The 144,179-nt window shown below is 37.5% G+C and overlaps 5 protein-coding genes across 7 annotated transcripts; 3 read left to right on the forward strand and 2 right to left on the reverse strand.

The window, feature by feature from the left end:
* Positions 1-1,172: 1,172 nt before the first annotated feature.
* On the forward strand, positions 1,173-49,930 carry gria2b (glutamate receptor, ionotropic, AMPA 2b). Of its 2 annotated transcripts, none has more exons than XM_079839506.1 (16): positions 1,173-1,407; positions 1,496-1,636; positions 25,192-25,431; positions 33,419-33,615; positions 38,725-38,778; positions 38,869-39,027; positions 39,613-39,780; positions 39,986-40,090; positions 41,335-41,442; positions 41,552-41,758; positions 41,928-42,295; positions 42,848-43,046; positions 43,556-43,803; positions 45,556-45,670; positions 47,334-47,583; positions 48,075-49,930. In XM_079839506.1, the coding sequence occupies exons 1-15, from the start codon at positions 1,323-1,325 to the stop codon at positions 47,577-47,579; spliced, it is 2,640 nt and encodes an 879-aa protein (XP_079695632.1). In that variant the 5' UTR covers positions 1,173-1,322; the 3' UTR covers positions 47,580-47,583; positions 48,075-49,930. The 2 variants fall into 2 exon arrangements, with proteins under 2 accessions (XP_079695632.1, XP_079695631.1); XM_079839505.1 differs by lacking the exon at positions 45,556-45,670 and adding an exon at positions 45,026-45,140 and having other exon boundaries at positions 1,179-1,407; positions 48,075-49,927.
* Positions 49,931-93,675: 43,745 nt separating this feature from the next.
* Positions 93,676-98,961, reverse strand: gask1b (golgi associated kinase 1B). 2 transcript variants are annotated; one of them, XR_013818127.1, is made up of 4 exons: positions 97,711-98,745; positions 97,089-97,297; positions 94,835-96,969; positions 93,676-94,471 (listed from the first exon to the last, which is right to left on the reverse strand). XR_013818127.1 is itself a non-coding variant. In XM_079838414.1 (4 exons), exons 1-4 carry the CDS (start codon positions 98,516-98,518, stop codon positions 94,264-94,266), a joined length of 1,452 nt encoding a protein of 483 aa, XP_079694540.1. In that variant the 5' UTR covers positions 98,519-98,961; the 3' UTR covers positions 93,676-94,263. The 2 variants fall into 2 exon arrangements, 1 of the variants encoding a protein (XP_079694540.1); XM_079838414.1 differs by having other exon boundaries at positions 96,743-96,969; positions 97,711-98,961.
* A 1,239-nt stretch (positions 98,962-100,200) lies between these two features.
* Positions 100,201-106,475, reverse strand: tmem144b (transmembrane protein 144b; the record flags this gene model as incomplete). Its single annotated transcript, XM_079838502.1, has 12 exons — positions 100,201-100,518; positions 100,727-100,780; positions 100,873-100,970; positions 101,197-101,316; positions 101,440-101,558; positions 101,731-101,804; positions 101,914-101,995; positions 102,509-102,589; positions 105,681-105,780; positions 105,866-105,988; positions 106,064-106,189; positions 106,409-106,475. 12 exons carry the CDS (start codon positions 106,473-106,475, stop codon positions 100,435-100,437), a joined length of 1,128 nt encoding a protein of 375 aa, XP_079694628.1. The 3' UTR covers positions 100,201-100,434.
* A 411-nt stretch (positions 106,476-106,886) lies between these two features.
* adh5l (alcohol dehydrogenase 5-like) lies at positions 106,887-113,522 on the forward strand (the record flags this gene model as incomplete). The annotated part of the gene is made up of 11 exons (XM_079838503.1): positions 106,887-106,905; positions 107,177-107,247; positions 107,599-107,700; positions 107,940-108,087; positions 109,073-109,160; positions 109,453-109,672; positions 109,761-110,024; positions 110,905-111,037; positions 111,156-111,294; positions 112,909-112,992; positions 113,444-113,522. The coding sequence occupies 10 exons, from the start codon at positions 106,887-106,889 to the stop codon at positions 112,931-112,933; spliced, it is 1,209 nt and encodes a 402-aa protein (XP_079694629.1). The 3' UTR covers positions 112,934-112,992; positions 113,444-113,522.
* A 1,623-nt stretch (positions 113,523-115,145) lies between these two features.
* On the forward strand, positions 115,146-118,453 carry LOC307140350 (alcohol dehydrogenase class-3-like). The gene is made up of 9 exons (XM_079839810.1): positions 115,146-115,221; positions 115,343-115,444; positions 115,600-115,750; positions 116,065-116,152; positions 116,274-116,493; positions 116,582-116,842; positions 117,473-117,605; positions 117,825-117,963; positions 118,107-118,453. Exons 1-9 carry the CDS (start codon positions 115,204-115,206, stop codon positions 118,129-118,131), a joined length of 1,137 nt encoding a protein of 378 aa, XP_079695936.1. The 5' UTR covers positions 115,146-115,203; the 3' UTR covers positions 118,132-118,453.
* Positions 118,454-144,179: the final 25,726 nt, after the last annotated feature.

Below are 144,179 nucleotides of genomic sequence, written 5' to 3' on the forward strand. Positions count from 1 at the left end.
TAAAATTGCCAGAATGACTTTACTGGTAAATACACAAATATGCTGTTCACACAAGCAAAGATGTGCAGGCTTTTTACCGGTAAAAGACCATTCACATATCAGCTACAAAATAAAGGTAAATTCTGTGATGCCAGTCATCGGAAACTATCTTGAAATGCTTCTATCTTGAAATACAAACTTCCCTTACTTGGTAAATTGCCGGAACCAATTTAACTGTATTTTTGAAAAGGCCCTGTCCACACATGATCATTTACTGGTAATTTATCTGTCATTTACCAGTAAAGACTCTTACTGTAAATGTCAATGATGTCACGCTGATCGTTCCAAGATGGTGGGTGTGCCGACGTGTCTAAAGTGGGAATCTGGCATCTATACATATCCATGCGGTGTGACCAACATGGAACATGGGGGAAGCCATTTTGTTGTCATGTGACTACATAAGATGTAGGTCCTCCTACGTACTTCCGCTCAATTTTCATTTTCCTTCAGTACTCCGTCTGGGATCGCGGTATATTCTCTGGTTTTCTCCGGTCAAATTTTAACTGGTCCAATCACCGAACAGAGGGAGTGGCTGAGAACGATGACGTTGATGTTGTGCGCTAGTTTAGCGATTGGTTATGGCAGATCCAGAGTGGCTCCCGCCTCCAAGGACGTTAACGCTTGTCAATGGAGAGACTCTCTGTACAAATGAAATTTACAAGTGTCTGGTAGGCTAGCTGTTTGTGTGGCAAGGTCACATTTGTACCATCTTTTGAAAAAGCACAAACTTCATGACTCAATAATTACCTTGAAAAATATGCTTGAAAACTTTTTTGAAAATGTGTTCAAGTATTCAAACCTGTATTCAAAGTTCAAGGACAGTATTTTAGTATTTTATATAATGGTAACCACATTTTTAGCACTTGTGTCATTAATCCAAATTGTATTAATACAATTGTTAAGGTTTTTCAAAAATCTATGAAAGCAAAATTAACACAAACATTAAGCACATGGCACGTTTTTTGTAAACAGATCTACCGTGTATAGGCTATATTTGCAGTGTTCCTGTATCAAGTGAAGGTATCATCAACTCATAGGAATGCGCGCGAATAGAGGGAGGAGAGAGAGAGAGAGAGAGAGAGAGAGAGAGAGAGAGAGAGAGAGAGAGAGATCTGCATTATTCCTCCAGAAGCGGGACTGAGGCAGGAGTCCGCGATAGAGGAACCACCTGCAGACAGCAGCCGCTCTCATTCTCCAGCAACGCCTCAATATGTCACGGATTTGATTGAACACTGTATACGACAAATACTTCCTTCATACAGTGGGTGAACACACACGTGGAGATGCAACAGTTTAAGAATTTATCGATTTGTCTCATTTCCCTTTTATGTGGTTTGTCAACTGGAGGCTCTCCAAGTGTTCAAATTGGTACGTTACGTTTAAAATGGGCGTCATTTTTGTTAAAATTCATGTGAACTGTATGATTATGTTCAATATATTTCGGTGTGTCGCGCAGGGGGCTTGTTTCCGAGGGGAGCTGATCAGGAATACAGCGCGTTTCGGATCGGAATGGTTCAGTTCGGAACGGCTGAATTTAGGCTGACGCCTCACATCGACAATCTGGAAGTAGCTAACAGTTTCGCTGTAACTAACTGCTGTAAGTTATGTCTTCTTCTTTCTTATTTAGATAAATGTGATTGCATAGTTTTTATACATTTTGTCAATTCTAATGAATAGTTTGTTTGCGTGCTGAAGTTTCAGTGTGGCTATTGGTAGGAATTTGTGTATAGCAGGATGTGAAGTTGGTTTCCACAGTAACGGAGATGAGCACGAGCTCTCATCATCATCAGAAGAAGCTTAACCATTCTATTGTCTTGAAAACGCTATACATACTAATCATTTTTGTTAGTAGAACTACGCTTTTTTGACGTTATTAATAATTTCTTTTTATATATATAAATAATATTTATATAAAAATATCTATATAAAAAAAAGGATATTATTTATGTATGTTGTCTCATTTGACCCGGATTTGAACAATTTCACATTTTATTTATTTATTTATTTATTTATTTATTCAGGCTATTTCTCTATAACTTTTCTCTATAAGTCTGGGTACAATGGGATATGCTAAAACATCAATGGCATTTGTAGTGGTGGTTTTGCATAAGTAGGGAGGAATGGATTTGTTACGACAGATGTTCAAATTTGGTCCATATTGATTGCTCCAGTCACATATTTGTTTTTATGAAATGCAGAAGTTACATTTTGTACACATTTTGCCCAGTTATGTTCCAAAGCTCTTTAACATTTATTGTTGCTAAGATTTAGTTATTCGATATTGAATTATATATATATATTTATATATAGTGTCATAGGATAATATGAAGGTTAATGTTGCAGAAAGCATTGATAGGCTACAAAAATGTCCATTAATCTGAACAAACACTTAACACAGTATGTTCATAATGCAGACCAAATGTATATTATTAAATATCCAGAAACTATGGCACACTATTTTTTTTTTGTGGTCTATCAGTATCATGAGGCTAGAACATATCATACGGTTGATATACATTCACATATTTGCTGTTTTAACATGGGTAGCCTGTTGAGCTAGAAATGGTCAAAAGAGTAAAAAGAAGACATTTCCAATGCATGAGAAACCTCTCTCGCATTTACTGACCATCACTGAATTAGATTTAATCAGTACAGAACCTTATGAGATGTTCATGAATAAATGAACCCTTTATTAAGTGGATCACTTATATTCAAGGATTTCATTAAGTATCCAGTGGGCTGTTGCTAAGCAGCATTTCGAAAATGATTCTTGTTGAAGAAAGTCTCTTCAAGAGGTTCAGTTGAATTCCTCAGTCACTTCTCTCAAAAAGATATCAAAATCATTTTGCAGAACTTTCTCATAACAACCATATGAGAACATTCTATGCTATGATGGTCACAAATGATTTAGTTTCCCATTCGATACAGATACATTTTTAGAATTATTCCTAGATATTGTTAGTGATGATGATGTTCTTCATTTGAAGTGCATATCTATTGAAAAACGTATTTTAGCACTCAATTTCCCATTTTCTTTCCCAAGATGAGTGTTATGTGTTAACAATTGGTCTTTCAGGCGTCGTTCCTTTTATTTCTCAAACATAAAAACCCCTAGATGGCACTATGCATTTACAGGCACTGCTTTATCGTTTTCCATCTTTCCCATAGAGTTTAGTGTGTCTTTTTAAAAGCAGCTGGGGAGATTTTGTCCATCAGTCGTATTTAATCCGGACCACACTGTATGTCATTCAGACTTGCTTTACTTAAAATGAAGCATGTGAAGAACACAGCCGATGCTATGATCCATAAAGCAACACAGGTTTTTGGTCTCTGGTAAATGGAAGACTTCATGGGTCTTGTTGGTTCGGAAAACATTTACTCTCTAAACCTGACATTTGCTCTGTGTTGTTGGTTAGGCATGAGTCAGATGTTCTTGTTACTGAACAGATTCTGCGAATGGCTCAGTGTTAAATGGCTGCTCTAATGAGACAAACTACAGGATATGCCACCTTGGTATGATATGTAGCTAATGAGACTCTTCTTCTTTGAAGCTATATAGCTTTTGGCAAGATGCTGTGTATTATATTAGCACTTATCCTCAGATGTGAATCAACCCACTCACAATATAACCTGAAATGCATTGATGACACTCAAACGATCATGTAAATGTGGTTGTTTGTCACATCCCAACTTTAAATTGATTCAAATTGACCACTGATAAATATGTTTCAGAAGTGTTGAAGTAACATATTTTCTGTTGCTCTACAGTAAAAGGTGTTCAAATTAATGGTAGGTTAAGAGTCAGCTGAACATTTTGTTCACTTCACTGAACAAACAAACAAAAAAAAATCTAAATTGGAAAGGACTAGACAGCATGAGAAAAACCCTAGCTTTAAACATAAAAGCTTTATGTTTGCCTCACAATCTAATTGAGTGGATTTATGATTCACATATTTATATTCATATATCTGAGTCAAGTAAAAAGATGTGCTGGTCAGCTTTTCTTAGGCCTTCCATCTATCAGGAAGACAAGACGTTTGCTGACATTACACAAAATATGACACAGATTAGTTGCAGATAAATACATTTGAAGAGTCTGCTACTCCTTGACATTTTTTGAAGATTGATTTTCAAATTAATGGGATGAAAACTGAATCTGCATCTCACTATATTGTACACAGTGCTGGGTGGGTAGTAATTTATTTCATGTAACCAAGATTAAAAAAAGATTAAGTACTTAGTAATTAGATTATATCCTGTTTTAAAATACTCGTAATCAGACTACAGTTACTTTTTTATTGATTATTGATTCTCACAATGGCAGTATATTAATTATAATTAATTGATTCTCCTATCGCATAAGCTGAATTTTATTGTATATTTATCGTACATTGCAACAATACATATCTAATCAACTCCTGACAAACACATGAAGTATTATTTTAATTATGATTCAGTGAGTCATTTAACCATGTATTAGCTACTGTCTTTAGCAGGCTTTTGTCTTTCAAATACATTAACGTACAAATTCCTGCCATTTTATATTTACATGATAAGCAGGGATTCCCAACTTTTTCGTCAACTGAACCTCTTTGACCTAATATATTTATTACCCCTTGAATTTTTTTGTTTATAAGTACAATTACGTTCATGGTTCTCTGATGTCGGTTAATGGTCACTTTATATGCAGCTAAACAAATAAAATATATTTTTTACCTTTCTTTTTTAGTACATTTTTTATTTTGATTGTTTCATTTTAATTTTACATAATTAATATTTAATTACTTAATAAACTTACAAACCCCTTGCAGTTCCATGATGAACCCCAGTCTGGCAAACCCTGACGTAATGTAATATTTAATGCACTTCATGTCGTTATCAGAGAATGGACTATATTTTCTTTCTTGTTGTGTTTTTATATCAATATGATACAGGATTATCCTATTCAAATCGATGTGATAATTGAGTTAGGTCAAAAAGTGATCAAAAAGTTGTCAGATTATATTACCTTAACCCTTCTCCGGCCTTCGTTTGGGAATTACGGGTCTTTGGGGACCCATAGGCAACAAAATGTAATTTTGTAACAAAACAATTGTTTTTTTTTAGAACAAATGTAATTTTACTCTGTTTATTAATGTTTTTACTCAACATCTCTGCAGTTTTTGGAGTATTTATAATAATGTTTAAATTTATATAAATAAATAAAAAAATATTTATTTTAATGGATTTTCACACATAATCAGTTTTTTTAATGTAAAACTCACTTTGTAAAAAACCCAAATTTCTAACTTTCATTTGTGGGGATAACATGGATAATTTGACATGGTTTACTGTAAGATTTTTGCCCATCTTTTGGAAAATACAGTTTTAAAATAAAAATAAAAGACTTTTACCAGTAAATGGCTGCAGAGCTCCACTATTTGCTATGTGCTATTTGACTGACTGAAAGACATCTTTTCACAAGTATTTTTCAGTTGGATTCATATCTAAATGTTATGAAATCACATTTATAACAATTAAAATTAATTAATTTAGTCAAAGTTTAGCATTTTTTTGTACTGAAAAAAATATTTGTTTTCAATGATGTTACATTATGATTAGAATCAAACCTGAACAAGAGAAAAGTTGGAGTCTTTAGAGTTTATCATTTATTTCAAACATCTGATTTTCTTATAATTCTACAAATTTAATCTACATTTCAGTTACTAACTGTAACAGAATAAAAATGAACAGAAATGAACAGTTATATTACATATTGAGTAAAAAATACACAACATGAACATCAAAATGCAATGAAGTGAACAGCAATAACAAGCAATAACAAATGTATTCCTGTGTGTGTGTGTGTGAGCATGATCATTTTGCATTGTGGATGTTTTATGCTTTGTTGGAAGTGTGCCACTTCATTTCTGTATGCGTGTTCTGTGTTGTTTCTGTTTTTGAGGATGAATTTTTTCCATTTTCTAAGCGGGGTCTCCAGAGACCCTGAAGACCCTGAGTGTGACTTTTTTTGTCACAAAAACATAAAAACAGATATCAATCCAATTCATTGTTTTATTTGTAGATCTAGAGAGTGTTGCCCACCGTACAAAGTCTCATGCCATTTGGACAAAGGGAAAAAAAATTTTTATTTGAGCAAACGTCCTTTGGGGTCAGAAAAGACCCCGAAGACCGGAGAAGGGTTAAATGTGTAATGTAATGGATTACATTACCAACTACAGTTTTTGTCATGTAATTTGGAATTTGCAACAGACTACAATTTGTAAATAATCTAACCTGCACTGATTGTACAAATTATATGTGTATGTCAAATTTATCCTAATAAGAATAAATATTCCGATTGAGCAGCTTGAATATCAAAATACTTACTCAGACTAATCAATGTGAAATCAGTTGTGTACGTGCCATGACTGGCACTTTTTCTAAGTACTTTTTCAGGACATTCATTTGCATGTAAGCGTATAAAATTCCATTTGGGAGCACTCATAATGATATCCAGTGTGGTTTGGAAGCACTTCTCCTGGATTTTGCTTCAGTGCATTTGTGCTTCACTAAATGTTGTAACCATGAAACCCCCTGACATATCAGTAGTCATAAATACAGTGAGGACCCTATCTATGCTGTTATCCCCGTCCTACATCCTTCAATCTGGTTTGGGAGTGTGAAGTCTATTAACCGTGGGAAATAAATTACGTGATCATGATCAATAGTTGCGTGTGCTCCAATCCTTGTCTCTTGTCAGTACATACATAAGTCGTTCGACTATCCTCCGCTAACTGGGTGATTCGATCCCTTTTCAATTAAAAAGACCTGCTGTTTTTTCCTACCTGACACAGCAGGGTTCTCAGGACTGCTCGCTCTGATCCGGCTGTCACACAGCAGCCTGGGAAAGGCTTTAGTGCTGCACTGCTGAGAAAAAGCACGGAATAGAAAAAGAGCATTAGAAACTGTGAATGATTTGAAGTCAGGATCCAAAATAACTTCATGCCACACCTGCTGATGCCGAATGAAATGAGGAAATTTTCTAGTCATAAAGATTTTTTATTGACCATGAAACTATATTTTGCATATGTTGTCTTACTAAAATACATACTTTTTAGTCTCTGTCTCTTGGTAAAACTGCACATGTCACAGTATGACTCGTTGCCATTTTGTTCCTCATATTTCCATTTTGGTGGCTTAATGCACGGAATAATCCACATTTTGTCACAAAAAGTTCTGGAGAAAAAGTACACTTTAGGCTTAGCTAAACGTCATCTTGTCCACAAAGGTAAAAACGAATATCTTTAGTAGATAGTTGGACTTGAATTGCTCAGATCATTTACATCAACAAGGGTCAAATGATCAATGTTATACTTCATTTTAAACCATGTACTATATTAGAGTTCCTAATGAAGCAATTGACAAGTAACTTTTATTTAAATGGTAGTAAAAATATATGAAATTTGAAAGAAAAAGAAAGAAAGATGACAATTCCTTGTGGCAATTGTTTTGGGAAGGCGTCTTGTCTTCAGAGAAGTGCAATATACAGAAGCTCGCACTTTCATCCCCCACCCCACACAGGGATGACCCCATCTATTAAAAGCCCTTTTTTTCCCCTGGCTGCAGCTACATAACAGAAATGGGCTGCATAAATTATCTGACATTTCGATTTCCACTTTCTCCGGCCTTCTCATACACAGGGAAGCATAATTGTGAGGCATCCAATAAGAGCTTTTAAGACTGAGCAGTGTGAGACAGTGCAGCTTTGTCATATTTCTGTGTAAGTCTAGTACATCATCTCATCATGACAAATGAGTAAGAGTCAGTACTGGTTAACATCTCAATTTGGCCTATTTTTTAGTCTGCGCTCCATTCAGCTATGGCCAGAGATGGTTCACACCTGTGATACAAAGTATAAGCTGAAAACTATAAGATAGAAACTAGAGCTGCGCGATTCTGAATAAATTGAGAATCACTATTTTTTGCTTGCAAAAGAAATTGTGATTCTCGTGATTCTGGAGAAAATTGCTTACTTCAGTGATTTACAAAACCTGAACATTAGGCTAGTAAAAAAATAACGTACTTTACTAGAGGGCCTGAATAAAATGTTCCTTGCTTCAGTCTATTTTAGAATATTGATTGAATCAGTTGAATAAATTATCCAATGACTCACTATAGGCAGTCACTTGTTTGTTCCTGAATGAATCAGTGTTTTTACTAGACTGAATGCATTATTGAATGAGGCTTTGTGCCGCTCGTCACATGAACAAACAGGAAAACAGGTCTCATTGCATCCGCTTAGTCAGAGAAAGCATTAATGGAAGTATGACTGATGGCGATATCTATGGACTTCAGAAGAAGAATAAAAGTAAAACGCTTTTCGATATCAATCTGCATTTGCGATGAGCAACGCTTATGCGTAACTTTGCTTGCTCCTTTGAAGGTATCCTGAGTAAAATGTCTCTAAATTTAGAGTAGCACATTTAAAAGAGCTGAAGAAGCGATGCAACCTGTTTTACTACGGAAGTTTGTTGCGCAAAACACCTTGTCGCTACCTACTGGCGTAACCTGCAGAATAATAATAAAAACAATATAAAAAAATTCCCATTACTAACTGACTGAAATACATTTTTAAAACATACCAGTGGGATTGTATAGTACGAATTAACAGGTTAGTAGCTATTACTGGCTGTGCCGGTATTCATGCAGACTGCATTATAATAACTTCTGCCAAAGTGCTTTCACACGTTCAATCTGCACAGACAATTGCATGATTTATAAAAGCTCACAGTATAATTGATGGCAGTATAATTAATACAACTAAAAGCACTATTATAAAAAAAGAAAGCTGTTTTGATTCTTAATTCTGAGATTGGATGTGCTGTGTTGAAATTTTTATTCCATTAATTATTATTATTAAAAAATGTAACTGCTTATTGAACATGAGTGTCTTTTGTGCACAGGTCATTTATCTTAATACTTGAGTCATTGTGTTAATATGATTTTCCCACTGGTAAGTGTGTTCTAAAACAAAGTCCTACTCGCAATGTTTCAAAAGTTTGGGGTCACTATTTTTTATTAATCTTTTATTAATCAAAGATGCATTGCAATGATCAAAAGTGACAGTAAAGACATACAATGTAAAAAAAAAAAAAAAAAAAAAAAAATTCACAATTCCAATAAATATTGTTCTTTTGATCTATTTATCAAAATATTCTAAAACATTTTTTTTTTCAGTTTACAACGAATATTAAGCAGCAAAAACTGTTTTCAACATTGATAATAATAAGCAATGTTTCTTGAGCACCAAATCAAATGTGACACTGGAGTAATGGCTGCTGAAAATTCAGCTTGGCCTTCACATGAATAAATTATATTTTTAAATATATTACAATGGAAAACAGTTTTTGAAATTATAATATAATAACACCATTTTTATTGCATTTTTAATCAAATAAATACAGCCTTGGTGAGCATGTACTATAAGAGACTTAAAAAACCATAAAAATATATATCTTTCAGACCTCAAATTAGGAGCATACCTAAATCATTATCATTTAAGAGTGTGTGGGTGTTTGAATCAAGATCACAATCTTTTGAACGATTAATTGTGCAGTTCTACTTTGATCTGAGATGTATGTGCAATGCCATAAAAAAAGCATCAAAAAGCAATGGCACAATTGGGGGACTGTTCCAAGTTTTACCAAAAACAAGTGTCTATTTACACCAAGTGCAAAGAGCGTGCCTTGTTGGCAAGTGCTATTCGCACTAGCTCCGCCTAACAATGCCTGTTTGGGAAAAACAAGATTAAAAAAATAACAGGCATTTTTCAACATTTTCAGTGGTGTAGTCAGTAAAGCATAAGGCTTGAAGATCTAGGTTTGGACTTGATCAACTCAGGTTTGAATCCGCCTTTTGCAGAGCTCGCTCTTCTCTCTTTTCCTATAATATCACTTCGGAAATGCTTTTACTTTCAATAAAAAATAAGGAAATGTTCTAAAAATGGAAATAAAGTGCCTAATGAAATGTTTAATAATAATAAAAGCATTTATTGGGTAGTGTTTGGGGTCGGTGTATAGAGAGGCCTTTTATAGTCCCATTAAGGCGGCATCCATTTAATAATTTTAATAAATATAATTATTTACACTTTTCGTTATTATTGCATCCTGTTTAACAATACTGAGGTGCAAATAATAATAATAATATGTATGTATGTATCTATATTAGATAGTATGTATCTGTCAAAATAAAGTATAAATAGCATCTATAATTACTATTTACACATATTGCAAAGAACTACTTTGACATGGTGTAAATAGAATATATCACTATTTTCACTAAGTAAATAGCATCTACAGCTATTTGCACTTAGTGTAAATATCATCTATTGATTCTTTAAAAAATGTATTGAATGCACCTGAGCTTAGTGTAAATAGAATCTAGTTGATACTTACACTTGGTGTAAATAGCATATATCGCTGTGTGCACTTTGTGTAAATAGCATCTATTGATTCTTTAAAAAATGTGTTGAATGCACCTGAGCTTAGTGTAAATAGAATCTAGTTGATACTTACACTTGGTGTAAATAGCATATATCGCTGTGTGCACTTTGTGTAAAGAGCATCTATTGATTCTTTAAAAAATGTGTTGAATGCACCTGAGCTTAGTGTAAATAGAATCTAGTTGATACTTACACTTGGTGTAAATAGCATATATCGCTGTGTGCACTTTGTGTAAAGAGCATCTATTGATTCTTTAAAAAATGTGTTGAATGCACCTGAGCTTAGGTTTTATAAGGCACATTCAATAACCTAGTAAACAAACAAAACAAAGAAAAAAATGTGTAATAAAATAAAATAAATAAACATACTTTCCAGGCAAACACTATCATTTCCAAGATAATAAACCTAAAACTTGAAATGTGCATATTTTATGGACATTGTTGGATCCTTTTCACAGTAAACTAAGGGACTTCCAACAAGTATCCCTCACAGCCTGTGCTCGAGACTGTGCCATTGTTTCCATAGTGATGAGCTTCCCCGTTATAGGAAGACTTTTCTAACACCCTGTGGTTTATCTATCTGTTCCTAAGCTTGTACACTTGCCACCGAGAACTCCCTCAGAATGAATACATGTGTGTGTGTGTGTGTGTGTGTGTGTGTATTTGTATGTGTGGGTGGAATATGATTTGTCCTGCCAGATTGTGAAATCAACTTCAACACACACACACACACACAACACATACACACAGGAAAGATACACGCTCTATTCGACGGTCACCATGGAGATGCTGGGTTCCTTTAAAGGGTTGCATTTACATAATGGAAATTGCATCTATCGCTGTCGCCCTGCTGTAATCCATATAAAGTGTTCATGACTAAAATTAAGCATGACTAATCATGGTTTCTCTCCGTTAGTGGTTACAGTGTGCAATTTTGATCAGGAATTCTCAGAAGTGAATTCAGAACAGTGTCTGAAAGTCTGCAAGCTGTGGTATTCATGCAGACTGCATTATAATAACTTCCGCCAAAGTGCTTTCGCTTTTTCAATCTACACAGACAATTGCATGATTTATAAAAGCTCACAGTATAATTGATGGCAGTATGACATAATTAATACAACTGAAAGCCCTATTAAAAAAAAGAAAGCTGTTTTGATTATTAATTCTGAGATTGGATGTGCTGTGTTGAAATGTTTATTCCATTAATTATTATTATTAAAACATTTAACTGCTTATTGAACATGAGTGTCTTTTGTGCACAGGTCATTTATCTTTGTACTTGAGTCATTGTGTTAAAATGATTTTCCCACTGGTAGGTGTGTTCTAAAAAAAAAAACGACTACTCGATTCATGTTTCATCAAGCCTATCCCTTAATCATTCTTCAAATTTCTTTCACAGCCTTTGAAGCATTCAGCTTTCCCTCTCACACCATTTAACGTCTGGCGGTTGCTGTTTCTATGGTAACGGCACGTCAATAATGAGCAAACATCAAGTCTCATGTGTTTATTATACTGGACTCCGAGCTACTTACAGAACCTTATTAGATGCTGTAGCACACCAGTGCACTGCACTCTCTTCTTCCAGCCATTTGCAGAATTTCCACATTGTCTGTTTTCATCATACGCACCTGCTCTGCATTCAGGCTTATTTTGCCCTCAAATCAGTTAACAAAAAATCTATTTAGACAGTTGGCACCAGTGTTGTTACTGCTAACTTAAAACTCTTAAAAAAGCTGAAATAAAATAGAAATATTAGATTGAAGTACAAACATATAACATTGTTGAAGTACTAAAATAAAAATAAATGAAAGCTACAGTAAATATGAATTGATAAAAATTACAAACTTAATTCAAATGAAAACTGAAAGTATAAAAAAGCTAATTAAAATTATATAAAATATACTGTATAGTATATAAATAATACTAAAACAATGCTGGTTTACAAATGTAAAATAAATACAACCATTATCAAGCAGTACAACATTTAAATGTACTTTTTGCTATTATATTACTGGATTATTGATCCATAAAAGATACTCTATTTTAAAAATACAGAAAATTGTATTTCCGGCCATGTTAAATAAGATAATGATTTCCACCAAAACAAATTAAATTGTCCCAAGAAGTCTATTAAAGGTGATGAGTGTGATTTTTGTACCACTATTGTCACCAAATGAAAGTGGGGGGAAAAAGGAGACTTTTTAATCAGTTTTCCTGAAAACTCCCCCTGTCTACCACTGGCTGAATACAGAGTTAGCCCCGCCCCAAACTAACGCCTCATTGGTTTAGGTAGTGTCAGAATGGTATAATATTTCCCCCTTAATTTTTTATAGAGATAATAATTTATCATAAAAAAATGACATGCATCCCTTAACCATCATTTGTTAATTTCATAGAGAGCATTATATTTTGAACCAGAAAGACACTCCATGTCCAGATGCCATGATTATGTGTTGAAGTCTTGAAGGTTAGGCTTTTGTCTGGTTTACCTCCCCCTGTCTTTTTAGCATGCTTCTATCCGGTCTCTGTAAACAAGGGTTGCTGGGAACTGAGGCTCTCTGTGTTTCCATGGAGCAGCTGCAGGAAGAGACTGTGAGAACCACATCCATCCCACAATGCTCCTCTTAAACCAATGTGTCCGCTCAGACATGTCTGCTCAGATAAACTTGCTTTTATACACAGAGACACATACGGACTTAAACACACACAGGACCAGACCGTAACAGTCAGAGCCTATTAGACCTGACCAAAACCAGCCATTTCAGCATTCACATCCTTAGCACATCATACTATGAAAAGTGACAGAGTAATTTACTGCCAACTGTAAAAAGAGAACCGCATTTCTGTTTGTTAACAGCACAAACCCTAAACGGTTTGGCAAGCAGCGATAAGGTGCCATATGCAATACATTGCAATGTCAAACACATAAGAGGAGGAACAGTAGAAATTATCATGTTAACAAATCAACGTTTAATTAGACTTACTGTGCACGCTCTCAGTCAACATAAACAAACAAATAAGAAAATGAGTAAACAACAAATTAGAAATGATAATGAAGACTTAAGGGGGAGTTTAATGCTCTTGTGTGGCACCTATGCAATTTATCCATGTGTAGATAAGTTATTTGTGCTTATGTGTGAAATTTTTTGTGCCAATTTTCACCTAGTTAATATAATTATTTCATCAAAGGTGACTGACACATAACATGGAGGCTGGAAAATGGTGCGTCTCAATAGTGCACTCAATAAATTTTACTTAGTCAGCTTACAAGTCCATCAAGGTACAAGTTTTGCAGGGAACTTGATCGCAGGTCCAGGAAATGGAAGCCCTATAGAACAGAATGTGTCAGACACAAGAAAATAAGGCCAACTAATGAGGACAGCTAAATATACCACTACAGGCGTTCTGCTCTCTCTTGCTCTCATCTCTATCTCTCTCTCTGAAGGTTACCTTGCTTTCATTACACGAGGACACATTTAATATCATTATTATGATCAGGCCCAGCTAGTGTGCCCATATAGAGCTTTATCTGGGGTTTGGACCATCATCATTTTCAAAGAAGATATTCTAATTTCTGTGCCCAAGGCTAGAGAACAACAATTCGAAGATTCTGTCATTGTTGAACCTCTTGTTGTTCGGTCCCCATTTGCTGTTTTTTTTCTTTTTCTGTGGAGAATGAAAGTATTTTTTTTCTTTCTTTTTTCTTTTTTTTTGTTGAAGAAGAATCATTACACAACTCTCCAAAAAAGAAATGAAAAGAAGAGAAAAAAAAAATCAATAGTAGTTTTTATGGTGATTTATTTATTTTTGGAACTGTACAGACTCTTTTCACTATGAATTTTCTATGTACGCGTTTATAATGATATGGGGTGAACAAACCATTTCTTAAAGACATAAAGTTCACCAAATAAATAATTTCCATCCAAACTAGACAAGTGTTCTTTCACATTGTATTTTTTTTTTATTAGTTCCTTGTCCTTTAGTCTAGACTAGAGATTCGAAGATGAAACCGAAGTTGCAATAGTTTTTCCCCCTTATTGTGAAGCGAAGTGACGTGTGGCCAAGTATGGTGACCCATACTTGGAATTTGTGCTCTGCATTTAACCCATCCAAGTGCACACACACACACCGTGAACACACACACAGAGCAGGGCAACCATATTGCTGCGGCGCCCAGGAAGCAGTTGGGGGTTGGGGGTCCGGTGCCTTGCTCAAGGGTCTCACCTCAGTTATGGTATTGAGGGTCGAGGAGAGCGCTGGTTATTCACTCCCACCACGACAATTCCTGCCGGACCTGAGGCATGAACCCGCAACCTTTGGGTTACAAGTCCGACTCTCTAACCATCAGGCCCCGACTGCCCAAACTACTATTGAGATGTAAATCCAAGTGAAACGAAAGAACAAAAAAAATCAGGGCGGGACTCGTTGTGGTTTGCTATAGACTTGGTCGGCATTACTGGGAACACCCACAAAACGTCATATCCGCCACATGCCGTGGGGGAAAACAAGCCATTAGAATGAATGCACGTAGACCTTCGTTAGAAGCTTTATCTTTACTATTTGTAATGATTACGATTTATTTTTGCTTGGTGCAATCCCGAAAAGTTAAAACCTCTAGTACAGTGGTGTTCAAACGTTTTATACCAAGTACCACCTCAGAAAATATTTGGCTCTCCAAGTACCACCATAATGACCAATATTAAAATACAGTAGTGTAGTGTAGTAGGCCTAACTTCAGCTACAGCTCTGAGGCAGTTTATTCCTAATTCCTAAAGAATCTGTATTGTTGTCAGCCACTTTAACATTGTAAATACAGTTTGTACATTAACACTGCACTGTGCTTACATACAGGTAAATAAAAGAATTAAATAAAGATTATTAATTAAATTTATTTAGTGAGTCCTTACCACTAGAGGCAGCCTGAGTACCACTAGTGGTACTCGTACCACACTTTGAGAACCAATGCTCTAGTAAAGTTGAAGTTTTATACTGCCAAATAAACAGACCGAGCCGTTCGTCAATTCCGAAAGAAAAAACAAGGCTTTCGTCAAAGCCTGCAATAAGTCCATTACAATTAAACATTTGCACTACATGATGCCCGTATTATTGTAAAGATTAAAAAAAGAGATTTCATTACTTGCAATGGCAAAAGTGTGTTGAACAAAACGCCAATAAAGTCATACTTGTCACGGGACTCAATTTATCGTTAAAGCAGTTTTGCACGATGAGCGATCACATACCCACATAATACGTGAGGTTATTAATGCACAAAACATTCAAAATTCTTCTTTATTTAATGATGGGAAGGGCTGGGCTCATGCTTGTGCTTCAAGCTGATCACATTATATGTACGACACTTGTACATTTTCTCATCAAAATGCATGCTGCTCCCACAAATATTACATGACATAATAGCTAGGGAACTTCATAAATCATCCAGTCTTTTGATGAAGACGGTTGCTATAAAAAAAAGTAAATAAAAAAAGTCGCTATTGTCAGTAATTCTAATAATATTGTGACACTGACATGTCAACTCCAAATATCAATTTCATAGCACAAGACACGTTTTTTGATCATTTTAAAACGTTAAATGTATGTAATGCATACTTTTAATCCATTAAATTCAGGAACACTGAATTAACGTCTTCATCGAAAGACTGGGTGATTTATGAAGTAGGCATGTCATACCTATTTGGGGGTCGGCGGAGCAGCATGTATTTTGATGACACCTCTGGCCATTGATTCTGTTGGGCTATTTATCAATCTGTAAAGACAATCTGACCCAATACGGCTCAGTTTTTCTATACATCTTGCTCTGTCGAGCAGCAAAAGTGATTCTACACAGGCTAAACTGGGTTAACCCCATGCATTTACATTGTGGGGGAATGCACTGTTTTCCTAGCCTGGGAAAACCCAGACAACTTCCGGCAAATTTAGATTTGCTCTGCAAGTAGTCTGGCAAAGACCCCATTCAAACCCATTTCTAAACCCTAGAAATCGCGGCACCAATCAGAAACGTCGGGGCGGGCTTTAGACGATGACGACAGCGCAGCGACATTGAAGCAGATTTGCCGCTGTGGAGCATCACTCGCTCGAATCAGCTATCGCGTCTGTTTTAAACGATTTAAACTTTTCCTTTTCGTTAAAACCCGAGCAAAGAACAACACTCGAAGCCTTCATATCTAAAAAAGATGTTTTCGCTGTCTTACCGACTGGATTCGGCAAAAGTCTGATACCAGCTTGGCCCTTTGGTGGCTAAACGAATGGGTCTTAGCGAGAGCCCTCTGGTAGTGTTAATGTTTTACAAAATATAGTTTTAAGTCCTTTTCATGCGTGAATGTAGTTGTTTAAAGCTCAAATATGTGGTTTATTTTTAAAGAGAGCGCCTTTTTTTTAAATTTGATCTGCCGTTTTCGGAGTTGTGAGCTCCAGTGGTTCAGCGGCGCTCAATTGATCATTGAGCCCGCCGAGAGGCGCCTTTCCTCGGCCATTCCTTCTGCCGTCTGCCGCTGGCTCTGATGTCTATGTAGTGGTTAAACCGTCTCGTCTTGTGTAGATCTAACGGCTGATCTTTGCTCTCATTAATCTATAATTTGTTCCTAGACAGATCATTTTGTCTGAGGGCAAAGGGAAGTTTCATAACTTTATATTTTTAAGATATTAAACTTTACCGTTGTAGTCTCCTAGCGCTGACTTTGACTGAATTGCTTTATTTATTGTATAGCTTCTTATACCTTTTACTTATACTTTTATAATTGCTATTGATGATCACACATAAACTCACATTTAACAAAAAGAGACTGGGTTGTGTTTTGTGTCATATTTAATTTATTACAGTGATAATCATAGCCTATATTATGTGTGTGTTTTTTTAAATGTAAACGAAAAGAGGCTGAGTTTTTTATATTTCGTTTTGTTATTAACATGCATTGAAGATAATATGCATTGCCTGCACTACATATATACTGAGTGATACTGTCAAGAACGCTGCTTGTCCATTGGCAGTGTCCTCCCGTCCTCGGGAGTTCATTCTCCGGAGTCAAACTTGGTAAGTCACAGACGCAAGTCAAAAGTTCGCGTACGAAATATGTCATAAAACACCACTGCCTCATTTCATAAAAAAAAAAAATTAAACATAATAATAGCCACACGAATGTGGTTCAGGCAACGCGTAGCTAGGCCTACATTGATTATCTTATATATTTATAATAAAACGAAGTATAAAAACGGCCAGAGTTTCAGATGTTTCTCCGTCGCTCTGCATACGTCATCTCCCTCATCGCTCTGATTGGTTTTAGGTCTATCCAATTGCGCCGAGAGGCATTTGAGCGACGCCCGTTGGTGACGCCCCTTTGGAAATGATTTGTCTATGAAGCTTTGCCAGACCATAACTCAGTTACTACTGAGAATGGTCTGGTTTTAACCAGGCTACTGTTTTCCCCCACTTCGACTCTGCCCCTACGCCACGCCCCCAGCTATGACACAACGCCGACCAAGTCTATACTATCTATACTAGGGGGTGGATTGTGCATTTATATTAACAAAGCTTGGTGCACAAACTCTGCTATTGTTGGGAGTCATTGTTCAGCTAACCTGGAGTTTCTCATGGTTAAATGTAGACCGTTTTATCTACCGCGGGAGTTCACCTCCACTATTATCACTGCGGCCTATATTCCTCCGGATGCTGATGCCAAGCTTGCTATGAAAGAACTTCACGCAGCCATCAGTAAACAACAGACTGATCACCCGGAAGCTGCGTTTATTGTTGCAGGTGACTTTAATCATTCAAACCTAAAGACAGTGCTACCCAAGTTTCACCAGCATGTTTCCTGCCACACCAGAGGAAACAAAACCTTAGACCATGTTTACACAAACATGGCTGGCGCTTACGTTGCGACACCCCTCCCCCACCTGGGACAGTCAGACCACCTCTCTTTGTTCCTATCACCCAAATATTCACCCCTCATCAACCGTGTGAAGCCATCAGTAAAGACCATCAAGGTGTGGCCTGCGGGGGCAGATTCCACACTCCAGGAAAGGTTTCTAAACACAGACTGGAGTATGTTTGCTTCTCAAGCCACCAGTGGCGCTCACACGGACATTGACTCATTCACTTCCTCTGTATTGGATCATATCAATACCACCATCGACAGTGTTACAACCCAGAAACAGATCACCACATACCCTAATCAGAAGCCTTGGATGAACAGGGAAGTTCGACTCCTGCTGAAGTGACGCAATACTGCCTTCAGATCAGGTGATGCACAAGCCTACAGTACATCCAGAGCTAACCTGAAGAGGGGCATCAAAAAGGCCAAGCACTGCTACAAGCTAAAGATAGAGGGTCACTTTTCCAACTCTGACCCTCGACGCATGTGGCAGGGCATCCAGGCCATCAGTGACTACAAACCCACCCACTCCACCCCCGCAGCCACTGATGTCAACTTCCTGAACGAGCTAAATTACTTTTATGCTCGTTTTGAAAGAGACAACAGAGAAACTGCCACCAAGCTCAAACCCTCAGCTGACCACCCACCAATCACACTCTCCACCACAGATGTCTGCAAGGCACTGAGCCGGATCAGCGCGCACAAGGCTGCTGGACCAGACAACATCCCTGGACGTGTGCTCAGGGCATGTGCGGAGCAGCTCGCTGGGGTTTTTACAGACATTTTCAACCTGTCTCTTGCCCAAGCAGCTGTACCGACATGCTTTAAACGCACTTCCATTGTGCCAGTGCCAAAACACTCTAACCTGAGGTGCCCTAATGACTACCGCCCTGTAGCACTCACACCCATCGTTATGAAGTGCTTTGAGCGGCTGGTCCTGGAACACCTAAAAGACTCTCTACCATCCACATTGGACTCACACCAGTTTGCCTACCGCAGCAATAGGAGCACAGAGGATGCCGTTTCCATGGCACTGCACTCTGTGCTCACCCATCTGGACCATAAGAACACTTATGCACGCATGCTGTTTGTTGACTTCAGCTCAGCATTCAACACTGTCATCCCATCCAAGTTAATAGCCAAACTTGGAGACCTGGGCATCAACACTTCAATGTGTAACTGGATTTTGGACTTCCTAACTGACAGACCCCAGAATGTTCGTTCAGGATTCACCTGCTCCACATCCATCACACTCAACACTGGCGTACCACAGGGCTGTGTGCTAAGTCCGTTTCTCTACTCCCTCTTCACCGCCGACTGCAAGCCTGTGTATGGATCTAATTCCATCGTCAAGTTTGCGGACGACACTACGGTGATTGGTCTCATCAGCAACAACGATGAGACCGCCTACAGGGAGGAGATCCAGCACCTGGCCACATGGTGCGCTGATAATAACCTGCTCCTCAACACCACCAAAACGAAGGAGCTCATCGTGGACTTCAGGAAGGAGTCAAGAGGCACACACGACACCATCCACATCAATGGAATGGCTGTTGAACGTGTCTCCAGTTTCAAGTTCCTGGGGATCCACATCTCGGCGGACATGTCGTGGACGACCAACACCTCCAGCCTGGTCAAGAAGGCTCACCAGCGCCTCTTCTTCCTGAGGACACTGAGGAAGAATCAGCTCTCCTCGGCTATCCTGGTGAACTTCTACCGCTGCGCAATAGAAAGCATCCTGACCAACTGTGTGGCAGTATGGTATGGGAGCTGCTCTGTTGCGGAACGCAAGGCACTGCAGCGGGTGGTGAAAACTGCCCAGCGCATCACAGGGACTCCACTACCTGCCATCGAGCACATCCAGAGGAAACACTGTCTGCATCGAGCTCGCAGCATCCTCAAGGACTCCTCTCACCCAGCCCACAGACTGTTTTCTCTCCTGCCCTCCGGCAGGCGTTTCAGGATCCACCGGACCAGGACCAGCAGACTAAAGAACAGTTTTTTCCCCAGAGCTGTCTCTTTACTGAACTCAAACCCCCGTTGATCCACTTCCCTCATAAACTGATAACTCTCCTACCTCACATCTTCCTTCACTTTGTTATTTGCACTACCGACTGTTTATCACAGTAACAACTGTTTACATATGCATCTTACACTGCCATATCTTAACTGGATTATGCTCATTTGCACTGCCGACTGTATTTATAGTACCAATGTTTACATTTGCATTTTGCACTGTACTTCTAACTGTAATATGCAACCACTTTCCACTGCACTTTACACTTTTTTTTTTTTTTTCCGGATAGCTCTGTCCATAATTTATTGCACTACCCTAATCCACTGCTATTCCTCATATTAGCCTAACATATTACTGTATACCTCTATCTGTAAAATTCTGTTTATAGTAATAGCCATCTGTATATTGTATTCATAGTACATATTCACCTGTAAATTCTGTTTATAGTAATAGCCATCTGTATATTTATTCACTGTACATATTCACCTGTAAATTCAGTTCTGTTTATAGTAATAACGTCTCTCTATTTATACATATTTATACATATTCAGTACATATCCATGTCCTGCACTTACGCATCCATTGTATATCCTGCACTTGCTGCTATTGCACTTCTGGTTAGACCTAAACTGCATTTCGTTGCCTTGTACTTGTACTTGTGTAATGACAATAAAGTTGAATCTAATCTAATCTAATCTATAGCTATGATATCATGTGAGTGACAGGTTGTCCCGCCATAAGAGAAGAGATGTCGCTGTAAGAGGGCCTGACGTCGTCATACTCAGATTCTAGTCAGAATATGAGTCTGATACTGCGCCATTGGGCTGTGATTATGGGGACGAAAATACCTCTGCACTCAATTGGATAGAGCTACCACCAATCAGAGCGACGCATAGTTGTCAACAGAACTCAACTGCACGCACGCCGGAAGAAGTAGAAGATGAGTGTAAACGATCTTTGCTGGCGTTGTAAAAAGAATTTAAGGATACACGGAGTACTTACCAACACGATCATCATTTTTGAGAGAAATAGTAAAGGTGAATGCATATACGAACAAGTTCTCCGTTTAGTAAACAAATTAAACGCAAGCACTTTTTAGTGACGTGGATGAATACGCTACTGTTTATCATCTGTCTGTCATCGTATAAAGCCCGTCCTGACAATTTGATTGGTCCGAACAGCTCTGGTTTGAGCATAGTTGCTCCACAACGGATCAAGTCCAGATCGAACTTCCCGACCTCAAATGTTGTGATCGAGGCTAAGTTCGGCTGGCATCCAGGCTATTGGGGAAGTTATTTTGATTAAACATTTTTGAAAGTTTAAAGACAGAATGCATACAGATTTATATCCTTAAGACAGATCAGTCTTTATTGTGTTTCTTCGATTAAATGTAAAAATAATGATGATGATGAGAAATGAAATAAGTAAGCAGAGCTTTGAAGCATTAGCTATTAACAACATGAAGTAATTTATTCACACACTCCACTCATTGGGGTTGTTTCTGTATGCTAATGACTCTGTTCCATTGAAAAGCAGTCATATGTGACAGTGTCATTAATGGCTTCTTGGGTCTCTCATTCCCTCTCTGTATATGATGGCGGTCTTGCTCTTGATTAAAAGGCTTTAATAAGACGTACATCTACTGTTCTTCCACACTTGATCGACTGGACCATACGAACATTTAAATGAACTCAAGTCTCAAGTTTCTGTTCATTACATAGCACATGCCAAGATATGGGTTTTATTGAGGATTCTTCAATTAGAGCCACTTTGAACACTTGAAATTAAAGTTAATTATGAGTTGATTTCAATATTAATAATGATATTAATAATCATAATGTTAGGAAAAATGGTGAACACACTGTAAATAGCAAATGCATTTAAAAATGCGTAAGCTCTTAGGGAAAAGTGTAAGGTAGGACGTCTCTGATTTTAACGGGGGCTTTTCATGCATTTATTAAAGGGTTAGTTCACCCAAAAATGAAAATTCTGTCATTAATTACTTACCCTCATGTCGTTCGACACCCGTAAGACCTCCGTTCATCTTCGGAACACAAATTAAGATATTTTTGTTGAAATCCGATGGCTCAGAAAGGCCTCCATTGGCAGCAATGTGACTTGCACCCACAAGAACCATAAAAGGTACTAAAGACGTCGTTACAAAGTCCATCTCACTACAGTGGTTCTACAATCATTTTATGAAGCGAAGAGAAAAAAAAGAAATAACGACTTTTTTTCAACAAGTTTCTGTCTTCCGCCTGGGCCTTTGACGTGAACTCACGAAGCAACACGACGCATGCGTGAGAATATGACGTAGAGCCGGCGTTCTGACACATGACCCGGAAGCGAGGAGCTTTGTTTACAAGCAGAATAAGGCGTGGCGTATCTAAGCTGTTGAATTCTACATTGATCGTGCTTTAGGTCTTGACGTAGTGGTCAAAATGGGGCTAAAGTGTGCATTTCCTGGATGCCCGAACTGTGAGAAACGAACAAGTGCACGTAAAAGTGCCTTATCAAAGCCGCGAAATGAAAGTCATATTCTCACGCATGCGTCGTGGTGCTTTGTGAGTTCACGTCAAAGGCACAGGCGGAAGACAGAAACTTGTTGAATAAAGTCGTTATTTTGATTTATTTTTTGCGCACAAAAACTATTCTCGTCACTTCATAAAATTATTGTAGAACCACTGTAGTGAGATGGACTTTGTAACGACGTCTTTGGTACTGTTTATGGGTCTTGAGAGAGGAAATGTCATTGCTGCCGATGGAGGCCTTTCTCAGTCATCGGATTTCAACAAAAATATCTTAATTTGTGTTCCGAAGATGAACAAAGGTCTTACGGGTGTCGAACGACATGAGGGTTGGTAATTAATGACAGAAATTTCATTTTTGGGTGAACTAACCCTTTAAGGGAAAGTCTGAGTAGAGGGCCGATACTGAGAAATTATGGCAAATGAAACATTTCAACACTCTAATTAGGAAACATTAATTACAGCGGCATACCAAACAAGTTATTGCAAGGCTATTACAATCTGCCCTTTACAAGTAGAAAAATTGCATGTTTTCCTCTTTAAATTTATACTAGAGACCAGAACAGTTTTCCTAAAGGAAGAATCACTCAGCATATATTGAGGTTGACTGCTAGCAATAATAGGCAGGATTTTAAAGAAACAGTCCCATTCATTTTATTCAGTAATAGCCTGAGGATAGACAATTCAAAAGCACATCTTTATCTGCTCTTGACATAATTTCTCACCTATTTGTTGTAATACAGCTAGTAATTTGGGGGAAAAAATGCATTCATGGGGATGAGAATAATAAAAGCATGTACCGTGGATGACATTTGAATTGAATATTGATACAATTTTGCTTTGTGTGCTTGCATCAGCATCGGCACGCTGGCCAAGATAGCAACCTAATGCAAAATGCCACATTTTGTTGATTCATTAACCATATACCAGATGACCTGACCTCTTCTTGACCCTTTGCTTGCTAGATCAATGGAAATGTTGAAATTGGTTATAGATAAGAAAGTTTTAATGTTCATAAATGGTTTAACTAATAGTGCTGAGCAACATACTCATTAAGGACAGGTCTAAGAGCAGCTGCTCACACGCCATGCAGCTTTCATTGTATAAAATGTTTACATGGAGGTAACAGGCAGAAAGGTGTCTTGGGAAATAGCGACAGTCCAGGATGGGGGTGGAAACGAAAATAGAGCTGTTGTCGTGGGTGGAGTGGGGGAAGGGACCAAGCAGGAAAAAAAATCCAGAGGCTCTGAGCCAGATGGTCATTGATATAGAGGTGGCCCAGTTACAGTATGTTGTTCCATCTGGACACACTGTACTTTAGCAGCTACTTTTTTTATCTTGGTGTATTATATATTATACTCATGCATGGCATCAGTGACAGCAGGACTCATTGGGTGCAGCAACCATTCCTTATTAGTGATATTGTTGCTCAAATAACCCTGAGGCTGCAAGACAGTAGGACAGGGAATATGGCAGTGGTTTAACAAATGTTAGTACCACTGTCTATATATTTTTTTCATGGCTTTTTAATTTACTAATCTAACTATATGATCAATCATAAAGTCAACATTTGGTCAGCAAGTCTTCATAACTCAAAGGCCCTGAGTTAATTACACTGATTGCAATGCATATTTCATCAATAAATTTGATTATGCTTCAGTAATAACCTTAATTTCTTGCTTCTGCTGACTTCACGTCATATAGGAAAATTATTATAGATAAAAATTATTTTAATCAGCCCATTAAACAATTTTAGGGGGATCGTTCATGTTTTGTTTGCAATAAAATTGTAGATCAGGGTATTCATCTTTTTTAGGATTTTCATGCCATAATTTAAAAAAAACATTTGAATTATTGATGTATAGCATCATATACCTGAAGATTAGATTGCAATGTTTGCCACTTAATGACCACTTAATATTGCATTGTTGTTTATGGAATATAGATATAGTATATCATTTTGAGATCAAACAAAAATGGGTCACATTGTTGATTGCTGATGAAAGATTAATACAAACTCTTCTGCTATAATTTTTTTCCCCAAATCATATAATTTGCATAATTCTTAAAAATCACTTCATTTTATACACATAATGACACTTACCTCTTTGGATTTTTTTTTCTTTAGAAACCTTGAGGAAAGGGGGATGGATTTTTACAAATCAGATTCTAAAGTTTGTGTAAGGCTCTCATACTTTTCTGTCAGATTCTAATTGATTCTCTTTTTTTTCCCAGTCTGTTCTCAGTTCTCAAGGGGAGTTTATGCTATTTTTGGATTTTATGACAAGAAGTCAGTGAACACAATAACGTCGTTCTGTGGGACACTTCACGTCTCCTTCATCACGCCAAGCTTTCCCTTGGATGGAAATCAGCAGTTTATCATTCAGATGCGACCAGACATCAAAGGTCCTCTCCTGAGTCTCATTGAGTACTACAAATGGGACAAGTTTGCCTACCTGTACGACAGTGACCGAGGTAAAGCACTGCACTGCATTATTCAATACCATATGAACATGAGATGCGTGGCTTGAAGAGAAATGATAGATTTACTTTTCAATGGGACTCATCACTTTTGGATGAAGCCATTTCTCTAGTCAGTTGAAGTTTTATATCAATATGTTCAATATTCCTGATACTTTTCGGTTCGGTTTTAGATCAATACACAGTGCGGAAACTGCTTTGTTGAAGGTCAGCAATGACCTTTTGCAAATCCTAGATACTGGTTTGCAAACAGTGCTTGTCTTATTGGATTTAAGCGCTGCTTTTGATACAATCGACCATAGTATCTTGTTACATCGGTTGGAAAAGGTGGTGGGTATTCAGGGTGCCCTCTTATCTCAAAGACAGAACCTTCTAAGTGAACATGGGGAAGTCTTCTTCTTCATCAGTTCCCCTATTATGTGGTGTGGCCCAAGGATCCATTTTAGGCCCGCTTCTCTTTTCAATTTATATGCTGCCATTGGGTGGCCTGGCTCCACCCTCGTACGTAGCCCGCTCAATTTTCATTTTCCTTCAGTACTCCATCTGGGACTGTGGAATATTCTTAGGTTTTCTCCGAACAAATTTTTACCGGTCCAATCAGCGAACTGAAGGAGTGGCTAAGAGCGATGACGTTGTGCGCTAGTTTGAGTTTGAATTGGGCCATTATTTACTGCAGCATTTATTCTTATCATATTTTGATTTTAGGCCCATCCAGGTCTTCATCTCCCTTTAATTTAGGTTATATCCCTGCCACTGTTCAAACCTAATGTAAGGAATCTGGAGGTTACATTCGATTCGTCACTAAATTTTGAAAAACAAATCAGTTCAGTGGTAAAGTGCAGTTTCTTTCATTTGTTTTGTAGAATTTATTGAAATATATTTATATTTTGTAGAATTTAAGATTTATAGACCGTAATCCACGCCTTCATAACATCACGTCTGGACTACTGTAATTCTCTGTACTGTGGACTGCCTCAAACTACAATCTCTCGCCTGCAAATTGTCCAAAATGCTGCAGCGAGACTTCTTACCGGAGCAAAAAAGAAAGATCACATTTCTACCATTTTAGCGACTTTACATTGGCTTCCTTTTAAGTTCAGAATCGATTTTAAAGTTGCAGTATTTGTCGACAAGGCTCTATCTGGTGTTGCACCAAAATACATAAGTGACCTTCTGATTCCTTACACTCCCCAAAGAACTCTTAGGTCGTGTAATCAGCTTCTTTTAACTGTCCCACGTTTTCGCTGTAAAACTAAGGGTGGTCGGGCCTTCTCAGCACCTAAACTCTGGAACAGTCTGCCCTTCAATGTGAGGTCTGCTTCTTCATCAGCCAGTTTTAAATCAGCTCTTAAATCTCATCTGTTCTCTCTGACTTTTGATTAGATCGATATTGGTAGATTTTATATGATTTATTATTTTAGATTGAATCGGGTCAAAAGTGTTTATATTGTGTATCTATTGTGTTTATATTGCGTATCTGCCTTGTTTCTTTTTATGCTTTCGTTTATGTGCACTTTGTCTTATTGTACAGCACTTTGGCGTAACTCTGTTGCTTTTAAATGTGCTATATAAATAAAATGACTTGACTTGACTAGATTTTATAGTATAGTAAATCTGTAAATTAAATCAGTACAGTGTCTTGTTGGTTGTCAGTTCAAATGCATGGGGCTCTGGACAGTATCCATTGACAATAGTTTTACAGACAAGATTATCGCTGTTGTATTCTGAAGTCACACATATTTTAAGGATATTAAGGTCAAAAGGCATATCTTCGCAGGCTTGTTTTGCACTTTGAGCAAGAGTGGCAGGATCCAGTGGGCTACAGAATTATTAAAGGTTCATTTTGTGTTTGTTGGACCCACTGGCCTTTGTTTCTCAGTTTTTCATTTGCCTCAAGCATATCTGTCTCTCTCACTCTCCATTTTTCAGTCTCCCTTTTTGTCTCACTCATTTCCCTGTGTCACCCTCCCATATCTTTGATGGTTGCGGAGGTTGTGAGCTTTGTGGCACAAATGAGAATGGTTGATGTGCCTCTCTAAGGACCGTGGTGTCATAAATATCTGTAATGGGGATGTTTTATTAACTGTGAGGCTGCTACTTTTAACTTTCCTGTGATGAAGATCAGTATGCACACAATGTGTCATTTATAATTTATTAATATTAATTATGTATACATAACCCAATAACCCCCCGCCAAAAAAAAAAAAACTCTTTTTGTGTGCTTTTGCATGCATGTCTTTGTGGCTGTTTGCTTTTGTTGCGGGCTGGATATGCATTATTTATTTCAGACTCGTGTGGTTGTGTGTGTGGTATGTAAACGTGTGTCAAGGTGCATATTTCATCACCTGTCATACTAATTAGGTCAATCGGCGCTGCATTCCCATGGCAACCATTGTGCTGTGTGTGTTATTAATGTGTCAACGTTACAGTGTGAGAGCAGCAGCACAGCGCCTGTGGTCATGATGCATTCCACTGGTGAGATCTTTTTGACATAAATGCAAACTTAACGCCACATCCAGTATTTCACTCCTCCATTTGTGCAAACAATACAGAAGATTGAGGGTACGTAATAAAATATGCACTGCATCTTATAGGAATAGGATACATAATATATATTTTCAGATTTACATGCTATGGTATGTGAAACACAGGGTGAATAAAAGAACATAGAACATAATTTCCGGAGATTATTCGTTTAAATCAGTACTACATAAACAACACACTGACCCAGACATCACTTTTCGGTCGCATCTAAACTGAATGTACTTGAAATTACTAGATGGAAATTATGATTTATGATTGAGCTGGTTTATTGCGGTTCTTCTGTGTGTCTGCGACCATCATTACACTTGTGGTGTTCATAGAGGGTTTGAAAGAAGGTGAGTCTGAATAATAAAGGCTAAGAAAGGGCAATAATAACAAATAAAAGCTTTATGAAATATGTGTGTTTCGGTATCATTGTAGTATTTGTATTTTTAAAGAAAAAAGGTTTAAAATACAAAAACTTGAAAAGTTTAGAAAAACTTGGTTTTAAATAATAATCTGCTAATATACACTACCCTTCAAAAGTTTAAAGTGGGTGAGATTTGTTGGTAACACTTTATAATAAATATACAGTAATAAAGTACTGACAAATCATTTGCAAACTATTAGTTTATAGTTAATTCATAGTTAATATAGTATTCTTTGTTAATAATAGGCTATACACAAATAATGAGTTCTTCATTCATTGTCACTGTAATTTAATATTTTTATTAACTGTAAAAAGTTCTCACTTTAGATGAGGTCACAGAAAATGAAAATATAATTAATTAAGTGCTTTAAACGAACCTCTATTAGACACTAATTGCAGTAGTATTAAGTGTTCCTTTTTATATAATATACGCCGATGAACAACTCACATAAAGATGATAATTCAGCAAATAATTGCAATTGCAGGTTTCAAACAGAGATGGCAACATTTAGCTTTTCCAAAAATGTCCGTTAAAAAAAGTTTTTTTCAGGAACCCAACTGGAATATGAATTTATATTAGACAAAAGAAGTGACTTTGCCTCCTCATTTTATAAGTCCACCACACACAACTGCATTTTGGCATGGATAACCTTCAAAGAGAAAGGCATACACACTTGTTTTTGCATTAAATATGTTGTGAATGTTTTAGTAAAGAAATGGCTGATGGGTTAATAAAGAGATTATTCAAGCCCGATATTGAGCACTTTAGCAGGAAACAAATTTATAATTCATATCCCCAGAAAGGCTTTTATTTATAAACTACTGAGCGTGGAAGTGACTGGTGGTAGTTGTTGTGCTTATATAAATTGTGTAAAGGTTCCAGCTTAGTGTTTCGTTCAGTGGCGCGGATTCTTACAGCATGCTGCTTGCTTTCTGCAGGACAGTTGATCTCTTTAGATACCTTTTCATCACCCACCTGACAGAGATGCTTTAGCATCCCTTTTGTACTCAATTTGTAGTCATTTCATCACCCTGCCTGCTGCCCATGTGGATCTGCCATGGCGCTGTCCATGGTCCTGGAGTGCATGAGACAAGGGACCCAGAGTGACACTGACACACACACACACACACACACACACACACACACACACACACACACACACACACACACACACACACACACACACACACACACACACACACACACACACACACACACACACACACACACACACACACACACACACACACACACACACACACACACACACACACACACACACACACACACACACACACACACACACACACACACACACACACTCTAGTAACTTTTAGGTGGTGTGTTGTCATCAGGGACAGGTGCTTGACAAACAACAACAACAACAACAACAACAGAGAAATATGCTTACGACTGGAAACAAAATAGAGCACCAGAATCCCTGTTTCAGCAGGCCATTAAAGTAAAACTAAAGTTTGTCTGGATTGTGCATTTCTTTTTTGTTTGCGCTTGAAGGATATTACAGTCGTTGCTCCTGTTCTCCTTGGACTTTATCTTCTTTTCATGGTTTGCTTTATGTTAAAGTGTCTTATATAATCAATAAAGGATTGGCTGTGCACAAAGACTAATTCTCCCTAACTGTGAGACTCATCCATAACCTCTGCATAATTGGGTTGGCTAATTAAATCAGCCTAACACCTCTGACAATCTACAAAGATCCAGCTGCGTAGTGCTTAAAGAAAGACAATGAGATTATGTAATATAGTTGACATCACAATTCAATGAGGGAGACCCCATGCCGGGAAAGAAATTGACAAATATTGGACCATTGTTCACTAAAGTTTTACTCATGTTTATGCAACAAGATTATGGAGCATACATAAAATAATGAAAAATAGATTTGGGGTCAATAAGATTTTTTTTAATTAATACTTTTAATCAGCAAGGATGCATTAAACTGATGAAAAGTGACAGTAAAGACATTTATGCTGTTATAAAATATTTATATTTCAAATAAAGGCTGTTCTTTTGAACTTTCTATTCATTAAATAATCCTAAAAAAAGTGATCACCGTTAACACAAATATTAAGCAGCACGACTGTTTTAAACATTGATAATAATAGTAAATGTTTATGATTTACTATGATTTCTGAAGGATTATGTGACACTGAAGCCTGGAATCCTATCAAAAGAATAAATTACACTTTAAAATATATTAGAAAACATGCTTTTATGTAAGCATAAATATTATTAATTGTTAAAATTTATTTTTTTTACACATCTATGGTTAAGGAAATAGCTAGCAAATAAATAAATAATTAATATAAAATAAACCAAATAAAAAATATATTAAATGCATCACCTTAAAGGTGTCACAGACACGTCAGGTTCCACCCTCCACCAATCACAGCGCACTCCTTCCCCAGAGTACTGATCACCATCACCTGCACCTCATCACCACACTCATCACCAGCACTACAAGACTCACAACCACACAGCACTCCACGTCCGGTCTCGTTCGCATATACTTCAGGCTATGCTTACCTCAAGGACTCTACTACTGATACTTACCTGTCTCCAGCGTGTCTCCTTCCTTCCGTGTTCCTTGTCTGCTGTGTGGGTGTGTTCCTGTCCGTCCCTCAGTACTCCAGCGATCTACAGTCTCCAACGATCTCCAGTCTCCAGCGACCTCCAGGCTCCAGCGTCCTTCCATCTACAAAACAAAAGACAGTAACTCTCTCTCTCTCGTATCACCTTCTAATCTACCAACAACCGGTTTACTCACCTGCTCCACAACACCTGCTCTACTGTGGTCTAATAAACTACCCTTACCTGTTAACATCTGTGTCTGCCTCCTGTGTACTTGTAACAAAAGGGGTCATGAACTGGCTTTTTAATTGTTTTTATACTGTTGTCTGAGGTCAACTTATGACGTTTGCATGGTTTTTACATTCAAAATCATCATAATGAATAAGTAATAGGCTATTTTCTGCCTTGGTTTTGAGGCTCTCTGAAAAACGCTCGGTCTTGATGGGCGTGCCGCACTGAAGACTTGGAAGTAAACGCCCACGGCTAGGATTGGATAAGATTTGCATATTTAATGAGCTTCAGCTCCCCTCAGTACATGTTGAAATTGTTTTGAAAGCGTCTGGGGAATCGCTCACAGGGCTCGAAAAATATCTTTATCAAACAAACACAATGATTCATCTTTCATCCACATGTGATTGATTGGAATGTTATTTTTGTATTACTTCGCTCGCCTGATCAGTGGATATAACAGCGAACCGTACACACACACACACACACGTGCGCGCGCAAGAAAGGAATGTTATTTCACTATTTAAGATAGCCCGTCGGCAGGCTGGTGATAGCCCGTCTGAAAAACACATAGCCCCGGGATGTTGGGCTTTGCGAGCCCTGGCCCATAACGTTACAAGTCTGAGTCTGATCACGAATTAACCAATTACACCTTCTCCAGCCTGTGACAGTGTGCTAAGGTATGTAATCAATAGATATCAAACGATCTGTAACAATGCAATACTAACACATACAAAAAAAAAAAACATGTTTTACTCACATAAGTCTGTTGCACCGTTTCTGTCGGATCCAATATAGAAGGCACAGCATTGAGTTTTATTCTCAATATGTCTGCAAATCCAGTCTCGACCTGTATTTTGTTTACAATTGATTTTGCGGTGAAATGAAGAGAACAAACACGCAATGTCTTACGCACGTGAGCTGAAACCGGCGTGTTTATTGCTTGGTAGCGCGACCCGTTTAGCTCCACGAGTCGTGGGCGGGCTTGAGATGCAGCTTCTGCATTCTATGACGTCAGTGGTCGACATATTCTGAGATCTCTCGTTTTCTGGAACTGGTGTCAATAAAAGCTTTTCTTTGACTAACAAGGACGTTTTTAGCTCTGAAACTTACAGGATATTCTTATATCACGATGAACTTTTATATATCAAAGGCTCAAAGGAAAGTTGATTTCTCAATTCGTCACCCCTTTAATATTGTCTTGACGTTGAAATCACTGAAATATGAGTCTGTAATTTGCCTGCATTTAAATAGCTAAATATTCAGTTGTGTCACCATCAGGCATGCCTAGATTCAGAAGTGATTTTGGAGTGTGCTGGAACAATAATGAACAGAAGTGCTATCATCTCATTGCTCCTTAGTGTTTAAGTGCCCCACGTCAGGGTTTCCTAGACTAAGAAGAGATTTTGGAGTGTGCTGGAGTAACAATGCATTCCAGTGCCATCATCTCATTTGTTAGTGCTAATGGCCCTTACTAACGAGTTTTTAATCACTTATCTCCAAGAATAGCTGTAAGTCTTGATCCTCATGTCTCAAAGACACACATTTAACAAAGGTTAAACATTGGATCCCACTGTGCCTTGCACTCCCTGAGATTTTACCCATGATTAATTCACTTGGTCAAACCACTTCCCATACACAGTTTTATATTGTTAAAAAATCAAATACACATATCTAGCATACAAACACTCACTCACATTGACATGTACTTACTGTATTTATAAACTGTAGCTGTTATGCGCGCTTAATTGATTGCTTTAGTTGTTTACCTCCCCTGTGACTGACAGAAATCAAAATGCCAATTTTAGAGTCTTATTATCTGTATCAAATCCTCCATGGAGTATTATTAATAATGTAACAACTCTGGTTTCAAGCACTGTTAAGCATGGAAAGAAATGCAGGGGGAAAAAAAGACTAAACAAAAACAAAGACAATTATTATATCATGTATAACCCCTGAATTACTGAATGTTGCAAAAACAGTCCTGTCCCACTCAGGTGTATTTTCTGTCAGCCCTCGGAGAGATACAACCCAAACAGTCCAAAAGGGGAAGCAAATGCATTGTTGCATAGATCTTAAATGAGAAAGAAAATACTTTAACTATAACCACTTATTGTTAAGTCACTTATAAAACTATTTATTAGGGGCCTAATTCGACCTTTGGAAGTCATTATTATATAACCTAATTTGTTCCTCTTCCTCGTAATCAGGACTTACCACACTCCAAGTTGTGCTGGACACAGCAGCAGAGAAGAAATGGCAGGTGACCGCCATCAACGTGGGCAACATGAAGGATGAGAGAAAGGATGAAGCATATCGCTCACTCTTCCAGGACCTAGAAAATAAGAAGGAGCGGAGGGTCATCCTAGACTGTGAGCAGGACAAAGTTAAAGACATCATGGAGCAGGTATTGACATCGACACGTACAAAAACTAAATAGTCTTTATGTAATATATACATTTGGACAATTTCAGCTCAAAAACCTACATCATATTCAGTAACAGCAAGAGCATGATAGGTGCTGGTTTAGCCGCAATATGTCTTATTCCCTCTTAAAAGCATTAGCATTGATCAAAAGTGACAGCAAAGACAACGAAAGATTTTATTTAAAAAAAAATGCTGTTCTTTTGAATGCTTATATTTTATCAAAGAATCCTGAAAAAAATATCATGGTTTCAACAAAGAATAATATTAAGAAGCACAACATTAATAATCAAACCAGCATATTAGAATGATTTCACGAAGGGATCATGAGACACTGAATGAAGTAATGATGCTGAAAATTCAGCGTTGCCATCAAAGGAATAAAATACATTTTAAAATATAAAACAGTTTTGTAATAATATTTCACAATATTATTGTTTGTACTGTATGTATGGTCAAATAAATGCAGACTTGATGAGAAAAAGAGAACGAGAACCTCAAACTTTTAAATGGTAGACCATTTAAAGAAACATAGGTAAAGTGACAATCCAAAAAATATTTGTCTTTATATAAATCACAAGTCTACATAATAGTTATAAAAATTATAATTAAAACAACCAAGGACTTTTAAGAGTACCATAACTACGAACACTATGCTGGGAAGGTTACTTTGGAAATGTAATATATTACGGATTACAAGTTACCTTATTTAAAATGTAATAAGTAGTGTAATTATTTCAATTACTTTATTAAAGTAATGTAACTGATTACATTTGATTATGTTTTGATTACTTGTCAAAATTTTCAACTGTTAATCATTTTCAAACATTTAACGTCTAAAAAAACAGTCTCTTTAAGACGCTTTGAAACGCCTCTCGGGCATGCAAGTGCAGCTCCCATCTCTTTGAAAGGAGAAACATCAAATTCTCCAAAACTGTTCTCCAAGCTTACATTTAAATTTCTAATTTGGAATCACCAATGAAATCTGACAACTGTCTCATAAATTTTGTTTCTAAACGCTCGATTCATGACAAAAAACAGCATTTTTCAGCCTGGACAAAGCTAATGCGCCTTGTTTCTATAGCAACCAGAGCTTTTAACGGCAGCTGCAGTGATGCGATGACTTTACAAATCAACGATTGGCTCTTTCATTCAGAAGGCGGGGCTTATTCGCCATATTGGGCATTGCATTTCTCCCATTCATTAGTAAACGGAGCGCACCATCTTCCAATATATAAAGTCTTTGGTTATATTTAGTTATATTTAAAAGAAAACACAAGTCTAGATCATTATACTGTAGTAAAACAAAAACATATTCTTACAAATCTTCATACTTGTCACGGTGCTTGCAGGAATACAGGTGAAGGCAGAAGAATGAGGTCCCAAAAATCCAACATTTAATGACACTCCAAAAAGCCAGGCAGACAGGCAGTGCAAACACATTAGTATAATGGTGATCAGACAAAGAATGAAGGAAAGGCTACAACTTATGAAGCATAAAACGAGATAATGAAAGATACACCGCTGATTTAAAAGAACTTATAATGATGGTGACCATAGTAACGGAAATGCGGGAAATACAAACTACAAGTCCATGAACTAAACAGAATGCACTCTAAAAAAAAAAAGGTTCTATATTGCACCAAAAATGGTTCTTGGCTCGTAATCATAGGGGAACCTTTTTTAGTGCTATATAGCACCAATTTTGGTGCTTCAGTGGTTCTTCAGCGGTTCTTCAGAGGTTCTTCAGCGGTTCTTCAGAGGTTCTTTGACTAAGGTGCTATATAGCACCTCTGAAGAACCGCTGAAGAACCACTGAAGCACCAAAATTGGTGCTATATAGCACTAAAAAGGTTCCCCTATGATTACGAGCCTTTTTTTTTAGAGTGTGGTGACAATATTCGTTTTACCACTATGTGTGTGTGTGTGTGTGTGTGTGTGTGAAGGGAAAACATATACCATATACGGTCTAATTTTTATTTCTTACTAACAGAAACAATAATAGATTCTAGTTTCATACTCATTGCGTAGCTGTGATAACATGTATTGTTTTTTGTTTAGTTTTTTTAAATAAAGTTATATATTCCACCTAAAATATTGTTTAGACTCAATGACCAATTCTTGTGTAATTAAATAGCTCTATTTTGCAAGTCAAAACGGGACAAAGTAATAGAGATTTTTCCACTAGGTGGCGCTTAAGGTTGTCATTCATCATGGGAGATGCTTCCTCAGGTTCGACATTGAAAACTTAGATGTCGATAGCCTTTTAATAGTTGCATAGTTGTATAACATATTTGCCCCCTTTTCTGATTTCTGGATGAAATTATTTTTATATTTCCAGTAATGGAATGCATTTTCATCACCCGCCATGGTGGCAACTCTCAGACAGGTTTTAGCCTAAAGCTTTCAACTGGCTATGTGGATTGATGTAATTGGCAGACGTGGTGCGCTACAAATTCAAACAAGTGAACCAATCAAAAGCATCAGAATAGCATCGCTTTACTAAACGGCCTTTAAATGGCAGCAGACATTGTGCACATCAAAAAAAAAAAAAAAAAATGATTCAACCTATCCTAGCCTTTTACAGAAAATATTCAGATGTAACCCCCTTTGTAATCGTTAAAGGGGTGGTAAAACACATTCTTTTGAAGGCTTGATTGGGTTTGTGGGGTTCACTGTAATATGTGTTCATGCTTCGTTTTTAAAAAAATTGCACTATTTTTCATAAATTTGACCTTTATTCTACACTGCTCTGTCCCTCCTTGTAAAACGGTCTGATGCTTTCCGGGTTCTATGAAGCCAGTCCCTCAAAAATACGCAATGGGCTCAGATTGGTTAGCTGACCCAGTGTGTTGTGATTCGCTAACCGCAGTGCACATTAATCGGAAACGGCACGCCCCTTACCTTTACTGGTAGACTGTGCTTTGGTCTGTATTAGAATCAATGGCGTCAATAAAACCACACCAATCTGAGCCCGAATCAGACCCAGAACATTTTAGTGAAGATGATCGAGCAAAACCTGTTCAGTTCTCAAGAGTAAAGACTGCGGATCTATAGTGATCGCTACTGAATGGCACTTTTGTATTTTTAGAACGATTATAGCCAAATATCTGTGGCAAGAACTATTAACCCAAAACGAACACTAAACACTGGCTTTACTAATAGCCAAATCACACACAGAACCATGTTTAGCATGCAGATAAATAATACATAAAAGCTCTAATCAAAGAATCATTTACACTAATGCCAAGTTCGCTGTTGAGATTTTAACGTTAGGTGTTCGTCGGATAATGTTAAGTATGAATGAGCATTTAACAGACTGGTTTGCAGAACAGCGTTGTCATCTGTTTACTTCCTTGCTACAACGTACAATTAACCTATTACAGGAAAACACATCGATGAAAAATAAATCAGACTTACAGGTTGTGGCCAGTAAACAGCTTCTGTTTGTAAATCCAGCTTTCAGGACAAGCCGAGGTGCAAATCCGGCATTGAACTCGCGAAGATTGTGGATGTTTTCCTCCGTGAAATGTGCAGCGCGCGTGTCGTGCATCCACGCACTGGCAGTGTTTGTCTCGCGCACCTGACGTTTTGCAAATCAGACATTGAACTCGCGAAGATTGTGGATGTTTTCCTCCGTGAAATGTGCAGCGGGAGGCGCGCCCGTCGTGCATTCACACTGAACCGCTCATGAATTGCAACGGACGAATATTGTCCATTATGTCACATAATGGACAATCCAGTCTTCCAGTCTTCTCCTCCGACCCTGTCTGTCTCGTGCTTTATGATGGGCAGCATATATCTGCGACCTGTTCCCCTCTGTCTCAAACACATGCATATAACATGCTGTATGTTAAACACCCATCCCCAGACCTGCAATCCGGATGAAAATAACAGTATTTCGTCTGCATTGCAGCAACACCACTCCTGCCTATACCACTATACCACAACAACAGCGATACAAAATGGCCTCACCCACCCTTATTTAATATTCTCGGAGGAGGGGTTTATGTAAATATTGAGGCTGGTGATGTCACCAACCCTGGAGGAATGTCTGTAGTCCCTACCGGCCGTTTGCTGTAGTCCTTAGAAATGGATTTCTTTAAAAGCAAATATCTCCCTTTGCTTTAAACTTTGAACGTTGTAACTTTGCAGATGTTGTTTATGCTCAAGCAGCAACACTACACACTAGCTAAAGTTAGAATAGTGAAATCGTGGTTTACCACCCCTTTAACATTTTCATAAATAACTGTAATTTATTTACTAATTCTTCTCAGCAACTGTAATGGATTACAATGACATTTATTTTGTAATTGTAACTAGTTACTCCCCAACATTGACTATGACTCATTAATTAGGATGCACAAACAAATGTCATTAGCGGGCAGAAAAGTCCTCATGAGATGGGTTTTTCATTCAGACATGCTGCACCCTCAGGGAAGAGCTATTGATTTGTATTTAAGGCCTGCAGAAGTGTGTTTAACCAACAGCCAGAATCAATGTAACTGATCTTGGCTGTATAATATAGCTTTATCTACACACACACTTGCACATACACATCACAAATTCCTTGCCCTTAGCACACAAACTGCTGACACTGCTTTTATTCCAGTCTGTCTGTTTGATCGGCAGTGTGGAGCAGTACACTTTTATTTTTGTCATGCCTTAAAGGGTTAGATCACCCAAAGATGAAAATTAGCCCATGATTTAGTCACCCTTAAGCCATCCTAGGTGTATATGACATTCTTCTTTCAGACGAACACAATCAGTTATATTAAAAAATGTCCTGGCTCTTCCACGCTTTATAATGGCAGTGAATGTTGCTCTGTTTTTGAAGTCCATAAAAGTGCATCTATATCCAACATAACTGCTCCACATGGCTCCGGGGGGTTAATAAAGGCCTTCTGAAGCGTTCAAAATGCTTTTTTAACTGCGAGAGGCGCTACAGGCGTCCGCCGGAAGTTAGAAATTTTACTTTATAAAGTTTTAATTATGGACATTTACCTGACACAAACGCATCGCTTCGCTTCAGGAGGCCTTTATTAACCTTTTATATTTCATTAATTTGATGGTTTCATTATTCTCTTTGCAGGTGATTACAATTGGCAGGCATGTGAAGGGATATCACTACATCATAGCAAACCTGGTAAATAATCTGTAACACTATCAAAGAAAAACATGTGACTTTGAGAAAACGTATCAAACCAAAATGCTGAGAAAACCGTCATGTTTTCAGGGTTTTGTGGATGGAGATCTTTCAAAAATCCAGTATGGTGGATCCAATGTATCAGGCTTTCAGATTGTGGATTTCGATGACCCCCTGGTGTCCAAATTTGACCAGCGCTGGGAAGCTCTGGAGGAAAAAGAATATCCCGGAGCAGACAACAAAATACGGGTGAGAACTCGGTTTGTGTCCATCCATTTTCTGCTTCAGTCAGCTTTACTAAATATGATTAAAAGAGATGTCCAGGTAATTGCTACATGAACATAAATGTCTTCATTTAAATTCCTGTATATTTCAGGCCATTTGCAGGACAAGCTTGTTAGTCATTTTGTACTCCAGATAAAATGTGGTCTCTGTCTTCTCACCAAATTAGACTAAGTAGGTGTTTCATTCATATATTGCTAACAAATCCTGAATATACCATTCAGAACCAAGTATGCCTTTTAAATTTCAGTTACTTTCTGAATTTAAATTGAACCTACATCAAGGTAACAAACAGAATACAGAATTTGAATTTATGCAACTAGAATTAAAATGTAATGAAATTCAAATATACCTGCAATTCAAAGACTTTCAGAGACGGCTTCACCAAATAAATGTTTAAATATAAGTATATGGCTTCCCCATATGTTATTCATTTAATTTATTATATTATAATAAAAAAGGTGTCAATAATTCTGTATCTTTATTTATCTGGATCCCCCCCCCCCCCCCCCCTGATAACTAATCCACCTTTATCTCTCACTCTATATCCAGTACACTTCAGCACTGACGTATGATGCAGTTCAGGTGATGACTGAGGCCTTCCGCTATCTGCACAAGCAGCGAATTGACATCTCCCGTAGAGCTAACAATGGAGACTGCCTGGCTAATCCAGCTGTACCATGGGCACAGGGGGTTGAGATAGAGCGTGCCCTAAAACAGGTGACAAGTCACAGAATTTCAGAGCTTCTTAATATTGGATCTTTAATGTGTTTGTAAAATAAACTTAAAACACAACATTGTGTATTTCCAGGTTTAAATAACATTTTGGAGCCCACTTTAGATATTTCACATTTCTCAGAAAAAAAAGAAATGAAACAATTTCTCAAAAATGATTTTGCTTTTCTGTCATATCTTTTTCATGCAGGTGAGAGTTGATGGTCTCACTGGTAACATTCAGTTTGATCAGTATGGAAAGAGAGTGAATTATACCGTCAATGTCATGGAACTGAAAAGCAATGGACCAGTTAAGGTAAGACTCAGTTCTAAAATAAAGTGTATGCACTCAAAAAAATAAAATAAAAAAACGTATAAATTGGACAAACTTAATTTAATTGAGGGCAGAATTCCCAGCCAATAAATATGTGTAGCCCCAACTCATAAAAAAAAAAAAAAAGAAATGAAATAAAAATGAAATGAGTTAGTTGTCTAACTCAACTTGGGCAAATGTAATTGATACATTTATAAAATGACTTTTATGCCTATTTTATTAAAATCTATTACAAGCAATTTCATTCATCATTATACACCATGTATACTCTATACACAACGTGTTACTCCTGACATTAGCATAAATCACTGAGTGCCCAAAGCCTAAACACAGGTGCCATTCTTCTGCAACTACAAAATTCAAAATCATTACAAAAACTTCCCTAAATGTCCAACATAACTGAACATTAAATACTTGCATTAACAAACAACATCTTTCCCTTTACTGAAAAACACATACAATAACAAAGCAAAGCATGCTGGGAACTACAGATCCATTGCCCAGTTAGGCCCTGTCCCAAATGGCACTGTAAACACTCACGGTCTTCCTCTGAGTCCGCGCTTTCACAACGTAATGCCGCTTTGACTGCCGGGAAGAAGTCCGCCGCGTAACCCGCACCTATGCAGGCTCGGCAGAAGTGCGCATATCGACCTCAAAGGGGGGCGCTCAAGAGCACACTTCTGAGACCTAAAATCACAAATGGGACACCCTGCGGTCTCGTGGACTTAACGGTCACGCATCGGCCATTTTAAGTCCACATGAAGTGTGCCATTTGGGACAGGGCCTTAGTCAACAAAAATGATTCATGTAGTTTTAACACAAATTAATTAAGTAAACTTCAGCTTTAAATATATAAGGTTGATTGAACACAATTAAATTAAGTTGACAAAAATCATGTTACTTTTTCATTTTAATTCATTAAACAAATGTTTGAGTGCATGTGCAGAAGGTGCTTCTCTTTCCTAAATCTAAATTGAGTTGATCAAATTTAATAATATTTCATTGATGACACTATTTAAAGAATTGTATGTTAAACCTTATAAATACTGTTAAATATAAATGCGTATTACTCCTAATTAGACATGTTTAAGTAAAGTGAACAAAATTTAAATGTGCCATATCTATGAAGGGGTCTTAATAATTTTGTTTGAGTGTGGAAAGAAAAGCATGCTTTATCATTTCACATAAGTCACTACACAACTTACACATGCCTTTCTTTTTTTCAGATTGGCTATTGGAATGAAGTTGATAAAATGGTTGTGACAAAGTCTGATCTCTTCCCAAATGATACAATGGGGCTGGAAAACAAGACTGTGATCGTCACCACCATTCTAGTAGGTTTCACTTGTGGTTTTCCATGCTATTAGGCTGTTCTGTTGAAATATGTGCACTGTAGTAAAATGCACTCAGCTCTGACAAGGTGTTTCTTGCTGCCGTTTTCAGGAAGCGCCATATGTAATGCTAAAGAAGAATGCTGACCTTTTTATGGATAATGAAAGATACGAGGGGTACTGTGTGGACTTGGCAGCTGAAATAGCAAAGCACTGTGGATTCAAATATCAGCTGAAAATAGTGGGAGATGGCAAATATGGAGCTAGAGATGCAGAGACGAAGATCTGGAATGGAATGGTTGGAGAGTTGGTTTATGGGGTAAGAAAGATTTATTTATTAAACTTTCAAAGTACGACATAATTGAAAAGTAGCTGCTGGTCTGAAAAGTAGCCATAACATCGAACATCGATATTGTTCTTCGATCAAACATTTTTCTGTTCAAACAATAGGTTGAGAATGAAATAAAATTAATTCTCTTTCATTTTAGAAAGCTGACATAGCAGTGGCTCCACTGACCATCACTTTGGTCAGAGAAGAAGTCATCGACTTCTCAAAGCCATTCATGAGTTTGGGAATCTCCATCATGATCAAGAAGCCTCAGAAGTCCAAGCCAGGTGTGTTCTCATTCCTGGACCCTCTGGCCTATGAGATCTGGATGTGTATCGTGTTTGCCTACATTGGCGTGAGCGTGGTGCTTTTCCTGGTCAGTCGTTTCAGTCCATATGAGTGGCACACAGAGGAATATGAGGACGGCCAGATCCAGACCAACGAGTCAACCAACGAGTTTGGGATTTTCAACAGCCTTTGGTTCTCTCTTGGAGCTTTTATGAGACAAGGCTGTGATATTTCACCAAGGTTTGTTCTTGACCTTTAAGTTTGTTATATTTCCACATGCTATTTCTTCAAGAAATACTGGTTTTATAAAGGCAAATGCATTTTTTCTATAAAAGGCAATGGCTTGCTCAGTAATTGATTGTTATGATCGAAAAATATCATTGATTTAAGATGAATTATTATTTACATCTATGCTGAAATTAACTACGCTAGATTTAAACTATAAAACATTATATATTTAGATGCTCATTATTCATTATGCATGATGCAGACTCATCTAAGCAGGCGAAGCAAATTCTGCCTAGCAGCTATTCTCGCAAATACCTTAAAATCATCAGTGAAGCTTCTGTTCAGACTTCAAAATCCTTAGTCACCAACTCTTTTAGAGATAACACAAGATGGCACAGTTTCAACAATACAATGTAGTTGCATGAGTCATGGAAATATGTAAAATGTGCAAAATATTGGTAAAACATTTATATGGTTGAGTTTTACATTGAGCTGAGAATACATTTTTTTAACTGTGATCGTGCCATCATGTCTGATGAATTTCGTTGGATGTTTTTTCATCAGGTCTCTTTCTGGCCGCATCGTTGGAGGAGTCTGGTGGTTTTTCACCCTGATCATAATTTCATCCTACACGGCTAATTTGGCTGCCTTCCTAACTGTGGAAAGGATGGTGTCTCCAATTGAGAGTGCAGAGGACTTAGCAAAGCAAACAGAGATTGCTTATGGAACTTTAGATTCTGGTTCAACGAAAGAGTTTTTCAGGGTAAGACACCCATTTTTCTTCATAACCATAAAATCCACATTATTAATATTTCTTTTACATAATGTATGACAATTTGAAATAGCACAAACTTTTAAGTGAGAGTTTAAGAGGGTAAAATAAAATGCAAAGTTAAATACAAAATTGTTGTAGTTACAGTAAACTGAAAATATTTGGCATGGCCATTTTAGTAACATTTTACAATAAGATTCTATTTGTTAACATTAGTTATCTACGTTATGATCAAACTATTAAAAATAATTTTAAAGCATGTATTGACAAACATTTCCTAATAAATCAAAATCAAAAAGTTGTGTCCGGTAATATTTTTTGAATGCATTAAAGCTGACATGAACTAAAAGCTGTATTTCTATTAACTAACATTAACAAAAATAAATCAACAGTGTATAAATTGCTTGTTAGTTAATTGTAGTTAACCAATGGGATCTTATTGTAAAGTGTTACAAACGTTTTACAGAGTTTACACAATCATTGCATCTTTTTTCCTCCAGCGTTCCAAAATCGCTCTTTTCGACAAAATGTGGACATACATGAAAAGTGCTGAGCCCTCAGTATTTGTTAAGACGACAGCAGAAGGAGTTATGCGAGTGAGGAAGTCCAAGGGGAAGTATGCATACCTGCTGGAGTCTACCATGAACGAGTACATCGAGCAGCGCAAACCCTGTGACACTATGAAGGTCGGAGGGAACCTGGACTCCAAAGGCTACGGCATCGCCACCCCCAAAGGATCCTCATTAAGGTGGGTGGAATAGTATAACAATGTGTCCAATGTTGTTATAGTATCCCACCTACCCTGATGTAGCTGTGCTCATGTGTCCTGGTTTGTATAAAATAGATAAATGAAGTAGCTGGATACAGTAGAGCCAAATAAGTAAAAGATTAATAATCTTTTTTTTTTTTTTTTTTAAAGAAGAAAAAGAAGGAAAAAAAAGGAAAAAATAAATTTGTTTACAGATTTAAAAAAGTTAATACTTCATTATTTATATCTTACAGATATGAATACCTCATTATTTTATAAATATATATATATATTTGAATACACCCATATTTTATATCTTAAAGATATACAGTACATTATATTAGTGCATTTTAACCAAATGCTAATCTATAGATCTATATATTAGAGATTTTGTCTTTTTCAAGTGTTGTGTCTGGTTTTTGTCTTATGAATGTTTTTTTCTAAGGTTTTGCCTAATACCCTCTCCTATCATGTCTCTCATTTTTCTATATTCATTAATTATTGCTCTTTGCTTATTTCTAATAATGTAATAATGTAATGATTTCTGAAATGTTTTTACCAAACCCTTGCAGTACACACTTTTCGTTAAAAAACATTAACAAAGATGTGCTTTGAACTTCCAATTTGGCAATCAAACTAAATTTAGCCATTTACATGTACCAGGTGGCACTGCTTGGGTTTACCTATGTAAATGTATTTGAAGATATGCTGATATATGATTGAAATGTATTTGATAATGCCATCTCTCAGCCTTATTAGAGACAGTCTTCATTTAGTGGGATTCAATTGCTCCTCCTCCTGTGAACTGCAACCAATCTGGACAGATTTATGAATTGGGTGGGTGGGCCTTAGGAGAAGATTCATTATGTATGATGAAGATATAACCAGCTTTTATTGCTGTTCTGCTGTCCTTCTACCAATGTTACTTGCAGGCCACTGCTATTAGTTATGGATGTGAGTACTGCGTTAAACGTCTATTCACGGCACTCTGAGCCACTTTTATCAGTTAAACTCACCTAAAATACACTTAACTGATGAAATCAGTTGATTAGACTTATGATTTTTAACAGCTTCATATTTTGAAAGGGAGGAGATATGATTTCTTCTTACTTGTTAAAATGCTGAAAACAGAGACAAGCAAATCACCAGGTTTGAAAGAGGACCATTGACAATTGCTAAGTTGGCTCACCCTGTCTTACAAGTTATGTTTTATCGTTTCAAGAAATGCGGTTAACCTCGCAGTACTAAAACTGAATGAACAAGGCCTGTTGGACAAATTGAAAAACAAATGGTGGTACGACAAGGGAGAGTGCGGCAGCGGGGGAGGTGATTCCAAGGTCAGCCCCAGAGAGCAAAGTGATGGGTAACACAATGCAACACTCAAGTAAGCAGCAAAACCACACAGGAACCAAAAGTCCAAAGGCGGGCGTTTTCAACAGCACTGACTGGTTAAGCATTGCTAACCATTGCTAGGGGACACACACATAAACAAAAATACCCATTGGTATTCCGATTGGTTATTGTGTGCAGTACACATCGCTGTTGTCCTTGCTGCTTACTTCAGGCGATACGTTAATGCACATTTGGCTCTGCAAAACTTGCATTTGCTTAGGCCAAATGGCGCATCAACGTCATAATCGCTATGGCAATAAAGAAAAGAGGAGAGAAAAGGTGAAATCTAAGAGAAAGTTGAATGTAATAATAACATAAAATAACATTGATAATGTTATTTATGTTATTTCCCACGTGAAGAACGCCAGTAAACCTTGCAGTATTGAAACTCAGTGAGCAAGGCACCTTAGACAAGCTGAAAAACAAATGGTGGTACGATAAAGGTGAATGTGGAGCCAAGGACTCTGGAAGTAAGGTTAGTCGCTGCAGGTTCTATGTGATCAAGCACATTTTTGATTAGTGGGAATTACCCATATTTAAATAATAATGACTAAAAAAAAATTATTTTAGACAGACAATGCACAGACAAGCATGAGATGCCTTGGTGAGATTCTTTGACTAATGCCTGCAGAGCTACTAATATCTGGTACCATCCACTGAGAATTAAAAAGTAATGCATGCCACTTATGCCATATGCACCTTTTTGTAATATCTGTAACACAATCAGTGGTCTCCTTCCAGCTTCTCAATCTGAGAATCACAGATCCTGCTATTACTTGCAGGCCTGAGCTGTGCCAAGTTTAGAATAGCAGTTCTCAGACATTCATATCCAGCACATACAGCGAAAGACTTCAAATTGTTCCAGTACGAACATGATTTCTCTCAGGTCATTTGTAGGACCATCTACAAGGGTGTCCAAGATCCCTAAATGTCTTTGTTTCATAGTGTGTTAAGCTGTTTGGTGGTTGTGTTTTGTCAATTGTTGTATTGTCTTAGTGTGCTTTATTTCGATGCTTATTGGAATATTTATATGTGAAAACCGAAACATCATGCTTTGCCATGTTTGCACTTTTATAATACAACAAAAACGGGTATGTAAAACAATGCACTCTCTGCGACAAAGCATAGGTTGCTTTCATAGCCATATAGTCAAAGTATATCTCAACTTCAGGGCTGTAACCACCACAGGTAATAGTTGATCAATTTTGGTGTATTTAATCCTTCAAATTTCACCTTTGGAACCCCCGATTTATTGCTATTATTAAACACACTGTAAAAAATGTGCTTCATGTGGTAACATCTAAATTAGCATTATTTAATGTGACTGAATTCATCTGCATACGGTTACAACTCAACAAAATACATTTTTAAAGTTTTTAAATGGTTAAATAATGTTTTTTAATAATACATTTTAAAATCCAAGGTTTAAATCCACATTACCGAAAAAGAAAAAGTAAGCTCTGTATCTGTCTATGTGTCATGTGTTTTATGCGTGGTCATTCTGTGCACAGTACAGTACATTAATATTTGGCAAGAATATCTAACCGACAGCCCCTATCCCCCAAAGACCTTTTGTAGGTGTGTATATATGTGTGTTGATCTCCTGTCTTTAACCCACAATGCCTGTCATCTGCTTCCCTGTGTCAAATGCTATGCCTTCCATTCAGATGCCTCTCTTGAGCATCCCTTTAAATGGTCCTGTAGGCTTTCTTACACAAGCATAATTCATATCACAGCTAAGCATAGCACATTAACCCCCGCTATAACTGTGAATTCAACAAAGAAATAATATTTACTACAGCCATTAGCATGTGGGAATATAAGAACTGTGATTTGAGACCACATTGTTGGTTTTGTATGTAACTTTCAAGCGAATGTTAAAGGCTTTAGTAAATCCATCCCATTCAAGCAGAATTGTTGAATGCCCCCATTTGCATCGCTTCAAGGGCACATTAACCAGTAGCGCATTCTACTTAGCACAGTTATTGTTTTAACATTACTGTCCTGAGCTGTGCATTTGTATCCACATAGACGTAAAACTGCCACTTAAATATTGTCTTATTTATGCATATGAATGCTTATTACAGATATGCCCTACTTTCCCTGACCACTGACCCGTGTCTCATGTGCATTTACAGGAGAAGACCAGCGCTCTCAGCCTGAGCAATGTGGCTGGGGTCTTCTACATCCTAGTGGGCGGCCTGGGCTTGGCCATGCTGGTGGCCTTGGTCGAGTTCTGTTACAAGTCCCGAGCCGAGGCCAAGCGCATGAAGGTGGCAAAGAATGCACAGAATATTAATCCCACTTCCTCGCAGAATTCACAGAATTTTGCCACTTATAAGGAAGGGTACAACGTATATGGGATCGAAAGTGTAAAAATTTAAGGGGGTAGGATACGCGGCCGTCATTCCAATCTGTCCCCGTGCACGCTTCTTTTGGCTTCCATCTGTTCCATTCCCTGAATGTTCTATTGAATGAGGAGGTTTGGACCGTAAACTGGATCGTATGTACTGGTGTTCCTAGTGAAAAAAAAAACACAAAAAAACTTGACTTCTCCCCGTCAACTGCACACATATTGGAGAGAAAAGTTTTTTGTACATCCCGTGTGATTTTGTTCCGTCAACCCCATTGTCATGTATGACTGTTTTTGTTGTTGTATCGCCCGTCTCCCTCATTCCCTGCTTGCGATATGATTTTCTGAATGGCGTGACTTTGCTCCTCATTTTCAATGTTTTTCCACCACATCTACTTCACATCTGCATTGTCAACTAAACATTTTAAAAATAAGATTGAAGCCCTTTCGTGGGACACGCTCTAACTTTCTGCCATCTCTCTGTTTGGTGTGCGTGCGTTTCTCCGTCTATGTGCGTGTGTTCCAGGTGACCTTTTCGGATGCTATGAGGAGCAAAGCGAGACTGTCTATAACTGGAAGTACTGGCGAGAATGGACGTGTGATGAGTCCTGAGTTTCCCAAAGCAGTACATACGGTGCCCTTTGTTAGACCTGGTGTGGGAATGAACGTCAGTCTGACTGATCTCTCCTGATGGATAAGAACCTGCCGAGTGCCTTACACAATGGTTTTCAATAGAGCGCGTTCTATTCTCTTTCCTGTCTTTCGCCCCTCTCTCTCATCTGAATGGAAGACGGAGGCCTCATTTGATGTCATAAGAGACATAATCCTTCCTTGGCCCTTTATAACAAAAGATGCACTCTCCTATTGGAAAGACGTACGCCGGCTGAGATAAAGACATCTACCCCCTGTAATGGATATTTTTGAAGACAAACTTGAAACTCACAGAAGCTCTGAGCGGGATAAAGAGAAGTCAATAAAGTCTGTCTGTTTTCGTAGCTGACGCCATCCGATGTCTATTTCGGCTCAAGCACACTTTACCATCGTCTGCTTCAGGATGTGAAATGTCTTTTTATTAATAAAACAAACAAACAAACAAAAAACTCTATGAAAAAGTATTTTTATGTATTTTCACAGAAATGGCTTTTAAATAAACCTGCTTACATACCAGTTAATTCAATTTTAAGAGCTTAGCTACTAGTTTCACATTTTAATGCCAAATATGTTGCTTATCTTGTAATTTATTAGTCCTCTTCTGATATATTCATTAACATTTTGGTGTTAATATGAAATATCTAGCAATGCTTGACATTTGAAATCTGTTTGAAAAGTGGGTGCCGCTGTTATGTTCTCTTACTTTCATGAACTTGTTTGGTTTCAAGAATCTGTTTGTATTTTCTTGTTCATCAAGAAAATCAGGGTAGCGGTTATGATATTAAAACAGAAAAAGAAAAAAGTGTTTACAATATGAACATAACAAAAAAGGAAAATGTTTTAAAAAGTACCTATTGTATTATTGCATATGTTTTGCTGTGAAATGAATAGAAGCATACACATCATCAAAATGCTCTGTTAAAAATGCCAAATAATTAAATGTGCCAAAATTATTGATAAATATAGTCATATATTAATCTGTCATCAATGTGAATGTAGTCAATACATTCTGTAAGTTTTGTTACTAAATGTACAGTTGGATGGTATACACAGTGATTTATCGAGGATTTTTTGTTTCATTTTTATTTTTTTTTGCTTGTTTGTTTTTACTTTATAGCTACTAGCATTCACACTACAATATAGCTTTTTCAATTTTTACTCTGCATCTTGAATTAGTTTTCCAAGCATCTAGTTTTAATATATTCTTTCATAAAATGTGAGAAATTCCATATTACGGGCAAAAACATCAGTGCATATTCTTCAGTATTTAAGATACCTACCACGATAGAACATTTCGTTTGATAATGATAATGATTCACCGTTTATTATCTTACAGTTAAATGACTATTTCCTATAAAAGCAATGGCAACCGTAACAGTTAACACTTGATATCGCAATAAGCCAAGATTAAAAAACAAGAGATGTCCCCCCAAAAGTGAGAGTACATTTGTAAACTTAGATTATTATCACAATTATGTACAGTTTTGATTTTTTTTTTTTTATTGCCTTTTTTCTCTCTCACTTCTTCAGCCTTTCTCTCCCCAGTCTTTCGCACAAGACCGGGAGACAGATACTGGATAACACTTTTGGTTTTGTCATGATATACTTAATATTTGTTGAACAAGTCCATGTAATTTGAAGGACCGCTCTCTCTACCATTTTGTAAATGAATGTGTGCCAACTTGTTTATTTTTTGGGATCCTTTCTAAATAAAAGCTGACTATTAGTCTTATGTTTTGATTGCAGTTTATCAATGACCAGTATGATTATGGAATAACTTCATTTTCACATGATAGACTTCAGCTCAGTCTTAAAGCTCTGACTAAGCAGGCAAAATATACAAAATATACAGCAAGAGTTTGAGGTAACAGAGGTTCATAGATGTCATTTCACAGAACATTTCGAGTCATCTGAGGAATATGAACTAATCATTCTGATCTTTTTGAAGTAAAAAGCCATTTTAGCGTGATTCTTTTTAAAGTGTTTCCAGTAATCACTGTCAAAATGACTCAATCAAACACAGAGACACAATCAAGGATTTCATTCTCTCCAATAGATAATTCATGAAGCGATTTCAACTCATTCCTTGTTGCGTTGGGATTGATTTGAATGTGTCTGTTAGCAGATAGGAAATGAGAGGAATGGAGAGGTGTTTTTGATTATAAATAATCATGCTGTGACGTCTCTGCATTGGTGTTAATGAATGTCACACATTCTGAGATGACAGATACCCTCCGCCTGCTCTTCCTACATAATCCCCCTTCCATCTTTGCAGCCCATATGGTTCCCAACACTTCTGGAGACATCCATTTAACATTTCATCTAATATTTGGTCTCAAAAAAGAAAAAGAAAAAGAAAAGCTCTTTGGGCCTTTAAACAAGGGCCTGTATTGAATTGGAGGGCACTTTAGAAATGACTCTTAATCTAATTCCACATGTCATGATCTGAACTTCTGGGTTTTGGGACACATCAAATATGTTCCCTGCATTTCAAAAGATTATTGATGGAAAACAAAACAGCAGATATCTGGCTTGAGACTCAAAGGTTTCTGTTAAAAGACCGCCTGTCCTGTTTCCATTCCTTTATATAGGTTTCCAAACAAAGCGCCCTGCTCATATTTATATTTGACCAAATTGCATTCATTCTGACAGCAACATGAATGCAATAGGGTAGTTTTATTAGCAAGTGTTTTCAACATGGTGGCCCAATCCTCATCCCTCAGGTTGTTTTTACATATATTTTTATCAGAGTGCGTGGTCCAAGACCCTAGGACTTTTGTCGTACTGGAACCATGAATACACACACAGAGAGAGAGAGAGAAAAAAAAGACTGTATTCGAGGAGTTGAAATTTTAAAAAGTAACACATCCTTCCCTCGCGAGTCAATTTGACCCCCCTAGGAATGAATAGAGTGCGAGGAATGCTTCAATACATATAGACAAACCTAAAAATGGTCAAAATTAAAAATGCTAAAACTTTACCAAAAAAATATTTTATATTGTCTTCATTTGTATCGGAATGCATACTGAAACGAAATGACTTTAGGACCCAGCTGTATAGCTCATTTGCTTCATGCTATAAGGCAAGTGGCAAGAGTGGCAAGAGTCATGAAATATCATGTTATATAATTTTTTCCACAAGATGTCAGCAAAGACACCCAATGTACGATATTTTGAGCTGAAATAAAAGGGCTATGCATGAAATTGTGAGTTTTTTTATATTGAAAGAATATGAAGAATGTGCTTAAATTATTTTTTATAAATTTTTTATTGATAAAATCTAGTAATTTAAAGGTAAATAAAATAAAAAAATAACGAAAACATCTCCAAAAAAATGCATTAAAAATAGAAAAAAACATCAAAATGAAATGAAAAGTTTTATAAGTGTAATTTTAGGACTTTGGGTCATTTTGACCCGCGAGGATTTGTTATAAAGTGCGAGGGAGAGATGAGGGTTAATGTTTTTGCCAAAAGCAATGGCAAAATGTTCATTAACAAAAGGATTAATTTTGAAAAATATATATTTTTTTAATTAATGCAAAAATGTATACATCAAATATTTGAGGAAAAAAGAGTAAGGGTCAGGGATACAAATATCACACCAACTTATCAAGGCGTGAGTCACTACAGACTGAAGTGGAAGTGTTGGTGTTCAGCTTGAATGCAACTAAAAACACACATACATATATAAAATGGAAGAGATTTGTAATTGACCATACAAATATATTCAACTAGAAATCTAAGCTATATTGAATTTTATATATAGACTTTTCATCAAAACACAAACTATGACCAAATAAATAAATACAAATTTGGCCCCAATGAAGCAACTTTGATTTTAAATGATTTTTTGAAAAGTATTATTTATTTCTGTATATAGGGGCAACACTTTGTAAGGGGGGAATTAAAACCTTAAAATTAAATAGCATGTTTTGAAGCACATTGTTTGGAAGCAAAGTTTTAAACACAAGACTTACAATGCGTCCTCAAGAGACCTTCAAAGATGCATTACAAAGAATAAGGCAGAGCCATCTGATACACAGGCACAGGGAGGGATACCCATGATTAAATCCACATCAGTCAGAAAATACTGACCTTTGGGTTATCTCCAGTCATTAGGTCAATGATAATACAAGGGCTTGGTGGGCCTCACTCAAAAACCCATTGCCATGTCTAAGATGACTATCTGTGCTTTAGCTTCCCCTTTTTGCAACTCAATCAAAGCCATCATTGATAAACTCAAGCACAGCACGGCTAGATGACAGCAGGAGGAACAACAGGACTGTCCTGAATATGCCAGCGCAGTGGAGACATCAATACCTCATACAGCCTCACCTTTCATCTAGCTACTCTCATAATGAAGCCCCAAAGCCATTTTCTGGGGTCTGCAGAGGAACCAGAGAGTGGGCTGCAAGCACACGATTACAATTGTATGAAAACATATGCATTATAAGTAAAATTGTGTGGGATATAATTGGGGCAAGAACATTTCCTGCAGTAATCCTAATAATCCCAAATTCAAAAAAGCGATTGTGCTTTAAATAATACAGCAATTCACTGCATAATTGATATTACAAGCTTTGGCAAAGACGTAAATATTTCTGTATGTACATATTCATAAGGATGAACTTATGTTCCGTTCCAAAATACAAAATGTTGAAGAAATGATTCCATATATCCATTAACCTATGCATGATGTAACATAACCTTAATATCTCTCCATCTAGAATGGTAAAAGAGAAAAGTATACTCTAAAAAAAAAAAGGTTCTATATTGCACCAATATTGTTCTTGGCTCGTAATCATAGGGGAACCTTTTTTAGTGCTATATAGCACCAATTTTGGTGCTTCAGTGGTTCTTCAGCGGTTCTTCAGAGGTTCTTCAGCGGTTCTTCAGAGGTTCTTCACCGGTTCTTTGACTAAGGTGCTATATAGCACCTCTGAAGAACCGCTGAAGAACCACTGAAGCACCAAAATTGGTGCTATATAGCACTAAAAAAGGTTCCCCTATGATTACGAGCCTTTTTTTTTAGAGTGTACTATATCCATGTAATATTTTGATTGACAGCCCATTTAATTTGAATTTGGTTGAATTCACAATTATTCCCCTAGCAATGAATTTTGCATATGTCACCCAGTCGAGGAGAAGAACTACTTTGACATTAGGGTCAGTGGCCAAAGTCTCATTACAAAATCAGTTGTATTCATCCTCTACAATATTTCAATTTCTCCATTCCAGAGATGTGATTAATCGTGACAAACTCTGTTCTAGTTTTACGGTACATTTCAGATAATTCAAAAAAACAAAAAAAACACTGCAAGGATAATAGTTGAACTTGTATGTTTTATAATCACTTATTACACAACATTCTGGAATAGTTGATTCTGATTGGTCATTCGTAGCATTCAAACACTTCCTAGTGCGCAACAATGCCCACCCACTTTTCCGTCATTCACCCAGGGTGAATTCCAAGCTGCATTTTTGCACCCTTGAAGGGCAATTTGCGCCATTTGTAGGGCCGTTCCAAGTGAAAGTGAATAACTGGATCCATTCAACGAAGGGCCCTTCCACAAGTATGTAAGCGAAGAGAACATGCGATGGTCAGTAATTTAAACGTTTATGGTCACGTGACCTAGGGTGACAATGTAAGGGTGGTTCGCCTACAGTGGTTCAGGCTGCAAGATTGCCGAATGACTAAAGAAACGTTATCAGCAAGATAATAGAAAACTGAACATTTGTCGTCTATAACCACCCACTGCTTCTTATACCAATGACAGAAACAAGCGCATTTACAGTAGCAAAATATGTGGGAGAGCGTTGCTATAGTGTGACGATATTGTATTGCAATAGCATTTTAAAGTTAATACCGAATCAGAACTAGTTAGCACATCATTTGTAATTGAAAAGGGTTTAATGACAATTTCTGGTTAAGGTTACACTTAAAATAGATGTATGAGATGATAAAAACCAACACGTTCTCACTCCCAACTTGTCACACATTGACGCTTGGTCAGGACATTGATAGTGAAATGTCATTGGCTCTCATGTGTTTCATGACCGATTGCGTAAAGCTAAAGAGTCGTGTGTATCTTTTGAATGAGATATGACTGCGTGCATTCACGGAGCAGCTGGATCATCATTTCAGTGAGTTTCAAGATCAACTCTGTTCTTTACATGAAGATATCGTATGACTTCAGAAGACTTGGAATGCAACATGAGTTAGTACTTTTATATTGTTTTTGGTCAGTTTTTGCAATAAATACATGTGACTGTACTTTAATTTGCCCGTTATGTGTTTCATATTGTTTAGAAGTGGGCAGGTTTAGGGTAGGAGTGGGGTTAGTTGCTCCAAAATATAAAAGTACAAGTAGCCTATAAATATTCAAAAAATCATGTCTACTTTTACAAATGCAAAGAATTAAATGCGTCTTGATCTGACGCATTGGGCAAACAACTGAAATCAATGGAGCACCCTCAATGGGGTACCCTGTTTTGTTTGGTTGAGATATGTTACACATTTTCCTCATGCATTTCATATTAAGTTAAAAAAAAGTTTCATAGGTAAGAAATGTGTTTAATGCTTATCTGAACCAAGACAATCAGCTACACACAATCCCTAATCACAACAATGCAAACTTTGATTTGAAGCAAAAAAGTATTCAGACAAAAATACAAAGGTATAAGACTGTACTTAACGGCTTTAGCGAGGAAAAGAACTTCAATCCCACGAAGCAATGCGAACAGTATAATCAAAATAAAAAGAATGAAGAAACATAAAACTACTCATTTACAAATGTTGATTATATAGTAGGGGAGAGCGGGGCACAACCTAACGGGTTAGTTGTAACATTTGTACAACTTGTTGTATTTTAGAAATAAGCAGAAATAATGTGTGTTGACGTCTACAACAGAAGCAAATACCATCGATTAACAACATTGTAGCTCACAGTAGGGCTGCCTTTAAAGGTTTATGAGTTATCTTTCAAAATTAATTTCCCTATGGAGAGAATCTATCCCAACAGGATCCGGCACAAATTAAGCACTGCAAAAAACTATAGACCTCTATTTGGCCTGGTCAATATTCAAGATATGGGAGATGGATATCTTACCAGATTCCCCTCCAGAAAACTTGATAAGTTGGTGTGATATGTGTATTCCTGACCCATAATTCAGTTGGGAGATGGTTTCACAGTACACTAGCAGCCCTGTCTGAAAGTTGCAGATGCCATCTGCTTTTGGCATGTGATATGAGGTCTTTTCCCTGTAGAGCTGACATAGGAGACACTGCTCAAAGCTCATCTTCATTTTGTTTTTCTCAAGGCTATCTTCAAAAAACAGAAGAAAAAATTCATTTTTTTTGCTCTTGCGGTAATGGGTTGGGATTCTGCACAGAAGGGAAAAAATAGAACCTGTTATCCCCTGGCTGTGTTGTCATGGAAACAGCATTGGCTGTGCTCTTTCCTGTGTGAAGAACAGGATGCCGTTTAGCATGTGGGAGATTTGAAGATGCTGTTGTAATTGATTCATGTCTTTGTCGCCTTTACAAGTCAGGAACACATGTCTACAAAAACTGATCGGTGTGATAGTTGTATCTCAAAACCTTGGAGGCACTAGCTGAGTTAGCCATGGAACACACTAATTTGTGCCGAAGTTCAACTAGTGTTTGCCGCCTTACACTGCACGAGTTTCTATGGCAACCGGTGATTATTCAGCTCATCCATAAGAGATTCTCTACTGTGCAAGGGTATTAATGTGCTTTATGTAACTGAGTATGTTGTGATAGAAACCACAAATATACCTTTGAGTAGCACAGATAATTAAAACACTTAGAACAAACGGATACAGCGTTCTCAAAATTGACAAAAAAAATAGCACTTTGCTATCTTGACTGAATTGCTTTCGGATGAAATTGAGTTAGAAATTGAGTATGGATGCAGCTCTCTAAAAAATCTATATCTAACATATTGTATAAATGTGATTGAATTACTGTTATTAAGTCAAATGTGGTACAGTGGACAAAATGGTCAGACAGTCTCTTTTGAATAGTCAGCAGAAGGGAGTGGGTGATCTCCAGTGCTTTAATGTCCCACATTATTCACGCTCACTTACACCCCCTCACAGCCAGTGCAGTAAACTTAAATGGTGTGTCTCTCTGAGAGGGGAGATTTGCGTCTCTTCTATGACTGAAGAAATGGCTGAGAGTATGAGTCACTGCTCCTTAGCATTACATAAATAAATATGTAAATGAAAGCATCAGTGTAATTCAATAATTTTCCTCATGGGTCTTTTCGAGTGTTTATCTATAGTGGTATTAGGCTACAGGAAAAACATAAAACAAGCATGCAGAGTATGTGTGTGCGATTAGTTTTTGCTTGTGTAATCTCATGTTTGTCGTAATCAACTCACTAATCCGGTTTAATTCTGATCCTGAGAATACTTGAGGCCAAGGGCAAAATTAGGTGTGCGAGGTGGATATATGAGACGTGGCAGGACCTAAGGCCTCTGTTCCATACATCTGTTCATTCCCATTTTCCGCATCTGGTGTTTCTCTCACTCTGTCCATCTGTGCAAACTGTAATATTGCCTTTAGTCAGAAATCATAGATATGACTTTCAAAGCCTCATTAACTGAAGCATATAATCAATTAAAATCAAGCTTTCCAGACAACTGTATAATAAAATAAATAAATTAATAAATAAATAATACACTTCATAAATGTGGGGTTGGTTTGTTTTTTTTATGTTTTTAAAGGGGTCCTGAATTGAGAAATCAACTTCCCTTGAGCTTTTGATACATAAGGTCATGGTAATATAAGAATATCCTGTAAGTTTCAGAGCTGAAAACTTCCTTTTTAGTCAAAGAAAAGCTTTTATTGACACCAGGCCCAGCAAATGCTCAATCTCCGAATGTGCCAGGCTGTGACGTCAGAGTGGGGTCAACAGAAGAAGAAGAACAACGCCTGATTCTGTAGCCCGCCCACCATCTCGTGTCTGAGATGATATAGGCTAACATAGAGCTAACCCGTATCAAACTTCTAAGCAATAAACATACCGCATAAGCTACATTCGGATTCCAATATTATGAAGGCATGGATGAACTTTATTTAATGAATATCCAGCTCACGTGGTGAAGACATTGCGCGTTTGTTCCTTCATTTCACCACAGATTCGTTTGTAAACAAGATTTGCAGACAGGATGAGATTACATGAATGAATGAAGCAACACACTAATGTGAGTACAATTTTTTTTATATGTGATAGTACTGCATTGTTACAGATCGTTTGATATCTATTGATTAATGTGTACGTGTCTAACTGAACATGCCTAAGCACGCTGTCAAAGGCTGAAGAATCCTTTATTTGTGGTGTTGTTGGTTCATTGCGATTCGGGATCAGACTTGGACATGTATGGGCCAGGGCTCGCAAAGCCCAACGTCCCGGGGCTATGTGTTTTCCAGACGGGCTACCAAAACGTAAGCCCGGCCTGCCGACGGGCTATCTTAAATAGTTAAATTCCTTTCTTGATGAGAAAGTCTCTTACTATTTGAAGGGCTTGTGGGCGCGCGTGCGCATTCCAATCAATTGCGGGTGGATGTGAGATAAATCATTTGTTTGTTTGATAAACACATTTTGCGAGCCCTGTGGGCGATTCATTCCGGTTGCTGTTTTCCCACACACTTTCAAAACAATCCCCACATGCACTGACAGGGGAGCTGAAGCTCATTAAATATGTAAATCTTATCCAATCCTAGCCGTGGGCGTTTACTTCCAAGTCTTCAGTGCGGCACGCCCATAAAAACCAAGCGTTCCAGGATATAGCCTCAAAACCATGGTAGAAAATAGCCTTTTATAAAATTACTTATTCATTATGATGTTTTTGAATGTAAAACCACACAAACGTCATAAGTTGACCTCAGACAACAGTATAAAAAAATTCAGTTCAGGACAGCTTTAAAAGAAGACTGAAATATTAATACAATTTAAAATAACTGTTGTCAATTTTCATTCATTTTGAAAATGTAATTTACTCCTGTGATGGAAAAGCTGAATTTTCAGCATCATTACTCCAGTCTGCAGTCACATGATCTTTCAGAAATCATTCTAATATGCTGATTTGGTGCTAAAGTAGCATTTCCTAATACTATAAATGTCGATAACAGTTGTGCGGATTAATAGTTTTGTGGAAATTTAAAAGTGCTGTAGGAGCTGTAAACATGTTTTTAGAAGATGTTTAGGGCAGGGTTTTGCAAAGAGTGTATGCCTGAAGAAATGAGAGCTTAAAGGGATAGTTGGCCCAAAATTTTAAATTTTGTCATCATTTACTCACCCTCAAGTTGTCCCAAACCTATGTGAATTTATTTTTCGAACCAAACAGTTGTTGGACCCCATTAACTTCCATTTTGACGTCAAGTCGACTGATTTTTCTTCTTCTAAGTATTTTTTCCCTTCATTCTATGGAAGTCAATGGGGCCCATCAACTGTTTGGTTACCCATATTCTTTAAAATATCTTCTTTTGTGTTCAGCAGAAGAAATAAATTCATACAGGTTTAGAACAACTTGACTATATAGCCTGTTAGTAAATCAGCTGAAATTGCTTACATCATATTTAAACTACAGATTACCCTTTAGATAAAGTAGCTCAACTACACTTAAGCTACTAAAAAGTTTGTAGTAGGCATTATGTAGTGCTATTTTACTCTTCAGATAAGAAATGACATGCTGACAGAACACAGCAAAAACGTAGGCCTATCTGGTAAAAACACAACCAATATCAAAATGTCACATGATGTACACTAAATACAACCAATAAAGTTTAAACATATAACAAAACTTTCAACCAGAAAAATGTTTGTCCCACAGGGACGTCTAAGAACATTTTTAAATGATACTTCTGAAATCTATACACCAAAGCAGCAGAGTTGAGTGCTTAGTGAGACCTCCGTTTCTGGAAACGCTGATGATACCTCTATCATTGCATGTTTCCTTACCAATTCCAAGCGAGATTAAACTGAATTGGTTTTCAACTGAATGGAAATGAGCTTGGCAAACCGACCAGAGCACATGTCTGCAGGTGGGAATCCTCTTTCAATTTCTGCTCAAATCTTTGCCATGATCCTTATCCCTCTGGGTTTCCCCACCAGATCTGATGCAGAGGGAGACCACGGATGTGTTCTGTGAAGATGGGTTTTACATGTTCTCCGAGGCACATCCAGATTAACACCCCGCTCTCTAATGGAAAAATCTGATTTGTGCTTCCATGTCCTGGTTATTCAAATGCTCACAGATTATCTGCATACAGTGCCACCTGATCCTATAGGCTTTCTACTATGCTCATAATGTTTTTTTAAATGATTTTGACTATGCTTTCCACCTGTACCCCAGCTCGATCATAATGATACACATATCTGGATGTATGTATAATGTGTGTGTGTGTGTGTGTGTGTATATTGTGATAGAAATTCCTCCACCCACCTTAAAATGTATGCTCTAGTACATGTCTCCAGTCGAAACCCTGCTGAGTCGGGCAACATCTCGCCCCTTGTGAACACTATCACTTGGGACTAAGATCTCTAGTGTTCCACTAACCTGCTGCGCAGCAGTAACCAGACGATGCCCTTGAATATGCTTTAATCACAGCCGGAGGATCAATTACAGAGAATTCCTGGGACAAAAAGAGTACAACAGTTTTTATTAGCAAAGGTGACATGATTCATTACATAATTTTTCTACATTTTTGATTGGTTCGTCAAATGTATAATTCAGCAAACCCGTCTGTTATTAGGTAAAAGCAAATCTGGATTTCTTGATTACTTCACCTAGTTACTCAAAATGCATGATCAGGGCTCGACATTAAGCTTGTTCACGTGCTTGTCCTTCGGACAAGTAAATCTGTCATTCACTTGTCCGAGTAAGAAATGTGCTTGTCCGGAAATTATTATTTTTTTGTGTGTGTAAATAAAATTTATTCTGAAGCAATATTCTCACCAGTGTTCAATCAGCTTTGACATATTTAAATCTGCATATTTGTGATATTTTTACCTTTTATAAAGGGCATTTTCCCCCTAATCTTATTAAATAGGCTATGCTTCAGCTTTCATTTTATATTCTTAAATTTGATCTATAAATTCAATTAGAATAAGGCACTATAGGGCTGTTACCAATCAAATTCAATAATTTACACTGAACAATTACAACTGCATTAAATAATGTTATGAGATTGATTAAAATATTTTTTGAATATTCAAATAAGAAAAGTTGGAAACAATGTTTAAACATGAAATAAACCGTCAGTAGGTGGCGGCAGGTGACCGTCTGAATGAGCGAGTCATTGAGTTGATTCGTTCAAACGGCTGATTCATTCAAGAATGAGGCAGTAATTTACGGTAATTGAATCTTTTATTCAACGGATTCATTCAAAACGCTGAATCATTCAGGAACACACTGTTGGTGACACGCGTTCTGCTGTGATCTTTGTTTGGAACTATTTTCGCTGCTGAAATCGAACAAAAACACTAAAAATTGCATCATATTAATAATTGTTTATGGAACTGTCATATGAAATCAGTGTAATTTTCAGTCGTGGTGTTATTAAGGAAAACAACACTCTTGGTAATGTGACGTTGCAACTTGTGGCGAACAGCGAGGCTGAGGGACCGTGAGAGCGGGACGAGGCCGCGGTCATTATTATGATTATGAGCGCCAGCTGCGTGCCGCATTGGCCTCGTCCCACTCTCACGGTCCCTCAGCCTCGCTGCTCGCCACACAACTGTATCATATGTTATAAATATCCACATTTCTACATTTTTACTGCAGTGTGTTAACTGAGTTTCTCTATGTGAGCGGTGCACATTTGTTTCGATTTCTCCTCGAGAGGTTGCGCGAGCGTCAACAGCGCAACGTTATAGTTACCGTCAGTTCATTATACACTATATATTATTATCCACTATCGATCGCCACTTACACTAATGAATGCAGAATAATTCTTGCATTTTAGTGATTCCCTAGTTATTTTTTGTTAATGACGTTTTATCAGGATACTTGTCTGGTCGTGCAAGTAAAATTATCTTTCACTTGCCCCTTCAAAAAATCCACTTGTCCCAGACAAGCGGACAAGCGTTGATGTCGAGCCCTGCATGTTATTTTTTTTATTTAGTACTGTCCTGAATAAGATATTTTACATAAAAGATGTTTACATATAGTCCACAAGACAAAAAAATAGCAAATTATTCAATTTTCCAGCATCTTTTGCATATTTGAACCCATTCCAGCAGTCACTGATTTTGAGATCCATCTTTTCACCCTAAGGACAATTGAGGGATTCAAGCACAACGATTTAAAAAAATATTCAAACATTCATGGATGCTCCAGAAGGAAACGCTATGCATTAAAGGTCCCGTTTTTTCCTGTTTTTTTAAGCTTTGATTGTGTTTACAGTGTGCAATATAACATGTCTTCATGTTTCGCGTGTAAAAAAACAGTATTTTTCACACAATTTACTTATCTGTATACCGCTGTTTTCACTGTCCTAAAAACGGCTTGAAAGATTTCCCTGTTCTATGAAGTCCCTCCTTCAGAAATACGTAACGAGTTCTGATTGTGCCAGCGGTTCCCGTGTTGTGATTCGACAGCAGCTTAGCGCACGTTGCCCGGAAAGGTCACGCCTCTTACCATAATGGGGAGATGTATGTGCTCAAAGTACAGCGTCCCTGGCCAAAGAAAGGTGATTTGACTCCGGGATGAAAATAACAGCGTCTCGACGACATGGCGACAAACACACTACAAACGCAACACTTCCTCTTCTCCACGTGGGAGAGCAACAAGACCACGCCCCCTTTTTTGTAGGGGCGCTCCGATTGATCGGCAACCGATCTCGATCGGTCGATAATTGCTTTGGGATGATTGATCGGCGGTCTCCAAAAAGGCCGATCTCATGAACCGATCGCAGCTGACGACACATAAACCCGTGCCTGCCGTGAGAGCTAGGGCATGATATGCAGCGACACCGTCTCATTCTCTTTCCGGCGCGGGTAAAATAATTATAATGCTGAAGGTGAGGTACAATTCATATTTCTATATGAAATAACTTACGCAGTCATTTGAAAACTTTCTGTGGGACATAAGTTCACAAACAGCGCGCGGGAATCACAGCGTGCGCATGCTCTCTCTTTCCCTCAAAATGTTCAAATGGCTTCACATCAGCGCATCGCATGTGCACTAAAATCGAGCTGCACAGTTGACACAGGATTTGCCACTGTTGACAGGATTTGCCACTTTGCACAATCGAGGCAGTCGCATTGTCACTAAAGTTTATCATTTGCATTTATTTTTAAGTCTTGCCAGTATTCAAACCGCTCAGCACTCGCGCGCACGGTCTGGAGACACACACACAGGCCATCTCACTTAAGATTGCGAGTACAAATTGCGCTGAAATGGTCAGATACACACAAATGTATGTACTAAATTACCATCTTGGCGAGTATGCACGTAGACCCCGTCGTGACTCGCGAGTGAACGTTTGTGCAACTGCATGTAACCGTATCCGTGTTCGCTCTTAAAGTGACAGCAGTCGAATAAACTGCTGCTGTCTCTGAGTTTCTCTTTGTCTTGTGTTGTTTGATGAACCTTTATGACACTCACTGCTCTTGAATGACTAACTTTTGCAACCTTAAGTGTAAGGATTAATCTAATTGAATTTATTCAGGGAAGACCAATATTAATTTACATTTGATTTCTTATTAAATGTCTTTAGTATTTCTTACTTCAATACTAGAAATTGTTTTTAAAAACAAAAATGCACTGCATGATCAAATATTTAGGTGAGATAATTATATACATTTATTATATACATTTATTTGGGAAAGATGGCCTACAGTAGCCTTAAGTTATCTCATTTTCTAAAATAAACACTTGGTGGTTCTTCAAGATCTTGACTCAGTTAATTTAGAGTTAGTTTCATTTCTACAAATAGTGCAAACTCTGCAAGATTATAGATAAAAGATTGCCATTCCCCTGCCATTCTGTGATCGGCAGTGATCGGCAATCGGCAGATCATGATCTTGGTGATCGGCTCCAAAAATGCTGATCGGAGCATCTCTACTTTTTTGCGTATTCTTGTGGGCGGAGGTTAGTCAACAAACTGTTCTACTGACGTCATTAAAGCAGGATGTACAGGGATGTAGTCCAAACTGGCAGTTCGCTGTAGGCTTTGAAAGGGAACTTCTGTTAAATAAAATATCTTGCTTGGCATTGAACTTTGAGCTTTATAATTTTACAGGTATTATTTATGCTCTAACAGCAACATTACACACTAACTAAAGTTTGAAAAAATGGGATCACGAAGAACAGGACCTTTAAGAGCCGGGGGGTGAAAACTTTTGAACGTTTATATATAAATAAATAAATCCAGCTATTTTGTTTTTTTTTGTCTTGTGGACTATATGCAAAAAGTATGTAAAATATCTTATTCAGGACAGTACTAAATACAAAACATGCATTTGTATGATCTCTATTATTTTGTTAAAATTATTCACATTTTCACAGATTCTGCAAGGGGTTCAGATACTTTTTCTTGCAACTGAATATGTAGACATCTGTCTCATTTCCCCCTTTGTAATATTCAGACATGATTCAGACATACTTTGGCCCAAGTGTTGGGGCCATTTGGTTTTCAAAAGCATATGTTAATCCTGCAAGAAAAGGAAGCGTTAGTTATGATTCATTAAAAAAAATACCTACATATGTATGTGTATTTAAAGCATCAAGGACGAAATCAAAAGAAGGAAAGAGGTCATAATCGCTAGCCTATCTCAGCTTTCTGACAGCCTCTCTAGGATCCCACTGAAAAGCATCCCAGGGTAACACTTGACATATGGTAGACATGGTGAGAGATCTTGGTGCCAAAGAAGAACAGAAGGGCAGTCCCCTGGCAGGGAATTAGGCACAGTACCCAGACCAAGAGAGTGAGATTACTGGGTCTGAGGGTTTCGCACAGCTTGGCATTGCTAGCAGCTTGGCATTTACTCTGGCCAGTGTGAAGGAAGATTTACAAAATCAGCGTTAGAAAATAAGCCCATATCATGGGGAAGATCAATGGCAGCACTCATTTATGGTTCAGCTGTCCCACCCCCGGACAACCATTACAAAAATGTTATAGACATGGGATGCCTCATGTTATTTTCCCAAACTGGCACCTTTGCAAAATGCTTTGTGAATGACTCATGAATTCCAGCCAGCATTAAAATATGATGTAATGCCTTCACATGCAAACTTAAGATGAGGACATCCAGAGGTCGCTGCTGCGCGTCATGTGAGCAGCTGCAGGGATGGACGTATATGAGCATGAATGCCTGTATTGAGGGGGAGGGCAAACAGTTCGTCGACTTCACTGCAGCCCCACTCATGCCACCACATGTGGTGTCTTTCACAGTGGGATCCTCATTTGTTGACGGGCACATTATTAATCCTGATGTCGAATTGATAGCTACTGCTGAGCCTGTTAGCAACATCCATGTGTGTTCGGGTTGCAAAACTTCCCAGAGAGCGGAAATAAAAAGGCACAATGACCCCTAGGGTCCAAAAACAGAGCAGAATGTAATAATAATGAAGTGCAAAAAAAGTGTTGAGTGTTTTGTTGGGCAAAAACAAAACAGGCCATCAAAAGCCATGGTTTCCATTGTGCTTCAGTTTTATGGCGAGGCACAGAGAGAGACCTTTGTCGCATAATCTACATCAATTTGCATGTGTTTTGCTATACACCACAAATATAGAGAAAAATATTAATTTAAACCATACCCTACAACTATCTCTGAAAACACCTGCATGAGGAAATCACACAAAAAACTATTTAAATCAACAAAATACTTTTTCTTTTTGTTTTAAAACACGACATTGACAATATGCCCTATGAGCGGTTTAGCGTTTAATCATCTGAGTGCTGCTGTACTGGCTGCAGTTGCTCATTTGGGTTTATGATTTGTTTAAGTTTACATTTAAGGCATTCGCTAATGCCAGTACCACTTACAAACGTGATTTAGCATCACAAATGAGAACACTGTGATCAACAGATGGCTTGCATAAAAAAGGCTGGCAATACAGAATGCTATCTGAACAAGTGATTCCTGTACAAATATAAACACATGCTACTAGTACAGTAAAGATAATACAGATACAATACCACAGTGTAAAAATAAATTCATTCAGAAATTTCATTATTGGTTTGAATTTTCTTGAGTCTGCAAACTGTTTGGGGAATTCTGCTGTTCTCAATTGAGTCCATTATTTGGATATGAGGAAAGCAAAGCACTCATGCCTGCTTTATCCCTTGTTTAATCTAAATTCTGTTCTCATATCAATCTGAAATGTATAGTTTTTTGTTGTTTTAGGACGGGGGGTGGGGGGTGTTTGTTCCTGGTCATGAGTCGAAACCCCAGGCGGTGAGTGAAATTGCATCAAATGTCTGTGTTTTGTCGGCAATCGATGCGAAAGTGCATATAATGTAAACAACACAAACGTATAGTGAATCAAAAGTTATCTAGGGATAATACCATGATGTATTTTGTGTGTATGTGTGTGTGTGTGTGCTTGTGTTTCAGCCCCACTTTATATTAGGTGGCCTTAACTACTATGTACTTACATCAAAAAATAAGTACAATGTACTTACTGTGTTCAAATTGTATAGCAAAACACCTTTGCTGATATGGTGGTATGGGTAAGTTTAAGGGTAGGGTTAGGTGTAAGGGAAGTGTCAACTGTGTAATTACAAATGTAACTACAGAAATTAATTACTGATGTAATTACATGCAGGTATTTTTTTAAATGCAAGTACAATGTAAAAACATGTATGTACACAATATGTGCATTGTATCAAATTATTAATTAAAATGTTGGTATATAGTAGTTAAGGCCCCCTAATATAAAGTGGGTCCTGTGTTTCTTTAGCTCCGGCCACTGCACGCGTTCGGCTGTTTTCAGGAAGAATCGGTACAGCCTATGTCTTTTATAAATATAATAAAACTAAAGACTCTTTGGAGACATGAAGGATGCAATACTACTCTATAGGTACTCAAGAGTAACATGAGACTGGCAGAAACTGTGTGTGCTATGTACCCTTTAAAATACAGTCTCCTGTTCCTGGCCCATCTGCCCTTCACGTCTCTGACCCTCTGCTGCTTGGGCCAGTCCTGAACTGTCGAGTTCCTGTAATGTTAAATCTCTAGAGTTCTTTTCCTCCTCTTCTTCTTTTTTTTTTACCCCAACACACTGCTCTGTCTGTCTGTGCTCTTGATCTTAGATGGTCTCTACAATCATTGCGGCCATTAAACGCTCAGCTGCGCAAGGATTGCCTGTGGCGAACAGAGCAGGGAAGCCAAACATGGAGACCCAGGAGCTCTCTGCTCACATCCTCGGCTGTTTGTGTATATGTGTTTATATACTTTACTGATAACTCATTTTTATCTTTTCAAATCTTCAATATATATTCAAATAATTCATCTTTAATTTAATATATAGAAATTACAGTTGCAAATTGTAGATATATGATTTTAAAACAAGTATTTTTACTTGTGAATATAATAAACAAAAATATCCTCAAGACTACAACATAATATTCTAGTCTTGTAGACAGTGACAAATCACAGGCACAAATCATGATGTAAATGAGTGTGCAATAAAAGAAAATTGAAAAAGAAAAAGCAACAAAAATATTCATAATTATAAAAAACAATTACTTATTTATTAAAAATGTAAATGTTGCATGAACAGATACTTTTCAGTGTAAAGAAACAAAAGAAAAAAATAAGGTTTTAACTACACTGCGTATATAAAGATAACTCATGATAAACTGCAAATGTTCGTAATATATGGACAAAATGCTTAATAGTATTAGTATGAATAAATAATACATTCATATTTGAGCCATTATATGCACATTAGCTGAAAAATGGTCACAAAAGAGCAACACTTTTTAATTGTCTTGTGTGTCTCAAGAACATACTCAAATATATTAGCTGCATGCAAGCGGTGCTGTGAAGATCAAGACCTCAGGCACTGTGCTCAAATTGTGTGTGCATTTGTGTGTGATATAGAGACTGGCAAAAAGAGAGAGAACACTACAGATGCTTTATTTCACCTTGTCATGACCCTTATAAACAGAGTGCTGCGTATGCATGGCTTCTCTTGCTCCAGGGTCATTTATATGCAACTGTTTGTCATAATTAAGAGCACAGAGAGACTGTTGTATACGTCTCCTGACCTGTGGGGAGAGTTACGTTCAGCTGGTCCCTTAAATCCCTCCTCCCTAAATATTTAGTTTCACAAGTCAACCAATAGTCTGGTTCCAATAGTTCATTCTTAAGTAATTACATTTGATTTCCCTCAAACCTGAGTATGTTGTTAGGCTTGTCTTCTTGCATTCTTCCAAAAGACTCTGGAAGGACATTAATAATGAACATAACACGGATACAGTGTCTTTAAATGACAAGAGAGAGTGTCTGCTTTGGACTTTAGTTAGGGTAGATGCAATATCTAATTTATCATGGATTAAAACAAGGCTGAGGGATATGTTGATCATTCAGCTGGCAGGAAAAAATGTGGATGGACTATACATCTATTATGCACAGTGACAGTCACATTTTAATTTGTGAAAAATTAAATATGGAATGAACCCTGCGGCTATAGTCTGGTATTGCCACACCTTTATGCATACAGTATAATCACATTTCAACACACATAGTTGTGGAGACATAATTTATGTATAACAAGCTTACATTGGGAAAAGCTTGAAACATGCCACATGTCTAATGCTCAGGAGACACGGTAAAATTCTCTCTCAGAAGTAGGCAACTATGTTCTGCCTTCATTTACTTATAAATTATACATTTACTTCCTAACACTTAACACTATTCTCTCAGTGCTGAAACCTTTCATAAATATTCTCTGTGCATGTTATTAAAGGAGACATTTTAAAAGTCTCTAGTCCTTTCTCGTGAAACACCAACAAAGCAAGTTTGTGCAAATCCTTCATGAATCCATTTTTATGTAAATTGTTGCATTGAATTGAGGGAATGCAAGAATGGTTTTACAAACAATTTACACATACATTCAATCTGCTTGAGTTTCATGATTTTTTTTAATGTTTTTATGTGATTTTTGATGGTTTCTTATATTTCAGCTACAATTTATGCATATTGCATATATGTTTTTCCTTTTGCATTTATGCAATCATATTTATTAATACAGCATGAGATGTGTTGAAGGCAGGGTAGTACATATAAGTGTAATGTAAGACCTATAAGCTCGCCCCTATACCCTACAATAGGGTACTATTTGAGGGGACAACCATTTGTAGTGGTGTCCGAAACCAGTGGACGCTATCGCGTGTAAGTCGCTTTGGATAAAAGCGTCTGCTAAAGGATTAAATGTAAATGATTAAATGTTTCCAAAACGCTGGTCCAATGTGGCTACAGTAATATCATACAGGTACATTCCTTTTTACTTGATTATTAAATTGTTTAATTAAGATCTATACATGCTAGAAAATATTTTCATCTTACAATTAGAGCTACCAGCTTGCGGTTTGATAATCATTTTCACACACACACAAAAAAAGATTATTTAACAGCAAGCACCAACAATGCAAAAGCAGTCTGCAGCCCCTTCAGGCACACTCAGTGTCTGAATTCACTCACTCGTTTTCATTCACTCCTTCAAGTGGAATATATTAGTGGAGTAATGTAGGAAATAGTGAATGAGGTTATAGGGGGCGATTTCGAACACAGCCCTTGTCTCTCAGTCTCAGACGTCACGCCCACAGACAACTGGCTGAACTTCAGTCTGACGAATATGCCACACTTAACTAGGAACACTGGATTTTGGAAGTTGTCATCTGAATTGAGATGACATTGAGGTTAAATTCTACAGGTTGTCTAGGAAACGTGTGTTGCGTTCTTTAATGGTCCGCCTGGAAAAAAAGATGCCATGATGCCAAACCCACTCATGGAAGAAAAACGCCATTGTGTTTACAACTGTGACAATGAGCGTGTATCGGGATCAACTAATCGGCGGGTTTTCAAAAGTATGTGAAGTATGTAAAATTCATGGCATAGACTCTTTACACCGATCTGTTATTGTAGGGAGATCAACGTTAAATTTTCACGGAACAAAACAAACTGTGATTGGTTGCTTTATGGCCTCTGGGCAGTCCTTGGCCAATGAAAGTTGCTATGGAGTCCAGTCTGAAGGTTTGGCTATGCGAGACTATGTAAGACCTATAATGAGGATGTATGGTTCAGGCTTTGTCTGTTTGAATCATTCCCCTCACACTCTATTTCTCTATATCTCTCCAGAATCTCCTGTGAGTACAAGTATGAGATGCAAAATACCCCACGGCACATATGGAACTTATATTAGTGTACTGGACCAAAAATAATTTGAATATTCCCCTCAAAGCTTCATTGGCCTTGCCTGATATTGTGGAAACGTGATTAAGATGAAAATAAAAAAAATCCACAGGCAACACAAAGATGTTTTATATGATTAGATCTTTGACAATAAGCTGACAGTGATTTCTTTAAAAATGTTATCTTGCAATTCAAAAATTGTATATCTTTCAATTAAACATTCTTACAAATCCCAAATAAATAGCATCTTCCTTTATGACTTAATTATTTATGGAGAGATAATGGCCCTTATGGATACCTTTTATCTCTCTAAACGTACACGACCCTCCAGGTCAACTGGGTAACTTCTTAGAGGAATTGGACATTTTCCTCTCTCACTTCCCTGAGGATGGCACTCCTCTGGTACTGCTTGGTGACTTCAACATCCATCTTGATAAACCCCAGGCTGCTGACTTCACCACTCTTCTAACCTCATTTGACCTCATGCGAGTATCTACTACAGCTACTCACAAATCAGGTAACCATCTGGACCTGATCTACACGCGCTATTGCTCCACAAACAACACTTTAGTTACTCCACTGCACACCTCAGATCACTTTCTCATCACTCTTAACCTCATACTGACTCCTGACACAAAACACACTCCTCCGCAGATCACCTTTCGGTAATCTACGCTCGCTCTCTCCCTCCCGTCTATCCACTATGGTTTCATCCTCACTCCCTCCACCTGCTCAGTTCTCAGCACTAGACACTAAAAGTGCTACTGACACTCTTTGCTCCACTCTAACATCCTGCTTAGACAACCTCTGTCCCCTTACATCCAAGCCAGCCCGCACCACCCCCTCTGCCCCCTGGCTGTCTGATGTTCTCCGCGAACATCGCTCTGGACTCCGGGCGGCAGAGAGGAAGTGGCGAAAAACTAAAAACGCTACTGACCTAACCCTGTATCAGTCTCTTCTTGCTTCATTCTCTACTAATGTCTCCACTGCTAAAACTACATACTACCACAACAAAATCAACAACTGCTCAGACTCTCGTGCACTTTACAAAACATTCTCTTCGCTCCTTTGTCCTCCTCCTCCCCCTCCTTCATCAACTCTTACAGCTGATGACTTTGCATCATTTTTCACAAACAAAACCTCCTCCATCAGCAGTCAATTCTCCACACCACAAACCAACACACACATCTCAACAACCATCACACACACGCTCCCCTCCTTCTCTCTGCTCTCTGAAGCAGATGTCTCCAAACTCATCCTATCCAATCATCCCACTACCTGTCCGCTTGATCCTATCCCCACCCACCTCCTTCGGGCCATTTCTTCTTCGGTTACTCCTGCACTCACTTACATTGTCAACATCTCTCTTCACACCGGGACCTTCCCCACAGCATTTAAGCAGCCTGGGTAACCCCACTGCTTAAGAAACCCTCTCTAAACCCAGCACTTTTAGAAAACTACAGACCGGTATCCCTTCTTCCTTTCATTGCAAAGACACTTGAGCGAGTGGTGTTTAACCAGCTGTCTACGTTTCTTGAACAGAACAACCTCCTGGACATCAACCAATCCGGTTTCAAAAGCGGGCACTCAACTGAGACTGCCCTGCTCTCGGTTACGGAGGCACTCAGGCAGGCAAGAGCAGCTTCCAAATCCACAGTACTTATCTTACTGGATTTGTCTGCTGCTTTTGACACAGTTAACCACCAGATCCTCCTGTCAACTCTCATGAAGATGGGCATCTCAGGAACTGCTCTCCAGTGGTTCAAGTCTTACCTCTCAGGTAGGTCCTTCAGGGTGTCATGGAGAGGTGAAGTGTCTAAGTCACATCATCTAGCTACTGGAGTTCCCCAGGGCTCAGTGCTTGGACCACTTCTCTTCTCCATCTACATGTCATCACTGGGATCGGTCATTCAGAAACATGGCTTTTCCTATCACTGCTATGCCGACGACACTCAACTCTACTTCTCATTTCAACCAGATGATCCATCGGTTGGTGTTCGTATTGCTGCCTGCCTAACAGACATTTCTGCCTGAATGAAGGAACATCACCTTCAACTTAACCTTGCAAAGACAGAACTTCTTGTTGTCTCTGCCAACCCAGCACTTCACCACAATCTCTCCATTCAGCTAGGTTCATCAACCATAACTCCGTCCAGGACAGCCAGGAACCTTGGAGTTGTGATTGATGATCAGCTAAAATTCACTGACCACATTACTGCAACAACCCGATCCTGTAGATTTGCACTATACAACATTAGGAAGATTAGACCCTTCCTATCAGAGCATGCCACACAACTACTGGTCCAAGCTCTTGTTCTCTCCAGACTGGACTACTGTAATGCTCTTCTAGCGGGCTTTCCGGCATGCACTATCAAACCCTTGCAACTGATCCAGAATGCAGCGGCTAGGTTGGTCTTTAATGAGCCGAAGAGAGCGCACGTCACGCCTCTCTTCATCAGTCTGCACTGGCTGCCAATAGCTGCTCGCATCAAATTCAAGGCACTGGTGCTCGCCTTCAAAGCAACCACTGGCTCTGCACCAATATACCTAAACTCACTCGTTCAGACTTACACACCCGCCAGGAACTTACGTTCTGCTAGTGAACGACGCCTTGTGGTGCCATACCAGAGAGGCATGAAATCGCTGTCACAGAGCTTTTCCTGGGCTGTTCCCACCTGGTGGAATGACCTGCCTATCTTAATTCGTGCGGCCGAGTCTGTAGCCATTTTCAAAAAACACCTAAAGACACATCTCTTCCAGCAGCACCTGACCAATCAAGAATAGCACTTATCATTCTGTTCATTTTCTGTCTGTCTAATTTATTTATAAAAAAAAAAAAAAAAAACTGTCCTGTGTGTTCTGAGCTAGATTAACTGAGACTTGCTACAGCACTTGCATACTGTTGCCCTTGACTGTTCTAGTTGCTTCTTTTGCTCTCATTTGTAAGTCGCTTTGGATAAAAGCGTCTGCTAAATGACTAAATGTAAATGTAAATGTATATAACATCATTCTCATTGTAAAATCCCTAGACTCTTTCTCCCAACACATTTCCGGTAGAGCTTTGATAAACTGATAATCTTCCATTGTCTGTCCCTTTCCTCTCTGCTGTCCTCTTTATACATCTTCTCTTGCCCCCTATTCCTTTATCATCACCACCTCTTTTCAGTCTTCAAAGGCTATGTTTCCATCCAAAGTTGCTAAATTTAACTTATATGCCAATTGGAATAATGCATAAAACATTTGTGAATAACACAATACATGCTGTCATGTTATCTTGCGTTTGGATGCCTGATGTTTGGGAAAGCAATCATGCGAGACACATCTGAGAGGTCATTATACCAAATCATTGTGATGACAGACTTTGGCTCAGGCATCTCAGAATGATCAAATCAACATTTGAGATGCTGTGCAATGAAATTGGTCCACTGGTTAGTCCTAGCCTAGAAATCTAGACGCACCCTAGCGGCAGAACATTTATTTTGCCGCGAGTGTAGTCTAGCAACTCTCTGTAGACCTGAGAGCTGGAAAAACCAAACTCTGGTCAGGTCATTCAGAGCGTGTGTAGAGTCGGTGGGCGGGCTTAACATAATGACGGCACGTCACGGCAGAGTTGCGGAGGTTCTGTGTGCTACTCGTAGACAAAGAAGCTGACGAACAGCGGTCTTTTGAATCGGCTTTGGCCGCGACTCTGGAAGACTTGGAGTTAAGCTTTTCTTTGAGAAAAGAACGGCACTGAAGTCATTCTTAAGAAAAGAAGATATGTTCGAAGTTTTGCCGACCAGATACGGTGAACGTCTATCAACCAACGTTAGCTTGGCTTCACCTTATTCTTTGCTCTGGTTGGTTGTGGCGCTCATGGCACTATCCAATTGCATGCAGAGGGAATTTGAAAGACAACCGTTTATCCCGCCCCTCGGATTGAGCCCTACCAATGGTGAGTTTCCAGACCCAACATCTTGATGTGGGTCTGGCTTGTCAAGCTAGGTTAGTCCAGTTATCCAATCACATCCTCTGTTGAGGCAAAATCCCTTTTTTGATGCACATCGAGAAATTGTATTGGTAAATGCGTTTCCATTCAAGTTTGTGTGCATGTCTTCTAATCAGATTAATTTTCTAAAAATCTGCCTCAATTGAGCGCATACATTTTTTAATGCACATTTTTAGAATTTATACGCATATTGAGGTTTCCATGCAACGTTTTTAATGCAATATCCAAAAATGCCCATAAAAATAGGTGGGTTGAAACATGCCTTTCCTTATCTGTTTGCTCCGGCTTTTCACAGATGAACCCTTGTATTGCATAGTCATAATAGTTGTAGTAGACTCAGAAGACATCAATATGACGCCATTTGAAAAATTTACAATTTGTTTAAAAAAACTATGAAACATTACAATATCTGATATAATCAACCTTACTTCAAATGAATTGAGAAAAACTGTAAATGATGGCCATTACAACTTATAAAATGGTAAGTTCCTGTCCTTGATTCTGATTAGTCAATAACTGTTTTATTTATGATAAAACACGGCTATGACCACTTCACCCAAAGGTTCTCTGTATTACTGCACAACACCCTTAGCAACCACTCTTAGCAATGTAAACATTGTTCTCATTGATATCGTTCATTGAAGCTTGTATTATTATGAGAGAGAGATTGGGTGACTGAGGCCTCGTCCACATGAAGCCAGAGCTTTCCCTATCCAATCTTTTTTTTCCCTCGTTTCAAGAAATATCCGCATATACACGAGAGCACTAAAACCGACTCTAAACGATGTAGTATACATGCCAGGCCAGTATGTGGGGCTGTAATTCTGCCACAGAAATACACTAACAACGGAGAAGAAGAGTTGTGGCTAGAAGGGGCACAGATATACATAATAAAGGCTAGATGTCTTGTCCGCGCTGCTGGCCAATGGAGGTCGACGTCCGCACCTGGTGGCCATCTTGTCACAGGCAGCTCACTCACTCGTAACATTGTTTTCATTGTGCTTGCACTTTTTAAATAACCATAACTCAATATTCTACCGATTTTCAAACTGTTTGGTTTGTTATAAACGTCAGAGATGTATTTATGACACTGCATATTTATGAAAAATTATTCATAATTTGTTCAAGCATCCATAATTATAGCCACGTTAATAAAGTTTTTAAGATACCAAACCATTTGTAAATCCGTCAAGATTTCAGTGAGATAAGAGTATTTGTTCATGCAGATCACTCGCCTTACATCAGGTACCACAGAGTCCTGCCTGTGACAAGATGGCCGCCAGTGATGACGTTAGAGACTCCGCCGTAAGACATCTAGCCTTTATTATGTATATCTATGAGAAGGGGTACATCAATGGTAGGAAGTGAGGCAAAATCTCACAATAAATTAACAAATAAATTTGCTACTTACCAGATTGTGTATTATTAAAGCCTACACCTACCCAACCCTAAACCTTTCCTTACAATAATGCAAATACAGTAATTAAATGACGCAATATTGATGTGCGCATGTCCAGTGCCCGTAGTTGTATTCCTTTCTAGCCTTTCCTGTGCTGGACGTGGTGTGATGACATCACCGTTTCACAAAATATACGGATTGGCTGTACGCACAAATACGCAAGGGTGTCGTTTTCAGATTTATCCACTCTGGGACCCGGTTTCAAAAAATATCGGTTTCATGCTCCTAAAACTCCGGATCCGTGTGGACGAAACGCTGATACGGTACAACATTTTTACGTATACAGCTAAACGCATCTCCGTGTGGACGGGGCCTGAGTGTATGACCTTCAGATTTAGAATATTCTTTAAGATCAATACTAAATTCAGAAAAAATCTGTTGAATGTCAGCTGAGATATCTTATTTTAACAGTAAAGGGGTTTGCCCATGTCCTGACAGTGTTCATTTATCAGTTGCATCATACAACAAGTTTTAGTCCTTATAAAAGATATAAAAGTCTTCACTATTGTGTGACTCACTCATTAAGACATTATCTATATATATATAGATCAGTGGATGCTGTTCACGGTCAGGGACTATTTATTCCGGCAGAAGGAAGGCTTTTAGTGACTTTACTTCATGAAATTTGCATTGATGCATATATTTTGGCTTTTATATTTGTATTGTGTGGTAGCCGTTTAATAAAAGCAATAAGCCCCGTGAAGACGTGGTTTACAGTGAATTTATAACACATCATGCCTAACAACGCCCCTCAGCTGTTATAAATTTACTGTAAACCACGGCTTCTTGGGGCTTACTGCTTTATTTTAGAATGGCAATGTGACGTTTCACTCTAACCCTTTTTCTCATAGAAACATTTGAGTTTGAGCAGCATTCCCACTGTGCTGGGATGATAAGCTCAATTTTATCTACAATTCTGACAAAATTCTTTGCCATTTGGCACCCAATGAGTCAGACACTATATTGATTTGCCCGCACAAACATACATTTATATGTGGTTCAACGTGCGATTTCCACCATTAGAGCTCCACTTCCTCTTATCCAGAGACCTGACTGAACTGTGGTTGGTGAGGCATAATGTGGAGGCTACTTTACATTCTGCTGCTCAGATAAATCTTGGACACCATAGGGCAGGCTCTCTCAGCTGAAACACAAGCATTTTTCGAAAGGGTCTCTGGGTCTAATTAAAGGCTAAAATCATGGGAGTCTCAGTTGAGTGGCTATACGGTGTATGCAGAAAATGTATTTTTTTAAACTGTTAATAACAGAATGTAGGCTACTCTATACGATGGCGAATTAATTTGAGTGTGAAAATATCCATTTTGTAGACTATCTAAGAGCAATATTTGGTCAATATTATTAAAATAATCAAACTTTTAAGTATTAAATTGAAGTCTTTGTTGCATGATCGTTCTTGTCCTGTAAAAGTGAAAATACATTTAGAATCAGGCTTATTTGCTAAGTGGGTTTATACTCAGAAGGAAGCGTTCCATAATTCCCTCCACCTCTGGTCTACCCAACTGTACACATCCAATTCTATAACTGCCTTTAATTAACTACTTTCATTACTTAATTGAGCATGGTGGGCAATTCGGAGGTAATTTAAAAGTAATGGGGAAGCATGGCATTTTCTGACATTTAAAACAAATTCTCATGTGCAGCCACTTACTAAAACTTGCTGAAATAGCATTACTGTATTACAGTAATGGATCTGCCTTTTGCCAAAGAAGGTCTTAATTATCCCATTCACAGAGCAAGTCAGAGTTGGCTAATCATAGTTAGCATTGTGTAAATCAATCATTATTTTAACACTTGCTGCATCAAAACTAGATTTGGTTATATATGTGCGGTGTGAATGAATATTGTCATTAAAGGAAGAAACTGAATCCAGGACAGCAACAAATTATATCAGTTGTGCTGTTGTTCATAAATACCAGTGGTGGGGTTGTAGGGTAGACTGACTGAGTACATTTGGGACAGGTGTACAGTTGAAACTTCTTAAATAACTAACGTGCACAGAAAGCCTGAGTTGTGATTTTTGCTCCGCACATGCATATGATCATTCTCTTTGATCTTGAGAAAGTTGAAAGACGTGCGTCTCGCCACCCTACGAAGATATCGGCAAAAACATTTTTTTTTTCCAAGCTCAGGTTTTATTCTGTGCTCTAAAAACAGACATATTTCCATATGCAAGGTCATTGCATAATCTAGAGAAATGTGCGAGTAGGTCAGCGGGTTGTGTGACACAATGTAGTGTGTACTCCTGGTGTCCACAGCTACATATGCAACCACTGTGAGTGACCACTGAACGGTAGTTTTTGTTCTTCTTCTGTTTTTGTTGTATTAACTGAATCTGACTGAAATAAAGGGAATTAATGAATTTAAATTAAAACATTTTGCACATTTTCCATTTTTAAAAGTTAATTACATTTGCAATAAATGCTAAGCCAGCTTTAGAGCAGTAAGAATGGGTGTCTCAACTATACCACCGTTTCAACTGCACACTATGGGTACATTTGAGACAAAAATGCACCTAATGTTTATGAGCTAATTGTGGGAAATATAAACTACCTATGAATATTATTGATTTATGATATTTTAGTACAACAAGCAAAGGAAATCTAAAGTTTAAAAAAATCACTTTCTTTGAGCATCTACATTTGTGTGTAGAGATTAGGCATGTGCCGGTATAAAATGTTCATGTTGCGATTAATTGCTGAAGCTTTTATCACGGTATACGGTATTATTACGATATTGAAACAAGTTGCAAAAAAAGTGTTGTCATACTATAACAGGTTTAATAACTTTCTTATAACAAAAATAACCAAACATTTAAATACAATAAAGCAATAAAATACACAAAAATGTATAATACACACACATTACACTTCTTTGCACTTAAAAAATACATGTTTAAATGCATATTTTAATGTTTTTTTTTTCTATTTGCCTTGATGCAAAGCTAATCACAACTGACTGAGAAAGCAAATCATGATTTTTAATATTTACTTATTGCATGCAATCCTATTACATTGAAATTGTATTATGCTAAGCAGTTTCCACATATAAACCCTGGTTTATTAATAGTTTGACCATTTTGGAACTCAAAAGTTCAATTGAAATATAATTTGAGGAGTAAAATTATTGTGGGGTTTTTTTCATGTGAGGTCTCTGGCTTTCAAGCAAGCATATTTTCTGATAAAAAAGTCTTACATTTATTGTAATTCGGACAATAAAGAAGTCATTATGGAAAATAATGCCACAGGCAATGGTGTACAATTATATTTGATCCCATGTTCCTTTAAATCTGCTATACTATATTGCAGTCATTAAAATGAATCAGTGCACACTGTCTGTCATAATAGATTTTAGATTTCTCAGAATGCAAACGACATTGCATTAGGCTATAAATAAAGCTGTAAGCTGTTGTTATGGCGACATACACTGCTATGAACATCAAAGGAGTTGAAATTCACGCAGGACTCAATATGCACAATAAGAATGACTCTGTTTCTCAGTGCCTATCAACATTGAAAAGCTCTGCAAAAATGGCAATCTAGTCTAGAAGACCATTCTCAGCCGTACACCTGGGATTATCAAATGTTGATAAAAAACAACAACAGTATATCCTTGCAAAACCATGCAAGATTGACTGAGCTTTACAGAATATAACAAGTAACAAAGCTGTCCAGGGACTACTATCTATTATTGAGTTATACAGCAGGAACATTGTCTTGCACCTGTGGCACAAGATCACTACTGATAGAAGTTTACTGAGAAAAAAATGGCTTTGAATTATAGGACGTATAGATACATTTGGATTATGGTCCCAAAGAATATGGAGATATGTGAAGAACAACACCAATTTAAAGACAAAGGGGAAATAGAAACTAATAAAACAGCTTCTAGGGCCTCTTTGTGCTCATACGTTTCTCTCAGCTGAAATGCCTTCACTACAAGTCCTTCTTTTATGATTCCCTCTTTTGCGTAAAATTAAAATACAGCCAAATCTATTATTTACAAAGAATATTTAATACTATACTACATATGCAGCCTACACCCTCAGTATGCTAGTTTAGTGTGTGGCATCTAGGGTGGCTTGGGATGTAATTTATTTCATAAAACCAGTTCTAAATCACATTCAGAATACTGTAGGCATCTGGCAGGAGCTCCTCAGAGGGTCATTAAACAGGTTTAATTGAATTTCTGTCGCCAGTTTTGACTAGACCAAAGAGCAATGGGAATAGCATACTTACTTCTTCTTGACTGGAGTACGAATATCTTACAAGCATCCAAATCTCAGGTTTTATCATGCATTAAAAGGTATTACAATTTATATGAATGAGATGTTCTAGGTACATGTGCCTTGTCTGGCTTTTTATTATAAAATATATTTTAGCAGGTTTATTGAAAAGAAACATTGAAGCCTGAGTATTAAAAACAAATACCAAAAACACACACGCATTCTGACGTATTCTGACAGCTAAGCTAAGCTTTGAATGAATGAAATCCATTGAAAAATATCAAACCAAGTAGCAATTATTCATATTTAACGATACAGCAAACACAGCTTTCAAGAAAAACATTTGACAAAATTAAGTTTGTTAGGTTTATAATGAAAGAAGAAAAGATATGGTGTTCAAAATGAAGAAAAAAGTTACTTGAATAATTGCTGCTTGTCAAACATTAATGAAACATGGCCATAGTTAATGTGATGAGCTACACCTGTTCGAACACCTGTGGGAATTTGAGGAGCAATGACTTCATACATCTACTAAAATTGACATAGGTCACTGCAAAAATGGCCTATAGTATAAGGTCTATAGCATCATTTGTTTAAATATCCCACTTAATATATAATAATTTTGTCACTGCAACATAATTCATAATTTTTAAAGTATGGGGAAATGTAATTCCAAACCCATATGACTGAAATATTTTGAAGAATGTTGGTAACTAAACAGCTTTGTTGACCAGCCATGTAATAAAACAATAAAAAGGCCATTTCAAGTTTATATCTCAATTTTTTTCCCCTCGCATTCTCGTGTTATTATTTCACAATTCTAAGAAGAAATATCAGATTTGCAAGATATATACTCGATATTCTGTATTTTCCCCCTCAGAATTGTGATATCAACTTGCAATTGCAAGAATACAGTGAGATATGCCAAAAAATGACCTTTATAAAACGCTATAGGTTTCAATATTATTTCATGCTGTAACTGTAAAGCTATTAAGCCTATATAAACTCCATTCATTGTATGGAGACATTTCTCAAAATGTCTTCTTTTATGTTCCACAGAAGAGTGTTGAAACAACATGAGAGTGAGTAAATTATGTCCGAATTATCAATCTTGGGTGAAATATCCCTTTAATGTCCAAATACTTTTGGCATAAATACACACATGCGTAAATGATTAGATAAATGCTCATTATTTTCCCCATCTTTCTTTAATTGCTTTAAATGTTTTCAAAGGCCTCGTATCTACATTTTTTATCTCAGTGTATTTATAGCTTGCTAATAGCTCCCAAACTCTCCCGTTAGAATATTAAGTTCCCGAAAGACCAACAGTAGGGTGGAAGCTATTAGACACATGTACAATAATGATGCACAATGATTCATCACAGGGATAATGAAGGAACCTGATGAAAACTACTTTGCTCTGTCTCACTTGTGTGAAAATCATCTCCTGTGTCAATCACCCTGTATATTTTTGTCTTTCCGTTGTGAAATTAGGCTACAAAGTCTGTGCTTAACATTGTCATTTTACTTGGTCTATTTTTATCAGTTTATTCTCATTTACAGGTGTCTGCCATAAAAACACCAAAAAACAAACAAACAAAAAAACTAAACACAAGTATCCCTGTCATACCATTTGTATTCATTTTTGTGGATGTTTGTGAATGTGTCACTTTCTTTAGGCTTCCTGGAAATTAAAATGAACTGCCTGAGCCCAACACAAACATCAGATACAGTATGTGGTACATTTTATGATATGGGCCATTCATATACATTAATTGATCTCCATGAATCAGGGGAATAGGGAGGTTATTATAACAGCAAGGACTGAAGCCACTTCAAAGAGAGAAATTAACTGGGACAGAGCAAAGCTAAAAATTGTATCCAAACATGAAGCTGAAATCCTATATTCCCTGCTGCTCCTTTCTTCGCATCATTTTACAATTAATATGGCATCTGTATGGCAGCAACTTTTGAGATCATTCACATAACTTTTCTGTGGTAAAAAAAAAAAAAAATACACTCTCTTGGTTCATAATATGCAACAGTGGCCAATCACATAACGCCATCAATGTATTCCAGAGATCATAACGTTATAATGTCCAGGAGGCATGCATTCATCCAGACAAAATTACTTTCTCTAATAACAGGAACAGTCACATATGATATTTCATTTTCTGGCTCGACAAAGAGCAATTCTGTATTTCAACTTTGTTTGGATACAACTGCAGAGAAGCACTGCCCTCCAATGGCCATCTAAAGAACTGTAATATGACAACACAAGGCCTTGACAACCATAACAGCAAGCTGTTTCAAAATACTTTTTTCATACAAACAGGTATATAATAACAACAACAAACATGCTAATAATTTGTCGAATTCTCATCACTATGCTTTTCTAACCCATGTATCTTTGGCAGAATGTCCTCAGGCAGCTTTTCCATTTAATGAAATGTGATGGTGATTTTAAATGCCAAACTCGAAGAAAACAATAAAAGCATAACTGGTGAGCAATATTCCAAGTTTTCTGAGACCATAGTTTGTGTAATCCCTAATGACTGAAATTTAAATCGTTGTTCAATGAAAACAAAGAATTTATTGAAACTTACCCTCTGCCGTTGCTCGAACGTCGTCGATCTAGGTTGACTAATGCCATTGGTTCTCGCGTGTCACGTGACCGCATTAAAACATTACTGCCCATAATATTTGTAAGCAACTACAAAGAACCATGTTTTGTATACTGTTATTATTTGTTATTACTTATGTATTGCTTTGAGCAATCAATAAAAAATAAAACTACAATGAACCATACAGTTATTCAATTTCCAAGAGGGGAATTTTATTGGAATTCATTTCTAAAGGGAGTTAATTGGAGAAAGGCATGGCTGTTACCCTACAAATTTTGTATTTCAAACAAGGTAAGTTAAGAGAATTCCACTTAAAGATCTTATGTAAAATATATCCAAATATCTTACTCTCTAAGTTTATGGATAGTGGGGGGAAAAAACTATTTGTAATAGTGCTGAAGAGTCTCTATGCCATTTGTTTTTGATTGTCAAAGTGTACAGACATTTTGGAAAGACTGTTTTTACACTTTCTCTGCCAAAATTGGATTAATGATAACTTTGTATGTGAAAGGAATTATTTGTTATTATGAACACGAAGATTAAAATATTGACAATTTTGTCAATTTCATTATCCTCAATGGCAAATTCTTTAAGTCGATTATCTAAATCTCCTCCTTTATACAAGGTTTTCTGTAACAAACTCACTCTGTTATTGAAGTCTCTTAAAGTTGTGAAAAATTTAAAAGGTATAAGCCTACTGCTATTGTCACATACTATGAATCTGTATTTGGCGTCTTGTGAATGTCTTTGTTGTTCTTTTTTGTTTGTTTTTTCTTTATCTTTGGAGCCTTTTTATTTTTATTTTTTTTCGTACTGTTATTTAGAAGTTTTATAAATAAATAAAAAATCCCTTACTGTGATTAAAATAGGCTATATCCTGTTATATATACACACCTATTTAAGGGGGGAAAAGGCCAGGAAAAAGATGTTTCAAAACCTCATGTCCAGGCAGTCTTGCCATGGTTTTGAGAGAGCAGGAGCAGCTAAATATCCATCTCCAGTTGGCTTTTCACTGACAGTGATTAAACAGGCTCATTCATGTGATGAGTGATTCAACCCAAAAGTTTACTTTTCTGTAGCACAGAGTGTCCTTGCATGTGTCAACTGAATGACTCATTTAACACATCCACACTGGTTTATAGGGCCTATATCTCATAAGGAGCAAGGTACCGTAGTGAAGTGCATGTCTAATTTCCCTGGCTCTTCTTAAATAATAGTGTTTTTAAAATTAGAACAAATTTCAAGGAACTTCAGACTAATTTGTCCTGTCTTGTCATCTTTTTTTTGTTATAGACCTACACTATTATTCATTGTATGCTTTGGAATACAGTCTTTATTTAAAGAAGATACTCATTAGATTATTGCTTAAGTGAAAGCACTTAAAAAATTGTATTGTGTAAAACGTCACATCGGTTGCTAAACTGTACTACTGTAGTCCTACTCAAATATTTGATTCAAAATATATATTTTACAAAATAATTTGGACTCCAAAATTGCTAGAAAATCAAAGCCATATATGTACCAAGTTGATATCACACACACACACACACACACACACACACACACACACGCACACACACGCACACACACACACACACGCACACACACACACACACACACACACACACAAAAAAAAAAGATTTGGTTTGATTTGATTTTGCTTCATTTAAATTGTTTGGTGTGTTCTGTCACAAATTAATACATTTCTGTCACAATATCACCTCTATCTCAAAACAGTTGCCAAATATATAACTTGAGTCTCAGACCTTTCCAACAATATGTGCTTTGTCGAGTTTAGAAAAAGGTTTGATAAAATATTGCAATACATTTTGTAAAATTTGAAACATGACAACGCCCGCTAAGGGGAGGGGCTCACTACAAGTACCATTTCAATGGTAATGCAATGTCTAATTTCAAAACGCATAATGAATTGTGAGCTTTTGAATGATTCCCAATTTATGATGATTACTAAAATATGTGAAAGGGGAAAAAGGAAATAAAAAGCATGCCAAGTGACCCACTAAGTGTTTAGCTATACATCATCTGTGTAAAGGGCTAAAAATAGACCTACCGTCAATTGATACAATATACACTGATAAATGGGCTGATGGTGAAGGCTTGTGGAGCATGGCTACTCATAGCAAAGAGATTGCTGAGTACCTCGAGACATCTTATTGAATCAAATAGCCTTTGTGCCTGAAATGTTGTTCATGTTCTCTCCTTTCCCCTGAGAACTACAAAAGCAAATTCCAGTTGTTTTTATGGCAGCAGGCATGTGCAACTGAAGACCACTAGGTTGACTATAAGTTTAAGTAACCTTTGTAGGCCTACTGATGAATATAAAATGCATGAAGCCACAGTTCTTTTTCTTTTATCAAATAATCTGAAACATTGGGCAATCAATCATTATAGTAAATTGTTTTTTATCTGCTGTCTAGGATTTAACAGACGATGATAAAAACCTACATGTTTTATAGCCAGTGCTGCAGCAGAATTTTAGGGTGATGGTCCATAGAGACGCTCAGTCACATCTCCTCTAAGCTGACATAAAAGTGTGATATTTCTTTATTTCCCCAGATAAAAACTCTCTCACACAGACACACAGAGTTCGTCTCTAAAGGCTCTCAGCAAGCCTTTTTAGCAATTGTCACTTTGTCACTATCAGAGAAGAGTGGAGTTCTCTGGGTTCAAGCTCACAAATCTGGTCTCCAAGTCAAGTGGTCCTCAAATCTTGTGTCAAACAATGACATACAAAAAATTGAGTGAAATATAGAATAGGAGCATTGATTGACAGGTTCAGACAAGCATTAGTTCTTGTTTAATTTTGTGTCGTTAAGTTTAGGAAGGTTTTCCTTTGTGTATGCTAGATATTTGGTTTGGTTGCCATGTTGATGCTGATTTAATCACTGCTGGAATGAGCTGCTAGTACAACACGTTCAAGCTGTAAAGAGTATCCGCACAGGAGCCCCCAACATCCTGTACTGAGGTGGTTGCCACGGGAAACAGCTAGTGAAAAATCCTAATCACTAAGACGATCCACAGATAGTGATGACATCATTTCAATATAGCTCATTCTATACTGTTTCGTATGAAATAGTGAGAGGCTGTGAAAGACAGACAAACATTTTCTGACAAGACTTCATAATACACAGATATACAATGTACTGTATGTTGTGATGCTGACTACACATCTCTCTTGGACAGTAGATGGCAGCAGAGTTTAAACTCATATAAAGTTGAATTTGGATTTTGAATTAGAGTACCACTCACATTTTTAAGTCAGTGTCTGTACCCCAAAATTCCTTCAGGATGAGTCAATGGGTGTTTTAACTTAAAATGGTTGTGTCATCGAACACCAGTATGTTTTTTTTTCTTTTTCCTGTGAGTGAAAAACATTGATCCGAAAAAACCCTCAGATTAAATTGAGCTCTTCTTTAAACCAACCCTTCGTTATATATATTCACTGTTTAACTCTATGCATTCTAAAATAGTTAACCTTTAAAATGATTTAAGTGGTAGAGTCTATCACTGTAATGCAATGTCTCTTTCTTCTCCCTGACCAGATATTTTTAACGTCTTGGGGATTTAAGAGTCTAGAAGTTATTCTTTTTGATTATATGTCCAGAGTTGCTTACAGATTTATCTTTTCCTGGCACGCAGACTACAGCAGAAGAGAGGAAAAGGAAAGGTTAAGAATAAACTGAGGCCTGCTGCTTCAGTTCCTCTTGCCCTCGGATGACGTTGAGCAGCAGGAATGAAATTTTTGCCTCCCTGTCTCTTGTCCATCCTGCCACATTAGCTGGCCGCCTACTCTGAGCTGCCCATTCCTGTTTGTCTTCCTGCTCGAGTCATTTCCCAGAAGGTCTTTCCAGAATGTTGGAAAAAATGAGTGCTAATTTACTTGTAATGCACTCTACAGCACATAACTCTCTTTATTCGGTTCTCTTTGGTCACAAAGTTTAAGCCTAAAAATAGATCAGAATACAAATAGCAATTTTATATTTATTCTCATTTACTTCAGTTCGGCTGTGCTCATCAGTTTCAAATGAGTCCTTCATACTTCACTCTGTAGATTTGACATTTTAGACTTCCAAGATCATTTTTTATTTGCCATAATGTACAGCAGCTGTCTTAAGTCTTGATTTACACTGCGTCCCAATTGGCTTTATGCACAGCTGCATTACTTCCTGAACTTCAGCCAGCTCCTTTGTTTCCTGTCTGCCATTATTGGACAAACTGATTAATCCAGGTGTGTCTGATTATTGTTGTGGTGACTACAGAGGTCAGGCACACCTGGATTAATCAGATTGTCCAATAATGGCAGACAGGAAACAAAGGAGCTGGCTGAAGTTCAGGAAGTAATGCAGCTGTGCATAAAGCCAATTGGAGGTAGCATAGGTTACAGCTCCCAAATAGACACCCTCCAAAAATGACCTGCCTTCTCCTTTATGAGTTTCAGCTGAAACAACTCATGAATCAACTGACACAACATTAAATAAGGCACTCATCAAATGCTAGCTGAATCAACATGTCAATTAGCCAGCAGCTTGAATGTGCATGTTTAAATGAAAATTACAAACTGTGGTTAAAGGGTTAGTCATTAATTACTCACCGTCATGTCGTTCCAAACCCATAAGACCTTTGATCATCTAGGAACACAAATTAAGATATTTTTGATAAAATCCGAGAGCTCTCTGACCCCAGCAATTTAATTACAACTTTCAAGGCCAAGAAAGGTAAAGACATTGTTAAAATAGCCCATGTGACCCCAGTTGTTCAACTTTAATTTTATGATGCGACGAGAATCTTTTTTGTGCGCAAAAAAACAAAAAATAACTACTTTTTTCAATAATTTCTTCTTATCTGTGTCAGTCTCCAATGCTGTTGACATTGTGCAGCACTTCCTAGTTCTACGGCGGAAGGCCGGCTCACCGGATCTCGGATTTCATCAAAAATATCTTAATTTGTGTTCCGAAGATGAACAAAAGTCTTACATGTTTGGAACGACATGAGGGTGAGTAACAGTACAAGTCAAACGTATTTTGCTTCATATTGATGTTTAAATATTATAGCCTAATGTTATTTTTTTAATTTAATATCAAAGTTCGTTTTGTATAAATTGTATCTTAATTTTAATGATTTATTATTACATTTTTTAGCATGAGACTACTTTCGAAAACATAAAAATAATTTAAAAAAATGTAGAAAAAATGCTCTTCTTGGTAATTTCTTGTGTCTTGTTTCTATTATAAATATTTAAACATTCTTAAATCAAGATGCATTTACTAGATAAGTACAATTTTCAACTAAATAAGAAGAGCATTTTTTTCAGTGTAGTCAAACATTTTGATAATTTAAAATATAATAGGCCTTTGTTGACTACATTCTAAATAAATTATTCTGGGGTTTTGTTTTGTAGAAAGTGATTTTTGTTTTGTTTTGTAGAAAGTGGATTGCTTTCTTTACAATGAATTTCGTTTTGTAAAAATTAGCATGAGACTACTTTCAAAAACAAAAAAATAGTTTTAAAAAAATTTAGAAAAAATGCTCTTGGTAATTTTTGGCTTGTTTCTAGTCTAAATATTTAAACATTCTTAAATCAAGATGCATTTACTAGATACGTACAATATATAATATAAAATATATGTACTTTGTCCTGCTGCTCTCAGTCACATAGGTACCTGAAGCTCATTCGTTATGCGGGCTATTATGTTCTTTTGTCCTCTCAGGTGAAATTTCAGCATTATTCATTAGCTATCACGCCTCCTCGCATACGGGCTTTGTGAAGAAACTCTTACAAAAGAATTTGTAAGAAAGTCTTACAAATTTTAAATCAGTGTATTGTTTTATGTGAATGAGTAGGCTCAATGATTCTCACATCAGTTTAAAGCAAAAACTCTAGGCAACAACACCCATTAGTCAAAAGTCAAAGGTCTAGTGTTTTGAGGCCTTAATCAACATTTTTTTTTTTTGTTTTCTCAAAAACCATGCATAAACATTTTTCTCTCAAAAATACAAGCAAGTACATACATGTTGCTCACATATTATGGTAGCCCAGTTTGTGCTGAATACAGTGTAATAAATACACTTTTGCCATTAATGTGTTTATAAGCAACTGAAAAAAACACAAATGTCAGAACATGTCAAAACTTCTAAAGGGCCCCAAAACAGCTCAGACTCCTAGGGGTTAATGACAGAATTTTTGTGTGAACAAACCCTTTAAATTCAACATAGTTATGGCTGCAGTAGCACTACATCAGTCTATAAAATGCTCTGAATATCCTCAAAAAACTACACATGTATTTCCATTTCCCATACAAATACACATGTTGGAAAGAAACTTGTAAAGTGTGGAAAGTTTGGTGATGTTTAAAAACATAATTTCACTGCTGAAGTCATTTGACACAAAGTTATCTTTTGTGTCAGTCCTATATTTAGTGAAATGACAGCTCCTCTTAACTGTGTCTAACTATAAGTCTAACAGCAGCTCAGATGATTCAGATGCCGATGTAAGGCAGATGCTCTGGCCTGCTTTTATATCTGGACATGTGAATAAGTGCAATGTGCTGGATCCCCTAATCTAGTTCTCATGTGGGGTTAACCCCTAACGCATGGGGACAGAGGCAGCTTTAGCGAGAGCTTTTGTAAACATGCCAGTGACTATTCTCTCTCTCTCTAACAGACACTCCCACACAAAAAGACATGCACACATCATACTCTCACACACATAGCTTATTTTACTCTTTGTTCTATGTGCATTCCTGCCAGGCAGACAAAGGGAGCCACGGTATAGTGTGGCTGAGAATATAGGAGAGAGAGAGAGACAGACAGACAGGGAGAGAAACCTTAAAGGGATAGCTCACCCAAAAATTTAAATTGTGTCATAACCTGCTTTTGCTGTTGTTGTTTTTTTTTTCTTTTTTCTGTGGAACACAAAGAGTTCATTTTTAAAATACCTTTAACAAAAAAAAACTTTTTTTTGTTTTGTTTGAAGGGAAAGTTCAAAATGACACCATCTATCAAGTTCAAAAATAAATGCCAAGGCTTAAACCTATATTCCCAGACTAAAATGCCTGCTCGAGTTGTCTTAACTCAAAGTGGCTTGCACAGACACTTAAATCCTTCAAAGAGGCAGGTTTAACTTACTGTTTGTGAGAAAGATATTTGGAATATCTAAATGAATAACAACATGCACAACAGAGGCCAGCAAGACAAGAACTTTGGACCCACTTTATATTAGGTGGCCTTAAAGGTCCCGTTTTTCCTGTGTTTTTGAATTTTTGATTGTGTTTACAGTGTTCAATATAACATGTGTTCATGTTTCGCGTGTAAAGAAACACAGTATTTTTCACTCAATTTACTTATCTGTATGCCGCTGTTTTCACTGTCCTAATAACGGGCTGATGATTTCTTTGTTCTATGAAGTCCCTCCTTCAGAAATACGTAACGAGTTCTGATTGTGCCAGCGGTTCCCGTGTTGTGATTCGACAGTAGCTTAGCGCACGTTGCCCGGAAAGGTCACGCCTCTTACCATAACGGGGAGATGCATGCAAACAATTTGAAATGATTCGAGCTTTGAGACATGGTGCATTATCCTGCTGGAAGTAGCCATCAGAGGGTGGGTACATGGTGGTCATAAAGGGATGGACATGGTCAGAACCAATGCTCAGGTAGGCCGTGGCATTTAAACCATGCCCAATTGGCACTAAGGGGCCTAAAGTGTGCCAAGAAAACATCCCCCACACCATTACACCACCACCACCAGCCTGCACAATGGTAACAAGGCATGATGGATCCATGTTCTCATTCTGTTTACGCCAAATTCTGACTCTACCATCTGAATGTCTCAACAGAAATCGAGACTCATCAGACCAGGCAACATTTTTCCAGTCTTCAACTGTCCAATTTTGGTGAGCTTGTGCAAATTGTAGCCTCTTTTTCCTATTTGTAGTGGAGATAAGTGGTACCCGGTGGGATCTTCTGCTGTTGTAGCCCATCTGCCTCAAGGTTGTGCGTGTTGTGGCTTCACAAAAAATGCTTTGCTGCATACCTCGGTTGTAACGAGTGGTTATTTCAGTCAAAGTTGCTCTTCTATCAGCTTGAATCAGTCAGCCCATTGTCCTCTGACCTCTAGCATCAACAAGGCATTTTCGCCCACAGGACTGCCGCATACTGGATGTTTTTCCCTTTTCACACCATTCTTTGTAAACCCTAGAAATCCCAGGAACTGAGCAGATTGTGAAATACTCAGACCGGCCGGTCTGGCACCAACAAACATGCCAAGCTCAAAATTGCTTAAATCACCTTTCTTTCCCATTCTGACATTCAGTTTGGAGTTTAGGAGATTGTCTTGACCAGGACCACACCCCTAAATGCATTGAAGCAACTGCCATGTGATTGGTTGATTGGATTATTGCATTAATGAGAATAATCTAAACCTAATAATCCTTTAGGTGAGTGTATGTCAGTGCAAGTTACTTTCAGTTAAATGATGAATTGAGAAATCAACTTTCCTTTAAGCCTTTGATATATAAAAGTTCATCGTGATATAAGAATATCCTGTAAGTTTCAGAGCTGAAAACGTCCTTGTTAGTCAAAGAAAAGCTTTTATTGACACCAGGCCCAGAAAACACTCAATCTCAAAACATGTCGACCACTGATGTAATAGGATGCAGAAGCACCGCCTCAAGCGCGCCCACCGCCTCGTGGAGCTAAACATGTCGCGTTATCGAGCAATAAACATGCCGGTTCCAGCTCACGTGCGTAAGACATTGCGCGTTTGTTCGCTTAATTTCACAGCAGAATCAATTGTAAACAAGATACTGGTCAAGACTGGATTTGCAGATATATTATAGATTATATTTATAGATTAAAACACAATGCTGTGCCTTCTATATTGGATCCGACAGGAACGGTGCAACACACTTATGTGAGTAAAACATGTCTTTTTATATGTGTTAGTATTGCATTGTTACAGATCGTTTGATATCTGTTGATTACATACCTTAGCACGCTGTCACAGGCTGGAGAAGGTGTTTTTGGTTCATTAGTGATCAGACTCGGACTTGTAACGCCAGTGCTCGCAAAGCCCAACGTCCCGGGGCTATGTGTTTTTCAGACGGGCTACCAAAACGTATCCCCGGCCTGCCGACGGCATAACATTCCTTTCTTGTGCGCGCGCGTGTGTGTGTGTGTGTGTGTACGGTTCGCAGTTATATTCACTGATCGGGCCGGCCAAGTAATACAAAAACAACATTCCAATCAATCGCGGGTGGATGAGAGATGAATGATTGTGTTTGTTTGATAAATATATTTTGAGAGCCCTGTGAGCGTTTCTCCAGATGCTTTCAAAACAATTTCCACATGTACTGAGGGGAGCTGAAACTCATTAAATATGCAAATCTTATCCAATCCTAGCCGTGGGCATTTACTTCCAAGTCTTCAGTGCGGCACGCCCATCAAGACCGAAAGTTTTTTTAAGAGCCTCAAAACCAAGGCAGAAAATAGCCTATTACTTATTCATTATGATGTTTTTGAATGTAAAAACCACACAGACGTCATAAGTTGACCTCAGACAACAGTATAAAAAAATTTAAAAGCCAGTTCATGACCCCTTTAAAACAACTCAAACATTTCAGTCTGGGACTAAATAGGCTTAAAACGTATAGTTCACCCAAAATTGAGTCATCATTTACTCACCCTCAAGTTGTTCAAACCTGTGTAAAATGTATTTGTTCTGCTGTACACAGAGGGAAATATTTGAAGAATGTTTTTAACCAAGCAGATCTCGTCCCCCGCATTGACTACCATAGTAGAGGAAAAAATACTAGGGTAGTTAATGGGGGTGGTGGAAGATCTGCTTTTTAGGTGAATAAATGATGAGAGAATTTTCATTTTTGTGCGAACTATATCTTTTACTAAGATCAAACCAAAATATTTTCAGTCAAATTAACTTTCATATGAGTTTCTGTGGTTAGGGAAGAGTTAAATGGCTTGCATCCTACTGTTAGATCTGACAGCTGCACACAGTCCCCGAAGAGAGATTATTTTTGACAAACTGAATGGAACAACTGAAGGAAACCTGGCTGCCTGCCTGAGGCGTGTTGTGCTGTTTTTACACGCAGATAGCATCTTTCCAAGCTAAAAACCCATGACCAACATGCATCTCAGCAAACATCAACTGTGGCACAACTGAAGACCTTCTGTGGCTCATCGCAAAGTACAAGTTATAACATGCCCTGATTTTTTTTATTCAATCTCCATTTTTTCTACCATCCGTTTCATTTGTGGCTACACATTAATGTTGAGCAAGACTCATATTCCAGATGAGAAACCGAGGGGGGCTAATGCGCCCGTGTTATGTCTAGAGCCTCATGTTTTTGTGCAGAGGTATGAGCTCTAATTGCTGCTTGTGTTCAAACTGATGCTTTCTACCCTTGTCGAACTCATACTGTACATCTGTCTGCCAACCAGGTGGGATGTTGCTGTGGTGATGTTGTCATAGCAACAATTAAAAAAAAGACATAAGACAGACAGTGAGCAGCAGTGTAAAATTCCTTTCCATACTTTCACATGCTCGAGAAATAGAGCAGGTCAGCTGGTACAGGCAAATGAAAGGAGGATATTAGGACACAAATTATGTTAGTATGGAAACAGCTGTGATGTGAGTTGATGAGATTTATTTTTTTTTTTTTATGAAATTGTTCTGGCTGTTATAGTTACAAGAATGAATTCAATTACATGGAAAATCTTCTGAATTAATGAGCAATGTATTCTGTCTTTTATAAGTCTGTTAAGGTCAAGCTATGTTAGAACAAGAAAGAGGGAGAAATGGAGAATAATGGCTTGTTTGAGAGGGGAAAATAATGGTAATGTCCTAGCATTAGAGGGGGGGGGGGGGGTGTAAAAAAAAAGTGTAAATTGTCCCTTTATGACATGACTGGGTGGCAAATATGTTACCCAGCATGTTTTACACCATTTTTAAACTCAACTGAAGACACAGACAGGAAATTATTAGATTGGAATCGTGTCAACTGAAAGGCATTTCATTACACTTTAAACAATGAAATAAAATGAGGTCATATGCAAAATCAGCTCTTAAAAGATGCTTCTTTCCATTCCCATTATGGTATGCGCATTTTGTATGATGAAAACAGCTCTTCCCTGTGGATTTACAGTTCTATACAACTATTTGTGTCGAACATTCTATAGATGCGAGCGCACATCTGCAGGATGGAAACAACATAGTACAGGGAAGGTGAACATGAGCACTCAAACGTTTCATTTAAAGTGTTTACATATCATCCAGATGAGCAGAAGTGATTTGACATTCCAAATGACCCGATTTTGTCTGGCAAAGAGTGTGGCAAGACACAGCATGTCCACTGTGCACAGCAGATACATCTGACATAATGCTGCCAAACATTAAGCATTTTCAAACTCAAAAGAACACTTGTGTGAGCATATTTCTGTGGGTAAGTATGTGTATGTAGTTTTCCTGCACGCTTTCAAAAGGGCTCAGTTTAGGCTCTGAGAACTGACTGGCTGGTTGGCTGGCAACTGAAAAACTCAAATGAGGGGAACAGCAAAATCAGAAGCATTCCTGCATATATAGAACCTGTCATTTTCAGCATAGGTTTAAAGTACTTTTCTATTTCAAAGATTATCTCAAAGACGACAAACAAACAGTGGTACTGTCTATTCATATCATTCATGTAATTCAAATCATTATTCTATTCATGCAATATTGAAGTGATTTTCCAATGGACTAATATGGAACACTTTTATTCAAATAAAAAACAACAAACATCATAGTACAAAAATAATTTGTATGTAAAAAGATTAATATCTTCATGGTGAAACTTGTACACAAGTGCAACAATACCAGATTTAATAATAATGCTCTGGAACCATCATCCTCATCATCATCATTTAACACAGCAGAAATTATCTTTAAAAGCTGAGCGTTTTGGTTACTTATCAGGTTTTCTGACATGCCATAAGTGGGCAGGATTTGACTGAAGGGGTGGTCTGATTCAGAAGGTAAGTCTGGTGGAAGTTAACGAATCAGATCGTATCACTTACAGCGCCTTTAACTTGTGGAATGTCAGTGGTGCCAAAAATTAGCCCTGGACTCGGTGTAGAGCATTTAGGGAAACTATCATTAATATGTTCTCGTCTTAAAATCACTTACAACACCACAAAGTACTGTTAATTTCAGAAGTGCATCGAGTTTTGACTGACAGAGCTTCAATTCAACAGGTCTTCATTGTTGTACTAATCTGTTTATTAAAACATTGAACCACCAACCTTTGGGTTTCCAATAAATGTCATATTACACACTGAAACTCCATCTGTCAGGAGTTCATAGGTACTACTTTAATCCCATGGGCATTGATGTATGTGAGCAAGACTTTGGCTCTTCTCTCAATTACGTCAATGAGTTTTTCGATGCCTTGACGGCCACCCTGACTGTCCCAGTACTGCTGGTCGAGAAACAGCGATTGCAGGAGCTTTTCCCTGAGACGCTGAGACCTCAACACTGACACAGACTGATCTGGTAGCCTGAAAGAGGAAAAATATTGAAAGCATTTAGTAATGCAGTCCAATTTTTTTTAAACAGACATGGTATAGAGGAAATAACCACCTTTAAAAAATGGGTAACATAAAATATCATTAAATACTGTTTTTACAATCCCCACAAAACACATTTAATTGCTAACTGACTAATTATGTAATACTCCGCTGTAATGCAGATAATGTGCAAGCTGTGATACTCAAACACAGCAACGGCCGATCATTTATTCTGATTTATGTTATTGCACAAGTGATCTTGCGTTCCCAGAGGTATCACATTAACAGCATTGCCAGCAGAATCCCTTAGCTCAGACAGCACGTGTCAGATTGTTGCCGTATGTATTTGCTTACGTCTTCAGTGGTGTTGTGGAGGTGCTGGGTTACTGAAAGGCCAAACTTGTGGCCTCACAGAAACAAATTCTTAGTTGCCGTCTTAGTTGCAGCAATTACAAATCACCTCAGATTGTCCAGTATGAAAAAGAAAAGATGTACAAAACAACTTATTTAAATTGAAAAACATGTCTATGCAAACCTGATAACCTGCGGAGATTTGTAATTTAATCAAACTGCGAGGATTCATTTCTTTGAGGTCATGAGTTTCTAAATTTCTAAGACAATTTTATTCAAAGAAATACAGGTATGTGTGAATGATCTGTCTTTAAAAAAAACAAACATTTGCATAGCATCTCTGCAAAATCTTAAAGAAAACTACACATGGTTTTTCTGTGATTCTTGACACATAACCAGTGTTGGGGGCAATGCATTACAAGTAATGTGAGTTATGTAATCAGATTACTTTTTTCAAGTAATTAGTAAAGTAACATTACTTTTAAATGTACAAAAAAAAATGACTTTGGCAAATAAGTAACGCAAGTTTATTTATTGACTGACAGCTTTCTCCTGTCCCCATGTTGAGAGAAATCAGGAGTAATGCAGAGGCGTTGTGTGCTCTGTAAACATGAAAGTTACTGTAGTTTTAGACCAAATGTGCATTTACTCATCTTACTTGCACACATTTTTTTTTTCAGTATTCCTCAAAATAAATAAAACAGTGAAATGCAAACTCAGAATATTACACAAACCTACAATATTTAAATGTTAAATAACACAAATATACTTTATGTATTTACTCTCAATTTAACCAATGTCTTTGCTGCTGACCTTCAATGATCCAATTCAAACTTATGAATAAGCAAAAATTACTTTAGATAAACATCACATTGAACTTTCTTCTCCTGCAATCCAGAAATGACAGCACAGCTGAAAGTTGAGCTGCGTCCTCTATAATGTACAGGCTGGAATATTCCTTCAGCCTGAGGTTTAATCATTTCCCTTTTGGTCTGAAAGGGCCTTTATATTTGCCAAAAAACAAGCAAGCAAGCCCAGCCCAGATGAGAAACCATATTAATTCCCATAAAAAGTAACTAAGTAATGCAATTAGTTACTTTTTACGGGAGTAACGCAATATTGTAATGCATTACTTTTAAAAGTAACTTTCCCCAACACTGCTTATAACACAAAGACTAGGTATACACTGTAAAAAATAGAAAAGGAAATTGTACTGGTCATTTTCTGCCAGGATATTATCCAGTAATTTTATGGAAATGTCCGTTAACCCTTAAAACACAAACTAATGCAATGTGTAATTCAAAATACAGGTAAAACACCTGTAAAAAACCAATGCGGAAAATTCCTTCATATTTATACAGTACATTGTCCCCTATTTTTACAGTGTAGATATAGAAAGACTGTTCACTCTTAATCATGAATGGGAGAAACTGCAACGCGCAATATGGTGCAATAGTCCTGCCTTCAAAAGTAAAACAGCCAGTCGCTGCTTGGTGAAGATGCCTTTAGAAGCTCCGGTTCCCATAGAAACCTGAGCCTCACGCTTAGGACTGCATATACGCATTGGCTTGTTTAGCCTGAAAAATAATCTTTTTTAATGCTATTTGAGTGTAAGAAACAACATTTATGGGACAGTTCATGTCAGATTTTGATGCTGATTTTGAAATATGTTATTTAATTGGGAGTTCGGCAGGCAGTTTTTCAGATTCCAGGATTCTCCCATTCAAATAGATAGGACTTGGTCTTGTATGCCCAAAATAGCTGCGTGGAGGTGTTGAAAATATGGCCGCCAAGTGAACAGACTTTCCTTGATAGGGACTTTGTTTTAACATCATTATGAGATTGAAATTAAAGATCAAGTGGTCATGAATAAACTCTAACATGTGAAACAAGTCTGTTAATTTTACTCACTCTTTGATTCCCTCTAGTAGCCTGAAGTCCAGATTCTCCTCATCTCGGTCAAAGTAGCCTTTGTTGTTAAAGAAAACCAGGTGGTGTGGGTCATGTCTACGGTGGACCATGTGTGTCAGCTCCATGCTGTCCTTATCTGTACATGCTTCATGGTGACCAAGCTCAACACAGGTGTCCTCTGGTCGGGGCTTGAATCCACAGCAGTTTTTATCTAGTCGTTCATAAATCTGAGGATAAACACAATCTCTATTTATTTATTTATTTGTAACTTTTATTCGTTGTTTTGTGAATGAAAAGTTTAAAGTTGCAACACAAAAAGGACACAGATGAAAGTGGAGTAGAGTACCTGCAGAAGGAAATCAAAGACTACCAGCTTGCTCCATTCATGGTGGTGGATGCTGGTGCACCTCCACTCTGGTTTAGGTGTGATGCCCCGATGCCAGCACTTGTATTTGAGAGAGGTTTGATATGAACCCCAGCTCACTCTCTCAGATGTTTGATCTACTAATGGGCTTAAAGAAGGATCCCACAAAACCACTGGACAAGGCTGGCCATCTGAAACAAGATGAAGATATGTAGGCTATACATTCATTAGATCAGCTTTAATGACACCTGCTCCCAAATGCATTGGACCCAGAAAGGCTAAGTCTATAGGCATATAAGATGCACACACATTTCATTGCAGATGACAATTAAATTATGCTTTTCTCAGAACTTTTCGTAGCTATTTTGAAATTAGCCTACTTTAAATCAAAATGTACATTTAAAATAAATAAATAAATAAATAAATAAATAAATAGCCTAAATGCCACTTGGTTTGATATTTTGGTAGGCTAAAGCAGGTACATTTATTTAAGTTTAAATACAATTCAGTAGCTATATCTGCTGCTTAAACATAGCCTACAATAAAATAAAACGAAATACATACACAAAATACTTTTAAGTAAGAAAATAAACCAATACACTACCTCCAAGAGAGTGGAATCTTCTGCTGACAGCTGGCAAAGTTCTGTTCAGCCCCAAGATCCTATCCAGGTGAAAGGCGAACACTTCACTCATGTCCAAGGGTCTCCTGACAACACCGCAACATTTGCGACACGCATCATCATCGTCCGTTTGATTTGTCGCACTTTTAAATAAGATTAAAGATGAAAAGCCCGGAGGTGCAACTTCGTCAATTTGCGTAATTTTGCTATCAGCTAGAAAGCGCATGGCCGTGATATCGTCAATGCTGAACCATGGAGGAGCTCTTTCACTGTAAATCCTAATGGATGAATAACCGTCACTGCCATCAAGCTCAGAATATCCCAGTTGTTTGTCAACGGTGTTTGCATTGTGCCTCGCGTCCTTCGCTTTGTCCTGTGTGCCACCCTGCGGTCTCACTTTAACTTTCTTTCTCCGGAGTTTGGGTCGCACTGTGCCCCTGATGATGGCCGGTTTGTGCCGCTTAGACTTGAGCGTTATATACACCACATTAGACCTGGTCGGACTCAGGGATTCATTGACCCCCCCTTCAATGGAGTCCTGGTAGGTTTCTGTAGGTTTTTGAGGATGAACGCTATTTCTAGACCACGGATCATGACGTTTGTCTTGGCGAGTAGACGTGTGATTAACGTGAACGGTAAAAAACAAATAAACAAAACAGACAACAGCTATAATCAAATACTTCCTAACGGCCGAATATCTCCTGCAACAGTTGCAGACTTTCAAAAACGATACGGACAAACAAATCAAAGTGTCCCCGACATTTCCAGGACGAGCCGTATGCGTATCCATTGGTACAAGTGTCTGCGCATGATTAAGTCAAATTTCTTTTGTCCACGTTGGAATTGCGTTCTTTTCGTTTACATATTGATGGTACACTGGAGGTCCAGATGATCCGCTCTGCGCAGCAGCTCCAGCATGAATGAAGACAACTGTCCCGATGCCGGATAAGCTGAGATAACAGTCCCAAATTGACAAGAAAGCCGCTTGTCCTACGCCCTTTTCCACACACTGCAAGCGCGAGAGGGTAGTAGCCTACAACGCTAGACCCAAATATGCAGGAAGTAATGCAGGACAAATATACTATTAAAAGGAGTTGTTCACTTTAAAATGAAATATACCTAATGATTTAGGCTACTCATCCTCAAGCCACATGTATATGACTTTCTTCTTTCTGATGAACACAATTGGAGTTAGAGTAATACATGTAATGGCTCTTCCAAGCTTTAGGCTATAATAATAGTAATGGGGTCTACTGAGTTTAAAGCTGGAAAAAAAGTGCTCCACACGGCTCCGGGGGGTTAATAAAGGCTTTCTTAAGGAAACTCACGCAGAATACTAGTCTCCTCTAGTAACCTCTTGCGTTACTAGTTACATCGTGCCAGTTACGCCTTTTCTGTAAGTTGAATACGGAAGGCAGTCTGCCGGAAGCTAGATATTTTACTTTATAAAGTTTTAAATATGGATATTTTTCTTACAAAAACCCATTGATTTGCTTCAGAATGCCTTTATTAATTCCCGTAGCCCTGTGGAGTAGCCTATGTTTATTATGGATGGATGTGCTTTTTTGAGCTTCAAACGCAATGGACCCCATCACTACCAATATCAAGCTTTGAAGCGTCAGGATATTTTTTTTACACAACTCCGATTGTGTTCCTCAGAAAGAAGATAATCCTATACACCAAAGATGGCTGGAGAAAATCATAGGGTAACTTTCATTTTAAAGTGAACTAATCCTCTAACTAATAAGGAAACAAGTTTAAATAATATAAAATTTAGGACCAAGATATTTTTAGGTAATCAATAAGTACTGAATGAGATTAGCCTCATTAATCGACTAACCAAGACAAATTATAAAGAATGACCAATTAATTACCAATCACATTATGTGTCTGAGATGTAATCATTCATCGTTTTTTACTTTTATGAACAGTCATAAAATGCTTCACTAATTATTTCTCAAGTGTTACCAAGTCGTTCTGCAGGAACTACTGGTGATCTACCATTATTTTAAAGTGAAAATCTTTCATTTTTCACTGATCTAGACATTTCACACACTATGGGTTATGTTTTAAACCTCATAGACAATTTGTATACTATACAAAGTGTATATTCTATCTCCTAAACCTACCAATCACAGAAAACTTAATATGATTTAGAAGCTGTTTTTTAATGGGGACCCAGAAATGTTCCCACAAGGATAACGATTTCAGATATTGCCATCTTTGTGGGGACATTGTGACCCATAATGTAGGGTACACCTAAACCACACACACACACACTCATTTATAATTGCTTACCCAATCTTTGTCAGTATGTCTGCTGAGGGTCTTATTGTAGGGATTGGTACATTACATAAAAAGACAAATTTACTGGTTGGTCGAAAACTGTGGGGTGATGAAAGGCTACAGATTCTGTTGAATACATAACACAAGTGCAAACACAAATCTACATACACAGCCTAAGCCTATAGTCAGAAAGGGAAACGGTTTAATTCAAATACATGTGAACTTACAGAAAACCTAGAATAAATTGACAGCAATTAAAAAGGCAATAGCAAGAAACGTGCAATTTTCATCAAGGGCTACTAAGCAACTGCAGAGGCCTTATTCAAGGTGATATGACTGTTCAGTGACTGCAGATTTCAGCAGGAATATTGTTTTAAAACCCGATCCACCATTGCCACCTTGTGGTAACAACGTACAGACTCAGATCTTTGAATAAGCGGTTAACAGGGAGCCTGCTAGGACAACACAAGATGCCAAACCAAACACCAGCAAGTTCCCAAGACCCTGAGGAAAGAAAATCAGTTTGTTAGGCTGGCCTAAATAGAAGTTTCTGCTTTATTTCCTTATTATTACTGGTAATGAATCAATAGAAAATTAAAACATGACTATGATGCAAACTGGCTCATTCATTTGAAAAACAAAGTGTGTCAAACTAGGTCATGTAAATTGTCAACAGAAATACTGAATGAATACAAAGAGCTTTGTTACCTACTTTGACCTCTTTAAATACCACACTTCCCCACAGAGCAGCTACTAACCCATAACCCTGAAATCAAAGTAGAAAACACTGTCATTACATACAATTTTCAATGCAAGGTGAATGAGAACATGAAAGATTTTCTTTTGTGCCATACTTACAGCATTAACTATAGGGAATGTGACCACTGCACTAAGGTAGTAATTTGCCATAAGCCATGCATATGTGGCTAATCCCCACATCAAGCCACTCAGAAAACCTGCATGGAAGGTCTTACATGAGTTAAGTAAGTAAACTCAATATTCAGTAGAAAGCTTTTGAAAGTTCTAGGGGAATCGTGTCCAGTGGCTGAATGCATACTTTAACTGTAACAATACAGTTGCTTTGCAAATACATCACAAATGTGGAGCTGCAAAGCAACATGGTCCTTTCATCCAAGTTAAAATAAAGATGGAATGGAAGTTAATGGAATGCACATTAATTACCAGGCAAGATCGCTCTGGGATAGATCCGGGGCCTGTTCTTCATGATTGCGCAGTAAATGAGAAAATACACTGTGCTCATAAGGAAAATTCCACTGTAATGGGCAAAGCAGTAGTCAATTTCTGAAAATGGACAGCAAAACATGTTAGAATAGTCTATAAAATGCTTTTTAACATCTCATTAAGCTGTAATACAAAAATGTATTGCCATTGACAGCAAAACCCATTTAGTCATACCATACTTACCATTCTCACTAGATCCAGTGAACATACTTGAATTGGTTGTGGCATGAACTTTGATATAAAAAACAGGCACAAAAGAAGAGCCATAAAGGGCACCTGAAAATATGGCCAAGATGCAACCACTGTAACAAGAGGATATCATAGAAAATAATTATTCCAGATTTAAAATGTACAATATTAGAGTGTAAAGCTGAAAGTGCCAAAAACACAGAAAAAAGCCCTCAAATATTCCAGTACAGTGTTGATGAAGAACCAGAAAAATAGTATGAGGAAAACATTCCTACAGATACTTACAACACTCTTTTGCTCTTTGGTGAAATTGTGTCCACCCATGAATCACTGGGGCTTGTGTTGTCTGGATTCAACCTCTAAAGAGACAGTGAATACATGCACACAAAATGTCAGCAAAGATGTGTGTATCCAAGACAAAATACATCCGAAAAGCGCTTCAATGTAGAAAAGCCCTAACAAACTTACCCTATCATCAATCAACAAAGGCATGGATTCAGGAGAAGAACGTTTTTGAACATCACTTTTTACAAAGAAGAATATGATGGCACTGAAACCAAGACAAGACTGTGTTATGAGAAAAAGAATAAGTCAAAGGGTTTTCCTCACACAATAAATAAAACCGAAGATGTTTTTATTCCATATCCCATAAAATCAGATCGAACTGTAGATCCAATACAAAGTGACTTCAGGTGTTAGGAGGAGATTTAGTCTGCCTTACACAATATATTGCATTTTCAATTTCAGAGAAACTTTTAGGTGAGTAAGAGAGCAGCACTTTCATCTCAAAAGGATATTTGCGAGGTGTAACTGCTAAGTCAACTAGAATTTTTTTGGGGATGGAAATATTGTCTGTCCATATTAGAGAGGTGTGCCCGAAGCATTTCCTTTTCATTGGTTTGGATTTCTGAGGACTAAAAGCACCTTCTTAGTTGAATGAACAATGTTACTTTGTAAAATTTCAGCCTTCATTAGCCAAAGAAACATCATCTTGATGGGTGCATTTGGAGGTAGATCATCACTACATTCCCAGCTATGAAAAAAAAAAAACCTCTCCCATTACCTTAGCAGACAAAGGCCAGCTCCACAGTAATTGAGTATCGGTTTGGACACTTCTTCTGGATGCAGCCCAAACCAGCCAAACCTTGAAAACAATGACTTAAGAGGTAAGTTTCCCCACTGCCTTCAAACAAAAACATGGATAACACTTTACAATTAGGTCCCACTATAGTTAACATTAGTTAATGCATTAGCTAACAATGAGCAATACATTGGTCACGGATCATTTTTCTTAATGTTAGTTAATGGCACAGTATGTACAGCAAGTGTCGCAGCTCGAGGTTGCTTATTAAAAAAACAAAGGCGTAGCTTGACAACGGCAAAAATGAGCGTGGAACCATGGGGTTTGTAATCTTGACTTCACCTCCACAGCCAATGGAAAGGAATCTGACAGACTCGGGCAGAAGTCATGTTAATGAATGAGTGTATGTATTATAGTTTTATTAATGTTACGATGGTATAAAACAGGACGCACGAGAGCCCTTGGGAGCAAATGCTAATGAGAGACCTGCATGAAACACTGGTCTCTGAGCTTTTATTATGTTTATGCTGCAGTCGGTCGCGTACGCTCTTTTTTTCGTTGTGTATGTGGGATAATGCAATCCTGTTTTACATGGTTAAAACAATCATACTAAAATACATTTGAGTGTGTTGAAAGTTATAACATTCATTTTCTGTTGTACATCCAAACTTCTGTAAATGTATTCTGTAAATGAATATCCAAACAGTTGTTCACCTGTCTAATAAAATACATACTATATGAAAGCGTCTTTGGTGTTTCCATGGTTTCTACAGGAATTTATTCCAGTACATAAAACATCTCAGGCCAGAGCTCTTAAAGACTTCCGCCCAATTGCATTAACATCTGTTCTGTGCAGGTGTATGGAGCGTTTATTATGTAAAGAATTGCTCACACAAATGAATGGCTCTGTAGATCCATTACAATTTGCTTAGATGTCCAATTGAGGCATGGTAGATGCCTCTCTGACCTTACTACATAAGGTCCAGCACCGTCTAGATAAGACTTATGGATTTCACTTCAGCGTTCAAAACTGTACAACCACAAAAAAAAAAAAACATTCTGAGAGTTTATGCCAATGGAATTTCATCTGATTGTATAATCTTGAATTTAGGGTTACCACATAGATGTGTACCTCTGCTTTATCCTGTTTAAACTAATGTAATGTGGATGATCTCACCCTGATCAAGTATGCTGATAAGTTGGTTTTAATTTCTTGCCAAACGGACATGAATAGTTTAATCTATTAATCTACATAATGACTCAATTGCGAGTCTTGTACAGTGTGGTTTGATAAGTCATCTACAATTGAATATTGAGAAGACAAAGAAATTATGTTGTGGGAACCAAAATAGGATTGGCTGGTACTTCATATGAACAAATTACTATAAAAGCAAGTTGCTAAGTTTAAATATTTAGGTACCATCATTGATGATAAACTTTCATTCCATGAAAATGTGGACCATATACACTGAAACTAAGATATTTTAGTATTGATAGGAGGATTCTAACCATTGTTTATATGTCACTGATTGAAAGCATTTTAACATTTAACATTATTTTGTGGCATTTCATTTTAACAATAAGGCAGAAAAATAAATTGACATGAGTAATTAATGAAGCAGATAAGATTATCAGCCAGAAACAATACAAGAGCTGTTTTCACACTTTATGGGGAAAAAGGCAATTGCAGTATATTCTGACCAAACTCACCCCTCTCCATTTCTGCTTTGAAGCACTCCCTTCGGGGCGCAAGCTAAAAAGAATATATACAAAAGATAATTTGTTCCATTAGCGCTGACTGTTTTAAACCAAATTCTTAATTTAGGTATTTATAGGGGTAGGTGCTTGTACGCACGTGAGAATGCATGCGTTATATGCGTATACATATTATAATTGTATGGTATTTACTTGTCCTATTCGTTTATGTTTTTTATGGGGACAAATTTGTTTTATGCAATTTATTATGTGATATTGTGGATGTATAGAATTGCCAGCGTCAAATATGAATTTCTGTCCAGGAAAACTGAACAGACAATAAAGTTAAACAAACAAATCAAGGGTATCGCAGATATGACATCATTGATAGGCAACGTAAGGACACGAGCCATTACACTGGTTAAAATAGCTGATTTATCTGGATTTAAACATTATTTGAAACGTTTAGGATAAATGTAAGTACACAGGTCATCAAAATATATAAAATTGTTCTAGTGGTTTTTGGATATTTTAATCTAAAAATCTTACATATTGTGCCTTTAATAAAAATAGAACTGTTACACGCATACACACTGTTAGTTCATGTTTGCTTAGGTCCATTAAATATTAAAAGGAAACTTTTAAATTTTAATCATGTATTAGTAAATGTTGAAATTTACATTAAACTTAGATTAATAAATGTTTCCGAATTATTATTATTTTTTAATTATTAGTTCATGTTAACTATGGAACCTCATCGTAAAAGTGTTAACAAAACACACAGCTGTGAGTAAAACCAACACAATACATACTACTGAGATAAAGAAATGCAAATAAACATTCAGATTACAACAGAACTTGTTTCTTGAAATTATACATAAATTACAGTACACAAGTCCAGTTATCTGTTTAACATATTTAGCAATGATTTTACAAGCTGCATCAAGTAAACATACAGCCTCAACATACAGTATATTTTCAGCTTGTCTCAACTGTCAACTAGCTTAAACTGCATTAATTAGCCAGGGCTGCATTCCCCAAAAGCATTATGATCTCAAGCTGATCGTGGAAACCATAGACCTTATTCAGAGCAACGCCATGACATGTATGAAAGCAAGGCAGTGAGGAATAGACTTGCCGTGTTTTCAGTGGCATCTGATGTAAAAAGTTTTTTTTTTGTCTACTGAAAACTCGTGGAAATATATTTTTGCATTGTTTTGTCAGCAGAACAATTCAAAAATATGAAATAATACAACCCACTGAAAAAATTGTATATCCCCCACAGATGGCACTGCGGTGTATGAATAAGGTCTATTGCCACAAATGTCCTCTACGATCAACTTGGCTCACAATGCTTTTGGGAAACACAGCCCTGGACCAGCATATAAATCAAAGTTTTCCATCAGGAAGTTCAATACATCCCTATAAGCCCCTTCTGTCAAACATCAACCCAGCTTACCTTGAGCTTGCCCATCCAATTAACAATCCACTGGAACCCCAAAGCAAAATTCCAAGTCCAAGGCCAATAAACTTTACAACTGGGACAGCGGTTATATTTCCTGAGAAGTAAATCTGTTATAAATGACGTCTGTATATATATATATATATATTAAACACATTTATGCACTCACACATACACTTTACCAGTGGCCCAAAGTGCGCCTCCAAGCATAGCTGCAGGATGAGCTCTGGAGGGGTGAAACAATGTGTCAGCAACCAGTCCAACAAACCAAATAGCTGAACAGCAAATCCACTGGAAAAACATTCCTGTAAAGACAAGATTTTCAGACAAGATTGGTCAAATGTTGATGTGGAGTGTAAAAGTACAGTTAAACTCCTCACCATCGCCGGTATCTATCGTTTTAACAGGAACAAAGTAACTTCCATACAACAGCATTGCAAACACACAGGCCACAAAGCCATAGGTGGTGTCTGTACTGTTGGCTTCATTAGAGGAGTGAGGGGGCTCTAGGTATAAAACAAAACTAGAGGTTGACATCACACTTATATAATAAATAAAAAATAATAGACTACTCAAAACATATTAATTGTCTACAACAGAACACTGTGGACTTTCCAAGCACAGCAGTTTCAAAACCCACACTCCCAGATGTGAGAGGCAAGTTTTCAGACAAAGACAGCACAATCAAAATATTTAACCTTTTAAATATGTAATATTTAATCTACCTTCAGCTGACAATGTGCTACAACTGCATCTTACAACAAAAAGCACAATTACAGCTAGTAAAGCCATCAGTCTCCTCTTTTTCCCCTCACTCAGGGTTAACGCTACATTTGTTGTTGTGGTTGGTGAGTCAAGTGGTTTGTACTTTGTTGTAAACCAGGTGTCATTAATTGGCCCACTGTCCCGCCCTACTGACATATTAGGGAGTTGTGGGGAGGTACTTACCATTCAGGGTACTGTCATTGCCATTTTTTCATATATAGAAAGTGAATCGATAATTTGGCTCATTCTGACTATCATTTTGTGTGTTCCAGAGAATAAAGAAACGGGTTTGGAAGCCAGGGTAAAAAAATTAAATGAATGTAATTTCCAAACAGCTCCACTAGATGGAGATAACGTTCCAACTTGTTTTGATTCAGCAACCGCAGAAGAAATGGTAAGCCAATCAAACATGTTTGGCCAGCATCCCAAATTCTGAAAATGCAGAAAAAAGTGCCAAGTTATACCAGCAACACAGCTTTCTTGAGTCCCTATTGAGTGAGTTCAAAGTAGCCATTAGCAACATTCATCTCCTGCTCTGAATGCCTTTTTGAATGTTAAAATGTCATATTTTTAAATGCAGAAGTGTTGTAGTTTAATATAAATTACCATACTATAGTACTAGAATTAGGCAGAGAATAATACACGACAGGAATAACTTCTTGGATAATCATCAGCAGAATATTTCTGCTTTTGCTATAATTGTTCTGTTTCTGCAACGGTGTCTATAGCAGACACAAGACCACAGTGGAAAGATTCACTTCATAGAAAGTGTGTGGTTGCCATGGGAACTGAGGGTAAGGTAAGGATATAAGAGGAAATGAATGTATCATGAGTCTCTAATGCTCAACCAAGGCTGGATTTATTAATTCAGACAGAAACACAGTAAGAACAGTAGTGTGGCATATTATTACAATTTTAACCAACAGCATTATGCTTCAGAAATCATTCTAATATGCTGATTTGGTGCTCAAGAAACATTTTATTTTCAGTGTTGAAAATTTGTGGAAACCATGATACATTTTTGTTTTTTTAGGATTCTTTGAGGAATAACGATTGTAAAAGAACAGCATTTATTTGAAATCGAAATCTTTTGTTGCATTATGTCTTATCTGTTATTTTTTTAACCAATACAATGCTCTATAACCCTAAGGTGATTAAGTGCAAGGCAGCAGTGGCCTGGGAACCAGGAAAAGCACTCTCCATTGAGGAAGTGGAAGTTGCCCCTCCAAAAGCCCATGAAGTACGAATTAAGGTAGGTCCATTATATTCTTTATGTTAAGCTAAATATAGTATAAATGTAGACTTGCACAAACTTAAAAGACAACTTATAAAAATGCCTGAGAATAAGGGGTAACCACTATTCTGGCTATGAACTATATGCTTTCAAATTATGTCGGTTTTTTTTTTTTAATCTTAATTTTTATTGTGCTTTTAAGGCACCAAGTACTATTTTATTTCACTGAACAATGACTATTCATCAATCCTTGTCAGATAGCAGCATCTGGGGTGTGCCACTCAGATTGGGCTTACCTGTATGATGTTGCTAAAATGAAGCCACAGCCTTTTCCTTTAATCCTGGGACACGAAGGAGCTGGAACGGTGGAGAGTGTTGGTCCAGGAGTTACAAAGGTGTCTAAAGGTAAACCAAAAATATGAACCACAAACACTTCATCATAATCATAATATTCTTACTTCTAAAGAGATTAAATGCTTATGAATGTAAATGGATTTCTCATTTCTCAATTACATCATACAGTTTTTCTCAGTCGCTTTGGTTCATTTCTTGAATTGTCCTTAAGATTTGCAAACCAGTAAGTGCATTTCTCAAAATAAATTTGTACAAACAGCAACACCACACCACAATATTGCAACATTCGGCTGTACTTTTTGACTCACCTTGGCCATAAGGTCATGATTGAGAGCATGATCCACAATAGTGGCCCTTATTTCATCAGAAACATGTCTACAATCTTGACCTCTTCTACCTCTTCCACTTTTTTGTCTTCATACCCTTCCACCAGGCATCCTTCTGGCTGTTGACCCGGTTTGTTTCCTTATGGTTTTTCCTTTGCAGAATTTGTAACTCTGTGTTGTGCTCTGTCCATGCTTGCCAAATGAAGCTTCATGCGATGCCTCTCTGAGCTATTGAGAACTGGTTGATCATTGGTTGATCTAATTCTTTACATTCCCCTTCATTAGTGAAATTCAAAATTCACCAATGAAATTAATCAGTTCAGGGCACATTTACAAAAAGTGCAAGGAATTAATGCCTAGATGTTTTGAGGGGATGTTTTTGAATACCAGAGAACCAGTATAATATATTATGATCAACACGACATAAGCAATTGATAATGTAGGAAACAGCAGACAACTGTACACAATCAATTGCATGAATGTACCAAAATCATTTGGAAGTTGTTCAAAAGAATGAGAAATTGCTTTTATGATGTGCACAAGTGACTATATGATGTGGAGGTTGAACAAGTAGATTTGAGAATTTCAGTTGGGATCTGAGAAATGCACCAAAGTGACTGAGAAAAACTGTAATCACTTCATTTTTGATACATGAGTTTAGAAGAGAGTAAAACAAAAATGTAAACATTATCATATACCTGTATCTGCAGGAGATAAAGTCATTCCTCTGTTCCTGCCACAGTGTGGACAATGTGAACGCTGCCTGAGTCCAAAGACAAATCTCTGCACCAAAAACTGGTTAGAATAAAAGAAAAACCCTGTTGTCTGGGACTTTAATATATTTTTATTATATTAACATTTGCTTTTGAAAAGAGATTAACTGTAGTTAGTTACCATGTCTGTTTTATTTGGAATTATCAATCAATATCATTAAATATTATATTAATGTTATGTATTTAATGTTATTGAGTGTTTCAAGAAGTCTTTTTTTCATATTCCATGGTTTTAATATCGTAATGCAAAATTCCTTATATCCGTGTTATCATTTCTATCTGTTTGACGTTCATGGACATTTTTCTCTGCCTCCAAGGGAGAAAACTCAGCAGTGTCTTCTTGCAGATGGCACTAGCAGGATCACCTGTAAGAATCAGCAGGTTCATCAGTTTATTGGTATCAGCACCTTCTCTGAATATACTGTTGTACCAGAGGACAACGTCACCAAGATTCACCCAGACGCTCCTCTGGACAGAGTCTGTCTGCTGGGCTGTGGAGTATCTACAGGATATGGGGCAGCAGTGAAAACAGGCAATGTGTGTGTTTGTGTGTTTTCTACTGGCATAACGACAAAAAGGCGATTCATAAAATAAAAATAGCATAGTTTGACATTGTCTTTCCCAGGTAGAATCTGGCTCTACATGTGCAGTGTTTGGTTTGGGTGCTGTCGGACTGGCAGCGGTCATGGGATGCAAGGCTGCCGGTGCCACCAGGATCATCGCTGTTGACATCAACCCAGACAAGTTTGAGATCGCCAAGACATTTGGAGCCACTGAGTTTGTGAACCCTAAAGACCACAATAAACCCATTCAGGAGGTGCTGAGGGAGCTGACTAATGGTGGAGTTGACTTCGCTCTTCTTGAGTGTGTGGGGAATGTGGGCGTCATGGTAAGTCAAGTCAAGTCAACTTTATAGCGCTTTTAACAATGTAGATTGTTTCAAAGCAGCTTTACAGTGTTAAACAGGAAAATAATGCAGCATAATTTTATTCAGCTGTATAGCCATTCTGGAAAAATTTCAAGTATCATACAGTGACAGTGTGGGCTTTAGATCAATAATTTGATCAGTAATTTAGTTTAAATGGTTAATTTAGTTTATTATTTAGATGTATTTCGATGTTTAGTTGAAAAATTTAGTGTCCCCAACTGAGCACGCCAAGCCAGAGGCAACAGTGGCAAGGAAACCAAAACCCCATTAGGTGACCTAATGGAGAAAAATAAACCTTGGGAGAAACCAGGCTCAGTCGGGGTGCCAGTTCTCCTCTGGCCAATTAACAAACAGCATATTATATTAACAAACAGCGTATTATAAGTACCAATAACCAATAACTGGAAGTTTATTAGTAGAGCTGTTTTTTTTCCCAAAGATGTTCTAACTTCAATGTTGTTTTTTTAAGCAAGTCAAGTTGTCATGTATAAGAAAATAATTTACTGTATGTGCCCTGTGGTTAAAGGGATGGTTCACCCTAAAATGAAAATTCTGTCATCATTTACTCACCCTCTAGTTGTTCCAAACCTGTATAAGTTTCTTTGTTCTGCTGAACAAGCAACCATTGACTACCATAGTAGGGGAAAAAATACTATGGTAGTCAATAGTTGCTCTATCTGCTTGGTTACAAACATTCTTCAAAATATGTTCCTTTGTGTTCAGCAGAACAAAGAAACTCATACAGGTTTGGAACAACTTGAGGGAGAGTAAATGATGACAGAATTTTCATTTTTGGGTGAACTATCCCTTTAACTGAACTAATACAGTTTCCTCTGATCAGAGGGCTGCTGTGGAAGCATGCAGTCCTGCAGGGGGAGTCTGTGTGATTGTGGGTTGGATTGAGGTGAAGGAACTTTCTCTGTCACCCCTGGATATCCTGTTAGGAAGAACTCTGAAAGGCACTTATTTTGGAGGTATTTGCCAAGATTGCTCCAAGGCAACTTTTTTATGGTATTTAGTGTAGTGTGAGCTGTATGGATGGTAAACTTGAAAAATGAATAATTATAAAGTAATTACCCTTCTGATTGTCAGGTTGGAAGAGTGTTGAGGCGATGCCCAGACTGGTTCAAGATTATATGAGTGGGAAACTTCTGCTGGATGAGTTTGTGACACACAGACTGACTCTAGATCAGATTAACCAAGCCTTTGATCTCATGATCACTGGAAAAAGGTCAGTTTTACTTGCATCTACTAATGAACACAATCATGGATTTGTTCTGTGACGAAAAGCACCAGACAACGCTGCTTATCTTATTTTGCTAATGTTCAGCATAATCTGAACGTTCATATATTTTATTAAAGGAATATTACATTTCGATTATAAATGATGAGATAAAAAAGACTCATGGATGAATTGATTTACATTACAATACAAAGGAAATTGTGTTATTTAACCACTTCAGCTCTGCACTCCCTCACCGACCCACCCGTGGGTCCAATATTGCATCATCATAATCATTTGAAAAAATCTATAAGTTGTACAGCACAAAACTAGACATATATGGTATCGTTTGAAAGATTAGAACCTCAGCTTTCTTGATAACCCAATCACTTTTGTATTTATGTTACATAGAAAAAGATAATAAAGTCTGAATTTGACCCCCCCGGAATTATTAGTTATCAGTTATTAGATAGTTTACACAGATTAATCTCAATAACTTTTGTTTGGAAGGAGATATCAAGAAAATTATTTCCCCCCCTGTTTACTGACACCTAGTGGAATCCACAGAAACTTTCTGAAGGGAAGAATACCAAACAGATTAAAAATATATAATATATGCAATATTCCACCACTGTGTTAAAATTTAGAGTGTTTTCTGTAAAATGAGACCATTTTTATCAATTTACTCCAATGTATATGGGTAGGGTGCTCTTTTAAATTCAGATATGCCTTATTCTCTAAAAAAATCTAAATATGCTGCAGAGCTGAAGTGGTTAAAGGAACAGTATTTAAGTTTGTACATCATTACATGTCACTTTATTTGATTAATTAAAATCGTGGGGTAATGCAGCACTGTTTTACTTGGTCAAAAACAATCATACTATAAATACTTAAGTGCATTGAAAGCTATGTTATAACATTACTCTGTGCGTTCGCTCAGCGGCTGCTATGAGACACTTGCACACTGCAGTAAGCAAGATCGATGTTATCATATTAATAAAAGCTGGATGACTTGTGTTGCTAAATGGAATGCAACTCCTTTTAAAATAAATTATTTGATGGAGAAAATGCTGTATTATGACAAAATAGCATTGTTTCTGAGGCATGGTACTGTACAAACATGTTATACTCGCAGTAAATCAATAAAACGAGATCCAAACAAGACTAATTAACTGCGTTGAGCTATATAACAATGATTTGATTTCTCTGGATTTAAACGTTGTAAACATTTGGGATAATGAAAGTACACATTTTAATCCAAATATCTTACATATCGTGGCTACAAGTCTATGCATGAAATACTATATATATATATATATATATATATATATATATATATATATATATATATATATATATATATATATATATATATATATATATATATATATATATATATATATATATATATATATATATATATTATATATATAAATATATATATATAAAAAAAAAAATATATATATATATATATATATATATATTTTTTTTTTTATATATATATATATATATATATATATATATATATATATATATATATATATATATATATATATATTTATATATATATATATATATATATTAAAACTCGTATGTAATTTGAAATCTTTCTCTCTTTCTCAGTATTCGGACAGTGATTGAGATGTGAAATGCAGGTGATTCCCATTATCCTTTAAACATCCAGAACACATAATATCAGTGATTTTGGTGGGTTCCTGTTCTACCTCTCTAAAAGCCATGCACCATACAAATGAAAGGCTGAATCAATGTCATAAGTGTTTGTGGAAAAAAGAAATTAGTTTTGCCATTATCTTGACAGTTAACTACCATTGTACACATGGAATACTAATATAAAAGACTGATTTGCAGTATGTACAAAGAAAAAGAGGTATACCTGTGTTTAGACAATGATTATCTCCTTTATCTGCTAATCCAAAGGTCCCTTTTCATTTCCTGTATGCAGCAATTATAGCATAGGTGCAATGATATAAAGGCATAGGAAAGGAAAAGTCATATTCACCGAGTAGAGCATTGATTGTTCTTTTTGTTTATATTCTCAAGGGAAATTCGAGGAACACGTCTGTTATGATCAGAAACTGTTCCACACAATAAAGCCAAGTCTGTTGAATTTGATGTGGTTGTATCTTCTCTCTTTTAGCAGTAGATGGCATGCTTGCACTATTTTTGCACCTTGTTTACTTCATTTCTCTTCTATCATTGCACAATGTAAAGCAGAAGTAAGTATTACTATTTACTGTTTTGGGTTACATTTGTTGGATATTTATTAGTTCTTGTTTATATTCCACATGTCCACAAGTGTTGCCAATTTCCATGGGCTTTCAGTAGATACTGATCACAATCAAACTTATTTTGCTTTTGCTGCTGTTGGGAAGAGGAAGGTTGACCCATAGTTATCTGTGGGTTATCCAATTACATGCAGCATGCATGTGTTCAGCTGCTGGATTGGTCAGTCATCCAGTAACACATGTTTTAAATAATCATATAGCAGCTGTGGACTAGTACAAAGTACACTAGTACCAGCAGGTCCTCTCCCAAGCCCTGACAAAAGCAGCTCTGAATGTAAGTTTTTAAAAGAATGCAAACATATGCTGTAAATCTGTGCATGCAGTCATCTGCTTTACTGAATGTGTTTTAAAAATGTTAAACTACTTTATACCTTTGAGGGATATCACAATCCTCCTCAATGTGAATTAATTCTAAACATATTTCTGCTTGTTAAGATAAAGTGAAGTGTTTTTAAATTAAAATAAATGTGTGCGGTTTTCTAAAAACGTATTCAAACAGCATTCTGCTATGAAAAGCATTGCATGGTTTGTAATGTAAAACTTGAATGCATATGACATATGATATGATATAGTGCACTTGCATACTTCCTTATTGCTTCACCACACAAGGGTGAGAAACACGTATGCCACCATATATGCAACCTCATGCCTGTGTGCACAGATTTAAATATTTGTTAACTATCTAGGCTTTAACTAATGTATGATATGGTTTATAAAGGTATAGCATGACAGTGTGTTTAAAGATGATAATCCATCAGAATAGCTTTAAAAGGGACATACTTTACATGAAAGCTACTGTCCCCTTTCATGTTAAGCTAAAGAGGGATAGTAGGCCTACTTCAAATATGCCATCACAAATATTTACAATTGTCCACATTAATTTTGCATAATAAGTACTGAAATGAGAATTAAAAAAAAAAAAAATATATATATATATATTTCATGCGTTAATGCATTTATGGCTATAATGTCAGAACGTTTTTTTTTTTGCAAACTTTTTGTTCCTTGCCGTACATCAATGAACAATTAACCTCACACACCTGCAAATAATAGATAGGTGCATAGGAAAAAGATTAAGAGAGAGACAAAAAATTATTTAAAGAAAAAAGAAAGTAAATCCCACACACTATCTGTACTTGCAAAAATATTTAAAAAAAAAATACTTTAAGTATGTTTTGGTCCCATGATCTTCATCGGGCATACACAAACAGACAATTACAAGATGATCCAAATTTCTTGAGCACATTGTGACACATCGCCACCTATAACAATCAATGACACAAATTATCATTATATCTATAACGTCACATAAAAAAATACATTTTACATAAACACATACATAGAAAATACAAATACCATTATTGTACTGTAACATTACATTAACAAACGCTTCATCATTTAAACCCATTGGTGATAAAGTCTGAAGTGTAACAATCCAGAATAGCTCCCATCTCTGTAAAATCATTTCTATACTGACCCCTCTTGGTCAGCTTGTACACAAAGAAAAAAAAAACTTTAACACAAGCTTTATAATTGTTATTCATGTTCTTTTAGGAGGCTGTTTATTGACAACTTTGGAAACAATTCATTGTATTAAAAGTGTGTGGTTATCATGGAAACTGAAGGCAAGGTAAGGACATACGTCAAAGAGAATCCTCAGATATTTGTGAATCAAAGAATGATGTTGTTTTTAAGACTAGGAAATAAATCACATTAAGATTTCAGTGTTTTAAACATTTTTTTTTAATAAGGTGATTAAGTGCAAGGCAGCAGTGGCCTGGGAACCAGGAAAAGCACTCTCCATTGAGGAAGTGGAGGTTGCCCCTCCAAAAGCACATGAAGTACGAATTAAGGTAGGTCCATTACACTTCATTGGCCATGTCTGTATGTAATCTGTTTAAATACAGCACATATATATATAGACTTGCATAAAGCTATTGTGATGTTGTATCAATGGCCAGGCACTATTTGTGTATCAGACCAATGACTTTCAATTGACCCATGGCAGATAGTAGCATCTGGAGTATGTCACACAGACTGGACTTTCCTGAATGAGGTTGGGAAAACTATGAATCCCCAGCCCTTTCCTGTAGTCTTGGGGCATGAGGGGGCAGGAGTGGTCGAGAGTGTTGGTCCAGGTGTCACTAAGATGTCCAAAGGTAAATACAAATCCATCATGGAAGTTTTATTTTTTTACTTTAACTAGTAAACTTCTGCCAATTCATTATTATAATTTTTTGCAAGTATAGACATAAATATATGTTAAAATATAATTTGAAAAAACCCTTTATTGATATATACTTTATTTAAAATGTAACTGACCGAGATGATCATCCTTTATTAGCCTACGCACGAGTACAGAAATGTAACAAAACGTATAAAAAGCAAATAAATAGATTAATTAAATAAATAAATAAAAGGCATGTACAATTTGCTCTAACTTATAACACTGCATTCTATCGTTTATCTGCAGGAGATAAAGTTATTCCTCTAGTCGTGCCACAGTGTGGAAAATGTGAACGCTGCCTGAGTCCAAAGACAAACCTCTGCTCCAAAAACTGGTGAGATATTGTGACTTACTTATGTTTTCTTTAATCCTTTTTTTTTGTTCTCTATACTCATAGACTATATTTAGGAGGTGGGGGATAAATCACTTACATTTAGAACCTCTTTATTTCCTAGGAATCAAACTCAGCAGTGTCTTCTTGCAGATGGCACTAGCAGGATCACCTGTAAGAATCAGCAGGTTCATCAGTTTATTGGTATCAGCACCTTCTCTGAATATACTGTTGTACCAGAAGACAACGTCACCAAGATTCACCCAGACGCTCCTCTGGACAGAGTCTGTCTGCTGGGCTGTGGAGTATCTACAGGATATGGGGCAGCAGTGAAAACAGGCAATGTGTGTGTTTGTGTGTTTTCTACTGGCATAACGACAAAAAGGCGATTCATAAAATAAAAATAGCATAGTTTGACATTGTCTTTCCCAGGTAGAATCTGGCTCTACATGTGCAGTGTTTGGTTTGGGTGCTGTCGGACTGGCAGCGGTCATGGGATGCAAGGCTGCCGGTGCCACCAGGATCATCGCTGTTGACATCAACCCAGACAAGTTTGAGATCGCCAAGACATTTGGAGCCACTGAGTTTGTGAACCCTAAAGACCACAATAAACCCATTCAGGAGGTGCTGAGGGAGCTGACTAATGGTGGAGTTGACTTCGCTCTTGAGTGTGTGGGCAATGTTGGCGTCATGGTAAGTTAAGGCCCATTCACACCAATAATGATAACTATAACGATCATTATTTAATGATCATATATTAACGTCCACATCAACACACTCTAACTTTGTTTATGATAAGCTCGCTGCAATTTTGTCATCTGACGCTTTAAATACTCAAGCTTTTTAAAGCAGGATGGATTCTGATTGGCTGTAAATGTTTTTATCAATCATTAGCTGGAAAAAATCCCAAGTGTGGGTATCTGCAGGTCGGATTGATGGGCGTGTCGAACGGTGTTTACAATTGGTCACGAAAGCTGCCTGTTAGGGTATGTGGTAGGGTTGGGGGTTAGTTTCTGTTATAGCATTCTGTACCTTTTGGAAACTTTTGGCACTCCCATTACTCCGACCTGCGCTCTGAAACTGATTCCAATGATATTGTTCCTCTGTGCCGGTTTTGTTATAGTTGTGGTGTGGATTCTCTCTGTTACTCTTTTACATTTACAACTTTATTTTTGTATTTTTTTTAAAACTATATCTGTTCATTTATAGGAATACTTTAATCGTCAAAGAGTTCTATTTTATATTGCAAACCCCACATAGTCATAGAAAAAAGTTGCTGATACGGATTCATATGTAAACTAATGAATCTTATCATACAATCAGAGGGCTGCAGTGGAAGCGTGCACTCCTGCAGGGGGAGTCTGTGTGATGGTGGGCTGGACCCAGATGGGGGAACTAACTCTGGTCTCTGAGGATATTCTGCTAGGAAAAACTCTGAAAGGCTCCTATTTTGGCGGTAAAAGCATGCTTGATCAATTAAAATATCTCTCATGGTCGCGTTCTGATGTGTATGTTGCAGATGCAGTAGCAGTTTGGTGTGATATGGAGAATTAGTTTTCATCATTTTACAGTCCTCTCATATTTGACTGTTTATTAATGGAATGTGAGTTGTTTGGGTAGAAGACACAGGCAAAAAATGTAAGTAAATTCTCGTTTCTTCCTATCTGATTGACAGGTTGGAAGAGTGTTGAGGCGGTGCCCAAGTTGGTGCAAGATTATATGAGTGGGAAACTTCTGCTGGATGAGTTTGTGACACACAAACTGACTTTAGATCAGATTAACCAAGCCTTCGATCTCATGATCACTGGAAAAAGGTCAGTTCTGTGAATCTACTAATGATCTTGTGTTGTGCTGATAAAAATGTTCATATACTACACACATTAATCTTTACATCGACTAATAATTATATATATTATATATACACTAAATACACTAATACACACTTTCTCTTTTTCAGTATTCGTACAGTGATAATTATGTGAAATGAAGATCGCATCCTGTCTTCCTCAAACAGAACAGTCTTTACATTCTGTTCTGACATTACATCCCAGGGAGAAGAATCAATGTTGTCATAATACAATGCAATAATGCAATTAAACTGCACAGATCTCCACAGTTCAGATATCATTGGCCCTGAATCCTGTTCAACATAATTATACAGTAAACATTTGCACAGCAGTTTCATTCAGTATGGTTTCATATGTACTGCAGGGAGAAGCTTTATTATGAAATGCTTTTTAAGATGCTTATTCTCAATGAATTGAGTCACAATGTAACTTTTACACAATAAAACTGACACGTTTGATTTGGTTGTGTATTTTCTCTTTTACCAGTAGATGGCAATCTTGTACTAGAAAACATCCTTTTCACTCCTTTTGTCTTTCTTTTGTGTGCTGTCTGAATTCAGACAAAGTTTCTTCAGTTTGACTCTAGCCTGTATTTTATTTCAGGCTTATATATGCATGTTCTTGTGTTATGTTTCACATCATTACACTGCAAACCACCAGGGCTCCATTCTCTTAAATATGAACCATCATTGCCATTTGAAACCACTATCCACCAGTTCTCATCCTTATCTACAATAATATTATCATCTGAGCCTTCATTGTCTTCTAGTAGGATATGCTGTGTGAGAGAAGCCTCTAGAAAAGCAGAAAGAATTTTGTCATTGGGAGATGGATGGGTGCGTGTCTGTCACTAGGGGTTGGGGAAACATGCAGCTGATCACAGGTTGCATTTTGACCTTGGTAATATTATATATTGATTTAATATAGCATGCTCTTGAGAGTTAGAATAGCAGTTGTGGCCTGTCAGAACCAGAGACAAAAGGCTGGCTGGGGAATGCCTCTCCATGATGAACTGGGATGGCTGTCCAGGAATAAATTGTAGTTCCATTCAGATCAAATGAATACTCTTGGCAGATCCCCCTCCCCCTTTTCCATCTTTACGTAAAATGGAAAAATGAAGTCTCCCTCACGTTTACTCCACCCCTGCCATATTGTGCAATCAATCAGAGATTCAAAGCTGTGATTTTTTTTTTTCTTTTTTTTTTCTCGTTACATTTTCCATTGAAACTGAGAAAGATCACTGAAAAATGTAGACATCAAAAGATAGAAGACAAGTAGCGACAGGTGCTTGTTCACTGCAATCATTTGTAGATGCAGGGCATTTCGTAGGGCACACATTTACATAGGCCCACTAGGTTATTGTATTGGGAGATATCTCACACTTTTTCTCATTCATTACCTTGGAAGATTTTCTCAAATGCCAGTCTAACTTGATAAAATAAATTGACACAAAGCATGTCATTTATTCAAGTGGACCATTTGGACTGCTTATACCGTCAGTTACTGTAGGGCAGGATCAGTAGTCAGTTGACAATGTGTCAACTGTAAAAACATGCATGTACTGCAATTGTTGAATCCTAACAAGTGATGTCCAGTTCTACAATAAAATACATGACTCTTGAATAATTTTGTTTAAACGAATCGGTCAGAACTAAGGCATAAAATGTACTTAATTTTGTCCATCGGGAATTAACCCTTAAACGCATACCTCGGGTCTTTAGTGACCCGGGACATCATACATTACCCTTCTCCTCATTAATTTACCTTCTTAATATTCCTCAACCAATTTATTATAAACAATATAACAAGAAAATGCCTGTTTTTTGTAAACATTGTATAGGGTCGCTAACGACCCGAGGTGTGTATATTTTTTCTTCACAACTATAATTGAATCTTTGATGACTGAATGAGTGACACACACACACACACACACAGAGAGAGTTTGCTGATGAACAAGTTTACAACAATACTTTAACAGACAAAATGATAAGGACTTTGGTAAGTAAGAATTCTACTCACCTTTAATAATGTTAACTTTGTGAAGCAGTATTTAGAATCCGCCTATCACAATTCTAAATCATCAAAGTCACGTTTGAGTTTGAATCGTTCAAAGCGGTTTCAGCGTAATAGACCGACTCGACCGATAGGCTATAATGCTTTGTCAAAGTGTCTGCTAAACAAATGTATATTATTTACTTTATTTAAATTAAAAGTTTTTATTTTACTTCAAATATGATTCTATTGCAAATTTAAATAAGTCACATGTCTATCATAAATGTGTTGACCTTTGATTGAGCTGTGTGTTTTTCATCAAAGTGATTGACATCTAAATAGAAGTCAAATACAGCAATGGAGTATCAGATTCTAATGAAGAATAACGATTTGTCCTGTGTGCTTACCATGACAGATACGAGACATATTCCTCTCACATGAGCTTGGTCCAGGCAAATATCAGGCATTTACCCTGCCAAATGTGTAGTCAGCACCGTGCATCCTTCCGACAGACACGACAGCCTCATAAGGAAAATTGACAAACAACGGAAATGCCAGCATAGGTAAATATTGCTGAGCAAATATAGCCTGGAAGAGAAAAAATGTCAAAGGGGCTGAGTTGCCTTCCTCAATATTTAGATGTGGATCAAAAGATTTCTCCCTTAATTATTATATTTAATGTGAGCGAGGGTGTTCAAATGTGTGTGGGGGTTCACATGTGTGTTTGTATGACACTGCTAGGTGGCGGTGCCGTTGATCAAAGTGCAGAATAGCCTTGGTCACCATGCAATGTTGTGAGCGGATCTTCCAGTGAAAAGATCATAAAAGCCATTTTTTCATGTATTCTATATTATTTCTTCTGATAGCGTTAAAGGGTTAGTTCACCCAAAAATGAAAATTCTGTCATTAATTACTTACCCTCATGTCGTTCGACACACGTAAGACCTCCGTTCATCTTCAGAACACAAATGAAGATATTTTAGTTGAAATCTGATGGCTCTGAAAGGCCTCCATTGGCACAAAGCATGGTACACTCTCAAGACTCTTAAAAGGTACTAAAGACGTCGTTACAAAGTCCATCTCACTACAGTGGTTCTACAATAACTTTATGGAGTGACTAGAATAGTTTTTGTGCGCAAAAAAACCCTAAATAACGACTTATATAGTGATGACGATTTCAAAACAAGGCATCATGAAGCTTCGAAGCGTTATGAATCAGTGAGTCGATTCAGCAGTTTGGATCGCCAAATTTCAGCAGTTTGGCGGTTTGACATACGATCCGAATCATGATTCGACTCACTGATTCATAACGCTTCGAAGCTTCATGATACCGTGTTTTGAAATCGTCATCACTATATATCACTATATGACACATCAGTTGCCAGTTTTGTCCATATACATAATATGTATATGGTTTTGGCAAGCACGTAAATACTGTCTCTCTTCTCCTTCTGTGTGACAAGCGAGTGTCAGAGGCTTAAAGTGCCGCAGCACCATCTTGTGTACCGGGAGCGCATCTACTGAATGTGCACGTTCACTCGGCGCAGCGCCAGTGAAAATCGCTTGGGTGTGAACACTCAAGACGCGCCGAAAAACGGCACGAAAAACGCTGGCGATAAGCGCGCGCGATATTCGTCCCGGTGTGTACAGGCCTTTAGTCTACTTACTACTTCTTCGTCGTATCAATGTATGCTCAGCAAAACCGTTTTGTGCTTGAGCGCCACCAAGTCGTGTTTTACTGTCACTTCAGCAGCTCCAGGCACGTGAACAAAAGCGCCGATCTCATTGGTCGGGCAGTTTTTTACGCGCCGCGTCAAAATAAAAAAACGAACCCGAGGCGTTTTTTTAAAAATGACGCTTTTACGCCTGCCGTTTTGTGCGTAGGTGTGAACACTCACATTGGCGCCCATTGTTTAGTCCCGAGGCGTTAAACGTCGCCGGTAAACGCGTGCGAAAATCGTCCCGGTGTGAACAGGCCTTTAAGGCCTGTACACACCGGGATGAATATCGCGCGCGCTTATCGCCAGCGTTTTTCGCGCCGTTTTTCGGCGCGTCTTGAGTGTTCACACCCAAGCGATTTTCACTGGTGCTGCGCCGAGTGAACGTGCACATTCAGTCGATGCGCTCCCGGTACACAAGATGGTGCTGCGGCACTTTAAGCCTCTGACACTCGCTTGTCACACAGAAGGAGAAGAGAGACAGTATTTACGTGCTTGCCAAAACCATAGACATATTATGTATATGGACAAAACCATTCACACACTTTTTTGCTAACTGGCAAGCAGCATTAGCAGTTCATCATCTTCTTTGTCTACTTACTACTTCTTTGTCGTATCAATGTGTGCCGGTGTGAACAGGGCTTTAGGATGAAAAACCTCCCTGTACAAGAAATACCATACATCTGAAACATGAATTTGTCCTAGAATAACCGTAAGCTTTTATTTTATCCAAATTGAAGTTAACTATTCCTATCCAGGTGGCCCCCAGGTGTTGAAGAAGAGATGACAAACTGTCCGGACCATGTAGGATCTGTGTCAGAATCTACAGAGCGTGACTGTGAACAACTGAAAGACAAATTGATTTGATCTGAATGCATAAAAACACATTTGTAACGCCCTTTGAAATGTAAATGTATTTATGTCAGTTTACTTTGTAATTGCAGTGATTTATGTGCACAGGTAAATCAAGATTTGTCAAGATGAAGACTTGTCAGTTGGTATTCCTCTCATGTGGAAATAATGGACAAATAAAACGTCATTGTGACATGTGCAAGTATGAACAACATGAGTCAAGATTCATTATGAATGAATGTCTACTTGAATGTTTGTTTGAAGTTGTTTCTGTGGTGGTGAGGCATAAAATTGAGTTTTGGTTGTCTGTATCCTTTGGCATTTCTTTGCTTTGAGAGGTGTGCTTCTTTTAGGTTTACTTTTGTGTGCTACTCAGAGCTCAAAGGGTTTGGCAGAGAACATGAACAAACACAACCTTTGGATTGTCTTAATTGATGGTAAACTCAAGCTTCAGTGGCAATGATAACGTTAAAACAAGGACCTGAGACAGAGAGACAGACAACACACACATACACACACACAGAGAGAGAGAGAGAGAGAGAGAGTTCAGAGAAAAAGACAGTGGCCTTGTTCAGATGAACACAAAGCCCAAACTGCCATGGAAGAATGCGTCCCTAAGTCGAGGAAAGACCACCCTGGTAGAAGCCATGTTTTAGCAGTAAATCCGGGCCATTAGTGTTAATGCCAGCCAATGCCTCAGACATCCCCAGCCTAAAGCTCAACACAGCAAACCCGGATCCAGTGACAGTCCAGGCTGCTCTAGTAAGGGAAACCCCTTATCAAACGTGGCTGGAAGGGTTAGGAGAGGTCAGCAATACTGAAGTAGCACACCTGCACTGCAGCGGATCTCCTTTTCTGAAGTTGGTTGACACTGGATTAGCATAGCCTGTTGGGGATTTTTAAAGGAGTAAATAATAATTATTTGACTGGTGAAACGACTACAGATCTACTTAATTAAATAAATACAAAAATCCTCTCATTCCAGAGCTGCATGACAAGCTACTTTAAAACTATAATGGTAACACTTTACAGTAAGCTTCAATTAAACTTCAATGCTTTAGGCATCATGAACCAACAATGAACACTTTAGCTTTTAATAATCTTGGTTTATGTTAATTTATAGATAAACTACTGTTGAAAAGTTTGGAGTCAATTCGATTTTAATTGAACTCTTTAATGAAAGAAATTAATACTTTTATTTAGTGAGGATGTATTAAATTGAACAAAAGTGACAGTAAAGACATTTATAATGTTACAATAGATTTCTATTTCAAATAAACACTGTTTTTTTTACATTTCTATTCATTAAAGAATCCTGAAAAAATAAGCAGCACAACAGCAACTGTTAGCTAATTGATAATGATTAAAAAATGTTTCTTGAGCAGCAAATCATTGTTAGAAGGATTTCAAAATATATTAAAATAAAATAGTTATTTTAAATGGTAATAATTTAAAATAAAAGTGGGTATAAGAGACTTTCAAAAACCTTACCATGACACTAAATTGTTTAACAGTAGTGTAAACTGATACATTTTTTTACATTTTAGGTTGTACAAATGAACATTTAATTTAATGTATTATGAACAAACAGTTTCACCATTCAAAAACAACGATGAACTGAAGCATTCACAACATACTTTTGAAAACCGATGTCAGCCTACTAAAGTTTGAAATAGTTTTAGTAAGTTACTGCCCAACACTGGACAAAAGGTTTGAGACAATGCTAAGGTTTGTTTGTTTTGATGGTTTGCTAACACTCATGTAGGTTTGAGGTCATGTTGTGTAATAGCTGTGCAGGGATGCACACACTCACAAAACACACACACCACCAAAATGGATGGTTAGCATATGTGTCTGAGGAGCAATTACGTAATTGCAGTGTTAAAATACACCGTCAGGTTTATAAATTGGAGGATGGGCCTCAGCACCCACGATTCTTTACATGTTTTGACAGCAATGAAACAGTCTTGCCTAACAAAATGTTCATACGCAGATAAATATGTTTGTTGCAGTGTACCCAGACGTGTTGCACAAAAGGACATGGGTGTGGAGGGATAAATAAAACAGAAATTTGCAACTCTGTCTACCTCCCACACAACAGAGATACAGATGGCACAAGAGACATTTAGAATATATGCTGTATGTTACCTTGAGCTAAGCCTGGCCTTAGGTTCAATAGCTCACTGGCTTAAATCTTACACCATATGCTGCTTGGAGATTTCCAATGGATTTGTCATTTTATCTGTTGATCTACAGATCCACGGCATCAAGATCTACCATAATTTCTATTTTACTGTAGTATAGAGCAAGAGAAGTGACATAATGGTTTTTAATGGAAGGCCAACTCATGTTTGAATGCAGTGTTACTTTGGCTCAAAACCGGAGAAGAGTATTTATTAAATATGAACATTTACTTATGGGGGGAGGAATGTGTGTGTTTAAACCTCATACTGGGAGTGCCTTTGGAGGCTCTATCTATTTAGCAAATATCGACTGCTTTCCCCTCAGGTGGTCGGAAACCTTTCCCGCTTGTGCTTGCTTACACTTTAAAATCCCCAAGTGCAAATATAAGCAGCAGCAGATTTGCTTAATATCAACTCTGCCACAAAACACACACCCGTGAAATGTCACCATGGTCCCCAGGTACAAAGTCAAAATATAAAAAAGTCAAACAAGCAGGGTGTGAGGCTTGTTTAAGTTCAGAAAGTAGGCCTACACGTCCTCTCGGCTGATTATCAGCGCACACGGAGCTTATCTCACGAGGGGACTAATAACTACGAAAGAACGACATAAAAGGAGGGTTTTTTCCCCCGCTTGTTTGTTTCTTCTGTTTAATTGACAATATTTGAGGTTAAGGTAATTGAGATGGCCTTAGTGTGCACAGCATCAGTAATGAGACACTAAAGGGAGACCTCCTCAGATGGCTGCTAATAAAGAAGCCATAGCTAATCTTTTAAACAAACATTCATACTCAACTAACAAGGCTACTTGCTGTCACATCATACATTATGTATATTTTTCCACCGTGCCGAACCCCACTTTTGACTTTCGGTGCGCTCTTGAGTTCTGGGTTCATATCCAAACACATCTCTTTCTCTGCGCGCCCCTTCTCTTCTTGGGTAACTTTAATTAGCAGGGGTCTCAGATAGCGCCTCTCACGAGGGGAGATGGGCTAAATTCTGAAAACAAACAGAGCCACACTGGCTTCCCGTTCTGTGTCTTTTCATCTCCTCCTGGCTGGCCTGGGCAGCCAGTGGCACAGAGCAGCAGAAGGGGGCCACACATGGTGTAAGTAAACACTCATAATTGCATTAGATCCCCCCCTGTGAATATGTAATGCCTCCTCAATACCAGAGTGCTAGGGGACAGATCCTTCACGATTTTTTTCCTAGTACAAAGACCTTCTTCTTCACACGAGAACTTTGCCACGCAAATTTGCAAAGAAAATCTGAGATTTAAATGGTCAATTCAGATGGGGTGTGAATTATTATAGCTTTTAAAGGAGTGCTTAAAGGGATAGTTCACCTAATAAAAAGAAAACACTTCATCATTTGCTAACCTTTACTTTGTTCCAAACCTAGGCCATACAATGAAAGCCAATGTGGTCCAAAAAAACTTATTAAATGTCAAAATATCTTATTTTCTTTTACACAGAAAAACGAAAGTTAGATTCGTTAGGAAAGTTAGGAAAGACGTGTCTAGGCACAGATTTTGACAGCATTTTCATTTGGGGTAACCTATCCCTTTAAGGCCACACTTTAGCTTTACCTTCCCAAATTAGATGCAAAACTTAAACTACCATTCAAAAGTGTGAGGTCTGTACAATTTTGAAAGTGTCTTTAAAAGAAGTATCTTATGCTCATCAAGGCTGCATTTATTTGATCAAAAATACAGAAAAAATAACTGGTTTCTAATATATTTTAAAGGGTTAGTTCACCCAAAAATGAAAATAATGTTATTTATTACTCACCCTCATGTCGTTCCACACCCGTTAGATCTCCGTTCATCTTCGGAAATTAATATTATAAAGCGACGATCATATTTTGGTGCGCCAAAAAAAACCTAAATAACGACTTATATTTATTTTTTTATTTTTTTATGCATTTGGCAGACGCTTTTATCCAAAACGACTTACAGTGCCCTTATTACAGGGACAATCCCCCTGGAGGAACATGGAGTAAAGTGCCTTGCTCAAGGACACACTGGTGGTGACCGCTGGGATCGAACCAGCAACCTTCTGTGAGTCAGTTCCATGGTTTAACCCACTGGACCACCATCTCACATCTTATATAGTGATAACCGATTTCAAAACAATGCTTCATGAAGCTTTGGAGTGTATCGAATCAGCGAACCACTGAATCGACTTGCTGATTCAATACACTCCAAAGCTAAATCAGTTCTCACTATATAAGTCGTTATTAAATTTTTTTATCGTCGCTTTATAATATTAATATTGAACCACAAACTCACATGGACTGCTTTAAATATGTTTTTAGTACATTAATGGATCTTGAGAGTGTAAATTGCTTTGGTCTCTATGGAGGCCTCACTGAGCCTTCGGATTTCAACAAAAATATCTTCATTTGTGTTCCGAAGATGAACGGTGGAATGGCATGAGGGTGAGTAATAAATGACATTATTTTCATTTTGGGGTGAACTAACCCTTTAAGTTAAACCCATGATGGCAAAGCTGAATTTTCAGCTGTCATTACTCCAGTTTTCAGTGTCACATGATATCAGAAATAATTTAAATTTTTGCTGCTCAATAAAGATTTCTCATTAATGAATGAATATTTTTAATGCTGAAGACAATTGTGCTGCTTAATATTTTTGTGGAAACTATACACTTTTATCAGGATACGTTGATGAATAGACATGATTATGAATGTCTTTACTGTCACCGATTAATGCATCTTTGTTTAATAAGAATATTCTTTTTTATGGGATGGGGGGGACCTTACTGACTCCCAAACTTCTGAATTTTTGTATAAAAAAGAAAAAGAAATAAAAAAGAAAACTCATCATCATTTAACCTTACAACAAATCAGATTTAAAATGAATGCACATAGGCTATATGCAAAGCTGTAGATGCAGTTTTGTGAGTAGGATCAGAGAAACACTAAATCAACATAAATCCAACGGTGAGAGGCCTCATCACAACAGAAAGCTGATGAGGGCATGAAAGCACGGGGCTGCATTGTTTGTGTGAGGGTGGTTTAATTTGTGAGACGCTGAGGTTTGTGTCAGAAAAGATAAACATGCCCCATATCCTCTCTGTGATAGGAGCTTTATTGGGTCCTCTGGAGCTCAGAGTGAAAAGCCGAGCTTATGTATGTGCCTTTAGGAAAAGCTCAAAACCAGCTTTCATGACACTAAATACATGCATTTCCCTTGATTTGGAGACCTCTATGTCTTTTAGTCTCTTTGTTCAAACTGATAGGGTTATCAACATAAGCTAGACAGATTCGGGTATTCAAATTCAAAACACAGTAGATTCTTTAGAACCATACTTTTTCCGATGGATAGCTGTGTGAGAATATAATGCCACGTCATTTTTTAATATCACATTTTACACACAAAATGGACAATGTCTGGCTGGTTATCATGTCCCCGTTAGACCTTTCTGCTAAATGTCAACACATTATGCAGGCAAAAATGATCTTTTTCCATTGATGCTTTTTCTATTGCTCCCATAAATAGCTCAATGCACTTAGTCATTTGTTTGATACTTTTAGTGTAGCTAACTACTACTCAAATTGGTACTTTGACTATAGAATAACCATTTTATAAAAGCTTGACAAAAGTTTCAAATTACACTACCATAATTTGTCTGGGATTTTTCTATGTTGTTTTTGAGAAGAAGTCTCCTGTGCTCACCAAGGCTGCATTTATTTGATCCTTCAGAAATATGCCTGTTTGGCTCAAGAAACATTTCTTATCATTTTCAATGTTGAAAACATTGTGCTGCTTAATATTACTTGTGGAAACCGTAGTAAAACATTTTCACAATTCTTTGACAAATAGAAAAGCATTTATTTGAAATAGAAATCTTTTGTAACATTTATAAATATCTATTTATAATAATCAATTTAATGCATCATAAAATAATTTGAAAATAATTCATTTAAAAAATATGTTGTCAAAATTGTCACCAAACTTTTGAACAGTAGTGTAGCTTCTAACGAAATGACAATCAACATTGTATGACATTGACATATCTTTCTATACTACCATCAAATCATTTTATCATGATCAATCAATGAATCCAGTCCTTTGAGGAGCCTTTCTCAGTTTTCTCACTGTGTGATTGAGTGCCCCACCCATCCTGTGTGGAGCTCAGGAGGATTTGAGTTTTAATCCAGTCACGCTGGCCCTCAGGGTAACTCCCACCCAGCAGTGCCCGCACATCTGCCCCAACAGGCTCAGAGCTCACCTGGCGAGACCCGGCCTCAAAAACATGCAAGAGGCCTTATGTCAATCAAAAAGATTTGGGACAAGGTCAAAGTTGATTGTCTGAGAAGGTGGTTTTCACAAGCTGATGTGTGGTTATGATTGCTGTGCATGTTTACCTTGAGGCCTGTTGAGTCGGCAGAGGCTGAAAACCATGCCAAACTGCTCCTTTGTGTTGGTTAGAAACTGTACATCCGTTACTGTGGCAACGCAGAAGAGCTACAGCCTGGTTGGAACGTAGCATTAAGTCGACTGTGTGTGGGCGGCCGGCGGTGAGCATGTCTTATGGAAGGCTTACATCATGGAAGCTCCTCGAGGACCACAGCCTTGGCCCTCAGCCCTAAAGCCACCCACAGAGAGGTGTGCTTAATTGCTGTTGCACAGGGCATGAATTACCTGAGTCACAGGTAAAAAAAAAAACAACAACTCTAACAGACACGTTTAAAAATATCACAACCAATTACTGAAGACAATGAATGAGTAAGCCGTAAAGAAAACAACTCAACAGGACATAAGGAAAAGGTCATTTCTGATAATACACTGTACTGTACTGTGCTATGTTAGTTTTCATACAAAAAAGAAGAAAAAAAGGTGTGTGAGCGTGTCTGTGTGTGTGTATATATATAAATATATATATATATATAAAAACACCTTTCAAAAGTTTGGGGGCATTTTATTTATTATTATTTGGATTGTTTTGCTGAAAGAAATTAATACTTTTATTCAGCCAATTAATCAACGTTACAGCAAAGAAAATTATAAGGTTACAAAAGATTTCCATAAAAAAATACTATTCATTCTATTCATCAAAGAATCCTGAAAATGACAGAAATCACAGTTTCCAGAAGAAAAATAAATAAGGCAGTAGTAAAATAATAATAAATAAATAATAAAGTAATAATAATAAAATAATAGTATCAACATTGATGATGCTAATAATAATAATAATAATAATAATAATAATAATAATAATAATAATAATAATAATAATAATAATAATAATAATAATAATAATAATAATAATAATAATAATAAATGTGAGAACCAATTTAGGATATTGCAATTATTTCTGATGGATCGTGTGACACTAAAGACTGTAATGATGCTCAAAATTATGGGTAAACTGAAATAATACTTCACAATATTATTGTTTTACTGTATTTTTGATCAAAGAAATGCTGCTTTGGATAGCATAAGAGTCGTCTTTCAAAAGCACGGTAGTGTATATACTGTAAGATGCATAATATGTTTAAATCTTAGATACCTAATCATACAGCTTTGCTTAATTAATCTTTCATAAATTCACAGACTTAAACATTCACCATTCACAATCAATGCTTTTCAATATATATTTTAACAGATTGCAGTACAGTTGTGTGTGTGTGTGAGAGAGAGAGAGAGAGAGAGAGAGAGAGAGAGAGAGAGAGAGAGAGAGAGAGAGAGAGAGAGAGAGAGAGAGAGAGAGAGAGAGAGAGAGAGCGGGAGAAAGAGGGAGAGAGAGTAGGCTATATTTCTTCCTCCTCTGAACAAAATCAGGTGGAATATGACTAACATATATATTACCATCTACATATGATTAAGATGATAAAAAACCTAAATAAAACACTTTTCCTTTTGCTTATTTAGATGACAGTTGTTTTTCATTTCTTTTACACCACAAGGGGGAGCTAATGTGCAGACCATCAAACAAGCAGCCTTTAGAAAGGCCATTCCCATGGAGTAATGATGAAAATGTTGCCTGTGGGATTGAAAGGGAGAGAAATAAAAGAAAAACAATAAGAGAATGCTGCACTTGAAAATATATGTTGCACTACAGTGGTGGACATATACAAGAACCCAAGTGCATCGGAGCACTGCGAAGGATTCATTCAATTTTCCAGAGCTTAGGACCTCAGAAATCACAGATGGAAAAAAAAAAAAAAAAAAAAAAATTGTGCTTATGGGCATATGTGTGTGTGCGTGTGTGTGAAAAGTGAAATATGGTGTGTCATTATTTTACCCTGATTCAGTTCCAACTTTTGACAGGATAATAATGTCAGCCAAACTACACAGATGGAGTATAGCACACAAACAATGGGGAAAGTAAATGTCAAACTCAAAAGTGTGAGCAATCAGACTGCTTGACTTTTACAGTAATCTCGATACTGCCTGTTCTCCCTGTCTGCATGTATAACCCGAGTGCAGTGTTCGGCGGAGGAGTGTCAAAGAGGTCATTTATCATGTTCGAGCAGTCTAGTATTAATGCTTTGAAATTCTGCCACAGCACAGTGAGTTACAGGCTCTGTGAATTATATCTTCATGCTAGAGGTAAAGATATGCTTAAAAATCTTCATCCTGGAAAAAATATTATAAACTTTTATGACACCGAGGCGTGGGTTCAATGAAACTACTATAAATCTCCCATCATTCTGAACCAAAAAACAGCACCATGCCTTCACCAGATGACTCCATCAGGGGTATGTGTTCTTACAGAGCAATCCCTGGGTAATACACGCAAGGACTGGAGACGGAAATCTGAGGTTTCTTTCCTTTTCTGTTTTAGATTTTGTCTTTTCTTTCTTCACCTGTAGAGGAAGTAAAGGACCAAAGATTCACTTGCAGGCCACAAAAGTCCCTTGTTGCTGGAATCAATAAGCAAAGAGTAAAATATAGTTTCAAAGGACGACGTATGAGCCAAGGCTGTAAATAATCATATAGAATTTCCTGGTTTCTAATGAAATTTTCACTTGCTGTTACTGTATGATTAAATCTGTGTTATGTTGGCAAGCCAGACTGACCATTTAATCAAAATGCAGTAAAGGTTTCTTAAATACAAAGTCTAGGCAGTCGAAAGCAACTGGTTCTTATTAAAATACTGCGGATAATATTAGACTATTGACGGACTAGATCCTGTTTAGTCAAATCAGCATGTGGCCCAGTGGCAAAGTGCCCTTTAATTTGTGCTACACCTGCTGTAGCTTCTCTCGGCCACTATTAGTATAGGCTGACCGATTGACTTCAGCATGAAAAATGTTAAGCAAAGAGACAAGTCTCAGGTTTATGTGCTGAACCAATTTATTAGGAAGATGAGATGTATGAATCAAAGGACAGAGAGGTCCGTTATTTTTCTTGACCATTTTAGGTTTACGATGAGAGGTTATTTTAAAGAGCATGAATAAGTCAGATTGCCATGGTGGAGGAACATGACCTTTCTCCCCGTCACACATTCATGGCCTCCCCCTCTCCATGCTTCAGTCTGCCACAAAGGCTAACAAATCTTCCTTTGATGCTGGACGAGTAAGGACACATACCACAGATGTTTGAACAAAGGCAATGCTGATGACTATTATAACTGACATCCGATATGAAACATGCATACTGATGCATACTGATCATATCCAACAATGCGGTGCGATTTGGGACTCCTCATGTTGTCAGTTTGTTAACGTGATGGCCCTTCAGATGTGCACTCAGAACATCGCCTCATTGAAGAAAAACCCAGGGTATTAGCTCCGGTAACAGTTCCCCTCTGTCAGATTACAATGCTCTGATTCCAGATCCAAGGTTTATCTTTTGCAAATAACTGTGAAATTGCTTGGCACAAAGTCCTTTCACTCAATAAGCTTTAAATAAGATGTCAAGTGTAGCTTCAGTTGGTGGCTAGCTAGCTAGCTGGTTGGCAGGGCCGGCTGAATTTGAACAGGGATTCCACTGAGGTCTGCTGGCTGGAGACTCTAAACACTCTCAAAATGGATTAGCCCAGACCCTCTGACCCACTAATTCATTCTGGCCACAAACCTTTTCAACTCCTCTGTCTCACAATGGATAGTAGTTATATTGGTTTGGTGGAATCTGGAGGATATTTTCATTTGCACTTTTAAAAAAAAAGCATATAGCTTTATTTTGGTGTTCATTCCTGTTTAGGACTAACTGTGCTTCAGCCAGTGGAATCTCAACAGGCTGTTTTCCAGGACAAAGAGTCAAAGAGTCAAAGGACTAAATACAAAATAACAGTTACATAACCACATGTCTGGTATTAACAGGAACTGTTTGTAGCCGTTACATTTCATTCTGGTCTTTTCAGGATTTAATCAGCAAATATTAGAGCTAGAAAATTCCCACAATGCAGCATGGCTCCCTAAATCCTATACGACAAATTATAATGAACCTGTATGTGAAGAATCTTAAGAATCTTGTGTATATATTAAAAATATATATAATAAACAAATTGTTGGCTTATAAATGTGATCAATACAAACTTTAGAACTAAAAATAACAAATAAATCATTATAATATACTATAAAGTCAGTCACATTTTAAAATGAGAGCTATTTTAATTATTTCAATATTTTCATATATTGAATTACTATCATGCTAAATTTGCCAAGTGTTCAGTTTACAATGTACAATCCCATGTATTTAATCTTTATTAAAATATGGAAAACTATTTTATGAAGTGAATAGAAAAGTGATGAAATATAAAAATATGAGTGAAAAGATTTTGAGGATAGAATGAGATCACAAGGTGGAAAAGCAAACTGTTTTCAAATGCATTGAAGCACCTTAAATTATTATTATTATTATTATTATTATTATTATTTTGCAAACATTTTTATATTTTACATATTTTGAAAAGCCATCATAAAATTCCAGTGAAATTTAGCCCCATTCACTTGTTCATTTTCACTTTCTCTCTCCCTCTTTCTCTCTCTCTCTCTGACACACACACACACACACACACACACACACACACACACACACACACACACACACACACACACACACACACACACACACACACACACACACACACACACACACACACACACACACACACACACACACACACACACACACACACACACACACACACACACACACACACACACACACACACACACACACACACACTCACACACAACCCTAAACAAAATAGCTCAGAGGATGATCAGTGATCCCTGGTAAGCCACATTCAATCGCTCCTAAACGGGTCTCGCTTCCTAGCAGAGGAATCAGAGAAAACCTTTAAGTCACCAGCTAATTCTTGTTTCAGTTGTCTAGCAAAAAAAAAAAAAAAAAAAAAACTCTCCTGCGCTACAACTTAATACCAGACAGGATCATGCTGAGAGGCCAGGGCGGAATCAATCTTTAGCACAGACACCAGGCCTGAGCTTTTGCTCTCCATTTTGTTCCGCCCATTCTCTGTTTCTCTCACTCTTTTGTGCTTTGCCAAGTCTTGCACCAACCAGAACCAAACCTTTCACAAACGCACCCACCAAGTCAGGTTACCACACGTACTCGAAGACAGGATATGTGGAAAATTACATTTCCTTGAACCAGCCCTCCACATATATACACACAAACAGACAGACTGCCACCCATGACCCCCCAAAATCTAATCCAATCAATGAGGCCTTAGCTGTCTAATAAAGTGCTGCTCTCATGGTGGAACTTTATCCCTGCAGCTGTGCCGGCCCGTTCTCCGGCCAGACCAGGCTGTCCCTCTTTCCTCTGATCACACATTTCAATATGAATGGAGCCAATAAGGGGGTGGATTAGGGGCTGGTTACTCCATAAATCCCGGGCCGGCTTTGATGCCCCTGCCGGGTTTGGCCGTCCAGGGCCCCAGTCAAACGGGCAGCCGGCTCTGCCACCTGGCTCAGCCTGCTCGTTCTGTTTGCTCATATGCGCTGATTAAACATGGCATGGCTTGCGTGGCTGCACTGGGCACCAGATGGCGCCGTGGTAGCTTTGCCCGAATGAGCAGGTGGAGGCGGGGCAGGCAGTGCTGGCTGACACTGGCACACATGGTGCGGGCACAGACCTCTGCCAACCTAAGGATGGCAGGGAGAACAGCAAACATTCCTGTCCCATAGTAAACTACTGTTCCTACACAGCCACGCACAAACAGCCACTCACACGCACACAAGGGTGTCTTTACTCCCCCATTCCCACAACATCTGATTCCTAACTCCTTCCATCCTCTTATGGCTCTGCGCTTTGTGTGTGACAGAGCTATTGCTGATTAATATTTGTTTTACTTCTTTTGGGACAGAGCAGGACCCAGCTGATCCTGGGAGACGTCCTAATCCCCACAAGATCCGTGCCAACAGGGGGCATCATTTCATTTCCAACAGGGGGTCAAAATGTCTGTAATGAAGCAGGCAAGGCAAACCGTCAAGTTTTACAGCTTAAAAGTGGCGAGTAAACAAGAAAGCAAAGTTAGGTTAACTTGCAGAGAATTTTTCCACAAATGTTTGGGATTTGAATATGAAACTTTAAGAGTTTTGCTTCTTGGAGTCTAGCCTTTCAGTCTGATTTAATTTTCACATTCATTTAGTGTCATGTGTGTTATTGAGACAAGTGAAGAACGGAATAAAGGAATTACTGTAGGTCAGGAGAGGATATTAAATTAGATGTGCTCTATTTCTCTCTCTCTTACACACACACACACACACACACACACACACACACACACACACACACACACACACACACACACACACACACACACACACACACACACACACACACACACACACACACACACACACACACACACACACACACACACACACACACACACACACATTGTGGCATTTAGACTGAGATGGATATGACAGGTGTAGATTGGTATATACGAGAAAAAAACAAAGGTTGTGCTGTGTAATGTTTCAGAGGTTGTAAAAACACAGCTGTTTTAAGCCACACCAACTCTGTGGTTGTGGTCTATGGTTTTAATCCACCAAGGAAACGTGTAACATATTTTTCAATTATAAAAAAAATAAAATAATAAAAAAATTTAAATGATGTATATTTTTTTATTTTTGTAAATACATACAGTGCCCTCCACTTATATTGGCAGTTTGGCAGACTAGGTAAATATGAGCAAAAGCGGCTGTGGAAATAAATCTGCATTGTTTATCCTTTTGATTTAAAACAAAATTCACAATATTCTAACCTTTCATTGAAGTAAAACAATTGAAAGTGGGGGAGAAATCTCATTATGAAATAAATGTTTTTCTCCAGTGCATGCTGGCCACAATTATTGGCACTCAAATTCTAATAAGTAAAATATCTCTGAAGTACATTCCAAATCATATTTAGATTTTTGTTAATATTTTTTTTTTTTTTAGCACTAGGAGCATGAAATTGTCTAGCCATGATGGTGCGTTCAAGTCCTCCTGGGATGTTCGTATTTACCAGGTGAGAAGTCGTGTTTACAACATCATGTGCGTTCAAGTCTCTTTGGTCGGAGCAAGATGGCGGTGCACCTTCTTTTAATGAATTTCACGAAAATACAGCAAGGTTTGTTAACTCTGCTTATAGAAAATGAAGAACGAAGATTGCGAATCAGGTGAGTTTTAATATTTTACGTTATTAATTAATCTATGAAGCCACTGTAAACTGTATCGTTATATATTAGGCTACTTGTTATATTAAAATGCTAGCCGCTACAGATGTTGCATCCATTGATTCCGCCATGTTTCTCACTGACACACCCCCAACTCGTACAGATCGGGGCTTAAAGAAAATCCCGAACTTCCCACTGGTATTTACGACTTTGTGGTGGCGTTCATGTGCGTTCAACTCGTAAATACGATCTTTACGACATGACTTGAATGCACCATCACTTCATGTTCCACATGAGTATAACTATGAGGAAACACAAAGGCCAAATACCTTAATCATTCATCACAATGAGTAAAAACAAAGAATTCCGATGTGCAGCAAAAGATTGTTGAGCTTCAAAAAATAGAAAGTGGCTGTAAGAAAATAGCTAAAGCATTGAAAACCCCAATTTCCACCATCAGGATAATAATTAAGAAGTTCCAATCAACTAAAGATGTTACAAATCTGCCTGGAAGAGGATATGTGTATATATTGTCCTAATGCACGGTAAGGAGGAGAGTTTGAGAGGCCAAAGACTCTCCAAGGATCACAGCTGGAGAATTACAGAGATAAGTTGAGTCTTGGGGTCAGTATAACCCTAAAAAAATTATCAAACAGCACCTACATCACCACAAGTTGTTTGTGAGGGTTTCAAGAAAAATCCTCCTTGCTCATCCAAAAATAGCATATTTAGTTGTCAGACACAAACTCCAAACGGGATCTGGTTCTATGGTCAGATGAAACTAAAAAAAGAGAGCTTTTTGGCAGCAAATCCACCAGATCTTTAATGGTGTTGGCCTATTGTTTTGCTGGAGGTCCTGGACATCTTGTTCAGATACATGGTATCATGGATTCTAGCAAATACCAGCAGATAAAAAAAATCAAAACCTGACCGCTTCTGCTAGAAATCTTATAATGGGCCATGTTTGGATCTTCCAACAGGACAATGATCCGAAACAAACATCAAAATCAACACAAAATGAAGCCTCTGTCATGGCCGTCCCAGTTCCCTGACATGAACCCTAGAAGATGAGTGGGATGAACTGAAGAGAAGAAGAACCGACAAGGAGCTGGGAATCTGAAGGATCTGGAGAGATTGTGTATGAAGGAATGGTCTCTGATCACTTGTCAGGTGTTCTCTAAACTCATCAGGCATTATAGAAGAAGACTCAGAGCTGTTCTCTTGAGAAAAGGACGTTGCAATAATCGGGTGCCAATAATTGTGGCCAATGTGAACTAGAGAAAAAATGTCCCCCTACTTTCAATTGTTTTAATTCAATGAAAGGTTAGAATTTTGTGATTTTTTTAATGAAAGATCAAAGATCAAGATGTTTCTGGTTGGTAAATGAAGACAACAGACAGCAATGAATTGTGGATGATGTAAATTGGTTTGGATGCAAAATGCATTACACAGGTGTTGATTCAAGCAGTACATAGCAGTAAGCATACAGAAGAAGTACACAGAAAACTTTTTTTTCTGCTTGTTGATGTGATTCTGAAAAAAAAAAAAAAAATTCAGATGATTTATATTTTAGGAAAAAAATTAAACTTTAATAATATATTATTTTACTCTGTTTTTCCAAAGTAAAATTCTGGGTTCAGTCAGCTAGGTTTCAGAAACAAAAAATATTGTGCTTTTCCTTTGTGTACAGAAAATGCAATACACAACCTTAATATAATTTATGCACTTTAAGAGTATGAGTAGCCAAGCCATTTGTAATAATATGACACCGTTTGGATCATATCATGAAAAAGCTGTTATTTCTCACACATCTGTAAATCCAGAATGATATCTTCACTGCAGTGCGCTGCTGATATCTTTGGCTTTTAATGTGCTTATTTATATTTATGGCCGACTGCTCTTAACCCAGCAAAACAACTGTGATGTCAAGAATGACCTGGCTTATAGAATGTGTGACTACAAGTCTAATGTATGTTTGCGTGTGCGGTGCCTGACACGGAAGGCAGTCTGTGTGGGAGTGGCCCAAATGTTGGAAGCAGCTTTTAGCTCTCCATAAAGTTGTCTAATGAATGGCGCCAAACATCAGGACGGCCACACAAATTACTTCTCTTCTCTCACTGCCAAATCCCTCTTTTACAGGTCAGCTTATTATGCTTGTGCTGTTCAGCGATTTTCTTCACGTTTTTCCATACCTGCTGTAACAAAAACTCTATAAGATTTTTTAATACAAAAATAAAGTATACTTTTTATTAATATATTACAATTTGTACATGTGTATTAAAAACATTCTTTTATTTGAATGGCTTGCTTGAAAAGTGTTTTTGTGCTATATATCTTATAATAAATAAATGGCACTTGGTTTGTTATCGAATTCAAATACTTTCTGGGTGCACTGTATTGCTCAATGCATTATCTGACACCAAAACCTAAAAACTTTTAACTCATTTTAAAATATATCAAGCTACAAAAAGACAATATAATCATCCACGGCGATGACAAACAAACAAATCAGTTGGACCTAATACATAGCCCTGAGGAATATCTTTCTACCATAATCATTTATGACAGGTTTCTTTACTTGATCTGCCATATATACTCATAGAGGGTTTTACATAGTGTATAGGCCTATTCCCTTCTTCACTCCATTTGTGTTGTGATAAGAGCAACTTCCTGGATTAGAGAGGTAGCTGTTATGTCTCTCCAGAGAGCCTGTTTGTTTGGGTAAGACAGCTCGTTCATTACAACTCAGGATGGGGGAGGATGTGAAAGCAACCTGTCTCCCAGATACAGCAGGACCCAAGCCAACACTTGCATCAGATATCTGGCTCTTTATAGGATCCTTAGGATGCTGTAATGTGTTACCTTGACTATGACAGATTATTTCAACTGTTTTGGAATTTGTTAAACTGATCCTAAATGTATTGGAGCATGAGAGAGAAACTGTGTGATAATAAAATTTAGCAATCGATTTTAAATGTTATAGAAAATCAAATGTTATTTCAATGTTATTTCACAATTTCACCTGCCTATATAGTTTTGAAAATAACATGTGAAAATAACAACATTTGCACTTGGAACCCAAATGTACCATTTCATTTTTTCTTTTATTTAATAAAAAATATGGTAAAAACACTGTCCTGAGACTCAAACCTTTATATAAAATAAAATATACACAAATTAAAATATATATTAAATAATGGAAAACGGAAACATACATTTGAAACAAACAAATAAACAAACAAATAAATAAAAAATTATCTCTTGACAGAAGTAATTAAATTTAATTTGAAGTTTAAAAAAGTTTTTAACCCTACCATGCAGTAGTCTATACTAAGAATAAATGTGGTTTAATAATAAAAATATTAAATGATAAATTACAGATTATTATGCCAGATATAAAACATTATTATCACAGGTAAATCCTTCACCATAATGATTGTGGAATTATTTGACAACATGCAGGGAATTAATTAATGTCCAAATTATGCCACTTAATGTGAAATGTCTTTACCATATTCTGCACTTCAAATCATGTAGGATTACTCTGAGGTCAAAAGCATGCAGCCAAATAATGAACTGCATTTTAACATTCTGCACACAAAAAAAGAGAGCGAAAAGAATGATAAAGCAGTGGAGTAAGGGTGAGGGTTTCATCTTTGCTCTGAATGCCACTTAATCCTTTAAATGCTTGTTATCAGCAAAGAAATTAGAAATCATCCTCTGACAACTCTACAGATGCTTGTGCTCATGTTTGAGAGAGTATGACTCAAGGTTGTCTTTTACAAGTAGTTATCCAATGAAATGCGTAAAATATGTAAAGGTTATCAGTGAATAGATACTTAGATGGAAACAAGAACCTATAGATACAACTCGGGGTGGTGAGGTGAGGAGGTGTTGTGAAAGAAAATAACTGACTAACTGTACAGACACTACATACTAGTCTGCTGTTGCATGCCGTACTTTTGTCACTCTAGCATTTGAAGGGAATCAAAATAGTGCTGTTTAAACCCCCTTAATCTACTGCCACATACATGAACTCTCATCAGGGTCGAGAAAAAGGCTCCTTATAAATGATACAAGTCAAACAAAAAAGAGCACCTTGAAATCTATTGCTCAAGACAATAAGCACTTCTACAGTCTACAGAACCAATCAATCCACAGCCTTTTCTCCAATGTGGCCAATCAGAGACGGGCCCCAGAGGTCACCTGGCTCAACAGGCTAATCCTAAATTTGGCGTGTAGATTAGTGTTCTCAGCCTCGCCGCCACTCACACCCAAGCCTGTTAAATCCCGAGGTAAACTCAGGAGCTGCCATAAGTGGGTAGTGTAGCCATGCAGAGTGGATTTAGCAAAATGGGATAATATTTGTTAGCGTCTTGCCAAAGGTGATTAAGGGAGGGGATAAACAGTAATGGGAGTGATTAGCTCTTTTCAGCCACTTTTGTGAAGAGCTTGAGGATCTGCGGACAAGTTTGTAAAGCCTCGATCGTTTATTGGATGGAATGGATCCACTGTGACATACCTTGTGGCAACAGTTATCACAGAGAAAGAGAGAAGGGTAGAAACATGATTTTCAACAAGATATATTGCTTTTCAACAATACATTTTAACTGTACCCCACTTTTGAAAAATAATGGCAAACACATGACTGGGGTAATTCTGGGTTATCACAGTGCATTCATGATAGGTTGTCAGTCTGTGCATTAGTTGTAGGGATTTTTAGCGACCCTTTCTGGTACACTGTTACAACTGACAATAAGTGACTGTCTTTGTAAGTAAATCATTGAATCACTCAACCGATTTGTTCAAAACACTGATTCATTCAAGAACGAAACATGCATGAGTCATGTATTGGTTGAATGAATGATTCAGTGACTCAAGTATGTTTCGTTCTCCCTCTCTCTCTCTCTCTCTCTCTCTCTCTCTCTCTCTCTCTCTCTCTCTCTCTCTCTCTCTGTATATATATATATATATATATATATATATATATATATATATATATCAGTGTGGTTTAATTATAAAACATATTTATGACAAATAACTGTGGGCTAACACATTAACGGCTCAATTATACTCCATTTTGTACACGTACACAGACCACTGCGGACAGCACAGACGTGGACTACTTGTATTTATACTACTGAAAGTGTATGCTGGGTTCCGCTCGGGAACGACGTGTTCCACACATGCGCAGTAGATCAGCGTGTACACTTTCACACTTCCAATTTCCCTCCACAAATTATTGCACATCTGGGTGTCTTTATATTGTTTTAATGACGGATTGCAGAGGTGGCCAAAGTATATTTCACTTCACTTTTTACGTGTACGCGAGGGTCAGCGTACAGTGCGCGTGACGCAAATTTTGTCATCAGGCAAGTACAGGCGTTCTGAACGTGCACAGCCAGATTTTCGTAACTGCACAAAAGTTTGCACATGCGCATTTTTTTTTTTTTTGGAAGTATTTACATGGGTTTTAACTCGTGGCGAGAGATTGCTCAAAACTGCGCATGTGTCAAATGGCTGTGTACGTGTACGAGTCAAAAGAAGTATTCTTTGCAAGGCTGTGAGTTTGACTGTGTGCATACGCTCGCATATGCGTAAAAAACTAAGTATACTTTCGGCTTTAGCCTACACAGTATTTCAAATGTAAAGTCAGGGACACACCAAATGGACACCAAAGAACAAGTGCCGATGAAAGCCGACTGTGTTGTCGCCTTGTGTTGTCGCCTTGTGTTGCTTGCGCCGGTGCAAAAAAGCTGTGCTTGAACACACCGAAAGGACAACAGACGACTGTCAACCAGCACATGCATTCTGCACCAGTGTGTAAAGAGATATCAGTCTAATTCTGCAGAAATATTTGTCTATATTCGTCATTCAAAACAGGAAACCAGCACTGTAGGCTGGAGATACACAAACCCTATCAGCACATTCTTACCATTTTGAATATCAATCAAGCTGATCACTTTCTGTATTACACTCGACTCATGCTATTAAAATATTCGCTCAGGAACACTCAGGTAAGATGACGTAAAAAATTAGAAGAGCCTTCCATCTGTACCGTCTTGACTTTGCGTGCTGTTTTTCGTGAACTGACTCATTCATTACACTGAACAGCCAATCAGAATTCTCTCTCTCACCAATGGCCTGACGCCGATTCTACAATGTTGAATCGGCCCAAATAAACCAGGTGCTGTCCGACTAGAGCCAACAGTGCGGAACACACCAAAAAAAGTGTGTCCCTGGCTTAAAACATTAGTATTATTACAGGCAAATTCAACATAACGATTGATTGTGGAATTATTTGACAACATGAGGGAATTAATTAATGTCCAAATCATGACACTTAAGGTGAAACACTGATTCATTCAAGAACGAAGAACGAGAATGTCTTAATGAGTGAGTCATTGATTCATTCAGTCAACAGATTTGTTCAAAACATTGATTCATTCAGTAATGAAAGAAGTCTTTATGAGTGAAGCACTGAATCATTCATGTAACCAATTCGTTGAAAAAACATATTCATCCAAAAACACATATTAATTCAGGGACAGTCACAGCACTATGTGTTGCACTGAGATGCTACTATTCTGCTATTGGTTTGGAAGACTTAACAGATTCCAAGTAAGTGTGATTGACTAAACATTAACTTATTGTTTATATTGTAACTGTTTTATAAAACAATATCACACTTACAATTGTGCAGTCATCGTGATACTATATGTACAGCACCTTTTCTCATGTGATATTGCTTAATAATATTTGCATTCAGTAGAGTGGTTATACAGTAGCAATAGATCAAATGGTCACTGCAGGTGGCAGTGTTAACCGCTTCTGGAATAGGCTAGAAGAGAGACCGAGAGAGAGTAAGCTTTGTAAGTAAGCTTTGGTTCCGTCTGGATCTCATTACTAGCTCAGCCCCGCAGGGAGAAATGAATTAAAGCAATGAAAAGTAATGAAAAGTAACAATAATAATAACAAAGATTATCTGCGTCATTGTGCTTATCAAAACAGAAGTAATGGAGATTTGCTGGGTTTGCGGGCAGAAACAAACAACCATCAGCTTCGGTCTGTAAGAACACTAGATAGAAGGACAGAGAGGCTTGCTTTTCCTTCTCTTGTGGCAATGTGGAGGGCTGGAGGAGGGGAAGGGGATCTTTGTTATTCCAGCAAAGTTCATGCCCGAGTCAAACATGGGCCAGTGGGCCGGTCGCACGCTACAGTCATGATTGGGGAATCTGAGGGAAAGGGGGCAGGTTACAGAGGTGAGGAGAACTGAAGAAGATAAGAAGTCATGTTGGGGAGATATGAAGGAGTGAAGGGGAGGAATGATCTGGGGTGTTTGGTCATTACTGACCCCTGCAAACTCAAAGGCAGCTTTGAGGGTCATGACTTGAGGAATGCTGGGAGGTGAAAATAATCTAGCAGAATGGCGACCTTGTGCTACCCCAACACGTGTCAGCTGTCCCAAAGTGAAAAACCATATGATCAAATTTTCAAAGACTTTCTATATGCAAAAGTGGAAAAGATTACAGCTAAAAATCAAGTTTCGATTAGTGCTAATGCATGTTGTAATATGAACTATTACTTTATGTATACACACCACAATTCAAAAGATTAGGAACAGTACAATTTTAAATGTTCTTGAAAGAATTTTCTTACATGCTCACCAAGACTGCTTTATTTGATTAAAAACAGTATTGCGAAATGCAGCTATTTTTATATTTGAATATATTTTTTAAATTTAATATATTCCTGTGATGGCAAAGCTGATATAATGTACTGTACATCCAGCCGGTTGTTATCACAGAATAAACCCTGAATCAGGACTTGGTCTTGCA

Source organism: Gobio gobio (assembly GCF_949357685.1).
Source record: "Gobio gobio genome assembly, chromosome: 16".
Lineage (NCBI taxonomy): Eukaryota > Metazoa > Chordata > Actinopteri > Cypriniformes > Gobionidae > Gobio > Gobio gobio.

Excerpts from the sequence above, each read along its gene's own strand:
- LOC307140350 (XM_079839810.1), top strand. Across the intron at positions 115,751-116,064 it reads TGTCACTAAGATGTCCAAAG|GAGATAAAGTTATTCCTCTA; the intron begins GTAAATACAAAT and ends GTTTATCTGCAG. Across the intron at positions 117,964-118,106 it reads CTCATGATCACTGGAAAAAG|TATTCGTACAGTGATAATTA; the intron begins GTCAGTTCTGTG and ends TCTCTTTTTCAG.
- gria2b (XM_079839506.1), top strand. The coding sequence starts at position 1,323 with ATGCAACAGTTTAAGAATTTATCGATTTGTCTCATTTCCCTTTTATGT. Across the intron at positions 1,408-1,495 it reads CTCTCCAAGTGTTCAAATTG|GGGGCTTGTTTCCGAGGGGA; the intron begins GTACGTTACGTT and ends TGTGTCGCGCAG. Across the intron at positions 33,616-38,724 it reads TTAAAGACATCATGGAGCAG|GTGATTACAATTGGCAGGCA; the intron begins GTATTGACATCG and ends TTCTCTTTGCAG.
- gask1b (XM_079838414.1), bottom strand. The coding sequence starts at position 98,518 with ATGGATACGCATACGGCTCGTCCTGGAAATGTCGGGGACACTTTGATT. Across the intron at positions 97,298-97,710 it reads AAGATTCCACTCTCTTGGAG|ATGGCCAGCCTTGTCCAGTG; the intron begins GTAGTGTATTGG and ends ATCTTGTTTCAG. Across the intron at positions 94,472-96,742 it reads CTACTAGAGGGAATCAAAGA|GCTACCAGATCAGTCTGTGT; the intron begins GTGAGTAAAATT and ends TTCCTCTTTCAG.